This window comes from Oncorhynchus masou, chromosome 3, assembly GCF_036934945.1.
Source record: "Oncorhynchus masou masou isolate Uvic2021 chromosome 3, UVic_Omas_1.1, whole genome shotgun sequence".
NCBI lineage: Eukaryota > Metazoa > Chordata > Actinopteri > Salmoniformes > Salmonidae > Oncorhynchus > Oncorhynchus masou.
This window is the reverse complement of record NC_088214.1, coordinates 35,017,787-35,161,965: the sequence shown is the minus strand read 5'-3', so window position 1 is coordinate 35,161,965 and position 144,179 is coordinate 35,017,787. Positions and strand designations below refer to the sequence as shown.

The following is a 144,179-nucleotide window of genomic DNA, read 5'->3' as shown; positions in this document are numbered from 1 at the left end:
CCAGCCAGCTGGTCTGCGCATGCTCTGAGGACGCGGCTAGGTATTCTGTCTGGGCCAGCAGCCCTGCGAGGGTTAACACGTTTAAATGTTTTACTCACATCGGCCACAGAGAAGAAGAGGGGCACCTCAGTTCTTGTTAGTGGCTCGCGGCAGTGGCACTATATTATCCTCAAAGCGGGCAAAGAAGGTGTTTAGTTTGTCTGGAAGTGTGACGTCGTTGTCCGTGATGTGGCTGGTTTTCTTTTTGTAGTTCGTGATTTCCTGTAGACCCTGCCACATATGTGTCATGTCTGAGCCGTTGAATTGGGCCTCCACTTTGTCCCTGTACCGGCATTTCGCTTGTTTAATTGCCTTGCGGAGGGAATAACTACACTGTTTATATTCAGCCAAATTCCCAGACCTTTTTCCATGGTTAAATGCGATGGTTCGTGCTTTCAGTTTTGCGCGAATGCCGCCATCCATCCACGGTTTCTGTTTAGGGTAGGTTTTAATAGTCACAGTTGGTCCAACATCTCCAATGCACTTCCTTATAAATTCACTCTTCTTAAATTCACTTAAAATCCCCAGCTTCAATAAATGCAGCCTCAGGATATATAGTTTCCAGTTTACATAGAGTCCAGTGAATTTCCTTTAGGGCCATCTTGGTGTCTGCTTGAGGGGGAATGTACACAGCTGTGAAGATAACTGACGAGAATCCTCTTGGAGGGTAATATGGCCGGCATTTGATTGTGAGGAATTCTAGGTTGGGTGAGCAGAAGGACTTGAGTTGCTGTATGTTGTTATGATTACACCATGAGTTGTTAATCATGAAGCATACACCCCCGCCCTTCCTCTTCCCAGAGAGGTGTTAATGCAACCGCTGTGTCAAATTTAAAAAAAAAATACGAAAAAAGCACACCATGCAATAATCTGAGTACAGCGCTCAGACACAAAAACAAGCCATACAGATACCCACCATGTTGTGGAGTCAACAGAAGTCAGAAATAGCATTATATACAGTGCCTTGCGAAAGTATCCGGCCCCCTTGAACTTTGCGACCTTTTGCCACATTTCAGGCTTCAAACATAAAGATATAAAACTGTATTTTTTTGTGAAGAATCAACAACAAGTGGGACACAATCATGAAGTGGAACGACATTTATTGGATATTTCAAACTTTTTTAACAAATCAAAAACTGAAAAATTGGGCGTGCAAAATTATTTAGACCCTTTACTTTCAGTGCAGCAAACTCTCTCCAGACGTTGAGCACTGTGATTGTCTCAGAGGTCCGTTAAAAGCGCAGAGAGCATCATGAAGAACAAGGAACACACCAGGCAGGTCCGAGATACTGTTGTGAAGAGGTTTAAAGCCGGATTTGGATACAAAAAGATTTCCCAAGCTTTAAACATCCCAAGGAGCACTGTGCAAGCGTTAATATTGAAATGGAAGGCGTATCAGACCACTGCAAATCTACCAAGACCTGGCCGTCCCTCTAAACTTTCAGCTCATACAAGGAGAAGACTGATCAGAGATGCAGCCAAGAGGCCCATGATCACTCTGGATGAACTGCAGAGATATACAGCTGAGGTGGGAGACTCTGTCCATAGGACAACAATCAGTCGTATATTGCACAAATCTGGCCTTTATGGAAGAGTGGCAAGAAGAAAGCCATTTCTTAAAGATATCCATAAAAAGTGTAGTTTAAAGTTTGCCACAAGCCACCTGGGAGACACACCAAACATGTGGAAGAAGGTGCTCTGGTCAGATGAAACCAAAATTGAACTTTTTGGCAACAATGCAAAACATTATGTTTGGCATAAAAGCAACACACCATCCCCACTGTCAAACATGGTGGTGGCAGCATCATGGTTTGGGCCTGCTTTTCTTCAGCAGGGACAGGGAAGATGGTTAAAATTGATGGGAAGATGGATGGAGCCAAATACAGGACCATTCTGGAAGAAAACCTGATGGAGTCTGCAAAAGACCTGAGACTGGGACGGAGATTTGTCTTCCAACAAGACAATGATCCAAAACATAAAGCAAAATCTACAATAGAATGGTTCAAAAATAAACATATCCAGGTGTTAGAATGGCCAAGTCAAAGTCCAGACCTGAATCCAATCGAGAATCTGTGGAAAGAACTGAAAACTGCTGTTCACAAATGCTCTCCATCCAACCTCACTGAGCTCGAGCTGTTTTGCAAGGAGGAATGGGCAAAAATTTCAGTCTCTCGATGTGCAAAACTGATAGAGACATACCCCAAGCGACTTACAGCTGTAATCGCAGCAAAAGGTGGCGCTACAAAGTATTAACTTAAGGGGGCTGAATAATTTTGCACGCCCAATTTTTCAGTTTTTGATTTGTTAAAAAAGTTTGAAATATCCAATAAATGTCGTTCCACTTCATGATTGTGTCCCACTTGTTGTTGATTCTTCGTAAAAAATACAGTTTTATATCTTTATGTTTGAAGCCTGAAATGTGGCAAAAGGTCGCAAAGTTCAAGGGGGCCGAATACTTTCGCAAGGCACTGTATATTCTCTTACCTTTGATGATCTTCATCAGAGTGCACTCCCAGGAATCCCAGTTCCACAATAAATGTTTGTTTTGTTCGCTAAAGTCCATCATTTATGTCCAAATACCTCCTTTTTATTAGTGCGTTAAGTTTACAAATCCCAACTCATGAGGCGTGGGAAAGTCCAGGCGAAAGTTCAGACCAAGTCCAAAAAGTTATATTACAGGTCGTAGAAACATATCAAACGATGTATAGAATCAATCTTTAGGATGTTTTTAACATAAATCTTCAATAATGTCTCAACCGGAGAATGCCTTTGTCTTTAGAAAGGTAAAGGAACGCAGCTACCTCTCACGGGCACGCGCGAGACTTATCTCATGGCACTCTGCCAGACCTCTTACTCAATCAGCTCTTATTCTCTCCTCCTTCACAGTAGAAGCCTGAAACAAGGTTCTAAAGACTATTGACATCTAGTGGAAGCCTTGGGAAGTGCAATATGACCACATTTACACGGTATATTAGAAAGGCAATGAGTTGAAAAACTACAAACCTCAGATTTCCCACTTTCTGGTTGGATTTTTCTCAGGTTTTCTCCTGCCATATGAGTTCTGTTATACTCACAGACATAATTCAAACAGTTTTAGAAACTTCAGAGTGTTTCCTATCCAATACTACTATTAATATGCATATATTACCTTCTGGGCCTGAGTAGCATGAAGTTTACTCTGGGCACGCTTTTCATCCAAATGTGAAAATGCTGCAGCCCTATCCCAAATAGGTTAATTTGCACCCTGTAACTGAATCTGTCAACAACAAAAAATATCCTCATGGTTAGGGAGGGATTTAAGTCTTCAAGAAAGGGTGCTTTTATCCAAAGCTGAGGGGCTATCTCGTGCATCCTATCTTTTTTCATCTATTGACATTCCCAAATCCACTTGCTGTACCTTAGAGATAGGCTTTTGTACAACTTCATATGGAAAGACAAGCCACATAAGATAAAAAGAGATGTTATCACCAACAGGGTTTGTGATGGCGGTCTAAATGTCTTAGACTTCACTCTCTTTAATCAGATATCAAAGGTCAACTGGATTAAAGGGTACATAAAAAATCTTCATAGTTTCTGGAATATTATACCTCATTTTGTTTTTCAGAAGTTCGGAGGGCTTCATTTTTTACTACAATGTCCGTATTTTGTGGGTAAACTTCCTGTGAAACTGGAGGCTTTTCACAAGTAGGCTTTAATGTGCTGGGCTTTGTTATATAAACACAACTTTTCACCTCAGAAATGTTTTATATGGAACAATGGGTCAATATTACAAAGAAACAAGATGTTATTTAACCATAAATGGTTCTCGATAAACATTGTCCTTCTCAGCCAATTAGTTAATATTAGTGGGAATCTATTTACACGGAGATCATTTATGGAAAGATACAACTTTGAGGTTTCAAGCAAGGAATATAACACTGTTATTAAAGCTATACTTAGTGGAATAAAAACTTCAGAATAATGCACATTTTGGAATATCTCCGATTGTAAGTGATATCCAGGTGAATGGCATTGGTCTACTAGATACGAAATTCAACAATCGTTTATTATGGGATATTTTCTACAGGAAGTCTATTCCCTCTGCGATATTTTGTTGGGCTTCATTGTTTGATGTAAACTGGCACCATGCTTGTCTCACTCCACACAAATTTATGGTGACCAATAAAGTAAAGGAGATCTCCTTTCAGATTATTCTGTCACGCCCTGACCTTAGAAAGCCTTTTTATTTCTCTCTTTGGTTAGGTCAGGGTGTGATTTGGGTGGGCATTCTATTTCTATTTCTTTGTTGGCCGGGTATGGTTCGCAATCAGAGGCAGCTGTCTATCGTTGTCTCTGATTGGGAATCATACTTAGGCAGCCTTTTTCCCAACTGTGTTTGTGGGTAATTATTTATTTTCTGTGAGTGTTTGTGTGCTCCACGTTCTGATTCTGGTTTCATTGGGTGTTTTTTATGTGAAAAGTTTCACTTCAATTAAAGATGTGGAATTACATGCACGCTGCGTCTGGTCTCATCTATGATAGGGAGTTTGAAGATACCTGATGTTACCAATGAATGCAGTTTTTGTGAACTAGAAACTGAATCTATTGAACACTTATTCTGTCATTGTTGATATAGTGAAGTGTTCTGGACTAATGTAAAACTATATCTTGGCCTCAAATTGCATACAACCATTGAAATGTCTAAGTTTGACATTATTTTTCTACACTGATTCCACAATTGATTGTGAGTATGTCATAAATCTATTTTATTAGGAACAATGTTAATACACAAATCAAAATTTATGAAGAAAAGGCCCCTTTTCTTAATTTTATCTGATTTGGAAAACTATTTAAAACAAAATCGCTATATGTTTGTATTTGATTTGATATAATGTGGATTTGTTTTATTTTTGTAAAAAAAACTCATTTCTTTGTGGAATCCCTCTGGCTGTTATGTTTGCATGTTACTGTAAATAAAAAAATGAAAAAATCTGACCATTTCCGTATTGAGCGAGTTACTGGTACTTCCTGTTTTAGTTTTTGCTTGTAAGCAGCAATCAGGAGGATATAATTATGGTCAGATTTTCCAAATGGAGGGCAGGGAAGAGTTTTGTATGCATCTCTGTATGTGGCGTAAAGGTGGTCTAGAGTTTTTTTTCCTCTGGTTGCACATGTGACATGCTGGTAAACATTTGGTAAACCTGATTTAAGTTTGCCTGCATTAAAGTCCCCCGGCCACTAGGAGCACCACTTCTGGATGAGCATTTTCTTGTTTGCTTATGGCCTCATAGAGTTGGTTGAGTGCGGTCTTATGAAAAATATAGATAGTGTGGTCTACAGTTTATCATAAGGTACTCTACCTCAGGCGAGCAATACCTCGAGACTTCTTTAATTTTAGAAATCGCGCACCAGCTGTTATTGACAAAAAGACACACCCCCCCACCCCTCGTCTTACCAGGCGTAGCATCTCTGTTCTGCCGGTGTATGGAAAATCCAGCCAGCTCTATATTATCCGTGTCGTCGTTCACCCACGACTCGGTGAAACATAAGATATTATGGATATTTATTTTTTTGCCCTTTTTTCGCCCCAATTTCGTGGTATCCAATTGGTAGTAGTTACAGTCTTGTCTCATCGCTGCAACTCCTGTACGGACTCGGGAGAGGCGAAGGTCGAGAGCCACGCGTCCTCCAAAACACAACCCAACCTAGCCGCACTACTTCTTGACACAATGCACATCCAACCCGGAAGCCAGCCACACCAATATGTCTGAGGAAAACTGTACACCTGGTGAGCTTGTCAGCGTGTACTGCGCCCAACACAGGAGTTGCTAGTGCGCAATGAGACAAGGCTATCCCTGCCGGCCAAACCCTCCCTAACCCGGACGAATTGTGCGCTGCCCCATGGGCCTCCCGTTCGCAGCCAGGATCTCTATACCAGGCGGTGTCAGAACAAGGCCCTAAAAATTGTCAAAGACTCTAGCACCCTAGTCATAGACCGTTCTACCTGCTACCGCACGGCAAGTGGTAACGAAGTGCTATGTCTAGGTCCAAGAGGCTCCTAAATAGCTTCTACCCCCAAACCATAAGACTCCTGAACAGTCAATCAAAAGTCTACCCAGACTATATAGCATCCTCCCCCCCTCATCTCTGGAACGCTGCTGCTACTCTCTGTTATTATCTATGTATAGTCAGTTTAATAACTCTACCTACATTTACATATTACCTCAATTACCTTGACACCGGTGCCCCTGCACATTGACATTGACACCGGTGCACCCTGTATATAGCCCTGCTGTTGTTATTTACTGCTGCTCTTGAACGATTTGTTATTCTTATCTCTTACTTTTTGGGGGGTATTTTCTTAAAACTGCATTGTTGATTAAGGGCTTGTAAGTAAGCATTTCACTGTAAGGTCTACACTTGTTGTATTTGGTGAATGTGACAAATACAATTTGATTTGAATAATGAGACCTCTGACAATTTTTATCAAAAGTTAAATCATCATGATCTACTTTTTCCTTTTACAGTCCCTACTACAATTCTGTCATTTACATAGGCAGCTCAATTTGGATCTTTTGCCCAATTTATTGGCAAAATATCTGTTCTGATTGGCTAAAATGCAAATTAGTGGCAAACGATCAGAATTGGGCTGCCTGTGGAAACACATGGCCTTTGCCCCCTACATTGTTTGTTTGACCATGATTCTTTTGAACTACCATGACTATAATGTTTTTCAACTGTAAATTGTAATTCAAAAAATGTGTTTTGTGATAAATCAATTACTGGTAGTTTACTAATGAATCTGAATATTAACCCCACATCATATACTTCCAAGTTATTCCATAAAATAAAACGAGGCTACTTACTAACCTACTCTCAAAATTATAGCCATTATAGTCTGTTCAGTGCGACGTGTTAATTCCCTCCTCATGGATACTAGGCCAGTAATGAATGTATAATTATGCCATTACCCTACCTCGTCACAGAGATAGTGGTTAATCAGGCGTTAATTGATTATTTGCTCTTAATTACCGCAGCGCCTTAATTACTCGGGAAATATGTTTTGCGTCTGATGCACATTGAAAAGAGTAAAAAGCAAAGGCCAGATATTTAATTTAGCATTTTTTGTCCGATTCATTCGTTGTTCCTCGTTCCACCACCAGATGGCAGTGCTATCCAAGACCTAGGCGCGTTCATTAGGACGCAAGGTTTTGGAATGTTCAGAACTTCAGATAGAAATGTTCCTCTGACATGTACAATAAGGAATCACATCGTCTCTATTGGTGGAATTTCCTGTCTGCAAAAGTTCGACAACGTGGCCTTGAAATCCTCAACCGGATACATTTTAGTCCATTATTTGGTGCACGTGCTTCACTGTGGTGCAAATTATATTTGCAGTCCAAAAATTCAGGCAGGCCTAAAGCTTAGGTAATAGCCTAACATTGATATCCTACATTGATTATAGGTAATTATTCATGGTTATTGTGTGGTTTTTATTGCTCTTTTTAGGGTTAACTTTGAGCAAGTTCATTTAGAATAATGTCATTGTTGCATACCCCTTAGATCTACAGCATTTGTAATGGATTAATATCCACCGGTAAATTTATTATTTTATGGGCTCTAGATAAAAATCATAATTATGTCCAAACCCCATCAGATACAACACTGCAATGCATAATAACAGAACTGTAATATTAAATATTCTAGGCCGCCTCAACTGAGTGGTTTTCTATGGCCTGTCAGCACGATCCATAATGGTGCTTAGTATCACATGACCTGGGGACAAAACCTGTTGTCGGAGCCAGAAGAGTACCCAGTGATGAGAACCCTGGCTGTGGCCAGGGATAATTGTCTTAACCATTGGGAAGTGTGCAGGTGCTTTTTGTAAAATGGCAGTGTGTACAGTCTAGTCTGGAGCAGGAGGATGAGATAACATGTAACCATACATTACAGTAGGCCTACTGTAAATGTATCATCTCATGATATCATCTCATGATAAACTAAACATACTATCTGATGTAGATCAACAGATCAACAGCTAATTGCACATATAGATCACCCCGGGCAACACACATGAACGATGCAACACTTTAGGGAAAACCAGGGAGTTTGGATCATGTAGTCTACTCCTTCCTCACCATCAGAGATCCCACCCCATTATCCTTTGTGCATGATTACTGACCACGACACATCTGGATGAAGGAGACGGTCAGGTCGAAACCCCTCCCCTTTGACGCCATTTCTGAAAGGATTGAATGGTTGGAAACAATATGGTGGAAAAACAATTCACTGAGCTATTTGGAGATATAACCACGTTTCTTACACCCATCGGGTCCTTTGAGATCCATGTGTCCAGGGGAAGGGTTAAGAGGTTGATTTGGGAGTGATAAGGTATCCCCCCTCACAATTACAAATAAAATAGTAGAGTCCTTTGGAGTGGAGAAAATAGATCCACGTATCTTTTAAATTAAAAGAGAGGCGGAAAGGAGCTGCCCTAAAAGATTAGTGGAAAATACTCTCTGGAGAATTAAGAGAGAGAAACAAGTCTTTATGAGGAAAGGAGAGGACCGGACACAACTATTTGATGCAACGACAGAAGGAAAGACAGACCATTTTTTATGGAGATGAAAAGAGGGCAGTGGGCCTGTAGCACGAGAGGGGAGGAGGAGAAAATGAGAAGAAAAAGAAGACACTTTTCCAGCAGAGAGGAGAGCAACGTCTTCAAAGTGGACCGCATAGATGGGATCGTAACAGTCTGTCCAGTTGCATTCTGTCCCTGTGATATCACGTCTCCACCCCTTCATTACTCACTGGCTCACTAGCGGGGGGGGGGGGGTTGAGAGAGGGGGAAGGGTTGTTGTGTGGGAGGGAGGCTCGGGCAGGGGGGCTCTTTTGTGTTATGCAGTGGTGCAGTTAATCTAAAGGCCTGTGATGGACGTCTTTCCTCCATCCCTCCTCCCTTGGAGTCCTGGGTGGTTGGGGGAGGGGATGGATGGCGTGAGGAGGGGGTAGGGTAGGAGATGGAGAGGGAGTAAGAGGGGGAGGGGGATAGGTTATTAGTCAGCATGGCGAAAAGGAGAGCAGCAGGAGATATTCTACTTGTTTTCCTACTTCTCTCTCAATTCAATCCAACAGGCTTTATTGTCGTGCGAAATGAGTGGAATAGGTAACAAACAAAAGTGAAATAAACAATCAAAATTGAACAGTAAACATTACACTCACAAAAGTTTCAAAAGAATAGAGACATTTCAAATGTTATATTATGGCTATGTACAGTGTTATAACAATGTGCAAATAGTTTGTATTTCCAATGGTGTTTGTGCTTCGTTGGTTGCCCTTTTCTTGTGGCAACAGGTCACAAATCTTGCTACTGTGACAGCACACTGGTATTTCAACTAAAGGATATGGGAGTTTATCAAAATTGGATTTGTTTTTGAATTCTCTCTCTCACTCTCTCTCTCTCACACACAGACAGGTTATATTCTTCTATCCTCGTAGGACCTATAATTAATTTCCATTCAAAATCCTATTTTCCCTCACCCTTACCATAACCCTTACCATAACCATAACCTAACTCCTAATCCTAACCACTGACCCCTTACCCAAACCCTAATCCTAAACCTAACCCTTAAACTTAAAATAGTCTTTGTCCTCATGGGGACATGGGAATAGACCCCACAAGGAAGAATTTTCCTTGCTTTACTATCCTTCTGGGGATTTTAGGTCCCCACAAGGATAGAAGAACCAACCCCGCCCCTACACACACAAACACGCACACACACATACTTATGTGTGCTCTCCAGCCCACTCAACTTTGCTGGCACTCACACATTCACCCTCTCCCCTTTCCTCCTCCTAATGACAGTGTGAGTGTGAGAGGAGTCTCAGTGTGAGGGCCCTAGCTGCTCTCTCCCTCAGGCCCTAGCTCTTTGTAGTATAATGTCGTGGCAGGGGGCTGGGCTTGTAAATATGTATGCTAAACAATCAGTAGCACCATCTCCTTAGCAACAATCTAAGATGGGGACTGGAGGAGTGGGGGTTGGAGTGATAAATTCACATCAATGCCCCGGTGTGTATGTGTTGTGTGTGTGTGTGTGTGTGTTGGGGGGGGGTCATTGTGTAGGTGTGCGTGTGTGTTTGTGTGTGTGTAGGCTGTGTGTCACTACCAGAATGTGTTTGTGCATGTCTGTGCAGGCTTGCATGTTCTGCACAGCAGCGTTGTTGATGATATTATGGATGTAATAATTTTTTCCCTTACAGGAATAGTGTGCAACAGCACTAGTGGAAAGTTTTTCAGTGCACTACATTTGTCTGGGTGAACATATGACGGAGAAGGGATAAGCCAGTCATGTGGATTTATCCCTAGAAATCATCAAATTAGTACTGCATTATGAGTAAGGCACATACTGGATCAATTAGGTCAAACATAGTCCAACTTCACAAAATCAAATGCACGGAAAAACATTTATCCCATAATACAAGCATGAACTCAAACAGAAAGTACCCAATACGGAAGTGGTTCGATGAAGCGGATGCTAAAACTACAGCACTGTTTAGCTAGCACAGACTACATTATTTTCCTGGAATCATCCGATGGCATTGAGGAGTTTACCAATTCAGTCACCAGCTTCAATTATACGACGTCATCCCACAGTGACCAATACCACATATCCCAACCAGAAGCCATGGAATACAGGCAACATCCGCATTGAGCTAAAGGCTAGAGCTGCCGCTTTTAAAGACCGGGACACTAATCCGGACGTTTATAAGAAATCCCGCTATGCCCTCCAATGAACCATCAAACAGGCAAAGCATCAATACAGGACCAAGATTGAGTCCTACTATACTGGCTCTGACGCCCATCGGATGTGGCAGGGCTTGCAAACTATCGCGGATTACAAAGGGAAACCCAGCCGCGAGCTGTCCAGTGATGCGAGCCTACCAGATGAGCTGAATACCTTCTATGCTCACTTCGAGGCTAGCAACACTGAACCATGCATGAGAGCACCAGCTGTTCCGGATGACTGTGAGATCACGCTCTGCGTACCTAATGTGAGTAAGATCTTTAAATAGGTTAACATTCACAAGGCCGCAGGGCGTGTGCTGATCAGCTGGCAAGTGTCTTCACTGACATTTTCAACCTCTCCCTGACCCAGTCTGTAATATCTACATGTTTCAAGCAGACCACCAAAGTCTGTGTGCCCAAGAACGCCAAGATAAACCTGTCTAAATGACTATCGCCACGTAGCACTCACATCTGTAGCCATGAAATGCTTTGAAAGACTGGTCATGGCTCACATCAATACCATCATCCCAGACACCCTGGATCCACTCCAATTCTCCTACCACCGCAACAGATCCACAGATGAAGCAATCTCTATTGCACTCTACACTGCCCTTTCCCACCTGGACAAAAGGAACAACCTTACGTGAGAATGCTGTTCATTGACTACAGCGCAGCTTGCAACACCATAGTGCTCTCTAAACTCATCACTAAGCTAAGGACCCTGGGATTAAACACCTGCCTCTGCAACCGGATTCTTGACTTCCTGACAGGCTGCTCCCAGGTGGTGAGAGTCGGCAACAACACATTGCCACAGTGTGGGGGCCCCTCAGGGGTGTGTGCTTAGTCCCCTCCTGTACTCCCTGTTCACCCATGACTGCGTGGCTGTGCACGACTCCAACGCCATCATTAAGTTTGCAGACGACGCAACAGTGGTAGACCTGATCATGGATGACATTGAGTGGTTTATAGACCTGGCAGTGTTGTGCCAGGACAACAACCTGTCCCTCAACGTCAGCAAGATAAAGAAGCCGATCGTGGAATACAGAAAACGGAGGGCAGAGCACGTCCCTATCCACATCGATGGGGCTGTTTTTGAGCAGGTTGAGAGCTTCTCGGTGTCCACATCACTAAGCGATTATCATTGTCCACTCACACCAACACAGTTGTGAAGAAGGCACGACAATGCCTCTTCTGAAAAGATTTGGCATGGGCCTCAGATCCTCAAAAAGTTCTACAGCTGGACCATATCTACCCGGACTATCTGAATTGACCCTTTTTGCACTCTTTTGACTAATCACATACTCTGCTGTTACTGTTAATTATTGTCTATCCTGTTGCCTAGTCACTTTATCCCTACCAATATGTACATATCTACCTCAATTACCTCTACCTCTACCTCAATTCGGTACCCTGTGTATATACAGTGCATTTGGAAAGTATTCAGACCCCTTGACTTGTTCCAGATTTTGTAACGTTTCAACCTTATTCTAAATTGTATTAAATCGTTTTTTCCCTCATCAATCTACACACCATACTCCATAATGACAAAGCAAAAACAGTTTTTTAGGAATTTTTGCACAAAACAGAAATATCACATTTACATAGGTATTCAGACCCTTTACTCAGAACTTTGTTGAATCATCTTTGTCAGTAAGAGCAGCCTCGAGTCTTCTCGACAACTTTAAAATAACAACTATATTGCCATTTTATACCCTTCCCCAGATCTGATGCTACAAGCTTGGCACACCTGTATTTGGGGAGTTTCTCTCATTCTTCTCTGCAGATCCTCTCAAGCTCTGTCAGGTTGGATGATGAGCGTTGCTGCACATTTATTTTCAGGTCTCGTCAGAGATGTTCGATCGGATTCAATTCCAGGCTCTGGCTGGACCACTCAAGGACATTCAGAGACTTGTCCTGAAGCTACTCCTGCGTTGTCTTGGCTTTGTGCTTAGGGTCATTGTCCTGTTGGAAGGTGAACCTTCACCCGAGTTGGAGGTCCTGAGCACTCTGGAGCAAATTTGTATCAAGAACCTCTCTGTACTTTCTCGGTTCATCTTTCCCTAGATCTTGACTAGTCTCCCAGTCCCTGCCGCTGAAAAACAAGTGGAGGAACTCTGGAGCTCCGTCAGAGTGACCATTGGGTTCTTGGTCACCTCCCTAACCAAGGCCCTTCCTCCCCGATTGCTTAGTTTGGTCGGGCTGCCAGCTCTAAGAAGAGTCTTGGTGGTTCCAAACTTCTTCCATTTAAGAATGATGGAGGCCACTGTGTTCTTGGGGACCTTCAATGCTGCATATTTTTTTTGTACCCTTCCCCAGATCTGTGCCTCGACACAGTCCTGTCTCGGAGCTCTATGTCCTGTCTCGGAGCTCTCGACCTCTAGGCTTGGTTTTTGCTCTGACATGCACTGTGAACTGTGGGACCTTATATAGACAGGTGTGTGCCTTTCCAAATCATGTCCAATCAATTGAATTTACCACAGGTGGAGCCCAATCAAGTTGTAGAAACATCTCAAGGATGATCAATGGAAAGAGGATGCATCTGAGCTCAATTTCAAGTCTCGCAGCAAAGGGTCTGAATACTTATGTAAATAGGGGTTTTATTTATAATACATTTGCCAATTATTCTAAAAACCTGTTTTCGCTTTGTCATTATGGGGTATTTTGATGAGGGAAAAAAAATGTAATCCTTTTTAGAATAAGGCTGTAACGTAACATAATGTTACTCATTGTGTATTTATTCCTCTTAATATTTTTCAACGTTCTATTATTTTTCTATTTTTTTCTCTGCATTGTTGGGAAGGGCCTATAAGTAAGCATTTCACTGTTAGTCTACACCCGTTGTTTACGAAGCACGTGACAAATTCAAATTGTTTTGATTTATTCTATTGCTATTTAACAACACATTCTTTAGACACGCACATACGCAATCGCATATGCATAAACACACACACAGAGAGAGAGAGAGGGAGGAATGAAGGAGAGGACTCAATTAAGCCACAAAACAGGCAGGGGAGTGGGAACATCCGTCAACTCATAGCGGAGATCCATCTATCCCCATCTCTTCCCAATCGATACTCAGTGTCATGATGAAATAATTTATGGGGCCACAATCATTATAAAATATTATGGGTCAGAGAGGGATGTGATAAAACACTGTAGCAGTTGCCTGAAGACGGATGCCTCTAAAAACCTCCGCTCCTATTTCAGCGCTGCCACTCCTTTCATTTAACACCCGGGTCCCTAAATCCGAGCGATAGATATCGCCACGGTAAAGTATGTGTAATGAGTGCTGGATTTGACTGTGAAATACAGGTTGTCCAGATTAGGCCTTCACATTGAATTTACTGCATATCCCAGTGGACTCTCACAGATGTGGGATGCTGAAATGTTTGAATTTATTGTGTATTAGTAATTTTTGAGAGATTGGAGTGTTTACATTGACTTGAGCCGATTGTGAAACGATTATCTTCAAATCAAATTTTATTTGTCCCATGCGCCAAATACAACAGTGAAATGCGTCCTAACAAGCCTGTAACCAACAATGCAGTTTTAAGAAAATACAACAACAAAAAAGTAAGAGATAAGACTAACAAATAATTAAAGATCAGCAGTAAATAACAATAGTGAGGCTATATACAGGGGGGTACCGGTACAGAGTCAATGTGCGGGGGCAACGGTGTCGAGGTAATTGAGGTAATATTTGCATGTAGGTAGAGTTATTAAAGTGACTATGCATAGATAATAACAGAGAGTAGCAGTAGCGTAGAAGAGGGGGGGGCAATGCAAATAGACTGGGTAGCCATTTGATTAGCTGTTCAGGAGTCTTATGGCTTGGGGGTAGAAGCTGTTTAGAAGCCTCTTAGACCTAGACTTGGTGCTCTGGTACCGCTTGCGGTGTGGTAGCAGAGAGAGCAGTCTATGACTAGGGTGCTGGAGTCTTTGACCATTTTTAGGGCCCTCCTCTGACACCGCCTGTCACGTTCTGACCTTAGTTCCTTTGTAATGTCTTTGTTTTAGTATGGTCAGGGCGTGAGTTGGGTGGGCAGTCTATGTTATTTTTTCTATGATTTGGTATTTCTGTGTTTGGCCTGGCATGGTTCTCAATCAGAGACAGCTGTCAATCGCTGTCCCTGATTGAGAACCATACTTAGGAAGCCTGTTTTTCACCCTTGAGTTGTGGGTGATTATTTTCTGTGTCTGTGTGTTCCACACGGAACTGTTTCGGTTGTTGTTATTTCATGTTGTTATTTTGTATTTTTCAGTGTTCTATTAAAAGAATCATGAACACGTACCACGCTGCGCATTGGTCCTCTGATCCTTCCTACTACTCCTCGTCAGAGGAGGAAGAAGACCGTTACACCGCCTGGTATAGAGATCCTGGATGGCAGGAAGCTTGGCCCCGGTGATGTACTAGGCCGTACTCACTACTCTCTGTAGTGCCTTGCGGTTGGAGGTCGAGCAGTTGCCATACCAGGCAGTGATGCAACCCGTAAAGGATGCTCTCGATGGTGCAGCTATAAAACCTTCTTGAGGATCTGAGGACCCGTGCCAATTCTTTTCAGTCTCCTGAGGGGGAACAGGTTTTTGTCGTGCACTCTTCATGACTGTCTTGGTATGCTTCACCATGTTAGTGAACTTGAAGCTCTCAACCCGCTCCACTACAGCCCCGTCGATGAGAATGGGGGCGTACTCAGTCCTCCTTTTCCTGTAGTCCACAATCATCTCCTTTTTCTTGGTCACGTTGAGGGAGAAGTTATTGTCCTTGAACCACACGGTCAGGTCTCTGACCTGCTATAGGCTGTCTCGTTGTTGTTGGTGATCAGGCCTACCACTGTTGTGTCATCAGCAAACTTGATGATTCTGTTGGAGTTGTGCCTGGCCGTGCAGTCATGAGTGAACAGGTAGTACAGGAGGGGACTGAGCACGCACCCCTGAGGAGCCTCCGTGATGAGGATCAACGTGGCGGATGTGTTGTTGCCGACACTTACCACCTGGGGGCGGCCCGTCAGGAAGTCCAGGATCCAGTTGCAGAGGGAGGTGTTTAGTTCCAGGGTCCTTAGCTTAGTGATAAGCTTTGAAGGCACTACGGTGTTGAACGCTGAGCTGTAGTCAATGAATAGCATTCTCACAGACAGTTGAAGTCAGAAGTTGACATACACTTAGGTTGGAGTAGCAGTAGCGTAGTTTTAATAACTAGTTTTCAACCACTCCACAAATTTCTTGTTAACAAACTATAGTTTTGGCCAGTCGGTTAGGACATCTACTTTATGCATGACACAAGTAATTTTTCCAACAGATTATTTCACTTATAAGTCACTGTATCACAATTCCAGTGGGTCAGAAGTTTACATACACTATGTTGACTGTGCCTTTAACCATCTTGGGAAATTCCAGACAATTATGTCTTTAGAATCGTCTGATAGGCGATCGTCTGACATCATTTGAGTCAATTGGTCATTTAGAGGTGTACCTGTGGATGTATTTCAAGGCCTACCTTCAAACAGTGCCTCGTTGCTTTGACATCATGGGAAAATCTAAAAAACAGCCAAGACCTCAGAAAGACCTCAGAAAAGAATTGTAGACCTCTGCAAGTCTGGTTCATCCTTGGGATGGTACCACGTTCATCTGTACAAACAATAGTACACAAGTATAAACACCATGAGACCACGCAGCCGTCATACCATTCAGGAAGGAGAAGCGTTCTGTCTCCTAGAGATGAAAGTACTTTGGTGCGAAAAGTGCAAATCAATCCCAGAACAACAGCAAAGGACCTTGTGAATATGCTGCAGGAAACAGGTACAAAAGCATCTATATCCACAGTAAAACAAGTCCTATATCGACATAACCTGAAAGGCCGCTCAGCAAGGAAGAAGCCACTGCTCCAAAACAGCCATAAAAAAGCCAGACTACGATTTGAAACTGCACGTGAGGACAAAGGTTGTACTTTGAAGAAATGTCCTCTGGTCTGATTAAACAAAAATAGAACTGTTTGGCCATAATGACCATCGTTATGATTGGAGGAAAAAGGGGAGGCTTGCAAGCCGAAGAACACCATCCCCACAGTGAAGCACAGGGGTGGCAGCATCATGTTGTGGGGGTGCTTTGCTGCAAGATGGACTGGTGCACTTCACAAAATAGATGGACTCATGAGGAAGGAAAATTATGTGGATATATTGAAGAAACATCTCAAGACATCAGTTAGGAACAAGGAGAGCAAGGAGGCCTACAAACCTGACTCGGTCACACCAGCTCTGTCAAGAGGAATGGGCCAAAATTCACCCAACTTATTGTGGGAAGCTTGTGGAAGGCTACCCGAAACGTTTGACCCAAGTTAAACAATTTAAAGGCAATGCTACCAAATACTAATTGAGTGTATGTAAACTTCTGACCCACTGGGAATGTGATGAAAGAAATAAAAGCTGAAATAAATAATTATCTCTACGATTATTCTGACATTTCACATTCTTAATAAAATAAAGTGGTGATCCTAACTGACCTATGACAGGGAAGTTTTACTGGGATTAAATGTCAGGAATTGTGAAGAACTGAGTTTAAATGTATTTGGCTAAGGTGTATTTAATCTTCCGACTTCAACTGTAGGTGTTCCTTTTGTCCAGGTGTGAAAGGGCAGTATGGAGTGCAATAGAGATTGCATCATCTGTGGAACTGTTGGTGCGATATGCAAATTGGAGTGGGTCCAGGGTTTATGGGATAATGGTGTTGATTTGAGCCATAACGAGCCTTTCAAAGCACTTCATGGCTACAGATGTGAGTGCTACGGGTCGGTAGTCATTTAGGCAGGTTACCTTAGTGTTCTTGGACACAGTGACTATGGTGGTCTGCTTGAAACATGTAATTATTACAGACTCAGACAGGGAGAGGTTGTAAATGTCATTGAAGACACTTGTAATTGGTCAGTGCATGCTCAGAGTACACGACCTGGTAATCCGTCTGGCCCTGCGGCCTTGTGAATGATGACCTCTTTAAAAGTCTTACTCACATCGGCTGCGGAGAGCGTGATCACACAGTCTTCCAGGAACAGCTGATACTCTCATGCATGGTTCAGTGTTACTTGCCTCGAAGCGAGAATAGAAGTTATTTAGCTCGTCTGGTAGGCTCGTGTCAGTGGACAGCTCTCGGCTGTGCTTCCCTTTGTAGTCTGTAAGTGTTTGCAAGCTCTGCCACATCCGACGAGTGTCGTATCTGGTGTAGTAGGACTTGATTTTGGTCCTGTATTGACTCTTTGCCTGTAAGATGGTTCATCAGAGGGCATAAGGGGATTTCTTATAAGCTTCCGGGTTTGAGTCCTGCTCCCTGAAAGTGGCAGCTCTACCCTTTAGCTCAGTGCGAATGTTGCCTGTAATCCATGGCTTCTGATTTTGGTATGTACAAGCAGTCACTGTGGGGACGACATCCTCAATGCATTGATAAAGCCAGTGACTGATGTGGCGTTACACCTCAATGCCATCGGAAGAATCCCGGAACATATACCAGTCTGTTTTAGCAAAGCAATCCTGTAGTTTAGCATTTGCTTCACCTGACCACTTTTTTATAGACTGTCACTGGTGCTTCCTGCTTTAATTTTTGCTTGTAAGCAGGAATCAATCAAATTCTGTTGCCAGGTTTCATGGGTGAATCAAAAGCATCTAAACGTTGTTATGCTGAGATAATAATTCTTAAGAATGTGTGCAACTAAATTTAACTCAGTACATGTATTCAAACACTTTCTCACCTCATGGGAAGAATGTAATTTATTGACTTTCTCTATAACTGCAGTTTACAGTTTTGATTGATTTGGACCCTGAGTCTCTATTGGGCCTTCAAGCTATAGGGAATCCCTACTTTTAAATACAGTTTATTTCTCAGATTTCACAGCCGTATATCTCCCAGGGCCCTAAGGCTAATAGGGGTTAATTTCTATGAAAAATACTGTTTCTCACTCTGGCCCTCACATTATAGAGATGTTTTAACTAAGAAATACATTCTCTCTTGGGCCTTGGAGCTACAGGGAAGCTTTGCTGTGAAATACGGTTTCTTTCTGATTTCACAGCTACAGGAGAGACGGACACTTTCTCTAAAACATCACATCAATCTAGGGAACCAAGACATTAAGAGGGGTTCATTTCCCTGAGATAGGCTGTTTTCTCACTCTGGCCCTAAAACTACAGGCATGCTGAATTTCACAAGGCGCCTGGTTGGTTTTTCTCTGGGTTTTCACAGTTACAGGGGCTACTAAACTTCACAGTAAAATCTGGTGTCACTGTGAAGGCTTGAAGCGACAGTACTGGAGGACTACTTACTGTATGTCTCTCTTTCAATTAAATTAAATTTAAAGGGCTTTATTGGCATGGGAAATATAGGTATACATTGCCAAAGCAAGTGAAATAGATAATAAACAAAAGTGAAATGAACAATAAAAAGTGAACAGTAAACATTACACTCACTAAAGTTCCAAAGGAATAGAGAAATTTCAAATGTCATATCATGGCTATATACAGTGCCGTGCAAAAGTATTCATCCCCCTTGGCATTTTTCCTGTTGTTGCATTACAACCTGTAATTTAAATGGATTTTTATTTGGATTTTATGTAATGAACTTCCCCAAAATATTCCAAGTTAGTGAAGTGAAATATAAAAATAACTTGTTTCAAAAAATTCAAAAAATAAATAAATGGAAAAGTGGTGCGTGCATATGTTTTCACCCCCTTTGCTATGAAGCCCTTAATAAGATCTGGTGCCTTCAGAAGTCACATAATTAGTTAGATTTCACACAGGTGTACTTCATTTAAGTGTCACATGATCTCAGTATACAGTTGAAGTCGGAGGTTTACATATACCTTAGCCAAATACATTTAAACTCAGTTTTTCACAATTCCTGACATTTAATCCACGTAACAATTTCCTGTCATAGATCAGTTAAGTTCACCACTTTATTTTAAGAATGTGAAATGTCAGAATATTAGAAGAGAGAATGATTTCTTTCAGCTTTTATCTCTTTCATCACATTCCCAATGGGTCAGAAGTTTAATTAGTATTCGGTAGCATTGCCTTTAAATTGTTTAACTTGAGTCAAATGTTTTGGGTAGCCTTCCACAAGCTTCCCACAATAAGTTGGGTGAATGTTGGGCCATTCCTCCTAACAGAGCTGATGTGACTGAGTCTGGTTTGTAGGCCTCCTTGCTCACACACACTTTTTCAGTTCTGCCCACAAATCTTCTATAGGGTTGAGCTCAGGACTTTGTGATGGCCACTCCAATACCTTGCCTTTGTTGTCCTTAAACCATTTTGCCAAAACTTTGGAAGTATGCTTGGGGTCCTTGTCCATTTGGACAATGTCTTGAGATGCTTCAATATATCCACATAATTTTCCTCCTTATGATGCCATCTATTTTGTGAAGTGCACCAGTCCCTCCTGCAGCAAAGCACGCCCACAACATGATGCTGCAACCCCTGTGCTTCACGGTTGGGATGGTGTTCTTTGGCTTGTAAGCCTCCCCCTTTTTCCTCCAAACATAACGATGGTCATTATGGCCAAGCAGTTCTATTTTTGTTTCATCAGACCAGAGGACATTTCTCCAAAGTACAATCTTTGTCCCCATGTGCAGTTTCAAACCATAGTCTGGCTTTTCTATGGCGGTTTTGGAGCAGTGGCTTCTTCCTTGCTGAGCGGCCTTTCAGGTTATGCCGATATAGGACATGTTTTACTGTGGATATAGATACTTTTGTACCCGTTTCCTCCAGCATCTTCACAAGGTCCTTTGCTGTTGTTCTGGGATTGATTTGCACTTTTCACACCAAAGTACGTTCATCTCTAGGAGACAGAATGCGTGACAATCATCATTTTCTGGAATTTCCCAAGCTGTTTAAAGGCACAGTTAACTTAGTGTATGTAAACTTCTGACCCACTGGAATTGTGATACAGTGAACTATAAGTGAAATAATCTGTCTGTAAACAATTGTTGGAAGAATTACTTGTGTAATGCACATAGTAGATTTACTAACCTACTTGCCAAAACTATACTTTGTTAACAAGACATTTGTGGAGTGGTTGAAAAACAAGTTTTAATGACTCCAACCTAACCTAAGTGTATGTACACTTCTGACTTCAAGTGTATATACATACACCTGTTCTGAAAGGCCCCAGAGTCTGCAACACCACTAAGCAAGGGGCACCACCAAGCAAGCAGCACCAAGAAGACCAAGGAGATCTCCAAACAGGTCAGGTACAAAGCTGTGTAAAGTACAGATCAGGGTTGGGTTATAAGAAAATATCCAAAAATGTGAACATCCCAGGGAGCACCATTAAAGCCATTATTAAAAAAGGGAAAGAATATGTTACAACAACAAACCTACCAAGTGAGGGCCCCCACCAAAACTCGCGGACAAGGCAAGGAGGGCATTAATCAGAGGCAACAAAGAGACCAAAGATAACCCTAAAGGAGCTGCAAAGCTCCACAGCGGAGATTGGAGCATCTGTCCATAGGACCACTTTAAGCCATACACTCCACAGAGCTGGGCTTTACGGAAGAGTGGCCAGAGAAAAGCCATTGCTTAAAGAAAAAAATAGGCAAACAGGTTTGGTGCTCACCAAAAGGCATATGGGAGAAAACATATTTAAGAATGTACTCTGGTCAGATGAGACTTAAATTGAGCTTTTTGGCCATCTAGGAAAATGGTAAGTCTGGCGCAAACCCAACACCTTTCATCACCCAGAGAACATCATCCCAACAGTGAAGCATGGTGTTGGCAGCATCATGCTGTGGGGTTGTTTTTCATCGGCATGTACTCAGGAACTGGTCAGAATCGAAGGAATGATGGATGGTACTAAATACAGGGAAATTCTTGAGGGAAACCTGTTTGTCTTCTAGAGATTTGAGACTGGGACACAGGTTCACCTTCCAGCATGACAATGACCCTAAGCATACTGCTAAAGCAACAATCGAGTGGTTTAAGGGGAAATAATTAAATGTCTTGAAATGTCCTAGTCAAAGCCCAGACCTCAATCCAATTGAGAATCTGTGGTATGACTTAAAGATTATTGTACACCAGTGGGAACCTATCCAACTTGAAGGAGCTGGAGCAGTTTTGCCTTGAAGAATGGGCAAAAATCACAGTGGCTACATGTGCCAAGCTTATAGAGACATTCCCCAAGAGACTTACAGCTGTAATTGCTGCAAAAGGTGGCTCTACAAAGTATTGACGTTGGGGGGTGAATAGTTATGCACGCTCAAGTTTTCTGTTTTTTTGTCTTATTTCTTGTTTGTTTAACAATAAAAAATATTTTGAGTCTTCAAAGTGGTAGGCATGTTGTGTAAATCAAATGATACAACCCCCCCAAAAATCTATTTTAATACCAGGTTGTAAGGCAACAAAATAGGAAAAATGCCAAGTGGGGTGAATACTTTCGCAAGCCACTGTACATTGTTGTAACAATGTGCAAATATTTAAAGTACAACAGGGAAAATAAATAATCATAAATATGGGTTGTATTTACAATGGTGTTTGTTCTTCACTGGTTGCCCTTTTCTTGTAGCAACATGTCACATATCTTGCTGCTGTGATGTCACACTGGTATTTCACCCAATACATATGGAAGTCTCTCTCTCTCTCTCTCTCTCTCTCTCTCTCTCTAGGACAGATGAGCAAACACCCATCAACGTAACCAGGATGAGTCGCCACCTTAGGCCGGATTCTAATGACAGTGTTGTGTCGTGGCATATCTTAAACCCTAGCTTCGATTAGACAGCAGTAGTAAATTGTGTTGTTGTCGGGGATTGTATCAAATCCCAAAGTGGGTTTGTACCCCTTGTGTATGATACTTTACCTAAACCTTCCCATAATGCTAGCTACATGAATGACACAGGATAAGTCAAAGAGGGGTTTTCTATTGTGGTGTGAATACAGTATAGGAAAATATCTACAGATCATTTGGAAAGTATTCAGACCCCTTCACTTTTTCAAGATTTTGTTATTTTACAGCCTCATTCATAATGACAAAGCGTTATTTACATAACTATTCAGACCCTTTGCGATGAGACTCGAAACTGAGCTCAGGTGCATCCTGTTTCCATTGATCATCCTTGAGATGTTTCTACAACTTGATTGGAGTCCACCTATGGTATATTCAATTGATTGGACATGATTTGGAAAGGCATACACCTGTCTATATAAGGTCCCACAGTTCACAGTGCATGTCAGAGCAAAAACCAAGCCATGAGGTCAAAGAAATTGTCTGTAGAGCTCTGAGACAGGATTGTTTCGAGGCTCTGGGGAAGGGTACCAAAAACATGTCTGCAGGAATGAAGGTCCCCCAGAACACAGTGGCCTCTATCATTCTAACTGGAAGAAGTTTGGAACCACCAAGACACTTCCTAGAGCTGGTCGCCCGGCCAAACTGAGCAATCGGGGGAGAAGGGCCTTGGTCAGGGAGGTGACCAAGAACCCGATGGTCACTCTGACAGAGCTCCAGAATTCCTCTGTGGAAATGGGAGAAACTTCCAGAAGGACAACCATCTCTGTAGTACTCCACCAATCAGGCCTTTATGGTAGAGTGGTCAGCCAGAAGCCACTCCTCAGTAAAAGGCACATGACAGCATGCTTGGAGTTTGCCAAAAGGCACCGAAAGGACTCAGACCACGAGAAACAAGATTCTCTGGTCTGATGAAACCAAGATTGAACTCTTTGGCCTGAATGCCAAGCGTCACGTCTGGGGGAAACCTGGCAATATCCCTACAGTGAAGCATGGGGGTGGCAGCATCATGCTGTGGGAATGTTTTTCAGCAGCAAGGACTGGGAAACTAGTCAAGATCAAGGGAAACATGAATGGAGCAAAGTACATAGAGATCCTTGATGAGAACCTGCCCCAGAGTGCTCAGGACCTCAGACTGGGCCGAAGGTTCACCTTCCAACAGGACAACGACCCTAAGCACACAACCAAGACAAGCAGGAACGGCTTTGGGACAAGTCTCTGAATGTCCTTGAGTGGCCCAGCCAGAGCCCAGACTTGAACCAGTTCTAACATCTCTGGAGACCTAAAAATAGCTGTATAGCAACACTCCCCATCCAACCTGAGAAACTCCCCAAATACAGGTTTTCCAAGCTTGTAACATACCCAACAAGACTCAAGGTTGTAATCGCTGCCAAAGGTGCTTCAACCAAGTACTGAGTAAAGGGTCTGAATACTTAAGTAAATGTGATATTTCAATTGTTTATTTTTTTCTACATTTGCAAAAGTTTCAAAAAAATATGTTTTTGCTTTGTGATTAAGGGTTTTGTTTGTAAATTGGTGAGGGGGAAAAAACAATGTAATCCATTTTAGAATAAGGCTGTAAAATAACAAAATGTGGGAAAAGTCAAGAGGTCTGAATACTTTCTGAATGCACTGTAATGGTGGCTGTTGTGCTGTTGCTCTCTCAGCAGGACCCATATAGAGCAGCCAGGTCCTGATGGTTGGTTCTCTGAGTGAGAGAGTGTGTGTATTATTGTTAATGTGTAAGTGTAGGGGGGGTCTTATGTGTGTGAGTGTTTAACTGCACACAAAAGTGGTGTGTGTGTTTGCACATCAGTGGGTTTATGAATGTATGTGTGTGGTGTGAGATTAAATTAGTTTATGTGTGTGTATCACTGCGTCTGAGTGTTAGTCCCAGAGTGTGTGTGCGAGTGTGTGTATTAGTGTGTCGCTGTGTGTGTGTGTGTGTGTGTGTGTGTGTGCAGTGACAGGAGCAGGGCTCTCTCTGTGACACTCATCATGCAGCCCGCGATTGATGCTCTGCCTCTCGCCCTCAATGTCACGCGCCACACATCCGTCTCCCGGGGAACCGGGTGGTGTGAGAGCATGTGACACTTTTAAATCCCCTCAGGTGGAGAGAAGGACATCTGCCCCCCCTCCATTCCCCTCCTCTTTTCTCTCCTTCCCCCCTACCAACCGGTGTCTCCAGCACAGGTTACCGCGATCAATCACGCTGCTGTGACGGTCAGGCTCTGGGTCGTCACGGCGACCGCAGATGGCTCTTTATCTGCAAGGAGCAGAGCCCCCGCCACCATGGAGACCAAAGCAGGAAGTGACACATCCAGTGGGCTGAATGAGGGTTCATCCGGCAGGTCTGCACTGTCAACAAACAGCCGTCTGGACTGATTGGGACTGCAGCCTGCAGCAGTGTCTGGTGAGAGATGGGCCTCTGGGCAGCTCTAGGCCTCGAATAGCTATTTACCCTGCCAAAAGACTGGACTGAACAGATCAGTGTTGGGTAGTAGTGAACTACATGTATTTTAACTAGTACTTTAACTACATTTTGAAGTAACTTGGTGCTAGTTGAACTCAATTCAAATATTGGTAGTGTTTTCAGTAGTTAATTACTTGTTTGCCAAGTAGCGATGTAGCTAACTGCAATTAATGGAACACACTACTTTTTTGCTAAAATTAAGTATGGGTGAAGCAGGCAATAATTTATTTTTCACCATCTGACCTGCCTAATTCTCACTGCCTTTTTATCACCCATTCTGACTCCAGAGTGATCTGTACTTGCAATTTTCCACAAAGTAGTTTTGATGTAGTGAATTATTTTTTCAAAGTAACTTTAGTTTAGTAAACTATATATTTTTAAAGTGTAGCTTGACTTCTTGCAGTGTGAAGTAATTGGCAGCTTGGTAAACTATATATTCAGAGTAGCTTCCCCAACAGTGGCAGATCTAGTCCTGGGGTATCTATTTTATTTTGTCTAGATGGGCTGGCTGGATCTAGTCCTGGAATGTCTACAGGTCTATCAGGCAGAAAGGTATATACAGTGTCTTCATGAAGTACATTTTGTTGTGTTACAGGTTGAATTTAAAATGGATAAAATTACATTGTGTGCCACTGATCTACATAAAATTCCATACAATGTAAAAGTGGAATAATTGTTTTAGAAATGTTTACAAATTAATACAAACCAAAATTTCTTGAGTCTAAGTATTTTTGTTTTGTTTTTTTTTGTTTTGTTTTTCTTTTGTTATGACAAGCCTAAATACGATCAGGAGTAAAAATGTGCTTAGCAAGTCATATAAGTTGTATGGACTCACTCTGTGTGAAATAATAGTGTTTAAAATGATTTTTAAATGACTACCTCATCTCTGTACCCCACACATACAATTAACTGTAAGGTTCCTCAGTCGAGCAGTGCATTCCAAACACAGATTCAACCACAAAGACCAGGGAGGTTTTCCAATGGTTCGCAAAGGGAGGCAGCTTGGGTAAAAATTAAAGAAGCAGACATTGAATATCCCTTTGAGCGTGGTGCAGTTATTAATAACAGTTTGGATGGTGTATCAATTCACCTAGTCACTAGAAAAATACAGGTGCCCTAAAATAACACATCCAAGATCTGAATGAATGAAATAATCTTATTAAATACTTTTTTTCTTTACATAGTTTAATGTGCTGACAACAAAATCACACAAAAATGATCAATGGAAATCAAATTCTGGATTTGGAGTCACACTCAAAATCAAAGTGGAAAACCACACTACAGGCTGATCCAACTTTGATGTAATGTCCTTAAAACAAGTCAAAATTAGGCTCAGTAGTGTGTGTGGCCTCCATGTGCCTTTTTGACCTCCCTACAACGCCTGAGCATGCTCCTGATGAGTTGGCGGATGGTCTCCTGAGGGATCTCCTCCCAGACCTGGACTAAAGCATCCGCCAACTCCTGGAGAGTCTGTGGTGCAACGTGGCGTTGGTGGATGGAGCGAGACATGATGTCCCAGATGTGCTCAATTGGATTCAGGTCTGGGGAACGGGCGGGCCAGTCCATAGCATCAATGCCTTCCTCTTGCAGGAACTGCTGACACACTCCAGCCACATGAGGTCTAGCATTGTCTTGCAGTAGGAGGAACCCAGGGTCAACCACACCACCATATGGTCTCACAAGGGGTCTGAGGATCTCATCTCAGTACCTAATGGCAGTCAGGCTACCGCTGGTGAGCACATGGAGGGCTGTGCGGCCCCCCAAAGAAATGCCACCCCACACCATGACTGACCCACCGCCAAACCGGTCATGCTGGAGGATGTTGCAGGCAGCAGAACGTTCTCCACGGCGTCTCCAGACTGTCACATCTGTCACATGTGCTCAGTGTGAACCTGCTTTCATCTGTGAAGAGCACAGGGCGCCAGTGGCGAATTTGCCAATCTTGGTGTTCTCTGGCAAATGCCAAACGTCCTGCACGGTGTTGGGCTGTAAGCACAACCCCCACCTGTGGATGTCGGACCCTCATACCACCCTCATGGAGTCTGTTTCTGACCGTTTGAGCAGACACATGCACATTTGTGGCCTGCTGGAGGTCATTTTGCAGGGCTCTGGCAGTGCTCCTCCTTGCACAAAGGCGGAGGTAGCGGTCCTGCTGCTGGGTTGTTGCCCTCCTACGGCCTCCTCCACGTCTCCTGATGTACTGGCCTGTCTCCTGGTAGCGCCTCCATGCTCTGGACACTACGCTGACAGACACAGCAAACCTTCTTGCCACATCTCGCATTGATGTGCCATCCTGGATGAGCTGCACTACCTGAGCCACTTGCGTGGGTTGTAGACTCCATCTCATGCTACCACTAGAGTGAAAGCACCGCCAGCATTCAAAAGTGACCAAAACATCAGCCAGGAAGCATAGGAACTGAGAAGTGGTCTTTGGTCCCCACCTGCAGAACCACTCCTTTATTGGGGGTGTCTTGCTAAATGCCTGTAATTTCCACCTGTTGTCTATTCCATTGCACAACAGCATGTGAAATTTATTGTCAATCAGTGTTGCTTCCTAAGTTGACAATTTGATTTCACAGAAGTGTGATTGACTTGGAGTTACATTGTGTTGTTTAAGTGTTCCCTTTATTTTTTTGAGCAGTGTATTTTCAAGCATAGTGGTGGCTGCATCATGTTATGTGTATGCTTGTCATCAGCAACAACTAGGGAGTTTATTTCTAAATTAAAATACTTTGAGCTAAGCACAGGCAAAATCCTAGAGGAAAAACTTGGTTCGGTGTGCTTTCCAACAGACACTAGGAGACAAATTCACCTCTTAGCAGGGCAATTACCTAAAACACAAGGCCAAATATACGCTGGAGTTGCTTACCAAGAAGACATTGAATGTTCCTGAGTTGCTTAGTTACAGTTTTACTTAAATCGTCTTGAAAATCTATGGTAAGTCTTAAAAATGGCTGTCTAGCAATGATCAACCAACTTGACAGAGCTAGACATTTATTGTTGTTGAATAATGGGCACATATTGTATAATCCAGGTGTGCAAAGCTCTTAGAGACTTGCCCAGAAATGCACTACCAAATGTGATTCTAACATGTGATTCAGGGATTTGAATACTTATCTAATCAAGATATATTAGTGTTTTGTTTTCCATTAGAATTTTAACAAATTGTTCTTCCACTTTGACATTACAGAGTATTTTGTGTAGATTGTTTACAAAACAATGACTATTAAAATCAAGTTGAATCCCACCTTGCAGCACAACAAAATGTGGAAAAAGTTAAGGAGTGTAAATACTCTGTGAAGGCACTGTTATACTGGTATTTTACCTAGGCTAGGGACAAGGCTAATGCCCTAGTACATTCTCCAGTCATTTGAAATAGTCTGAAAAACATGCAGACCAATTGAATGGTGCAGATGTAGGCCCTCATGGTATCCAGACGTGTAGCAGTCAGACCTGTTGAGGCGATTGACGATATCGCCTCTTTAAGGATGCAAGCATACCCAAATGAACTCACTAGGGCCTCACAATTAGGATTAGTCTCAGACCAGCAAGCCAGCCTTCAAATCAAATCAAAGTTGATTTGTCACATAGAGATTGGCAATGTTAAACTGACCCTCTATTTAGCTTACTAACTTCTTGTGTTCTTATTTTTATTTCTTGTGTTTTTGTTCTACCTTGTTATTTTTAGTATTACATTGATATTGATGACTGCATTGTTGTGTTTAGAGTTTGCAAGAAAAGCACTGCACTTGTACACGTGACATTAAAACTTAAAATACCTGAAATAAGGCACGTGCAGCGAATTGCTTGAATCTCGCTCCAGCATTGCTGTAAACGTCTAACAGTATAGACATTTCAGAACGAGCAATATTGGAAAGTTTGGGGTCACTTAGAAACGTCCTTGTTTTTGAAAGAAATACACCCTTTTTGTCCATTAAAATAACATCAAATTGATCCGAAATACAGTGTAGACATTGTTAATGTTGCAAATGACTATTGTAGCTGGAAACGGCTGATTTTTAATGAAATATCTACATAGGCGTACAGAGGCCCATTATCAGCAACCATCACTCCTGTGTCCCAATGGCATGTTGTGTTAGCTAATCCAAGTTTAACATTTTAAACGGCTAATTGATCATTAGAAAGCCCTTTTGCAACTGTTATGCTGATTAAAGAAGCAATAAATCTGGCCGCCTTTAGACTAGTTGAGTATCTGGAGCATCAGCATTTCTGGGTTTGATTACAGGCTCAAAATGGCCAGAAACAAAGTACTTTCTTCTGAAACTCATCAGTCTATTCTTGTTCTGAGAAATGAAGGCTATTCCATGCGAGAAATTGTCAAGAAACTGAAGATCTCGTACAACGCTGTGTACTACACAGAACAGCAAAAACTGTCTCTAACCAGAATAGAAAGAGTGGGAAGCCCCGATGCACAACTGAGCAAGAGGACAAGTCCATTAGTGTCTAGTTTGAGAAAAACAGACACCTCACAAATCCTCAACTGGCAAGAGGTGACTCCGGGATGCTGGCCTTCGAAGCAGTGTTCCTCTGTCCAGTGTCTGTGTTCTTTTGCCCATCTTAATCTTTTATTTTTATTGGCCAGTCTGAGATTTGGATTTGTTCTTAACTGACTTGCGTAGTTACATTTTAAAAATGGAGGGTAATATTGAATAATATGAGAAGTACTGTATATACAGCTGTTATGATTGTTTTTATCTCAATATCAAATAATTTCCAGGTAACAATTCGGTACCTTACTGTAATAGTTTTCCATAAAAAAGGACAAAAGTAACAAAAATGTTTTTTTTTTAGCAAAATACTCTCTCTCTGGGAGTGGTCTGAGTGGGTAGGGTAAGGGCACCAAAGCGATGGAGGGGCTAATGGGAAGGACATGTATTCTTAAAACTAGCTGTTATTATTATTGGAACTCTTAGTTATTGGTCTATTAACATATCTCTTGGTGATGTCACCAGGCAAGCCAAAACTCCATACATCCGAAACCTGTTGAGGTCCTGTGTAGTTTGTATTTTCAACCAGCAACTATCAGGAAATAACTCTGATCACATTTTTTCACCCTTCGACAGTGTTAGTTTCATCAGCTGTAGTACAATATATTAAATACAGAGGAAACTTAATTTTGACTGCACTGGGCCTTAAAATGAAATAACATTAGATTTGATTTTACAACACTACCTGCACTAATTAATCTGTTATTATTTCTCAATATCTTTATATAAAAACATCTAAGTACTGAATAATTACTAATTTTTTCCTGGTCAAGTGTCCCTGTCTAACACTGAATGCTTCCCCGACACAATACATGCTGGGAAATCACGGGAGACCTATGGATTTCACGACCCACTTCATCGAGAGCGCCCGATTATGAGAGACGTCTATCAGGGGAAAACCAGTCACCCATCCATCCGCTTGAGTAAACACACAGGGTCTCCAACTCCCCACCATACAGGCTGCTCTCCGCCACACACACACAGCTAGTCTTCCACAGCCACACACACACAGTCTGCCCCTCCTGTCAGTTTGGGTCACATCAGCAGGTCCATTGGGAGAGCTGCCATTTATGACTGCCCGAGTTAGCAGACCGACAGCCCCCAGTCTCTGGAAGCGCTGTAGTGTCTCCCACTAGCCCTACCCCTCCTCTCTCCTGTGCCTCCACCCCACTGGCCCTAGACCCCACCAGCCAACATATGCTTCCAATGGCCCAGTTGGTTGGGGTAGTGTTTTGTGCACAAATCATAGATTTGATTCCTGCATGAGCCACACAAAACAGAATATATAGGTTGAAAGCATCATCGGAACGACCATTTTATATAAGGCATGAGTTCGAACACTCCAGTAAGAATCCAAGTTGGTTACCCTTAGGACTCTCAATGACTGGTCAAATTCTCAAATGGCCTAACCACATTCGTTGGCTTCTTCACAGCCATAACGATACACCTAATTAGGGTTGTATCAGATTGCTTTCACCTATAAATACCTTTCTGATCAGTCAGAGGTGAGCTGGCATGCAGCCAAGGTAGACATCTCAGCAGGGGCCCCTCTTCTTCCCTCCTGTAGGGTAGGTTGATGGTGTGATTGCTCTAGTGTTCAGCCAAATTATTATGCTTATTGCGCAATGAAATATTTCTAAAATGTGATTAATTGTAGTGGATTTTATTGAATTGTTAGTAGATATCACATTTGGCAAAAATATGTCCATCTGCACTTAAAAAGCCTTTATTTTCCTATTCTGGGGGTAATAACTTCACCACCATGAATCAACCAAAGGTCATTTAACACTCAAAATAGACATGTACATTTAACATCCAATAAAATAAAATAAAAAAACAAACAAAAAAACTGGTCAACAAGCACTCCGGGTTTGGTTTCCTAGGCGAATATCATGATTCACTTTTATTAAAAGCATCATAACTACAGTTCATCATACATGATGTAAAAAAGAAAAAAAAGGAAAAAAAAGACAAAAAAGAAAACATTTACAACTTATGTCTGTAAACTTCAAGGCTAGTTAGAATTGAGGTAATGCATTTCAGCTTGGTGGCTAAAAGTAACAAAAAGCCCATTCAATAGTTCTAATAAAGGTACCTGATTATTTTACTCTTACACCAGTGCATCAACAGGGATAGTGTGAGACAAATTGATTGCAGTACTTTTTCATGTCATCGTTTATATGCGATTTAGTTTCTCTTTTTCACCGACACTTGTGGTTGTGTTTTAATGGGAGAGCGATGTTTGAGACATTCAAAAGCTGCCTTAGGTTATTGCTGTCTCCTTCCGCGTTGTGGAAGAGAGGTCTCTCCCCTGCTTGGCTTTGTCAGTGTGTCAGACTAAAAACAGTCAGGAGAGTCAGGGCCATCAGTGTGTGAGACTGGAAAACAGTTTCTATAACGAGTGTGACTTGGAAGAGTCAGACAATATGGGTGTTAGTAGTAGTAGTAGGCGGCAGAAAACTGGAACTGGGAAGAATTTGACTGAGAAGGGTAACGGGGTCGTTTCATAGACTGGGAGAGGAAAGGTGGGTGAGGGTAAGACCGTCCGATTGAGACGGGGAAGAGTCAGAGATTGGATTGTTAGTGTGTAAGATTACAGGAAGAAACAGTCAGGTGTGTGTAGACTTGTGTGGGAGATCAGTGTGAGAGACTGGGAACAGTCAGATTATTAGGCCATCTGATATGTGAGGACTTCATCCTGCTCTTCAAGGCAGAACAGTAAAACAGCAAAAAAAACAAGATCCTTTTCATCAGCAGCATATAGACGCTTAATGCCGTTAAATTGTACGCCAATGGAGAGTTACGAGATGCTACTTAATTTCACAATATCAAGAGTAAAAAAAAAAAATCAAAAAAATACAGAAACAGAAAAGCAGCATAGCACTATTGGAACGATTCATTCCTATAATAATATTTCGGAGGAAATGTTCCATCTCATCTAGTATGCACTGTTCAGAGAGCACAAAGACCAAAAATAACACCCTTTTGACATCTGCAAAACTCTAGTTCAGTTTGCTTTTTCCCTGACTACGCTATTAACGCTACAGTGAGAGCCTTTTAGTTACGTATACTCTCCCTGATTTTCATTTTTACCTGTAAAAGAAACAAAGACAAATAAAACAAAAACTAATTTGGATATCAAGTTGGTGTGTAAACGTGTCATGAGAGCACTGGGGGGGGGGGGGGGGGGTCAAAGGCCAGTTTAGTTTCAGTCACTCTTCTCAGGGGCATCCTCTCCTCCCTCCTCATCCTCGGCCGCTAGGTCTTGCGGCGAGTCAGCTTCCTCAGCCAATGCGGAGGCCTCGTCTTCTAGGGCAGACGACTCCGCCGTCTTCTCCAGGCTCTCTGCTGAGTCACTGTCGTCGGCTGTCTCTGGGTCTGCGGTAGATGCGGCAGGGCGGTCCGGGGCGGGGCCAGTCTGGCTGGGCTCCTTCTCCTGGCCCTGAGCTCCAGAAGCAGCCCCCATGGCTCCAGCCATGGCACTCTGCAGGTCAGCCAGGGTGGTGGGGGGAAAGCCAGGCATAGTGAGACCTCCCAGGCCAGGGGGCAGGAACATGTAGGGGGAAAAGAGCCCAGGGGCCATGGTGGACAGCAGGAAGGGGTTGAAGGCAAGGGAGCTGGCCGACATGCCGGAGGCGGCCATTGCGGCAGCGGCTGCGTTCAGAGCCGCGGCGTCCCTGTTAGCCTCACTCGACTCCGCCTCCAACCCAGTGTCCTTCTCCTTGTCCTCATCCCCCTCTTCTCCGCCCTCCCCGTCATCTCTCTTTGACGTCTCATCCGAATCGCCCTCGTCATTGGTGCCGTTGGAGGCTGTAGCGGGCGTGGCTGCAGCCGAGGCAGCTGCGGCAGCCAGGTTATTTCCGAACAGGCCTCCCAGGCCAAACATGTTTGGCAGGCCTCCCATACCAGCCATACCAGGCAGCATGAGAGGCAGCATGGCTGAGGCGTGTTTAGAGTCAGCCCCCCCCATGCCGGGGAAGCCCATGAGCTGCAGCTGAAGACTCTGGAAGCTCTGTAGGCCCTGCAGGCTGGTGAGGTCCATGCCTCCAAACAAGCCATTCATCAGCAGAGGGTTTAGGCCCCCGGATGATGCAGCCTGGGCCTGAGCTGCCGCAGCAGCCGCCGTCGCTTTGGCGATCTCCGATTTGGGGCGTCTCCCCCGACGACGGACACCCTCCTCGCGCACTACGGGCCCAGTCAGGAGACGGTCGAACATGGCCTCAGGGAGGAAGCCCTGTGGAATAGGGGAAGAGACCATGGTTAGTTAGTCAAACGACAATTTTGCAATTCGGCATTCAATTCTCCTCAAATATCAGTTTCCAACCGATAAGGTTAAAATTTAAAAGTGCTGATTGGAATCATTTGAGGGCTAACCGGGAGAATGACAAGAGACTCACCGATTGCTTGACAATGTCGGTCCAGTCAGGAGCGATGGCAAACTCGGGGTTCTCCAGGAGCCATCGGGGCAGTTCCTTCATGGGCGGCGCCATGGCTCCACCCATCTGGGAAAAAAAAGAGGAACAAATTGTTTGACAAGATAGCAATACCTTCAGTTTTGCTATGAAAGGCCAAATTGAAACTGTTGCCAAATGGCGACCAATGAATTTGTGACAAAGCTAATTTGTACTGTACTGAAAAGAACCCATACCTTTCTGCCGTTTCTCCGGTTGACCACGGGAACCCTCTCTTCTCCGGTGAGTGTGTTGATGTCGATCTTGTTGGGGTTTCGGCAGCGGTGACGCTTCTGCTTGGGTTTGGGGAACTGGGAGGAGAGGAGCAATTCCTCACTCTTCTACAGAGAGACAGACAGTAGTGTGGAAGGGATTAGGAATCACGACAGGACCAGACATGAAATTCTTGAATGCTTCATGATAAGACACTATAACCGTTACGAATTAGAATAGCTAAATGTTATATTTTGTATCCATATTTTAAATCACTGAAAGGGATGGTGTAAGATCTGATTTAGGAAAGGGAACAGGGGGTTGAAGGTAGGGGATATGCTCATATTTCACACTGATGGGATAGTTCTACCATATAGGGACATCTGGTAAACAACAAGACTGTATTCCAGTTTATTGAAGTACATACTGGTGTGTATGCAGTAGGCATGTCCATTGTGTACGTTGGGTGCTGTCTGAGCCAGTCCCTCAGGTCCTTATCAGAGGGGGTACCAGGGTCCCCGTCCTCCATAGCGCTGACAGAGGGGACGCGGGCGGAGGCGCTGGGACTGGGAATGTTGTGGCGGTAGGAACGCAGGGGGATCTGCACCCCCTCCACTGATGCTTTGGTCCCCTCGGAATCCTCCTATAGAGGGGGACGGGGGGGATGAAGACCAGGAAAGGTTAACTCTTCATTCATTACCATGTAAAGTTGAGCTACTCAAATTGTATCTAAAATGTTTGATTTTGTATGAAATTTGATCAAAGTCCTGTCAAACTTGTATTTAAATGTACGTTAGTCTAATTGAGATATCCCAGGCATACCCGTGTTCATTTGACAATTTCTAAAACCAAATTCAGACTTTTTCCCGTTGAACCTGTTTTCTATCAGGTTCTTTATAACCATTTATTAAAAGGTCCAATGCTGTCCGAAACACGATTTCCTGTGTTTTATATACATTTTCGCACTAAGGTTGGAATAATACTGAAATTGTTAAATTATGATAATGCCCTTTAAGTGTAAGACAACGTTTCCCAAACGTGGACCTGGGGACCACAAAGGGTGCACATTTTGGTTTTTGCTCTAGCACTACACAAGATTCAAAAGAATCAAAGCTTGATGATTAGTCGAGTCAGATGTGTAGTTCTAGAAAAAAAGGGGGGATCCCGAGAACAGAGTTTGGGAAGCTCGGTAAGAGCTGCTTGAGTGGAGCTGAAGGGAGGGACTAAAAATAAAATCACTAACGTGAAATATACTGTGTATGTAAAATGTATATAGGTTCAGAACGTTTGTGAAACACAACAGTTGAAAAATATATGGCAAATAGAAATCAAAACTGGTTGGTCTTCAGATAGATGGGAGGGGTTGAGGGTAACTGAAGGTGGGACTAAAAACAAAAAACAAACAAAAAGATGACAATTGTAAAATGTATATAAGCTGGAAGTAGAAGCCTAAGTGTTGCTGTCCATGAGTTTACCGCAATTAATACATATGGAATCATGCATTAACCAAAAACATGTTAAACAAATCAACATTATATTTGAGATTCCTAAACCACCCTTTGACTTGATGACAGCTTTGCACACTCTTGGCATTCTCTCAACCAGCTTCATGAGGTCGTCACCTAGAACGCATTTCAATTAACAGGTGTGCCTTGTTAAAAGTTAATTTGTGGAATTTTTCCTTCTTAATGCCTTGAGACAATCAGTTGTGTTGTGACAAGGTACGGGTGGTATACAGAAGATAACCCTATTTGGTAAAAGACCAATTCCATATTATGGCAAGAACAGCTCAAACAAGGAAAGAGAAACAGTCCATTACTTTAAGACATGGTCAGCCAATCAGAAATATTTCAAGAACGATGAAAGTTTCTTCAAGTGCAGTCTCAAAAACCAAGTGCTGTGATGAAACTGGCTCGCATGAGTACCGCCACAGGAAAGGAAGCCCCAGAGTAAACTGAGGAAATCAGCAATTAACTGCACTTCAGATAACTGCTTCACAGAGTTCAAGTAACAGACATTTCAACATCAAATTGGTCAAATTGCTGTAAAGAAACCAGTAAAGGACACCAATAAGAAGACTTGCTTGGGCCAAGAAACACAAGCAATGGACATTAGACCGTTGGACATCTGTAATTTGGTCTGATGAGTCCAAATTTGAGATTGGTTCCAAACTCTGTCTTCGAGACAGTAGTTGAACAGATGATCGCCGCATGTGTGGTTCCGACCGTTAAGCATGGAGGTGGTGGTGTGATGGTGCTTTGCTGGTGACACTTATTTAGAATTCAAGGCACACTTAACCAGCAAGGCTACCACAGCATACTGCAGCAATATGCCATCTTATCTGGTTTGCACTTAGTGGGACTATCATTTGTTTTTCAACAGGACAATGAACCAACAACGCCAGGCTGTGTAAGAGCTATTTGACCAAGGAGAGTGATGGAGTGCTGCATCAGATGACCTGGCCTCCACAATCACCCGACCTCAAGCCAATTGAGATGGTTTGGGATGATTTGGACTGCAAAGTGAAGGAAAAGCAGCCAACAAGTGCTCAGCATATGTGGGAACTCCAAGACTGTTGGAAAAGCATTCCAGGTGAAGCTGGTTGAGAGAATGCCAAGAGTGTGAAAAGCTGTCAAGGCAAAAGGTGACTACTTTAAAGAATCTCAAATATAATATACATTTTGATTTGTTTAACACTTTTTTGGTTACTACATGATTCCATGTGTTATTTCATAGTTTTGACATCTTCACTATTATTCTACAATGTAGAAAATAGTCAAAATAAAGAAACCCCTTGAATGAGTACTGCATATATACAATTTTTAAAAAGAGCTGTTTTGATGGATGGAGTTTTGGCCGGTAAATTAGTAAGACCAATAACAGTTCAAAACCGCTCTGCCAATAAGAGCTAGTTTTCAGTTCCCCCTTCCAACTCAGAACTCAGACAAGTCCAGCAAAATTGCTCTTTGCTAAGAGGCGGTTTGTTTCTTTTTGACCATTTTAATTTAACACAATCACAGTAACTTATTTGTTACCCAGAACCCATTTGATATTGCAATTTAAAAAACACTGCATGGACCTTGAATAAATGAATAAAATGTGACTGTTAGTGACCATGCTGTGTACCGTGGCTCCTCTCTTGTTGTTAATAAACAGCAGCTCTAGCCCCTCCACATTTTTCCTGCGGCCTCGTCTCCTCCGGGTGGGCAGGTCAGCATCGGCCAATGAGCCATTGGCCCTATGTCTGGAAGGCGTGGCCGCCTGTAGCAGCTCCATCTGAGCCTTGAGGGTAGCAGAAGGCACCATGCTGCTGGTGGAGTAGCCCGCCAGGGACGACGCTGCCTTGTGGTGATGCATGCCCTGGAGCAGAATAAGTCCCAATGGTAAGCAATATGGAAACTTAAAGTCAATGTATAGACTAAAATGCAATGCCTGTAACAAAGAGGTTAATTTACATGGCAACTAGTATGACCATAGTGCTTTACATACTTGATTCCTTTATATAAATAGATGTGATACATATTAAAATGCTTTATTTCAGTGGGATCAATGTTACTCATACATATCAGGGAGACCAGAGGGGTATTCTACGAAGCAAGCCAGATCTACTCAGGGTTGTCTAAAGCGAACCAGCTTCAGTTCACTTCACATTCCAGCTCAGGCTTCATCCGTACTACAATGGTGGGTATCGCTTGTCCACCTGCCGATAATTCGAGCAGTCTCGTAACTGTGACGCATTTAGATTTTTTGAAATCATAATCAAGGGAAAGTTCTCTTGTGAATTCAGCAGGGTATGGTATGATGAGAAATATGCTTTTAGAAGTGACGCCTTTATTTTATTACGAATCACCCCTAACACCCTAACTATCATTAACGTGCCTATCAATGAATGAGCAACCCCCACCACTATCAATAAAATTATTTTACCTAAATAACACTTGTCATATAAAAAACATAAAAAAGCAAATGCCTTTTGTCATTACTAAATAATGTGATAAATACTCGTAGGACACCACTCTGACCAAAAAGTGTAATTCAAAAAAATACAATACAGTTGTAAAAAGTGATAGATAATTCTAAATTTAGAATTAATTCATAAAATTCTAAAGACCCTACCTTGGTGAGGTCCATGGCCTGGCTCTGGGACTCAGGTTGGTGAGACTCTCTGAGCTGAGCCACCATATCCATCAGGTTCCTTCGTTTGGCGGCGCGCTCCGCCTCAATCTCCACCTTCCTCCGCCTGCGACGACGCTGCTTTGGCAATGACATGCTCAGAGCATCCTCCTTTACAGAGCGAGAGGGAAATATAGGCTTGAGAATTCAAGGTTTTACTGCTATCCTACAAAGCATCACATGGGTTTGCACCTTCCCATCTCTCCGATTTCGTCCTGCCGTACATACCTACATGTACGGTCACAAAGCGCAGGCCTCCTAATTGTCCCTAGAATTTGTAAGCAAACAGCAGGAGGCAGGGCTTTCTCATATAGCGCTCCATTTTTATGGAATGGTCTGCCTATCCATGTGAGAGACGCAAACTCAGTCTCAAACTTTAAGTCTTTATTGAAGACTCATCTCTTCAGTAGGTCCTATGATTGAGTGTAGTCTGGCCCAGGGGTGACAAGGTGAAAGACAAGGCACTGGAGCGACGAACCGCCCTTGATGTCTCTACCTGACCGGCTTCCCCTCCACTGGGATTCTCTGCTTCAGACCCTATTACAGGGGCTGAGTCACTGGCTTACTAGTCCTCTTCCATGCCGTCCCTAGGAGGGGAGCGACACTTGAGTGGGTTGAGTCACAGACGTGATCTTCCCGTCCGGTTTTGCGCCCCCTCGGGCTTGTGTGGAGATCTTTGTGGTTTATACTCAGCCTTGTCTCAGTGTAGTAAATGGGTAGTCTGTTGATATCCCTCTAGTGGTGTGGGGGCTGTGCTTTGGCTAAGTGGGTGGGGTTATATCTTGCCTGGTTGGCCCCGTCTCAGTCACCAGTAGCTATGCTGCATTAATCTATGTGCCCGGCGGGGGGGGCTAGGGTCAGTAATGATGGAATTCTCCTGTCTTATCTGGTGTCCTGTGTTAATTTAAGTAGGGTCCCTCTAATTCTCTACCCCCTCCCGGAGAACCTGAGTCCTAAGATCATGCCTCCAGACCACCTTGTCTGATGACTCTTTGGTGTCCCCAGTCCACTTGGTCGTGCTGCTGCAACAGTTTCAACTGTTCTGCCGGCGGCTAGGACCCCTGACCTGTTCACCGGCTATGAAAAGCCAACTGACATTTACTCCTGAGGTACTGACCTGTTGCACCCTCTACAACCACTGATTATTATTTGACCCCGCAGGTCATCTATGAACATCTTGAAGAACAACCTGGCCTTAATGGCCATGTACTCTTATAAATCTCCACCTGGCACAGCCAGAAGAGGACTGGCCACCCCTTGGTTCCCCTAGGTTCCTTTCTAGGGAGTTATTCCTAGCCACTGTGCTTCTACATCTGCATTGCTTGCTGTTTGGGGTTTTCGGCTGAGTTTCTGTTTAGCACTTTACATCTTCTGATGTAAAAAGGGCTTTATAAATACACTGCTCAAAAAAATAAAGGGAACACTTAAACAACAATGTAACTTCAAGTCAATCACACTTTGTGAAATCAAACTGTCCACTTAGGAAGCAACACTGATTGACAATAAATTCCACATGCTGTTGTGCAAATGGAATAGACAACAGGTGGAAATTATAGGCAATTAGCAAGACACCCCCAATAAAGGAGTGGTTCTGCAGGTGGTGACCACAGACCACTTCTCAGTTCCTATGCTTCCTGGCTGATGTTTTGGTCACTTTTGAATGCCGGCGGTGGTTTCACTCTAGTGGTAGCATGAGACGGAGTCTACAACCCACACAAGTGGCTCAGGTAGTGCAGCTCATCCAGGATGGCACATCAATGCGAGATGTGGCAAGAAGGTTTGCTGTGTCTGTCAGCGTAGTGTCCAGAGCATGGAGGCGCTACCAGGAGACAGGCCAGTACATCAGGAGATGTGGAGGAGGCCGTAGGAGGGCAACAACCCAGCAGCAGGACCGCTACCTCCGCCTTTGTGCAAGGAGGAGCACTGCCAGAGCCCTGCAAAATGACCTCCAGCAGGCCACGAATGTGCATGTCTGCTCAAACGGTCAGAAACAGACTCCATGAGGGTGGTATGAAGGCCCGACGTCCACAGGTGGGGGTTATGCTTACAGCTCAGGACGTTTGGCATTTGCCAGAGAACACCAAGATTAGCAAATTTGCCACTGGTGCCCTGTGCTCTTCACAGATGAAAGCAGGTTCACACTGAGCACATGTGACAGTCTGGAGACGCCGTGGAGAACGTTCTGCTGCCTGCAACATCTTCCAGCATGACCGGTTTGGCTGTGGGTCAGTCATGATGTGGGGTGGCATTTCTTCGGGGGGGGCTGCACAGCCCTCCATGTGCTCGCCAGAGGTAGCCTGACTGCCATTAGGTACTGAGATGAGATCCTCAGACCCCTTGTGAGACCATATACTGGTGCGGTTGGCCTTGGGTTCCTCCTATTGCAAGACAATGCTAGACCTCATGTGTCAGCAGTTACTGCAAGAGGAAGGCATTGATGCTATGGACTGGCCCGCCCGTTCCCCAGACCTAAATCCAATTGAGCACATCTGGGACATCATGTCTCGCTCCATCCACCAACGCCACGTTGCACAACAGACGGTCCAGGAGTTGACGGATGCTTTAGTCCAGGTCTGGGAGGAGATCCCTCAGACCATCCGCCACCTCATCAGGAGCATGCCCAGGCGTTGTAGGGAGGTCATACAGGCACGTGGAGGCCACACACACTACTGAGCCTCATTTTGACTTGTTTTAAGGACATTACATCAAAGTTGGATCAGCCTGTAGTGTGGTTTAACACTTTAATTTTGAGTGTAACTCCAAATCCAGACCTCCATGGGTTGATAAATTTGATTTCCATTGATAATTTGTGTGATTTTGTTGTCAGCACATTCAACTATGTAAAGAAAAAATTATTTAATAAGAATATTTCATTCATTCAGATCTGGGATGTGTTATTTTTGTTCCCTTTATTTTTTTGAGCAGTGTACATTAGATTGAAAATCAATGTAGAAAATTGGGACACCGGTTTGAAAGTAAAATTAAGTTATTGAAGTAAATTATGTAGTAATAAGGGAATATTAATTTTCAGACCTCACCATATATATCTGTATGAATACATTTCATTTTCCAAGACCAATCATCTGAGGTGCATGTTATGTTAACCGGTATTTACAAACTAAATCTGTTGAGTGGGCGTTTTTAAATTATTATTTTTCTTTACTACTTACGTTAACCTGTGGCGAGAGGGTGAGGTCCTCACTGCCGCTGAAGCTCGTCTGAGCAGCCGCCGCCATTGACAGCTCGGCCAGGCCCCGCCTCTGCAGGGGGCTTTCTGACGCCACGGGGCCAGGGTATCCAGGCAACAGGCCCGGGATGTCGAAGAACTGACGACGGTTGGCGGGCCACTTGCCCTTGATGACCGCCTCGCAGATGTTGTCCATGCGGTTGATCATTACGCGATCCTGGAAAGTAAAAATGGCGCACAGAGGAATGGATTAATACAACTAGAGAAGTATTTTGATGATAGAGTGGGGTCCAACTTGAACAGGGCTTATCGCTCCAGTTCTCCATTTTATTTCTTTACGTAAACTGATGTGTTATTTCTTTAATACTGAACTGTTCAAGTACCTTATGTTCATAGTGTGTGCCTAGCAAAAGTATTCACCCCCCTCTGCGTTTTTAATATTTTGTTGCAACCTGTAATTTAAATGTATTTTCATGCAATGGACACACAAAAGTCCAATTTGGTGAAGTGGAAAAAAATGTGTTTAAAAACACTTGTTTAAAAATATAAAATAAAAAAACAGAAAAGTGGTGCATACATATGTATTCACCCCCTTTGCTATGAAGCCCCTAAATAAGATATTTTGCAACCAATTACCTTCAGAAGTCCCATAATTTGTTAAATATAGTCCACATGATCTGAGTATGTATGTACATATACACACACAAGTTCTTAAAGGACCCAGAGTCTGCAACACCACTAAGCGAGGGACACCACCAAGCAAGTGGCACCATGAAGACCAAGGAGCTCTCCAAACAGGTCAGGGACAAAGTTGTGGAGAAGAACAGATCAGAGTTGGGTTATAACAAAATATCTGAAACTGAACATCCCACAGAGGACTATTAAATCCATTATTAAAAAAATGGAAAGAATATGGCACCACAACAAACCTGCCAAAGGAGGGCCACCCACCAAAACTCACAGAACAGGCAAGGAGGGCATTAATCATAGAGGCACCAAAGATAACCCCGAAAGAGCTGCAAAACTCCACAGAGGAGATAGGAGTATCTGTCCATAGGACCACTAAGCCGTACACTCCACAGAGCTGGGCTTTATGGAAGAGTGGTCAGAAAAAAGCTGTCTGGCACACAGCCAACACCTCACATCACCCCAAGAACACCATCCACACAGTGAAGCATGGTGGTGGCAGCATCATGTTGTGGGGATAATTTTCATCAGCAGGGACTGGGAAACTGCAGGAATGATGGATAGTGCTAAATACTTGGAAATTCTTGAAGGGTTAAACTATTTTAATCTTCCAGAGATTTGAGACTGGGACAGAGGTTCACCTTTCAGCAAGGCAATGACCCTAAGCATACTGCTAAAGCAACACTTGAGTGGTTTAAGGTGAAACATTTAAATGTCTTGGAATGGCCTAGTCAAAGCCCAGACCTCAATCAAATTGAGAATCTGTGGTATGACTTAAAGATTATTGTACACCAGCAGAACCTATCCAACTTGAAGGAGCTGGAGCAGTTAACGGGCAAAAATACCAGTGGCAAGATGTGTCAAGCTTATAGCGACATACCCCAAGAGACTTACAACTGTAATTTCTGCATTTCTTGTTTGTTTCACAATAAAAATATTTTGCATCTTCAAAGTGGTAGGCATGTTGTGTAAATCAAATGATAGACCCCCCCAAAATCCATTTTAATTCCAGGGTGTAAGGCAATAAAATAGGAAAAATGCCAAGGGGTGTGAATACTCGCACAAACCACTGCCTATTATGGGTTATTGTGTGTCGATTGCGGAGGAAAAAAATATTTATTTAATCCATTTTAGAATAAGGCTGTACAACAAAATGTGGAAAAAGTAAAATTCAGAATGAATACTTTCCAAATGCACTGTACCTTTCATAATATTTCCCTTCAAGTTATTTGCCTACCTAATCTATTGTTGCTTCATTCTTACCTCATTTTCAACATTTGAATGAAATAAGTTCCGTTGTCCTTATCTTCATAATTCTAATGTTATCCTTGAATAATATATGACTAGATTCAGAAGGCTTTCACTTCTCTTCGCGAAGATTGAATGTTACAGGTCTGAATGAAAGCAACCTATTCTAGATGAGCTTTTCCTGGGATTCCAAGAGCTAAGGAGTGTTTTTTTATTTTATTTTTTTATTTTCAATAGAGGCCAGCGGCGTACAGGTGCTTGCATGTTGCGCAAGAGACAGAAGATTATATATTAGCTAAGGCTAATATGGCATTGAATTTATTACCTGAAAGAGGTTGGCTACAACATCTAGATTGATATATAGCCCTACATATATATATAGCACAAATTTATATTTTGGATGCAATTTGAATGGAGTCCAAGCAACAAGTGTGATAAACTGTTTTAACTCTTAAAATAAAAATTGTAATCTTTACAATTAAAAAACAAGCCAGATGGAGATGGGTAACTTCGACACACATTCAGTCTTTATATTACTGTGGCATAGGTCACAAGAAGTTACCATGAGATGAAAGGTCTACATGCATAGTGAACTGCCGCTCCATACTGAGATGAGTCATCATGCAGAGGCTGTAGAGATGCCAGATTTGGACCACACAATTGAACAGTTCCAATTAATGCCATGCTGTTCATATAAATCATTTATTGCAATTTACCAGTTTCAGTTATTTATACCAGTGAAAAGGAGTGGTGACCGAGTTCTTGGTAACCGGGTTCTTGTCATTCAACCCTAATCAGGTGTGACCACCTGATGCACAGCGGCATCTCCTTCGCATAGAGTTGACCACTTCTTTTCAATGGCTGTGCGAAGTTGCTGAATATTGGCGGGAAATGGAACAAGCTGTCGTACACTTTCATCCAGAGCATCCCAAACAGCTCAATGGGAGACATGTCTGGTGAGCATATGCAGGCCGTCACAGAAGTGGGACATTTTCAGCCTCCAGGAATTGTGTACAGACCCTTGTGTCATACATTACCATGCTGAAACATGAGGTGATGTGGCGGATGAATGGCACGACAACGGGCCTCAAGATCTCATTAAGGTAAATCTGGGCATTCAAATTGCCATCGATAATATATTGCGTTCATTGTACGTAGCTTATGCCTGCCCATACCATAACCCCACCACCACCACTTGTTATTTACCTTATTTTTTAAATTTTATTTAACTAGGCAAGTCAGTTAACACATTCTTATTTACAATGACAGCCTAACCTGGCCAAACCCAAACGACGCTGGGCCAATTGTGCGCCGCCCTATGGGACTCCCAATCACGGCTGGTTGTGAAACAGCCTGGAATTGAACAAGGGTCTGTAGTGATGCCTCTAGATGCTGAGCAGCATCTGGTCTCCCATCCAGGGACCAACCCTGCTTTAACTTAAGTGGTAACCCAGCAGTGGGATGCTGGATGGTATGAAGCAGGCTTCATGGGACACTTCACAAAGTTGACATCAGCAAACCGCTTGCCCACACAACACCAAACTCAATGTCTGCCATCTGCCTGGCACAGTTAAAACGAGGATTAATACGTGAAGAGCACACTTCTCCAGTGTACTAGCGTCCATCGAAGGTGAGAATTTGCCCACTGAATTAAGTTATGACGCCGAACTGGAGTCAAGTCAAGACACTGGCGAGGATGACAAGCACACAGATGAGATTCCCGGAGACTGTTTTTGACAGTTTGTGCAGAAATTCTTTGGTTGAGCAAACCCAGTTTCATAAGCTGTCAGGGTGGCTTGTCTCAGACGATCCCGCAAGTGAAAAAGCCGGATGTGGAAGTCCTGGGCTGGCATGGTTACACGTGGTCATGGGTTGAGCGGCCAGGTGTACGTACTGCCAAATCCTCTAAAATGACGTTGGAGGCAGCTTATGGTAGAGAAATGAACATGAATTTCTCTGGCAACAGTGCTGGTTGAAATTCAGGCAGCCAGCAGGCCAATTACACACTCCCTCAAAACTTGCGACATCTGTGACAGTGTGTTTTGTTACAAAACTGCACATTTTATTGTGGCCTTTTGTCCCCAGCACAAGGTGCACCTGTGTATTGATCATGCTGTTTAATCAGCTTTTTGATATGCTACACCTGTCAGATGGATGGAATATCTTAGCAAAGGAGAAAATGCTCACTAACAGGAATGTAAACAAATTTGTGCACAACATTTTAGAGGAATAAGCTTTTTGTGAGTATGGAACATTTCTGGGATATTTTATTTCAGCTCGTGAAACATGGGACCAACACTTTACATGTTGCATTTATATAATTATTTGTTCAGTATATATTTCACCACTAAATGAATATGAGCATGTATCTGTGAATTCATGTACATCTTTGTTCTACAAACCTTTGGCCAGAAAGAGAAGGAGAAGGTTCTCTGGATGGCTGAGGGTTCTCCATCCTCGGGGCAGAACCCATCACGGGTCTCGTCTCTGGCCGTGGTGCTCAGTGAGGCATTGCTCTCCTCGTCAAAGTTCTTCTGCTCAGAGGTGGCACCAACTGAAAAATGACGACAACGCTTGGTCAATTGCAGCCACAAGAGAATCTAGAAATGGATTCATGTAGTGCTCTCAAAATTAGCAACAGCAGTATACGAGAAGGGTCATAGAGTGAACCTTCAATTCAACACTAAGCAGCAAGCTTAAATAGACTACATAAAGACATATGGTAGTTTCTAAATGCCAGCTAAAGCAGACCAACTACACACAGCCACTTACTGTGTTGGGGCTGGCTTCAACAGAGTAGTTATGAGTCATGCACTTGCATGGCCCAACGGTCTATAGTATAGACCTCTACACAGACCCACGGTTGATAGTTTGCATAAATTCACACCCTAAAATTGAATTTATCCTTGAGAAAAGCTATATTTTTAGCAATGGAGTTGGGAGTAAGACATACCTTCAGCTTGAGACGACTTCTCAGACTTGTCGTCTTCCTCCATCTTCTCCTCATCCTCCTCTTCGAGTCCTTTCTCAGCCACTGGATTGGGAGATTTGGGAGACTTGGCTGGACTCCCTTCTTTCTCCTTCTTGGTTTCCTGGTCTTCCGATGCTTTGGAAGACTCCGGTTTTTCCTGGAATTCTGGATTCTTGTCCTGGTCCCCGACGTCCTCATTGGGAGTGTCTTCTTTCTCAGGTTCGGCCTCCTTGGAAGACTCGCCATCAGAATCACCGTTGACCTCCATTTTCTCGTCTTTTAGGTCATCTCCATCCTCCTTAGCTTTCTCGTCCTTCAACTCCTCCTTGGGAGACGCAGCCTTCTCTTCCTTCTCTCCCTCCATCTCGTCTTCCTTGCGTTCCTGCTCGTCTGGTTTCTCAGCTTTAGTACATGGAAGGTCGTTGTCACCTTCCTCTTTCACCTCCTTGCCTTCCACATCCTCCTCTTTGACATGAGAGGGTTTCTCAGCAGCAGCCTGCTCAGAGGCAGTAGAGGGAGCTCCATCGCGGGGCGGCTGAGGCGCCCCAGCCGATCCCCCCTTGGTGAACTTCCTGTGGGCCTCAAGGAAGCCCAAGGCTGGGTCGTTGAGGATGTGGTAGTCGGTGCGGCTCACGCCGTGCTTGGAGGCGCCCAGGAGGAGGTCGCGGTCGTGCCGGCCGCAGTCCCACCACTCCGGCAGGTCAGAGCTGGGCTGGCAGAGGCGCAAGCGCTCGCCCAGCAGGGGGTGGGGCAACACCTGCTCGCGGATGCGGCGCAGCAGCTCGATGCGGTAAAGGGTGCGTGATGCCCGCTCCTCCGTGATGGGGTCAATGATCAGGGTGGGGTCTGGGAGCTCTGCCAGAGAGACAGAGGGCGGGGGGGTGAGGAGAGAGGAAAATAGTTGTTAATCTAGTCAGTCTTTCCAGGGAATGATCCTTTGCTTTAGCTTAAGTAAATGTAGGTATGGCTGAAGTTGTGTTCAAGAGCTCTCTGTAATTAAATGTGAGGGCATTTACCTGTGTCGGTCTTGATCTGCATGCGACACACCCGTTTGCACATGGCCACGAAGGAGAAGTAGTATTTCTCTAGGCTCTCGTCAGTCTTCTTGTCCAGACGCGCGAAGGCCCTGAACTGGGTCCAGTCAAAGCGCTGACGGGCCGTGTCATAGATCACGCCAAACGTGGACACCACGCGGTAAAAGTCGGCTTCCTCACGCCTGGTCCACCTGACGACGAGACACGGAAGGGTTAATCCAACAACCAATGGGACGGAAAGCAATGTATGAGTAGTGTATTGATTAGGAGACTGGAGCATTATGGGTACTGTAGTACATACATCATGTTACAAGTAGGGCTTCTCAAACAAGCACCAAACAATAATACAGGAAGTTGATAGAACTTCAAGAAACTCTTGACTGTACTGCCTTCCATACAGCCAGGTAATACATTTAAATGTTTATTATATACATATTGTTTATGGTGTAAAACATATCCTAAGAAATCTGAATGGAAGTGTGCCTCGAAAACATCTAATCAACCAATCAAACTATTAATGTTTCTATACCTTTGACGCCTCTCTTTGAAGAAGGCCCCTCCTTCCGCCAGGAGAGCCGTCGCCTCGGGAATGAAAGCTCCACCCTTGGCCAAATAAGGACTGCCCTCAGCCATGAAGGCTCCACCCTCATGCACGTAGGCCCCTCCACCATCTGTGACCATGGAGAGTAGCTGTTCTCGGGGCCGCCGGCGGCGGCGGCCGTCGGGCCTGGCCATGGCCTCCTGGCGGAGCTGCTCACGTTTGTGCGTCCGCTGGTAGGCAGTGATGAGGCGGCGGAGTCTAGCGGTGAGGGCCGAAGCTGCCGGCCAATACAGACGACCCGCCCCTCTGCTACCTGCTCCATTCTCACCTGGTTTAGCTGTGAGGGGAAGGAGAAAAGGGTGGAACATTAGGACTAGGACAAATAAATATGACTGCATACTGTTAAGATGGTTCTGAAAAGCAACTTTGGTTTCTTTGGGTGCGTACATTGGTGGTTTGATATAAAAATAAATATACACATATTTTGAACTAAGGATTGATGGTGAATCATCGTCAGACAGATTGCTAGTAAATAATACACTGTCAAGCTTTTTATTGAATTTATCCCAAAATTGTGGTCAACATAGTGCTACATCATGTGAAAGCAGAGATGGCCGCTCCACTTACATTCACCACTCTCAACTTCCATAGCTTCCTCTTTGTCATCAAGTGGAGAGTTAGTGAAGTCATCCATCTCATCTTTAAAGGGCATGCGGAGAGGCTTGTACTCTGGGTCCTCATCCTCTCTGTACACACAAAGAACCAGGGATGGAGGGATGAAGAGAGAGAAGAGAAATGAGTTTTAAAACTTAAACAGAATCAAAGGAGCAAGGGAAAAAGTGGTAGACAGCCAGGAAGAGAATATTGAGGGAAATTGGAGATGGGAGGTCAGGGAGGGAAAGGATGATCGAGTGGAGAGAGAGGGAGACCAAGATAGGTCGAAAAACAAACAAATAGGAGGGAGAGACAGGAAGGAAGATGAGTTGGAGGGTGACGGGGACAGGAGGTTGATAAGAAAAAGAGGAGGAGGAAGAGGGGAAAGAGGTGGTGGTGAATTTTGGCTGAGTGTCTTACCCCTCCGGACCATCTGCCATCATGTCCGCCCCCCTCTGCTCTGCAGCGATGGCCTTGGCGTCAGGCATGCCCACCCGCTCCAAGAAACACAGTGCAGGGTCGGCGCGCACCGAGTTATACTTCTCATAGCCTGGGATGGAGAGAGGGAGCGAGAGAGCACGATTGAGAAAGAAGGAGAGAGAGGTTGAATTACAGAGTTCTACTTTCCACATCCGGTGAAGAGAGAGGGAGTGGGTGAAAGATGATTGCATTGTGACTGGGAAATGACACGCACCAGGCCTAGAACATAGCAGACGTTGACTGACAATTTATAGTGGAAATACATATACACCTAGGCATTAATCATGATAAACAGTAGCATCAATCCTGAAAGACTGAACAAAAAGCAAGAGAAGCCAAATTGAGTTTAAAACAAAACCCATCATGAAGTTCAGAATCACATCTTAAAAAAAAAACTGCCATCCACATATAGAGATGAGAAAAACAAAAACAGAAGGACAGACCCCAGGGTCCAGATGCAGACAGGGGGCAGTGCCTGTTGGAGCGTGTGTGAGCGCGCGTCCGACTGTGTGTGTGTTAATGTGTATAAGAAAATATGTGTGTCTAAGTGTGTGTGTGCCTATGTCAGTATGTGTGTGTATTTGCCCAAGTGTGTGTAGCAGAGAGAGAAAAGTGCCCGTTGGAGCTTTCCAAGCAGAACAGATTAGAGCCTGCAGATCCCACTGAGCACGGCGGGTGGGAGGAGGGGGAGACAGAGGGGGGCGGGGGGAAGAGGCACAGGCTGGAGCCCCCTCAACCGTGCCAGTTTGCAGACCAGACTATCCCCCCTTCTCCTCCACCTCTCAGCCTGCCCCCCCCTCCACTCCCCAAAGCCCCCACCAGAACATCACATTTCAATTAGGATTTATGCGGTGACACATTGTTCCTAACCGCTGTTGCGCCCCGAGCCAAGCGCTAATCATGAGGGGGTTTATAGGCCATCACTCTTCCTTCTCACAGCCCTGGAGAGTGTGTGTGCCTGTACAGTGTGTGTATGGTGTGTGTACCAGACATGTGTGAGGGTTTGGTGTGTGTGCGCATGCGGGTGTATGTGTGACAGAGGCAGAGAGTAGCTTCCTCCCCCGGCCTCCCAAGTGAATGAGGATTATGATAAACTATAGGCTAGCTCTATTGTTTCCATGTGTGTTTGAGAGAGCACCCGTGTGTGAGAGTGTGTGTGTGTGTGTGTACGCGCGTCAGGGCTGAGGCACAGCTCAGATCCATAATTGAATCAGAGAGGGTGGCAATTATGGAGAATAATGACAATTATCCCAAATTAATATGAATATTTATCACCATCAATACAATTGACACTTAAAATCGTTACAAGTCTGGCTTGTTATCTTGTTTTGCACTGCAACACAATAAAAAAAGGTGGTTAAATCTAAACCAGCTAGCCCATAGTTAAGAGAACTAACCTCATGATAAAGTGCATCAACCAACTGTGGTTGATAGAACACTGGATAACCAGGGACTAGATAGAAGCTGCAACAAGTCTGTGCTCACACACCTACCTACACAGCCCATCTTCTCGGGCTGCTGGACATAGCCATCAATCAATCTCCTGACGTCTCACCGAGCCAGCTGTGCTCCGCGGTCGCTATGGGAACACCAATCAAGCCGAAGCAGCCAGAACTCGGGCGGTGTGCGTATGTGTGTGCGAGTACCGGACGGGTGGGGCTTACCGTGTTTGAAGACGCCGATGAGGAGCGACTTGTCCGACTCGCTGTCCCACCAATCGGCAGGGACCTCGGCATGGAAAGGCTGAGGGATCCAGATATCCATTTCACTGTGGGCACAGACCAAGGGGAGAGGAAGAGAGAACGAGGGGAAAATGAATTAACAGGGTCTAAAAATCGGCGTGTGTCCGTATTAGGCCCCATCTCCAGGCATCTGGGAGGAAATATGGTCATTAGCCACGCTGCTGGAACATCTCCACTGTGGCCCAAACGGAACAGTATTTCCTACATCATGCCTCGACCAGAGCCAAAAGTAGTGCACTATATAGGAAATAGGATGCCATTTAGAAAGCAGCCCTCATCACTAAGGAGACCTAGGCAGAGCAGGCCTAACCTTATCACCACTAGCAGCCTGCCCTGATGCATGCAACGCTATCACCACTAGCAGCCTGCCTGGCCTAATCCAATACAGACACACACAGGCAAGCTGGCACTTATACACAGGCACACACATACACAATAACTGGCACATATATGCGCACACACACACACACAATAACAGCATTGTAGCTATTCAGCGAAGAGCCTCAGACGCCATTGACATGGTGTGCACGTTTTCGGCATTATATATGCATGCACATCTGGGTGATGGGGTGAAACGAGGGGAGAGGGAGGGAGTGTGAAGATAAAGCAGGCAGGGGCTTGGGAGTGTTGGAGTGAGAGATAAAGGGATGGAGGGAGGAGACGGAAGGGAGTGGATGCCAACCTTGAGTCTGTTCCCTCTAGGATCCGGTCGGCTTGGTCACCGATGACTTCCTGTCGCAGATAGTAGAGCATACGGACCCTCAGGAGAACTCTGTGTGTGGGGGGGAGACAGAAATAGGAAAGAATGAAAAGGGAAGAGAGGGGTGGGTAATAAAAGTGAAACTCTGGTCCCGTGCGCCAGCAGCAGTAGCTGGCTAGAGCGGTTAGCTGCGGCAGCGGATCTTTGGCACTGGCCGTTACCCATCCATCACGCTGCCAGGCCTGATTAGCCACGCCGCGCGCCAGCCCCTGCGCCTGACAGATGGCACCACATAATCGCCCCTGTGTGTGCCGCCTTTCACCCGCTTCCAACAGGTCTGCCTGGCACCTGGCCTGGCGCGGCGCCAGCCTCAACCCCAAAAAACCTGGCCGCCACAAAATCTCCCCGACAACAACAGAGTAGAAAGAAGAGTTGCGGCCAAGGAAGGAGGAGGGAAAGTAAATAGGACACTGGCTAGAACTAAACAAAAGGAGTGTGTGTGTGTTGTGTGTGGGGCTAGTTGGAGTGGAGCTATGGAACTCATGTGAAATAGGATTACCGGGGACGAATGGGTGTTCGATTTTTGGGAATTATAAAGAAACCACCAACTATCAACGGTGTGTTGGCCTGCTTATCTATGACAATATGGTGGTGTGTGAGTAGGGGCTGTGCTTCCGTTAGGGGTTAAAGGTCAGAGGTTAGGGTAGACCAGTGTGTTTGAGACCACGTAAAGTGAGACCGGTTCAAGACCGGAGCAAATCGAGTCCAAGTCAAGACCGGAGGGGGGCAAGAGAGTCAAAAGCAGTAAAATATGAGTCCAATTTAAGACAGTGACAACAACAAAAAATATCTAAAAATTCAAGTATTTCTGTGCTCATAGAGAAGAACTAGGCAAGTCAGTTAAGAACAAATTGTTATTTACAATGACTGCCTACCCCGGCCAAACCGGACAACGCTGGGCCAATTGTGTGCCGCCCTATGGAACTCCCAATCATAGCCAGATGTGATACAGCCTGGAATCAAACCAGGGACTGTAGCGACGCCTCTTGCACTGAGATGCAGCGTCTTAGACCGTATCGCCACTCGGGAGCCTTCAGAAATTGAGAATGGTGACAAATGCATGCCGAGGGAGTGACTCTACAAGTTGTTACTAACCCAAACACAGTAGGGAACAATGACGGCCTTCAGAGAATTTGTAAAATAATAAATGTTCTGATTTTATCTCTTCAGTTGTTGGAAAGGAAAGTGTTAACACTGAAGATGAGAAAAAGATCCAATAAGGATTTGTCTTTGGTGGTTTTTGGGGAGATATATCTAGCTGGCTAAACTCTATTAGGGAATCATTTTGGAGTGACAGTGGACATTCAACCAACCACATGTTGATTTTTAATGGGTTGGACAATTAACCAAAACTTACAGAAACGACTTCCTTCAAAGGCCAACAAGTCACTGCGCAATAGCGAGCAGTAGTTTTCCCACGATCTAGCTAGCTTTCGTTGTAGACTAGTTTGCAGCAGGTGCTATCAAAGAGGATGGTAATTTGTTGGTGAGTGGAACTGTGTTTTTATTTATTGCAGCTCGCAGACATTTCTTTGAAAATAACTTCAGCGTGAAACGTTGTTGCATCTAAACTTAAGTTCACCGGTCACTTTGTGTGTTGTTTGTTAAAAAGACATTTGCAACGGGAGGTAATAGTTATCGCTAAATGGTTGTGTTTTTGTATTCTTATGATTGGGACCTACTGGCGTATTATGTTAGTGAATGTGCGCCATGTCCTTTAACACCATGCTGTGTGTGACTGCTGTCTATCGGCCCTATGTGTTTAACATAAACTGCACTCTCCTAAATAGTGCGCTCTGGTATTACAGTCGCTGTCCATCCGGGCATCACGAGCGTGTCTCGCACATCCTTTGATGTGTCACTGTTCTTGCTTTTGGTAATGTGTGATCGTGATGGCGTAAGGCTAGGTTGTTTAAGCAGTGTGGTTGCGGGTAGCATTATCCGTGTGGGTGCTATCTGTGTGAGTGGCAGCCAGAAGCTCGACTCAGTTCTGTTTTATTCATTTGGGTGCATTAAGTGATGGTATGATTTTTGAGTTCAGTACATGTTGGAAGTTTGCCACATTTCACCACTGACCAAACATGTCTATAATAGATATTAAGACTGTTACAATTCCCCCCCTCCCCATCACTAATAGTGAGCACGCAACTTGCAAATAATTCCCCTTACTCTTCCCTACTAGTGAATCAAGGAAATTCTGACGAGCACAACAAGGTTTGAGGTTATATGTCAATGAAAGTAAAGAACAGTAATGTTATGAGTCAAGTAGGAGGCCCAGGTTTTAATAGGTGATAAGATCATTTAATGAAAGGTGGGTATGTATATTTCACCTGGCAAAGCAGTTTAACGCGCTGACGAAAAGGAAGCTGATAACTACTGAGTTTCTTACGCCACTAGTCTCGGGAAGAAATGACGAGTCCTCACTGTCCGACACAGTCAAAATGTATCAGACAAACATGGGGTCTCGAGACCGGACTCGAGCACAACGACACCGAGCTTGATCAATGGCTAATTTGTTCCTTTGGTGTTTGAAAAACGACAGCATTGAGGTTAGGATTTAGGGGTGACTTACTTATTACAGTGGTGTTTGAGGTGTCTTTTGTAGCTGTCCTCCTGCAGTAGCAGGTCAGGGTTACAGCTGGCCAGCCACTCTGCCCTGGGAAGCTGGGGAGGGGCCGGCGGGGCTGGTTTCCCTTTCTTGCCCTTACGACCCCGTGGTACTGGAGTAGACAGACCTGCAAGAGAGAGGGGGGAATCACAACACCAGTCAGAGACATTACAATGTAGGGTAATAGATTCATTAGTTCTCATTGAGATCCCTTTATAAAGAGAGACCTGGGTTTGACAAGTCTAGTACCAGCAAGGATTTTATCAATTATGACAATTATTTATTTGAAATGGCCATCTGCAAACTAATTGATAACATTGAAAACATTGAAATAGCAAGGAATTGGGCTAACTCTATGGTTCGTGTAACCAAATCAGATTCCAGTTTGCTTAGGCGGGAAACCAATGAGGATCAAGGTCAGATAAGTTATGTAAAGTCAGACTGAAGCAGTTTGAGCCGGTTCTAGTCCAGCGCTAAACCAGACAGAGCATAAGGTTAAAGCAAGGTCATGTCAGGAGTTGTTGTGGAGGGAATAAGGGGGGGAGGGGTTGAGTGAGCGAGCGAGGGACGTTGGTGGTGGTACTGTGAAAAATCCTATGGAATTCAATGCATGTTTATTCACTACTCCTACTGGGGGCTATTGGGCAGGTCTTAAAGAGCAGCTGGTGAGGTTGTTATTGTGAGACAGTGGAAAGGTGGTGGTGTGTTCGTTACGTTTTTGGTTAAGCTACAGTAATGCTGCAGTAAGGGTGCGTAGGGATACGTACCGGAATGGTTAGTGAGCGTGCGGCTCTGTCCGTCCTCGGTGGGCGTGATGAGGTCCCAGATGAAGCTCTTGATGTTCTCGTCGCCACGGTAGTGCAGCAGGCAGTAGGCCAGCAGGGCGCGGCAGATGGTCTCCACATCTTGCTCCCGCAGGGGCCGCTTGAAACGCCCGTGGGACAGGATGTCTCCCCAGCGACCCCACCTAGCAGGGAGGGGGAGATCATCACAGAGAGAGGGGAAGAAAAAGGGAGGGGAGAGACGGAGGGATAGAAAGTGATAACGGAGAGGGGGGAAAGAAAAAAGGAGAGCGGGAAAGAGAAAACAAGATGAAGGAAATTATAAAAAAAGAAGAATGAAGCAAGGAGAGAGTGGAGAAAGAGATGAGAATTATTTAGTCAGTGTCTCAAGTATTATCATTTATCCCGGTGACTCACATTAACAATCTGGAGCTAGAAGGTTTTTTATTTCCATATTCCTCCCCCAACCTACACTACTACAGTAAGGTTGAGGGGCAGTATGAATGGGGCGGTGTTTTGTCTGGCTCTCTGCCTTTCAACCAGGTTCCAATGTCATACCACGATCTGATTCCGTGACCCCGTTCATTCATGACCGCACATGCAACCGACAGCACATCTCATTACCGCGCGTGACCCAGAGTAGATTTCTACTTGTGACAACCGAGCGAAGACTCTCGTCTCACCCTAAAACGTTTCTACACGGCAGTGAGATAACCCCACTGACACCCAGACGATAGGAGTGCGTTTGTGGGTCGAGGGAGGCTGGGGCTTGTCTATGGAGGGAGATAGAGGGAGGGAGTCAATGGCAGCCGCGTCAGTTGAAATGAGTCCTCTCAAACGTGATGGCTCTAATTTGCCCTACAGCCCTGGGGTCTAGACAGTACAGTTGACACGGTCGCATGTGAAAAACAAACCCCACTGCTGGTCAGACGTGGTGAGTGCATGCAGCCAGCCGTGATCTCTCCCTGCGGAGGGCAGCCGGGCACGGTGACTAATGAGTGTGTGTGTTTATACGTAAGTGCTGGGCCATTGTGTGTGATGTAGGTACTGGTTGGTTGGTTCACTGTGTGGTTGTGTGTTGGGCCATTATAGGAGTGCACGCAAGATCGATCTGGGCTCGTGTGTGTGTAAGTATACAGGCATGTTTAATGGCCCCTTGCGTGTGGGAGCCTCAGATGGCTAAGTGTTAAATTACTCTACATGGTAGTGTGCAAGCAATAGCGCTCCGTGGGCGTCATTTCCCCCCAGACCACCGCAGCATGACCAGACCAGTCGCTTGTGACTGGTGTTTAGGCAAGCACACATCCTCAACCTCCTGAGCCTACAAAGGAGGGAAAGGAAAGATGAGATCGGTACCCTGGAAGCCAGACAAGATATGACATCTCTCAGGAATCAGGTGGACTTCCTGACCAAGAAGATGTAGAGGTGAAAGGATTGGATGAGTGATAATCAAGGGCTGTGTTAATATCCCTCTGGCTTGTTTGATTAATTTCTTACGTCCATCTAACAGTCTGCAGTGTCTAGCTGTAGATATTGACCACTATGGTGAAAATCTTTCACCGAATTCCCCCCAGGAAAAAAAACAAAAACAGATTACATTCTTTCAGATCTATCAGGGTTAGTCTTCCAAAGGGACTTGGGGCTTAGAGAACAGTAATCCCTTCCCTAACAAATGTCCACTCACCCATAAACCAGGAGGTTCTTCTCCACCCTAAAGCACTCGCTGCGGGGGTACCCTTGGGCTCGGTCCTGTGGCCGCCTGGGTTTAGTCAAGGGCTTCTCGTTCTCGCCGTCACTCTCCAGCTCGGAGAACTCCGCCAACTCGTCCTCCTTCATTGAGCTGTAGTGGCGTGTCTGCTTCCGTACCCTCGGCGTGTCAATCACCAGGGTGTTCTAAGAAAATTGTTATTTAAATCACACAAAATTAAATTGTGTCAAACACCCCAACCACATTTCCCTCCCTGTTAAAATGCTCAAAACAGGTAGCATGTTATTATTGACCTTATTACCAGTTTCCCTGCGGATAGAGATCGATATATTAGGTACAGTACACTTCAAAGGTTTGGACACCTACTCATTCAAGGGGTTTTCCTTATTCTTACTATAATAACAGAAGACATCAAAACTATGAAACACACATGGAATCATGCATTATCCCCCATTTTTTTTATTTTATCAAAATATATTTGAGATTTTTCAAAGTAGCAACTCTGCCTTGACAGCTTTGCACACTCTTAGCATTCTCTCAACCAGCTTCACCTGAAATGCTTTTCCAACAGTCTTGAAGGAGTTTCCAAATATGCTGAGCTGAACTCCAAGCGGGCTGTTGTTGCCTTTTACTGAGGAGTGGCTTCCGTCTGGACACACTACCATAAAGGCCTGATTGGTGGAGTGCTGCAGAGATGGTTGTCCTATTGGAAGGTTCTCCCATCTCCACAGAGGAACTCTGTCAAAGTGACCATCGGGGTCTTGGTCACCTCCCTGACCAAGGCCCATCTCCCCCGATTCCCCAGTTTGGCCGGGGGGCCAGCTCTAGAAAGTCTTGGTGGTTCCAAATGTCTTTATTTGAGAATAATGGAGGCCACTGTGTCTTGGGGACATTTTTTTGTTTCCCCGCCGCAGATTTGTGCCGACACAATCCTGTCTCGGAGCTCTACAGACAATTCCTTCGACCTCATGGCTTGGATTTTGCTCTGACATGATTGGATTTTGCTCTGACATGCCCGGTCAACTATGGGACATTATAGACAGGTGTGCGCCTTTCCAAATCATGTCCAATTAATTGAATTTACCACAGGTGGACTCAATCACCTCACGGATGATACATGGAAATGGGATGCACCTGAGCTCCATTTTGAGTCTCATAGCAACGCATCTGAATACTTAAGTAAATAAGGTATGTTTGACATTTTTTATAAATGTGCAACAATTTCTAAAAACCTGTTTTTGCTTTGTCATTATGGGGTATTGCGTGTAGATTGATGAGGATTTTTATGTATTTAATCCATTCAAGAACAAGGCTGTAATGTAACAACATTTGGAGTCAAGGGGTCTGAATAGTTTCTGAAAGCATTGTATACACACACACACACACACACACATATATATAAAAACTCATCCAGGGTGACTTGCAGAGATGACACGTCTGTTTATGCGGCTGGATTAAGTGCTATACTCTAGGGCCCTTGAGAGGGAGGAGAGAGCAAGAGCGGTGTGGGGTAGAGGCGGCAAGGAGAGGAAAAGGACTTGCTCTCTAGACTGACTAAGTGATGTCTCTGTTCCCCTCCGGCAGCAGCATAAGCTGCTTACTGCCTCTGGGTCCACCGAAGAGGGGAATGCGGGGTAATTAAGGAATAGAAAGAGATTCCCACAGCCACCGTTTTAAATGAGCTTGACTTAGCCCAGTTATGACTGGGGTGCCACGCATGGCTAGCCTGGGGGTAATAAGCCATATTAATTAACGCTTTAGATTAGTGTATGTATGAGGGAGATAATACTATTGAGCGCCGATACTTTAGCATGTGGTGTCTAAAGGGAGGGGAAACGCTGGTGTGACCACCCCGGGCTGGGTTTCTCCCATTCCCATAGTAAATACTGCAACTGAGAATTCAGCCCCAGAAGCCAAACTGTCAACACAAATCGGTAGACACACTGTCCTCAAGTAGCCAGTTACTGTACAGTCCTTGCGACTGAAATACTGACCAAGCCAAGTCTCTCCCCTCCTAGGTCACCCCTGTCACACTACATTTCCCACAATTCAATTTCCTGAGGCTCACCCGTCCATTGATTGCATCCATGTCGAGCTCCGCCTTCTTGGCCCACTTCTGCCAGAAGTCTGGGTCCTCCAGGGAAATGTCCGTCCTGTTCCCAGCGGCCACGAAGCTCGCCTGGGGAGAAAGGGAGAAGGAGAAACGGTACCAACGGCGAATCTCCTGAATGTGTTTTCTCCACCTTCTCTTAATCAAATGACACTTTTGATCTCAAAGAAGTGCTGCTGGGTTAGCTCCCACTGACACTGCACAGCTTGGTTCTGAACGAGCCTGGCTCTCTAGTGTTAATGGCCATAGAAATAGAATTACTAATAGAATGGGGCAACGGTCCACCCAGGCCCATAGACTTGAAAGGGTAAATCTGTTCTAGTAATTCAATTCCTATGGTAATGACTACTGGATTGAATGAGGGAGCTAAGAATACATAGGAAACAGCGTATTGAAGCTACCTTGGCGAAGGTGGACCCCTTGCCCTCGGACTCAATGGTGATGGTCTGGGTTCGTCTCTGGAGGATCTGGTCAATGTCTTCCTCGCAAAACTTCGAGCCCTCGTCCTCCTCGTCCATCAGAGCTCCATAAGCTCCTTTGCGGAGGAGGTCCTCCACTTCCTTCTTAGACAGCTGCTGCACCTGAGGTGGTAGAGTACATTTGAGGGTTTAGATACGGAGCTCGGCACATCAACAGAAGTTTACCTTTATTAAGGTAATGAAGTACAGTTGAGAAGACCATCTTTCCAAAAAGACAGTTGAGCAACCTTCACAGGTGACAAACCTTTATTGCTGCATATATAACTTAGACTATAACAAGATGTCCTCAAGCCTGGTCTTGCTATTTGACTGTGTGAGAACTGTGTGTGTGTCGTACCCCGTTGGCTGCGTTCTCTCGGCCACTCATGGATTGCAGCACAGCCTTGTCAAGGCCCAGCTTGAGGCTGGCCTTGTCAAACATCTCCCTCTCATAAGAGTTCCTAGTGATCAGTCTGTAGATCTTCACCGCCTTGCTCTGGCCAATCCTGTGGCATCTGGCTTGGGCCTGAGAGAGAGGAAAAGAGAAAGGTATGGTATGGAGAAAAAAAAAACAAACCCACGCTTAGATTCCAAAGAGCATAGATCAACTGATAATAAACAAAGTCATGGAGCTGTGTACCAGTGTGATAACATCTCGTCTGCCCTGTTTTGGAATGTTCACTCGTCTGTGCCCTGTGTTTTGTTTATTTGCAAACCTGTGTACTGCATTGACTAATGTCTGTCTACTGTATTTAATGTCACTATATTGACCTGTGCAGTTATTTGAGTTGTGACCACAGTATTCTCAAAGATAAAAAAAAATATCTTCAACTATCAAATTTAGTAGTGAGACTATTTCCAAGTCCAGCCCAGTCTTCATACCTGTAAGTCATTCTGGGGGTTCCAGTCCGAGTCAAAGATGATGCAGGTGTCTGCAGCAGTCAGGTTGATGCCCAGGCCCCCGGCCCGGGTACACAGCAGGAAGACAAAGCGGTCAGAGTCCGGTCGAGAGAAGCGGTCGATCGCAGCCTGCCTGAGGTTACCCCTCACGCGGCCATCAATACGCTCGTACGGGTACCTAGTCGGATGGAGATGGTCAGCGTCAACAACACAGTCATACTAAAACAACCCACGTTTCTCACTGTCATCGATGTGCTCCTACAGACTACTAGTAATGTGTGTGTACACAGCATGAATTATGAAGTTCAAATGCATCAAATATTCAAAGATAAAACACGGCCAACATTAAAAAAAAATAAAAGCGGGCTGCATCTGGCACATGGGCAACCAGTTTCAGACCCCTGGGTTAGGGGACTGAAGAGAACATCTAAAACGATCAGATTCGCACCGTTTCTGGATGAGGTAGTCCTCCAAGATGTCCAGGCAGCGCACCATCTGGGAGAAGACGAGGACCCTGTGTCCTCCGGCCTTCAGCTTGGGCAGGAGCTTGTCGATCAGCACCAGCTTGCCTGCCGCCTGGATCATGGCCTGCAGGTGGAACTGGGCCATCTCGGCGTGGTGGTTCTCGCGGAAGTCCTCCAGGATCTTCTCCTCTGCACCTAGAACATAAGAGGCATCAAAATCATTCAAAGCAGCATGACTAAACCCCGTCAGTTCACAAACAAACCCAAGCCAAGTAGGTGGGGCACAGGACACCAAATCAACATTGAGGGTCCAAAATAAACACATTCTAAGCCAAACGATTTTAGAATGAGTGTGATCTGCGTTAGTGTGTGTTCAGTACCATTGATGAGGTAGGGGTGGTTGCAGCACTTCCTCAGCTCCATCATGGTGTTGAGCAGGTTGGGGACCTGAGCCCCTCCGCCTCCCCATGCACCACCACCACCTCCCGGTCCTCCTTTAGACAGGAAGGAGAAGTTCTTCTCCAGGATGGCCCGGTAGTACTTCTTCTGGATGTTGGTCAGCTCCACCTGAGAACAGGGTATAGGAACGAAATCAGTCAGCAAGACCTCATAATACGGCAGTAGTAATCTAACAGAGAAGGTAAGATGGCTTGCACGTTGAAAGAATTGACGTTAACCTCTTGAAACTCTAGGGGCGCTATATCATTTTTGGATAAAAAGACGTGCCCGTTTTAAGCGCAATATTTTGACACAAAAAGATGCTCGACTATGCATATAATTGGTAGCTTTGGAAAGAAAACACTGACGTTTCCAGAACTGCAAAGATATTTTCTGTGCGTGCCCTAGAACGTGAGCTTCAGGCAAAACCAAGATGAGACTGCATCCAGGAAATGAGCAGGATTTTTGAGGCTCTGTTTTCCATTGTCTCCTTATATGGCTGTGAATGCGAGAGGAGTAAGTCTGCCCTTTCTGTCGTTTCCCCAAGGTGTCTGCAGCATTGTGACGTATTTGTAGGCATATCATTGGAAGATTGACCATAAGAGACCACATTTACCAGGTGTCCGCCCGGTGTCCTGCGCCGAAATTGGTGCGCAAAAGTCAGCTGCAAGTATTTTTCCACAGAATTCAGAGAAGAATGCAGGCTTCCACGAACGATATATCAATGAAGAGATATGTGAAAAAACACCTTGAGGATTGATTCCAAACAACGTTTGCCATGTTTCGGTCGATATTATGGAGTTAATTCGGAAAAAGTTTGACGTTGTAGGTGACTGAATTTTCGGTTCGTTTCGGTAGCCAAATGTGATGTACAAAACGGAGCGATTTCTCCTACACACAGACGCTTTCAGGAAAAACTGCGCATTTGGTATGTAACTGAGAGTCTCCTCATTGAAAACATCCGAAGCTCTTCAAAGGTAAATGATTTTATTTATTTGGTTATCTGGTTTTTGTGAAAATGTTGCGTGCTAAATGCTACTCAAAATGCTAAGCTAGCTTAGCATACTCTTACACAAATTAGTCAATTGCTATGGTTCAAAAGCATATTTTGAAAATCTGAGATGACAGTGTTGTTAAGAAAAGGCTAAGCTTGAGAGTAGGCGCATTTTCATTTTATTTGCGATTTTCAGAAATCGTTAACGTTGCGTTATGCTAATGAGCCTGAGGCTTTAGTCACGATCCCGGATCCGGGATGGGGAGTTTCAAGAGGTTTAAGATAATTCCATTCAAGTACAAGGAAATCTCACTATTTGACCACGAGAAAAACACTCAAACACACACCTCGATGATGGTCTCCTCCTTGGGGGCCAGGTTCTTCTCCACATCCTCCTTGAGACGTCGCAGCATCATGGGCTTCAGGATGGCCTGCAGCTTCTGGACCTGCTCCTCAGTCTTGAGGTCGCCAAACTCCTGCATGAAGGTGTTCTCTGAGGGGAAGCGTTCAGGCTCCAGGAAGTTGAGCAGACTGAAGAGCTCCTCCACAGTGTTCTGCAAGGGCGTTCCGGTCAGCAGCACCTTGTGCTCCTTCCCAGGGGGAGAGGGGGGGGGGGGGGGAGTATTTAGTCATTACTGTACTTAGTTCCTTCCAGTAGGTCTTTATATACACGTTTTTTTTTTATTACTCCTGTGATAGGAGAGGAGGAAAGCGGAAACATAGTCCCATTAATGTCCATGAAATATTAGCATTTCATCAATAATTTGCTTATTTTCCAACAGGTCCAATGGCAAGTAGTCTTTGTATCCACATGTGGTTGTATTGTGCATTTTTTTTATTGTCAAATAAATCATACATCTCAACTAGACATTTCTCTCAGTTACAACTCACCATGTCCATCATCTTGAGTCCCTCGAGCAGTTTGCAGTTCCTATTTTTGAGGCGGTGAGCTTCGTCGATGACCACACAGCGCCACGGGACGCTGCGCAGCTCCGGGCAGTCCGTCAGGATCATCTCAAACGTGGTGATGACTGCATGAAATTTGTACGCTCCCTTTATCACACGACCCTGAGGACGGAGGGAGAAGAGAGCGAGGGAGAGGAAGGAGTGTTATGGTGAACATTAGATTTTCCTGCCCACGCGACTCAATCAGGGAAAACTCAGGACCCTGGTTATAGGATTACATGGTCTGCCGAGGTACTGGTGGTCTGGAGGTACTGGTGGTCTGTGGCGGTACTGCAGATGGTCCGCAAATGTTATTATAATTCTTTTTTTTGTTGCCAAAAATGAAAGTTGGGAGTATTAAAGGTATTGTGTAATTCATTTTACATTACTTTTCACAATGCTAATTGTAATAATAATAGGCCTTTAATCTGTCACATTTACAAAAAAATTGACTCAATTTGGCTGGCAAGATATTTTGGTACAAATTCCATAACTCTGCGGACTTTCGACAGTGATGTGTTGTTCACCGGATCAGAAAAGACGGTGAACCGCTGGGTTAACACATTTAAAATAGTTATTGAAGTAGGTTACGGTCACATTTCAGTCACTGTAGTCTTTATTCGGTCTGGTAAGGTCAGTGTGGCTCTCTGGTTAATGAGATTAAGTACCTAACCGTCTATCTAAAAGTGCTTACTGTGGGATTATTCTTAGATTAGGGTGAAGAACCTAGTGTACCGTACTATAGTCTCACTTAGGGCTAAGCGTGTTGTGAGGTCATGTTTGTTATGCAATGCTAAAGTTGTGATAGAATAAGGTCATGGTGTGCTTGGGATTATCGTTACATTAAGGTCTCGTTACCTGTGCGTCAGGCCTTGATGGTCATGTTACTGTCAGGTTAAATTAAGGTATTGGCACGCATATGCGCCGCAGGAGTTCATCTCGTAGGCCTGGATGGTCTTATAGTTGTGCTGTGGTTAGGTCATGGTTAAAGTACGGCCACGTTACAGTCAAGACGTACCTGCGCGTCACGGTAGTTCATCTCGTAGGCCTGGATGGTCTTGCGGCTGGCCTGGCTGCCATGGTAGACGATCACGTTTAGTTCTGTCCAGGTGCGGAACTCCCTCTCCCAGTTTGGAATGGTGGAGAGGGGGGCGATGACCAGGAAGGGCCCATGGATCCCCTTCAGGTAGATCTCATAGAGGAATGTGATTGACTGGATGGTCTTGCCCAGGCCCATTTCATCTGCTAGGATGCAGTTCCGTCTGGGAGAGGAGAAACATATGAACATGATGAAAGGGAGTCCCCAGTGGCGGCACTGGCGCTGGCCGAGTCCCCAGTGACTATTGGCGCTGGCCGAGTCCCCAGTGACTATTGGCGCTGGCCGAGTCCCCAGTGACTATTGGCGCTAGCCGAGTCCCCAGTGACTATTGGCGCTAGCGAGTCCCCAGTGACTATTGGCGCTAGCGAGTCCCCAGTGACTATTGGCGCTAGCGAGTCCCCAGTGACTATTGGCGCTAGCGAGTCCCCAGTGACTATTGGCGCTAGTGACTGCGAGTCCCCAGTGACTATTGGCGCTAGCGAGTCCCCAGTGACTATTGGCGCTGCGAGTCCCCTAGTGACTATTGGCGCTAGCGAGTCCCCAGTGACTATTGGCGCTGGTGACTATTGGCGCTCCCCCAGTGACTATTGGCGCTAGCGAGTCCCCAGTGACTATTGGCGCTAGACTATTGGCGCTAGTCCCCAGTGACTATTGGCGCTAGCGAGTCCCCAGTGACTATTGGCGCTAGCGAGTCCCCAGTGACTATTGGCGCTAGCGAGTCCCCAGTGACTATTGGCGCTAGCGAGTCCCCAGTGACTATTGGCGCTAGCGAGTCCCCAGTGACTATTGGCGCTAGCGAGTCCCCAGTGACTATTGGCGCTAGCGAGTCCCCAGTGACTATTGGCGCTAGCGAGTCCCCAGTGACTATTGGCGCTAGCGAGTCCCCAGTGACTATTGGCGCTAGCGAGTCCCCAGTGACTATTGGCGCTAGCGAGTCCCCAGTGACTATTGGCGCTATTGGCGCGAGTCCCCAGTGACTATTGGCGCTAGCGAGTCCCCAGTGACTATTGGCGCTAGCGAGTCCCCAGTGACTATTGGCGCTAGCGAGTCCCCAGTGACTATTGGCGCTGGCCGAGTCCCCAGTGACTATTGGCGCTGGCCGAGTCCCCAGTGACTATTGGCGCTATCCCCAGTGACTATTGGCGCTAGCGAGTCCCCAGTGACTATTGGCGCTCCCCAGTGACTATTGTCCCCAGTGACTATTGGCGCTAGCGAGTCCCCAGTGACTATTGGCGCTAGCGAGTCCCCAGTGACTATTGGCGCTAGCGAGTCCCCAGTGACTATTGGCGCTAGCGAGTCCCCAGTGACTATTGGCGCTAGCGAGTCCCCAGTGACTATTGGCGCTAGCGAGTCCCCAGTGACTATTGGCGCTAGCGAGTCCCCCCAGTGACTATTGGCGCTAGCGAGTCCCCAGTGACTATTGGCGCTAGTCCCCAGTGACTATTGGCGCTAGCGCTATTGGCGCTAGCCGAGTCCCCAGTGACTATTGGCGCTGTGACTATTGGCGCTAGTCCCCAGTGACTATTGGCGCTAGCGGAGTCCCCAGTGACTATTGGCGCTAGCGAGTCCCCAGTGACTATTGGCGCTAGCGAGTCCCCAGTGACTATTGGCGCTAGCGAGTCCCCAGTGACTATTGGCGCTAGCGAGTCCCCAGTGACTATTGGCGCTAGCGAGTCCCCAGTGACTATTGGCGCTAGCGAGTCCCCAGTGACTATTGGCGCTAGCGAGTCCCCAGTGACTATTGGCGCTAGCGAGTCCCCAGTGACTATTGGCGCTAGCGAGTCCCCAGTGACTATTGGCGCTAGCGAGTCCCCAGTGACTATTGGCGCTAGCGAGTCCCCAGTGACTATTGGCGCTAGCGAGTCCCCAGTGACTATTGGCGCTAGCGAGTCCCCAGTGACTATTGGCGCTAGCGAGTCCCCAGTGACTATTGGCGCTAGAGTCCCCAGTGACTATTGGCGCTAGCGAGTCCCCAGTGACTATTGGCGCTGGCCGAGTCCCCAGTGACTATTGGCGCTAGCGAGTCCCCAGTGACTATTGGCGCTAGCGAGTCCCCAGTGACTATTGGCGCTAGCGAGTCCCCAGTGACTATTGGCGCTAGCGAGTCCCCAGTGACTATTGGCGCTAGCGAGTCCCCAGTGACTATTGGCGCTAGCGAGTCCCCAGTGACTATTGGCGCTAGCGAGTCCCCAGTGACTATTGGCGCTAGCGAGTCCCCAGTGACTATTGGCGCTAGCGAGTCCCCAGTGACTATTGGCGCTAGCGAGTCCCCAGTGACTATTGGCGCTAGCGAGTCCCCAGTGACTATTGGCGCTAGCGAGTCCCCAGTGACTATTGGCGCTAGCGAGTCCCCAGTGACTATTGGCGCTAGCGAGTCCCCAGTGACTATTGGCGCTAGCGAGTCCCCAGTGACTATTGGCGCTAGCCCCAGTGAGTCCCCCCAGTGACTATTGGCGCTAGCGAGTCCCCAGTGACTATTGGCGCTAGCGAGTCCCCAGTGACTATTGGCGCTAGCGAGTCCCCAGTGACTATTGGCGGTAGCGAGTCCCCAGTGAATATTAGCGGTAGCGAGTCCCCAGTGAATATTAGCGGTAGCGAGTCCTCAGTGGCTATTAGCAGTAGTGAGTTATCCAAATGTGCGGTTAGGAGGAAAGAAAGGTGAGAAAACAATGCAATGAATGAGATGTAACCGGGATAGCGTCTCAAATGACACGCTATTCTATATAGTGCCCTGCCTTTGGCCAAGTAGTCCACTATATGGGCAGTAGTGTGTCCTTCACTCTGTTCACTCCATTAGTGAGTGAGTAATATAATGAACAGTTAAGCTAACCTGGTTATGGCAGATCAATGACATTCAAATTAAGTAGTGAGTGTGTGTGGAAGCTTTTCTATAGTGTTATACTGATATATTGGGGTAGGCAGGCTACACTGGTGACGGGTTTGTGTGTGTGTGTGTGTGTGTGTGTGTGTGTGTGTGTGTGTGTGTGTGTGTGTGTGTGTGTGTGTGTGTGTGTGTGTGTGTGTGTGTGGTGAAGGGGTGTCAGTGTGTGCATGCAGTAGTGTGTCATGTGCAGCAGCGGTAGATCACACATTAATGATTAGTGTGAGAAAAGCACAGCTTGGGTACACACATGTCCCTATAACACATGGGTTGGAGGACACCCTATGGGGAATGGATGTGTTGATTGTATTCACGCATGTTCGGTGACATGTTTAAGTATTTTCCATGTGAATGTGTTGGATAAACATAGCATCTACACTACATGACCAAAAGTATGTGGACACCTGTTCATTGAAAATCTCATTCCAATATGGAGTTGGTTCCCCTTTGCTGCAATAACAGCCTTCACTCTTCTGGGAAGTCTTTCCACTAGATGTTGGAACATTGCTGTGGGGACTTGCTTCCATTCAGCCACAAGAGCATTAGTGAGGTCGGGCCCTGATGTTGAGCGATAAGGCCCTTGCACGCAGTCAGCATTTTAATTCATCCCAAAGGCATTTGATGGGGGTTGAGGTCAGGGGTCTGTGCAGGCCAGTCAAGTTCTTCCACACCGATCTTGACAATCTATTTCTGTACGGACCTTGCTTTGTGCACAGGGGCATTGTCATGCTGAAACAGGAAAGGACCTTCCCCAAACTGTTGCCACAAAGTTGGAAGCATAGATTTGTCTAGAAAGTCATTAAATGCTGTAGTGTAGAACTGCAACTAAGGGGCCTAGGCTGAACCATGAAAAACAGCCCCAGACCATTATACCTCCTCCACCAAACTTTCCAGCTGGCACTATGCATTGCGGCAGGTAGTGTTCACCTGGCATCCACCAAACCCAGATTCATCCGTCAAATTGCCAGATGGGGAAGCGTGATTCATCACTCCAGAGAATGCGTGTCTGGTGCTCCAGAAACCAATGGTAGCAAGCTTTACACCACTCCAACTGACGTTTGGCATTGCGCATGGTGATCTTTGGCTTGTGTGAGGCTGCTGAGCCATGGAAACTCTGTAGCGAGTTTAGCAACCAAGGACAGACAATTTTTACGTTCTACGCGCTTCAGGACTCGGCAGTTCCATTCTGTGAGCTTATGTGGCCTACCACTTCACGGCTGAGCAGATGTTGCTCCTAGATGTTTCCACTTCACAATAACAGCACTTACAGTTGACTGGGGCAGCTCTAGCAGGGCAGAAATTTGACGAACTGCATTGTTGTAAAAGTGGCATCCTATGACGATGCCACATTGAAAGTCACTGAGCTCTTCAGTAAGGTAATTCTATTGCCAATGTTTGTCTATGGAGATTGCATGGCTGTGTCCTCGATTTTATACACCTGTGAGCAACGGGTGTGGGTGAAATAGCAAAATCCACTAATTTAAGGGATGTCCACATACTCAATTACATACAAAGTATTTGTTATTGAGTACCTGTGGGGTTTTTTAAATCACATTTTAGACTCTATATCATGTATATTATACTACTGTTAAATAATAAACGTTGTATAATAGGCAGTCATACAGATACATCATACAGCTTAGCACACACAGAGAACGTTATAGTACTTCTCCTTACGTATTGTACCAGTTGAAGAGCAGCCAGTTTACTCCCTCCAGCTGGTATTCCCTGAGTGCGTTGTCGTTTTTATAATCCCTGGAACTCTCGGATTTCTGCCAGCCGTCAGTGGGAGGTCGCTCCTGTTTCAAATAAAAGCCTGCCGTTAGTGGTTTCCGTGCGACTGCAGGAGCGTGGCCTTGCTGGCTCCGAGTTAAAGGGCCGGGGCCATAAAAAAATGTAAGAAAAAGGTAGCAAGAGAGTCTGTAGAGTGGAAGTGTGTGTGGAGGTTAATACTCACCACGCGCTTTGTCTCGGGCTGGCGGGCCGAGACGGCCTCGTACTCCTCAATCTTGGCCAGGTCGATGTCTGCCTTCAGCTCCCACGTGCTGTCCTCATAGGGCAGGGAGCACCACTTCACCAGGTACAGGTTGACAGTCTGGGGAAAGAGGAGAGTTAGAGAGAGGGTTAGTGTGTCTTTCTGTAACTCCAACATGAAAGGAAAGGGCAACCAACGTTTGGTCTGAACTTAAAAGGAATGTTCAGCCAATGAACTTCAAAACAAGGATAAGTCAAGGACATAACCAAACCTATCCAACTTTGGAGGCCATTTAAAGGCCATAGAGACAGGTAGAAAAGAAAGAGAAGGAACAAACCTCGCCGTTCTCATCTGTGCTCTCCGACTCGTCCAGGACCCGGTCCACCTCAACATAGTCCGGGTTGAAAGGCTCGTCATCCATCTGCAGGAGGGAGGGAATGAGAGAAGGTTAGCGTCTGACCATTATGATGGCAGATGAAGATGGCAGGAAGAGTGAAGAGCAGAGAAAGTCTAACATTCACCCAACCAAATAACCGTATGTTATTGAATCCTCTGAAGTTGAAAGTAGGAGGAAAGAAACCGATTGTACAACGCGTGTTAAAACGGACACAAAATGGCAGCCAAACTGTGGGGAAGATAAAGGTGCGGGACTGACCTCTGTTACGAAGGTGGCGAGGGCCTGCTTGGCCCTGAACCGCTTGACCTTCTGGTGGATCCTTTTGTCCTTCTCCAGCTCCTCCAGATCTGCCCAGCGACAGTGCAGGTAGGAGCTACACAGAGAGGGAGAAATACACAGTTACACACACGCCATAAACCATGACACAAACACCATAACAGACATGCCATATACCAGACACACACACTACCAAAAATGAGCTAATCTAGAGAATTAGAGCATTATATTATAATCTTAATCCAAACAGTAGTCCTGTGGGTTACAGAGCGTTTTATTACGATGCCATTTATCCTCCATTTCCTCCCCCAAAAGCTTGAGGTAATCAAATGACACGGTGAACTAAGGCCCCTGTATCGTAGTGTGTCGGTACTTTGGTCACTCACAAACTCTTGAACTTCACATAGAATTCTTCCACTTCCATTTCCTCTCCCAATTCCACCTGTGAAAAAACAAACAAGATGTAAATATCTGTGTAAACTGTTGTGGATTACAGTTGGGAGATAGGAGTGTGAGTTTTGGGTTAAGATGCAATGTTTGTCCTTGAGCGTGATTACATTTACATTACATTTAAGTCATTTAGCAGACGCTCTTATCCAGAGCGACTTACAAATTGGTGAATTCACCTTCTGACATCCAGTGGAACAGCCACTTTACAATAGTGCATCTAAGTCATTAAGGGGGGGGTGAGAAGGATTACTTATCCTATCCTAGGTATTCCTTGAAGAGGTGGGGTTTCAGGTGTCTCCGGAAGGTGGTGATTGACTCCGCTGTCCTGGCGTCGTGAGGGAGTTTGTTCCACCATTGGGGGGCCAGAGCAGCGAACAGTTTTGACTGGGCTGAGCGGGAACTGTACTTCCTCAATGGTAGGGAGGCGAGCAGGCCAGAGGAGGATGAACGCAGTGCCCTTGCTTGGGTGTAGGGCCTGATCAGAGCCTGGAGGTACTGCGGTGCCGTTCCCCTCACAGCTCCGTAGGCAAGCACCATGGTCTTGTAGCGGATGCGAGCTTCAACTGGAAGCCAGTGGAGAGAGCGGAGGAGCGGGGTGACGTGAGAGAACTTGGGAAGGTTGAACACCAGACGGGCTGCGGCGTTCTGGATGAGTTGTAGGGGTTTAATGGCACAGGCAGGGAGCCCAGCCAACAGCGAGTTGCAGTAATCCAGACGGGAGATGACAAGTGCCTGGATTAGGACCTGCGCCGCTTCCTGGGTGAGGCAGGGTCGTACTCTGCGGATGTTGTAGAGCATGAACCTACAGGAACGGGCCACCGCCATGATGTTGGTTGAGAACGACAGGGTGTTGTCCAGGATCACGCCAAGGTTCTTAGCGCTCTGGGAGGAGGACACAATGGAGTTGTCAACCGTGATGGCGAGATCCTGGAACGGGCAGTCCTTCCCCGGGAGGAAGAGCAGCTCCGTCTTGCCGAGGTTCAGCTTGAGGTGGTGATCCGTCATCCACACTGATATGTCTGCCAGACATGCAGAGATGCGATTCGCCACCTGGTCATCAGAAGGGGGAAAGGAGAAGATTAATTGTGTGTCGTCTGCATAGCAATGATAGGAGAGACCATGTGAGGTTATGACAGAGCCAAGTGACTTGGTGTATAGCGAGAATAGGAGAGGGCCTAGAACAGAGCCCTGGGGGACACCAGTGGTGAGAGCGCGTGGCGAGGAGACAGATTCTCGCCACGCCACCTGGTAGGAGCGACCTGTCAGGTAGGACGCAATCCAAGCGTGGGCCGCGCCGGAGATGCCCAACTCGGAGAGGGTGGAGAGGAGGATCTGATGGTTCACAGTATCGAAGGCAGCCGATAGGTCTAGAAGGATGAGAGCAGAGGAGAGAGAGTTAGCTTTAGCAGTGCGGAGCGCCTCCGTGATGCAGAGAAGAGCAGTCTCAGTTGAATGACTAGTCTTGAAACCTGACTGATTTGGATCAAGAAGGTCGTTCTGAGAGAGATAGAGGGAGAGCTGGCCAAGGACGGCACGTTCAAGAGTTTTGGAGAGAAAAGAAAGAAGGGATACTGGTCTGTAGTTGTTGACATCGGAGGGATCGAGTGTAGGTTTCTTCAGAAGGGGTGCAACTCTCGCTCTCTTGAAGACGGAAGGGACGTAGCCAGCGGTCAGGGATGAGTTGATGAGCGAGGTGAGGTAAGGGAGAAGGTCCCCGGAAATGGTCTGGAGGAGAGAGGAGGGGATAGGGTCGAGCGGGCAGGTTGTTGGGCGGCCGGCCGTCACAAGAAGCGAGATTTCATCTGGAGAGAGAGGGGAGAAAGAGGTCAGAGCACAGGGTAGGGCAGTGTGAGCAGAACCAGCGGTGTCGTTTGACTTAGCAAACGAGGATCGGATGTCGTCGACCTTCTTTTCAAAATGGTTGACGAAGTCATCTGCAGAGAGGGAGGAGGGGGGGGAGGGGGAGGAGGATTCAGAAGGGAGGAGAAGGTGGCAAAGAGCTTCCTAGGGTTAGAGGCAGATGCTTGGAATTTAGAGTGGTAGAAAGTGGCTTTAGCAGCAGAGACAGAGGAGGAAAATGTAGAGAGGAGGGAGTGAAAGGATGCCAGGTCCGCAGGGAGGCGGGTTTTCCTCCATTTCCGCTCGGCTGCCCGGAGCTCTGTTCTGTGAGCTCGCAATGAGTCATCGAGCCACGGAGCGGGAGGGGAGGACCGAGCCGGCCTGGAGGATAGGGGACATAGAGAGTCAAAGGATGCAGAAAGGGAAGAGAGGAGGGTTGAGGAGGCAGAGTCAGGAGAAAGGTTGGAGAAGGTATGAGCAGAGGGAAGAGATGAAAGGATGGAAGAGGAAAGAGTAGCGGGGGAGAGAGAGCGAAGGTTGGGACGGCGCGATACCATCCGAGTAGGGGCAGTGTGGGAAGTGTTGGATGAGAGCGAGAGGGAAAAGGATACAAGGTAGTGGTCGGAGACTTGGAGGGGAGTTGCGGTGAGGTTAGTGGAAGAACAGCATCTAGTAAAGATGAGGTCGAGCGTATTGCCTGCCTTGTGAGTAGGGGGGGAAGGTGAGAGGGTGAGGTCAAAAGAGGAGAGGAGTGGAAAGAAGGAGGCAGAGAGGAATGAGTCAAAGGTAGACGTGGGGAGGTTAAAGTCGCCCAGGACTGTGAGAGGTGAGCCGTCCTCAGGAAAGGAGCTTATCAAGGCATCAAGCTCATTGATGAACTCTCCGAGGGAACCTGGAGGGCGATAAATGATAAGAATGTTAAGCTTGAAAGGGCTGGTAACTGTGACAGCATGGAATTCAAAGGAGGCGATAGATAGATGGGTAAGGGGAGAGAGAGAAATGACCACTTGGGAGAGATGAGGATCCCGGTGCCACCACCCCGCTGACCAGAAGCTCTCGGGGTGTGCGAGAACACGTGGGTGGACGAAGAGAGAGCAGTAGGAGTAGCAGTGTTATCTGTGGTGATCCATGTTTCCGTCAGTGCCAGGAAGTCGAGGGACTGGAGGGAGGCATAGGCTGAGATGAACTCTGCCTTGTTGGCCGCAGATCGGCAGTTCCAGAGGCTACCGGAGACCAGGAACTCCACGTGGGTCGTGCGCGCTGGGACCACCAGATTAGGGTGGCCGCGGCCACGCGGTGTGGAGCGTTTGTATGGTCTGTGCAGAGAGGAGAGAACAGGGATAGATAGACACATAGTTAACAGGGTACAGAAGAGGCTACGCTAATGCAAAGGAGATTGGAATGACAAGTGGACTACACGTCTCGAATGTTCAGAAAGTTAAGCTTACGTAGCAAGAATCTTATTGACTAAAATGATTGAAATGAAACAGTACTGCTGGAGTAGGCTAGCTGGTAGTGGCTGCGATGTTGACACTACACTAATCAAGTCGTTCCGTCGAGTGTAATAGTTTCTACAGTGCTGCTATTCGGGGGCTAGCTGGCTAGCTAGCAAGGTTGATTGCGTTCCGTTACTTAAAAGAACGACAATAGCTGGCTGGCTAACCTAGAAAATCGTTCTAGGCTACACAATTGTCTTAGATACAAAGACGGCTATGTATCTAGCTAGCTACGATCAAACAAAACAAACCGTTGTACTGTAATAGTTACTACGGTGCTGCTATTCAAACAGTAGAAGAACGACAATAGCTGGCCAGCTAACCTAGAAAGCTAACCTAGAAAATCGCTCTAGACTACACAATTGTCTTAGATACAAAGACGGCTATGTAGCTGGCTAGCTACGATCAAACAAATCAAACCGTTGTACTGTAATGAAGTTAAATGAAAATGTGATACTACCTGTGGAACGACGGAATGTTGACCGGGTAGTTGGAGTTCAATTCGGTAGAGGTTGGCTAGCTGTTGGCTAGCTAGCTAGCAGCATTTCCTACGTTAAGGACGACAAATAGCTGGCTAGCTAACCTCGGTAAATTAAGATAATCACTCTAAGTCTACACACTCTAAACTGCACAATTATCTTGGATACGAAGACAACTATGTAGCTAGCTGACACTACGCTAATCGAGTCGTTCAGTTGAGTGTAATAGTTACTACAGTGCTAGTGGACAGTGGATGTTATCTAGCTGCTTAGCTAGCTGCTGGGCAGATACGTTAGGACTGACGAAATACGATAATTATGCAATTGTCGTTGATACAAGGACGGCTATGTAGCTGGCTAAGAAGAAATTGCTAAGATTAGACAAATCAAACCGTTGTACTATAACGAAATGTAATGAAAAGTTATGATTCGCAGATAAAAACTAAATAAAAAAAAAACTAAATCCAGGCCCCCGTTTTCTCTAACATATTAGTAAAGTCTAACAATTGTATCTCGGTACAGAGTTCTCTGTACTGTAGTGGAGAAGAGAACTGACAATAGCCCACCACCCCCATTAAAGACCAACCATCTCTACTATGTGGTGCTGAAGATGACTCATGAATCACTTCTATGCACACACAGCCACACTACACGCACACGGTTCCATTCACAGAGAGCTGACCCGAGGCCTGGCTTCCTGCCAAAACCACAGCGCTACGACAGACGCCAAACTAGCATTTCCTCAGGCAGAGTGTGTGCGTGCTTGCAAGGTGGGGGGGTAACCCATTCGCAGCTGCCTTACTTCGAGTCCCAGCCGCCAGCCAGCCTGCACGAGTGTTCGTATTGTTTTTGGCAGAGGTGAACTAAGCTTTGTTTTGGAGCAGCTTTTGAAATGGAATGAAGAAACACACACCCCGAAGACAGACAGACACACACAACTCCCTCACACACACACCCTGTCTGGAGTGTAATGTACCACATAAAACCAGCCGGTCTTGGGGGAACACAAAGCGCTAGACAGCCTTATACTTCAATTCCCTACACTGCCACTACTGCAGGAGTACAGCTAGCCCCTTCACTGCCAACAAGGGATAGTCACAATGGAAGTATCTAGACTTTAATGCAAAAGAGACTCAAGGCTCATGTCAACTCCAGGGTTGCGAACGTCTGGTCTAATCAAATTACTATTCCAACCCACAAGTCCAGAGACCCAAGTCCACACAACTCTAACAGGCTTCATTCCACACCCCCGCTAGACTGGTCTATGAAGCGGCTGTCTAGGAGGGAGGATGAGCGCGAGTATAATCTGTTTAGAGCTGGTCGAGCAGCGGTTGTTAGGATGACGCCAGGGCAGGGGTGCCGGTGCCCATTTTCTCCCCAGAGACGCAGCTGTGAGTGTTGTGTGCGCGCGCACAAGCCTCACCTCTTTCTTCCCCATGCGCATGGCCATGATCTTCTCCACCACAGGCCCCTCCGTCTCCACCACCTCCTACAGTCACACAGATGGAACAACATTAGCAGGCCTAAGTAATGGAGGGCAGGGAGCACAAATCTATCCGCAGACGAAACAGAGAGATGATCTGACACACTTTGGCTCTCAGTCTGACAAGCTCCTTCTGACACACACCAGAGCACCTCGCTCTGCCTCTCCGTTGGTGCTGACCTGCTGTTCAGAGTTGTTGGAGGGGGACTTGGGAGCCGAGGAGTCTCCATCGTGGTCCTCATCCGAGATCCTGAATTCCAGTTCCTCGGTGTAGCGCTTTCTCTTCACCTGACGACTGGAGCGACGCTTCTATAGAGACGGGAGAGGACAGAGAGAAGGACGAGGGAGAGAGGAAGGGGATAAGTGAACAATTGTACTTTACAGTACCGCGCTAGCCCGTCAATCCCAAAAACAGAATAACCATAACAGAAACGAGATTGACAAAATAAAACCAGGGTGGAAATTGAGGTGAATGAGTGTTTTTTAAACATTTGCATTCTATTGCGGATATGATCAATCAAGTAAAAAAATATATTAAAAAAAAGCTTCCACAATCCGCAAGCCCAGTCGAACCGAGGTACCCAGCCACACTCTAGCGCAGGGCAGACCCTCTCTTCTGCGCTCCTAACGGGCTAAATCATGCCGGCTGCAATCATGGTATTACATCTGTCAGGCCGTGCCTACTGTTTAAGAGTGCTGGAAATTGGACAATGCCTCAGTGTCAGACGGCTGGGTCACCTGGATGTTTGGGTTGGTGAAGTCCTTTGCAGCTAACAGCTCCCATTTGCCTGGCTCAGAGCAGGGTAGTGTGTTTGTATGTTTGAGTGAGCATCTCGCATTAAAATATTTCTTATTGTATTCACTCCTGAAAAACACCGGGACCAGATGAAGTTAATAATTTAACACCAGGGCCTGTGGCTGAACGCCCGGTAGATCAGGGCCCAGCTAGGAAATAGGGTCCCACTTGGGATGCATACATAAGACTTCATCTGGCCCCTTTAGTTCAGCCATCATCCATACGGCTGTATTATTAAATCCATATTAAGACCAGAACGAAGTCAATAAATTAGCATGAGGGTTATTTGGTAGCTTCAAACCTGGTTGACATTGTTGGAAAGTGTGCGTTTGTCTGTCTGTACTGTACCACTGATGTTACTCTGTATGAACAACTGACGTTACTGTGTGTGTGTGTGTACCTGGACACCATCGTCATCCTCCTCATCAGAGGGAGGTGGGGGTGACTTCTCCACATCGGAGTTGACCGACACTGACGGTTCTCTCTTCCTCTTGGTCTCCTTCACACTGCTGCCACTGCCCTCTGCTGCCTCCACCTTCTTAGTGCTGGAGGAAGAAGGGATGAAGAGGGATGAGGAGAAGGATGAAAGAGAGCGACAGGAGAGGAAGGGGGGATAATGATGAGTGATGATAAATGAAGAGATGAATGTGAGAGGAGATGGATAATAAAGAGAAAGATGAGTGAGTCTGAACCCCATCTCCTATCACCACCACTGTGTATTGCACATAAAAAGACATTGCCGCCAGCTTTCGGTCATCTGGGTCTCTGATAGTCTAAAGTCAACAATGGCAAAAGTATAATTACCTTCACCACACGAGGGACAACCTCTTATCATAATTTGCTCCCAATATCAAGGCTGTTACCATAGCATAAGAACCTTAGGAGACCATTTTCATGACCGTTGGAACAATCAACAAATCACCCTGTACACAACGAGAACTCAGCAGATGAACCGGTGGTTTCAAAGTTGATGTTCGATACACAAGAAGATGGATGTCATCTGGGATTTCTAGTAAGTACCCATCTTGGAGAGGCCATGTTTTGAATTAACAGTTTGAGGTCCTTTCCTCGAGGCTGGAGGACAGAGGGTTAAAACATGAAAGAGAAGAGGGGGAGAGAAGGGAGGGAGGGAGTGATGGGGTGTTGTCTCCTCTCTTTCCACTGTGTGTACTACACACACACACACACACACACAGCTCCGCGGCTGCCACAGATTACACAAAGCCCAGGGGGTGGGCAGTCAACCCCCCTCTTGCCTTTCTCTCTCCCTCCCCTCTAGGGCCCCCCTCTCCTTTCATTTGCACGCCAAGAGCAATCACATCGCCCTGGTAACCGGCGGTCACATGACCCGCACCTGTTCCTTTGGCTGGACGCCACCGGCTGGAGCCATCTGCTCTACTCAGTCAGTCTCCCTCTCTCTTCTCCTTTTCTTCTTTCCCTCGATCACGCCTCTCCTCTAAAGATTCTCCTTGCTTTCTCTTCCCCTCCCCGGCCTCTCCATCTCCTACCTTGGCCTCCCCGGCCTCTCCTCCTCCGTGTCCTCCCCTCCTCCGTGTCCTCCCCTCCCTTGCTTCTCCTCTTGTTTAGAAGGGTCATTGTTTAGAAGGGTAATTATACTGAGACTCCAATTTTTCTATTTAAAATGTATGCCAAACAAAACCATTTGATTTCAAAGTTGAACAAACCATCCAACTCTGCCGAAATACAACTAAAGAATTTATACAGAAAATGTAGCAAGAACACATTTACTTGACCGGCGCAGATGCAAAATTTGTTAACAGAATGCCGTCATTCTGTTACCTAATTTTGCATCTGCACTGTTCAAGTAAATGTGCTCCTGTGTAATTTGTTAAAGAAGTCCTTGTGCATAGAGTTGTATGTTTCGTTAAACTACATTTTAAAAGTAAAAAATCTGAGTGTCATACGTCTATAACTGTTGAATTACCCATAAGCTTGCCCATCTCTTTACCCCTCGTCCACAGATTTACTCTATTTTCCCCCGTCCATTCTCCACTCATTCTTCTGGGCCAGCTCCTCCAATGTCCATCATTTACCCTCAGACACCATCTTCCTTTCTCATTCTACCGGGCCATCTTAGTGACCAGTTTCATCATCCCTTCTTTCAATCTCTTTTCCCCTTCCCTCTCCTCTTCTCCCTTTGAGGCAGGAGAAGAGATTGAAAGGCCGACCAGTCTTTCTACCCCTCTATCAAGTCTCCATTCCTTCCCTCACCACTCATCGTCTCATTCACTCAATTTTCACGACCATCTCCCCATCTTCTTCACAACCCCATCAGTCTCCTACTCCATCTCATCCTTCAGTCACAAGGTATTGTGGGCAGGGTTCAAGGAAGGGCTCTGGGGAAGTAGTGAGGCAGAAACACAGAGGGCTAACACCGCTAACCAACGCTGATATAGATACAGCACAAGGGCAACAAAACATGACGTTTCATAAGATGGCGTGTGTAGTACCAAAATACCAGTCGGCCATGATGGTGTTGTAACTGCATTAACAAGCAGGATTTGTTCCAACTGCACCACTGAAATGAATCTGGTCTCTGGGGTGTACTGAATGGCATTTAGGCATGTGGTCCTCCAGCAGTGGTGTGTGTGTGACTTTGCTCAGTGTGTGTGCGTGTGATGGTCCATGCTGACAGCGAGGAGACGGGAGGAGGAGAGGGAATAGAGTGAGGAGAAGGTCGGAGGAGGGAGGGAGGGAGAGTTATAGGACACCTGCCGTCCGCTGGTGAGATGAGTCATACACAGCTGGACCCCCTGACACTTTCTCCCCGGGCCCACACACACACAGCTTTAGCATACTTGCAAAGGCCAATGAATGCACACAGGAGTACCCACACACACACACGGCTTCAGCAGAGTGCCAGCAATAACTCTATGGAGACATTAATAAGGGAAGGTTCTCAGTCATGTGACTGGCTTGGAAGGGGAGGTGCCTCGATGCAGAGCGAGTAGGCAGCAGATTAAGATAAATGGTCCGGTGTGTTGAGAGTGAGGAAGGCCCTTCTGTCCTTTCAGTATGAAGGAGACGTTGTGGTATCACACGTTTCGAGGGTTAACACAGTCTGTGTGTATTAAGGGAGAGCCACAAACACGCTCAATGTGATGTGCTGCACGTGCGCTTCCCTCTTCCTGACGGCTGTGTGTATAGCAAACAAATCTGCCAGCACAAACCCCATGTTGCACACACACGGGTGTGGCAGCGAGAGGAGCAACAACGCAGGAGAGGGTGTAGCTATTAATAGCGCCGCTCTCTCCCAGGATGACCGAGCACAGAAACACAAGGTCAAAAGACAGCCTTCTGCCTGCCAGCCACTGGCTCACTCTCTCCTGAAGCCCCTCACTCCATCCATGTCAGTGATGCTGGCTAGGGAAGCAGGGGACAGAAAATGAGCACATGGACTCGAGCCAAACTGAGTATCTCTACACAGTGCAAAAGGAGAGGTCTGCTCCGTTTCAGCTGTACTCATGACTTATTCAGATATGGCTTCCACCATATTGCTTTCTCCTATCCTATCATGAAAGGTACTTTAACCTAACCAGTGTATCAAAATATATAGGATTTTTAGGGTGTTTATCTAAAATCAAAAAGTGTAACAAAAAGAGACCTGAAGAAAGCCACTTCAGACCAGAGAAATTCAGACACGGAGGTTCCCTCTGTGTGCTCAGAGAGCAACCCTCTGTGGACAGATGAAATGGCCATTGGCCAAGACCAAGTTAGACAGTGTAGGTCTGGGCAGGCAGATCTAGGATCAGTTCTATTGCTCCCACCTCATGGTTGAGGCCAGGGTTGGGGTGGAGGATGTCTGATCTCTGATCTCTGATCTGGACAGAGTAGAAACTTCTGCCTGAAAACTGGGAGAATGTTTAGTCCACCATTATAGGGTGGAAGTTGAGTGAATGAGCTGCCACCATTATCATGCTAAATTAACCCATTGGCCTAGCCATCACAAAATGGAGGAAGGTTATTAAGAATGGTGCTCTCACAATACCAGACTGACTGATACAAGGTTTAGTATCAAGATAGACAATAATAAAACGATAACACCAAAACCATACCACAGCAAAAAAAACTAATGAGTATCAGCTAAAGTTACTGAATAACCACCAGGCTTTATTTTATTTATTTTTAACAATGTTGATAACTAGTATAACAAAAATAACAAAGAACATTTCTATTCTATTTTCAATTTATTGAAAAAAATTAAACACCACATTAAATAAGAAACTTAACATACCATATGAGAATAATTGTACAATTACATCTAAAGTGTTTTAAAATGTAATTTGATACATCGCGGGGTTAATTTGCTCATCTATGACCATAATATTAGGTGAAATGACGTTCATTACACTTAAAATTAAATGATTTAGCTGTCACAAATAATGTTATGTATTAAATGAACAGTTTAATTCCAAAACGACAAACACCTAAGTTAATTTATGAAGCATCTCTATTGTTGTAGTCTAGACGTCACACAAATACAATGGACTTTACATGGCACACAACGATTCCCAGGGTGTACTTCAACTCCCAGGGTGCAATGCCCCGCCCAGTGCAGTTGGCTGTCTAATGGTAGAAAGCCCAGACAAACACGAAGTCGGACTAACGTTAACTATGACAGCAATATATGTAAGGTGTGAGTGCATTTCACATGACTTTTGGGATGTAATCATATTGTAATTTTTTTTGTCGTTTAGCAATTTAACCTCCCTTGCACTGCTTTTAACAACTTTCACAGTTGTTTCGGGAGGCTTGCCATCATCGGTTGTGTAAGCAAAGTATTCCCGTAGTTCACTTTTGGAGCCAGTTTTGTCAACAAGCTGCGGGTGTGGAGGTATGTTCGTCAGAAGCCAATGCGGTCGGCATTTGCCCTCTCCTCTCGTTTGCTTCTCAAAAGTGGCTTGCACTGTGTCGGCTACATGCGCAAGTAGCCTGGCTAGCTTGCTACTAGCCCCGTGAGAAGTTCGACAAATTACTAGACATATGGCTTGACAGGATTGAGTCTATGACGTGAGACATTTGAAAGAAGTACCTTTGAAAGAACAAATTATAGTACCAACCTGTTTTTCATGTTCCAGTATCGAAAACATCTGTAGATTTAGGTATACCGTGCAACACTAGTGGAGATGGGAGTTGGCCCCAATTGATTGGAGCTCATTTAGCTCCCAGAGACAAGAGCCTTTTTACAGGGCTTCCTTCCGGTGCTGGAGTCAGGCTTGGTGGCTAAATGAGGCCGCATGGCCTTGATTACCATTAGCGGCCATTTTACGCCACAAGATTACCACCTCCCCCTCTAGGCACGCACACACACACACACACAAACAGAAACACTCACTTCCCTCTACCACACAGCCAGACATGAATCTTTTTTCCTTCCCCCCACCGCTCGCTTCCTCTCTCACACACACACACACACACACCCCCTCTGCTGACCCCTGCTCCGGTGCTGGGTCGCAGATGCGGGGGCTGACTGGCGGCTCTAGCCCCTCCCTCTTCCTCTGGATGAAAGGGGCCAAGCGGCAGGAGGAGTGACAGTACTGCGGAGTAGGGGAAGAGAGGGGGATGAGGGCAGCAGGATAGAGGAAGGAGGGGTGGGGGGGCTCTGCTGACACATTCCTCAGGCAGCTCATGTTACTATCTCCACAATGAAAAGGCCAGATCGCTCACTGGCTCTGCCCACCTGCTTTGCATTTCCACCCAAGGAGGCAGAGAGCGAGAGGAGAGAGGAGGTAGACCGAGACACGGGGTCTTTAGCATGCTAAGGGCTCCTGAAGCCGTGTGATAGACAGAGAGAAGAGAGAGGTGAGTGAGAAGCCAACAGTGTCTGAGACATGGGATGGACAGACCAGGTAACATGAAGGAACTCCTCCATCCATCTCCAGCCCTAGATGAATCAGTCAGGTTCACGCAATTTCTACCTCATAGGTTAAGTTGACTGGAGATTTTGTTAGGTCATGACTGAATGCTAAAGGCTGGAAGGTTCCCATCGCTGTGTAGGCCAACGCTCCAAAGCTCTCAGCTTGGTTTGGCAGCAACTTGGTGTGCTACTACTGCTGCCGCTAACGTCAATAGATGGCTGCTTCACAATTCACAATGTACACTCGCAAACCCATGGACACGCCACCACACCAGCGGCATAGCTAGTTCACCGAGTTGAATGATCACCTAACCAACCAGTGCCCCTGCCGACATGTGCCAAGACACCGGACGTCACTCCTCGTCCACCTGGGTGTTCACAAACTCAGGGTCGTGACCAGTGTTTCCCACTGACTGGTCCCGTGATTGAAGAGCAAGGTTTATCCAACTTAGTACTAAAAGCATAAATACTGACCTGAACACACAGACTGAAATCAGCAAGGCGTTCAATAACAGTAGTTAGAGAGCAGCTTATGTAGAGGTATGTGCCTTGCCTAGATGTGGCCTATCATCTAAATGTAGTGCTGCTATTAATAGTTAAAGCCTCTACTAGAGTGATGTAGCCTACATTCAGCTCAGGTATTGCAGATGTAACCTACCTGTGCTTCTTGGGCATCTTGGCCTTAGGGGTGGTGCTCCTGGCCTTCTTCTCCTTGGGCTCTTTGGGGGTCTTGGGCATTTTCGGAGTCTTGGGTGGCTTGGGTTCTTTAGGCTCCTTGTCCTTTGGTTTCTTCTTGGTCTTCTTATCCGCCGCCGGCGATTCCTCCAGGGCGCCTGTCAGAGAGTCAACCTCAACCCCGCAGCTGTCCCCGACGTCCGGCTTCCTCTCCTCGTCACCTTCCTCCATAACTCCTTTCTTAATCTTCTTCTTCTTCTTCTTCTGCTTCTTCTCCCCCTCTCCACCCTTCTCCCCCTCTCCACCCTTCTCAATCACGTTGGCTTTCTTCTTCTTCTTTTTTGGCTTCTGCTCTGTGTCCGTGGGCTGCTGGTCACGGTAGGCTGGCTGGAGGTTCGCCCCCGAGGCGGATGTCCTGTCGGAAGCTGTCGTCACGGATGATGGATCTGAAGGGGAATGCTGACAGGAGAAGAGACGGAAAAAGATCAGTAAATATTTTCAGCAGCAGCGGAAAACAAAAATGCTGATCACATAACGACTCTTTAGGGTTGAAACAGTTTTTGTAAAAGATGTGAACAAAAAGATGTCTTCCACAAGTTGCCCCAACCATTACACCTGCCGTTCCCCACAGTAGTCATTACCTCTATCCCAGTACGGCTATTGCTAGCTTAATACTTTTCTTAAAGCTTCTACCCCCAAGCCATAAGACTGCTAAATAGTTAGCCCAACAGCTAGCCCAACAGCTCTTTGTATACTAACATATGCTGCTGCTACCATTTATTATCTATCCTCTTGTTTAGTCACTTGATCCCCACTAGTGCTGAGCGATTAGCTTTTAGAGGTTGGTTCAGTTAGATTATTTGGGTTGAATGCATTAACAGAACATTAAAAGTCCCATGATGCTAGTGACTGCTTACCAATTATTAATTCACACGACTTTAATAAAATATTCCAGTTGTGTATATTACATTTGTTTTATTTGATGACTATTATTTAATTCCAAGACGACTCATCGAGCTGCTGCCTATGTGGCCTGACAACATCACTACTTTCTAGTTCTTCAAAGGCAGGCAGGCATACTTTGACAGCTTAATACAAATCGATCGCAATACCCTCATGATCATGCATTCTTCTCTCGTCCGTAGGAGGCGTAAAATAAAAACAGACCAGACAAGCAGATGCGCAATGGATTATGGTCATTGTAGTTAATTACCACATTCAATGCACTACACTAGGTAGAAAATTGGCTTGTTGGAAACTACGTCGCACAGTTCAGGCAGGATGTGATGCATCTCAAAAGAAATTGTGCAATGTGCACATTGAGATCACAGAAAATAAAAATATATATACACTGAACAAAAATATAAATGCACACGGCCTCGCGGGTGGCGCAGTGGTTAAGGGAGCTGTACTGCAGTGCCAGCTGTGCCATCAGAGACTCTAGGTTCGCGCTCTGTCATAACCGGCCGCGACCGTGGGGGCGACGCACAATTGGCCTAGCGTCGTCCGGGTTAGGGAGGGCTTGGTCGGTAGCGATGTCCTTGTCTCATCGCGCACCAGCGACTCCTGTGGCGGGACGGGCGCAGTGCGCGCTAACCAAGGTTGCCAGGTACACGGTGTTTCCTCTGGCACATTGGTGCGGCTAGCTTCCGGCTTGGATGTGCGCTGTGTTAAGAAGCAGTGCGGCTGGTTGGGTAGTGTATCGGAGGACGCATGACTTTCAACCTTCGTCTCTCCCAAGCCCATACGCGACTTGTAGCGATGAGACAAGATAGTAGCTACTACAACAATTGGATACCATGAAATTGGGGAGAAAAAGGGGTAAAAAAAAAATAAAATTATATATATATATATATATTTTTTTCCCCTTTTTCTCCCCAATTTCGTGGTATCCAATTGTTGTAGTGTGTGTGTGTGTGTGTGTGTGTGTATATATGTATGTATGCATGCATATTTATATATATTTATTTAAGGCCCTAATCAATGGATTTCACGACTGGGTATACAGATATACATCTGTTGGTCACCGATACTTAAAAAAGGTAGTGCGACATCTGCATATGGCATATAAGGCTTGTGGACTGTTGAATGCTATCCCACCCATCTTCAATGGCAGTGCGAAGTTGCTGATATTGGCAAGAACTGGAACACGCTGTCGTACATGTTGATCCAGAGCATACCAAACATGCACAATGGGTGACATTTCTGGTGAGTATGAAGGCTTTGAAAACAATTGGGACAATTTCAGCTTCCTGGAATTGTGCATTATGCTGAAACATGAGGTGATGGCGACGGATGAATGGCATGATAATGGGCCTCGGGATTCCGTCACGGTATCTAAGTGCATTCAAATTGCAATTGCGTTTGTTCATAGTTTATGCCTGCCCATACCATAACCGCACCATGGGGCCCGCTCTTCACAACGTTGACGTCAGCAAATCGCTCGTCCACACGACACCATACAAGTGGTCTGCGGGTGTGAGGACGGTTGGACATACTGCCAAATTCCCTAAAATGATTTTGGAGGCAGCTTATGGAACATTCAATTCGCTGGCAACAGCTCTGGTGGACATTCCTGTAGTCAGAATGCCAATTGCACGCTCCCTCAAAACTTGAGACATCTGTGGCATTGTGTTGTATGACAAAATTGCACATGTTAGAGTGGCCTTTTATTGTCCACAGCACAAGGTGTATAATGATCATGCTGTTTAATCAGCTTCTTGATATAGGTGGATGGACTATCTTGGCAAAGGAGAAATGCTCATTAACAGGGATGTGAACAAATTTGTCCACAACATTTGAAAGAAACAAGCTATTTGTGATTATGGAACATTTCTGGGAACTTTTTTCCAGCAACACTTTACATGTTGCGTTTATGCCTTTGTTCAGTGTAATTGAACCGACGTTGACCAATTAGTTTAATTTCGGCTAAATCACTTCAGCACTAACCCCCACTATATGTACACATCTATTTCAATTACCTCAAACCACAGCACATCGACTCCATACTGGTACCCTGTGTATGTATATAGCCTAGTTATCGTTACTCATTGTAATTATTCCTCGTCTTATTTTCCAATTTTTACCACTCTGCATTTTGGGAAGGGCCTGTAATAAAAGAGTCACACTGTTAGTTTACACCCGTTGCTTACGAACCATGTGACAAATACAAATTGTATTTATTCTTTATTTCAGCATGGAGACAATCGACTAAATCTAAACCTATAGGTCTATAGAGAAAGAGCACATCTACAATTTATCCTTAGAGACAATATATGCAATTTATCCAGGCTGTTGGCTCTAATCTGAATTCTATTGCTAAAGAGTCTGGGGCTAGGTCTAATCTAGTCTCTATTCCTAAAGAGAGGGACTTGGTAATTCTAGTCTAGCCTCTATTCCTGTAGAGACAGAAGTAGCTCTCCTCTCCCCTGCTCTCTATCCCCAGTAGAGCTGGGCTGACAGGAAACACGTTGGCAGCTGTTTGGGGCTTCCAGCTGCCCGCAGTCCCAGTAGCAGATGGGGCCAAGGCATTATGACACGAATAAATTATATCCATACTTCCAAAAAAATGGGGGGAGTGCATTTATGGACATAAGCAAATTTACTGCAATATGCCACAGCTCTTGCCGAAGGAGTCTTCGAAAACATCCCCCTTGTCTGAGCTGGTTGGAGTGTGCTCAAGTATTTTCACTAAAGAGAGTAGAGAAAGGAAGGAAATTCAGACGAATGAAAGATGAGGTCCCGTTTGTACCGTGTTCGTTTTATCTGGGAGGCCTGCAGATCGCTCAGAGACCAAAAAAATAAAAAAAAACTTTAGGAAACCACAACTGCGGCAGTCAAATGCAAATTTCCTGTAAACAAGCGAAGAGACAGATTGGGTGCATGGTGCATGCCAAACATCACCAAGGTCACAGAGAATGCGTTTATGCCCATCCCCAAACAGAGGTGTGCAGAAAACAGGCTGGCCATAGAAATAGAGAGGCGAGAGAGGGCTTGGACTGCTGCTTTAATGGATAAACGTCTCCTCTTGCCCAGCTTCCCCGATAATCAATCACATGAATGACAATGGGCCTGGTGCACGCACACACTCACTGCATTGCTAATGTGACAGCAGCAGTGCAGAATACGATACGGACGGTATTGGGTTTCATCTCTCGGAGGGGAAGAGTGATGTGCCGGTTATTCTGGCAACCAAAGTGCTCGCTCTCTGAGCTAAATACTCCCTGAAGGAGCAGAGCAGAGGGCGGCCACTGCTGCCGAGTGGCTGTGGTCCTTCACCACAACACCTCCAGGGTGAACGACGCCATCGCGATGCTACAAATATGGTCCTTAATTTTTCATATTCAGGATTCCTTGAAGGAAGCATACAATATGGACAACGATGGCATTAGAAACAGTCAACTGTATCGTCACAGGTGATGGAGAACCACTGGCTTGACCATCTGGGGTTTGTCAATTCCTTGCAACTAGCAGACCACTGCTCACAGGCTACGGTTAGAAACCCCTGGGACCACCTGTCTTTCAGCCCTGTGCAAATCAGTGTTAGGGTCAGTTTCATTTCAATCCAGAATATTTCTTTACCATGTCGGTTGTTCAAATCATTTTCAAAAACAAAAATGTCAGACCTGTGGCCTAAGGGTGTAAAAGACCCTAGATGCCAATCAACCAATGTTTTGTTGTGGTTTCGAGAGAGGGTGAGGTGGGGGTAGCTTGAGTCTTTTGGAGTTCAAGCACTTGAGGGACAGGGCTGGATATCCTAAAATGGGCCTTAACATCACTGGAGGATAAGTTGGTGATCCAACAGCCCCAAAGAATAAGGCCTTTGACTAAGTTATTATTATTTTTTATTTTTTTAATTGTTTGTTGATGCCAACCAAAAATAACATCCACTGTGTTAGCCAGGAGGTAACCAGGTGCAGAATTCCTACAACAGCTGAAATTGAAAAGGCAGAATGACTCCAAGGACACCTTTTCTTATTCAAAAGTACTCTTGAATTTGTCTTTCAGTCTATCCCCTTGAAAACAAAACGGACTAGAGGGAGCTGAAGTGAAGTGATAAACGTGCCAGGTCCAGCAGTCATGGGAGAAGCCCACATTTGTAAACATTAACTCTGTCAAACGGGTCCAGTTAGCTAGCATCTGCTGATTAAATCTATGGGCTTTTTAAACTCGTCCATTCTCCGAATGGGATCATAATGGACGAAATGCTACTGAAGAATGGAATCCATACTTGTAGCCTTCAACACGTGCAGGTGCAGCTTATGGCCTTCCTAATACACTTTTATAACAAAATAAATATATCTGGCACCGCCAAAATGCAAAGCAATATTCTCCAACTCTGTAGGCACAAGGCAGGCAGATACATTCATAATATTCCAGGTAGCTTGGTATTCCAATGTTTCCCACATCATTGCTTTGGCAGATGGGGAAATGATGAATCAGAGTCATCTCCACAGACTTGCTCTGCTGCCTCCTTGACTGATGAAAAAAAAAAAAGGCATTGTGTCGTTCGGTCGGAAAAGTTGATGCCGCCTGCTCTGGATGTCGTTAGGAGCGGGAGACACAGAACACCAATACCGTCAGACCAAGCAGCAATAGTTTTTGCTCAGGCCTATAGTGATATTTACGTGGGTGACTTTCTTTAGAGCATGATTGGTTCTGCTTGCAATATAGAAGAAAGTTCATGGAGCCAGTATCCATCAGCTCAGCAACCGTGGCCGACTTAAGGAATAGGTAACCTGCGTGGACGAGACATGGATTGGGCCGATATACAATGAAATCAAAGTGATATTTGACAGTGACAATATATTGTGCACGACTATCAATTTGAACTTAACAAATCCAAACTGCAGTTTTAGCCGTTAGGCTGTATCAATATGTTGAAAATAAATTAATTAATCAACTAATACCCTGACTACACCGCTCGCAACGTTGTGAGTGTCGCAAAATAAATGTAGGAATACATGTTATTCAATTATTGTACCCACACTGCGGGCGAGCCCCAACGAGCATCTGCGTCGCCAAGGGCTAAAATAGAAGCCATTCCTATTTCTGACGCTGATCGCGCTGGAAGTCCTGCCTCTCCCATCTTGGTTTACAGAAGAAGGTACCATCTCCTCATTGGTTATACCCAAACGGGTAATTCAAAGCCTAACATTTGCCGGTTGTTGTGGCAATACTATGAAAGTGTAGATGCCAATCACCATTTAAGTTCAAAGATGAAAAAGCCTGGGAGGAGAGATGACAAGAAACGAGTCGGTAGACATTTTTATGTGTGGATTAATTGTCGGAGTAGAGGACCTTGTGCATTTCAGGTCAAATAACTCAATGTTTATATCCTAGGACAAATTATCTAGCAACAGCAAGCTAGCTAAATAGGACAAATTAGCTAGCAAGTGCAAGCTAACTAGCTAAATTGCCATACGGGTTTAATGCTTTGACCGGTCCCCAAATTAATGTCATAGGTTCAGTTTGTTTTGATATTTTAAACCTGTGTATCATGATTGTGTTTGATGTAGGGGGACAAAATAAACTTATGCACGATAGCGCAGCCGGTTTGGGTTCCGTATAAGCCTTATTTTTTCAACATACTAAGATTATTTCATGAGAATGCAACTATTTTAAATTAGGACAGCAATTTTACAGTCTGGAATTACCTAGTTATTAAAAGTACAAAATAATTATCAGATTGAGGTCTCCCCAAATATCTCCCACCCCTACTAGTGACCCATAAAAGGGGTCTACACTAACATTTTCCCACTGGTGTTTTGAGTTGAACAGGAAGAAAACAGCACAACAATCCCAACCCATTATTACTCCACCCACCAAGGCACAAAGATATCACAGAAAAGTAAAAGACAAAAAAATTTAAATGGAGAAGAAAAAAACCTATCACAATATGGCCACTAGATAAGACATGACTTTTGTAGGGCGCCCAAGCAAAGTGCACCAAACCTTTTCTAGAGGCAGAGATGACATCACCTCCTTAACCCACTGCATAAAGGAAGTTGGCATTTCAGACTACCAGAAAAAGATGACAAGGCAGAGAGCTATCAGTGAGGCAACTGCTGTTGCATTTGCCTTGATGCGTGGTAACATTCTGATCTAGGGGAAGTACTCCAAAATTAGTTGAACAGGTTGGGGTTAATAGTTACACATACAGTAGCAGTCAAAAGTTTGGACACCTACACAAGGGTTTCTCCTTATTTTTTTACTATATTGTAGAATAGTGAAGACATCAAAACCATGAAATAACCCATGGAATAACCAAAAAGGGGTTCAACAAATCAAAATATATTTTATATTTGAGATTCGAAGTAGCCCTCTTGGCCTTGATGGAAGCTTTGCACATTCTTGGCACTCTCTCAACCAGCTTTATGAGGAATACTTTTCCGACAGTCTTGAAGTTCCCACATATGCTGAGCACTGATTGGCTGCTTTTCCCCACAAATGCTGAGCACTGGTTGGCTGCTTTTCCCCACATATGCTGAGCACTGGATGGCTGCTTTTCCTTCACTCTGCAGTCCAAATCATCCCAAACCATCTTAACTCACTCTCCTTGGTCAAATAGCCCTTACACAGCATGAAGGTGTATTTTGGTTCATTGTCTTGTTGAAAAACAAAATGATTGTCCAACTAAGCCCAAACAAGATGGGATGGCGTATCACTGCAGAATGCCGTGGTAACTATGCTGGTTAAGTGTGGCTTGAATTCTAAATCAATCAATCACAGACAGAGTCACCAGCAAAGCACCCCCACACTACCTCACCTCCTCCTCCATGCTTCATGGTGAGAACCACACATGAGATCATCCGTTCACATACTCTGCATCTCACAAAGACACGTTGGAACTAAAAATCTCAAATTTGGACTTAGACCAAAAGGACAAATTTCGACCGGTCTCATGTCCATTGCTCGTGTTTCTTGGACCAAGCAAGTGTCTTCTTAGTGTCCTTTAGTGGTGGTTTCTTTGCAGAAATCCGACCTGATTCACGCAGTGTCCTTTGACCAGTTGATGTTGAGATGTGTCTGTTACTTGAACTCTGAAGCATTTTTTTGGGCTGTAACGCTGAAGAACATATCCTCTGCAGCAGAGGTAACTCTGGGTCTTCCATTCCTGTGGCGGTCCTCATGAGAGGCAGTTTCATCATAGCACTTGATGGTTTTTGCCACTGTACTTGAAGTTCTTGAAATTTTCCATATTGACTGACCTTCATGTCTTAAAAGTTTATTTTTTAATTTTACTAGGCAAGTCAGTTAAGAACAAATGACGGCCTAGGAACAATGGGTTAATTGCCTCTTCAGGGGCAGAACGACAGATTTGTACCTCGTCAGCTCGGGGTTTGAACTTGCAACCTTGCGGTTACTAGTCCAACGCTCTAACCACTAGGCTACCCTGCCTTCCCGTAATGGATTGTCGTTTCTCTTTGCTTATTTGAGCGGTTCTTGCCATAATATGGACTTGTGGTTTAACAAATAGGGCTACCTTCGGTATACCACCACTACCTTTTCACAACTGAATGCCTCAAACACTAAGGAAAGAAATTCCACAAATGAACAAGGCACACCTGTTAATTGAAATGCATTCCAGGTGACTACCTCATTAACCTTTTTGGGATAGGGGGAAGTGGGAAATCTGAGGTATGAAGTTTTTCCAATTCAGCCCCCATTGAAGAAACAGGGTGATATTAGTTATATTTCACTTCCCAAGGCTTCCACTAGATGTCAACTGTATTTAGAACCTGTTTTGAGGATTCTACTCTAAAGGAGGGGCTCATAAGAGCTCTTTGGGTTAGTGGTCTGGCACGCTCACGTGAAAGTTTGCTACTTTCCACTTCATTTGTACAAAGGAATTGTCTGGTTGGAACATTAATGAAGTTATGTTAAATACATCCTAAAGATTGATTCCATACATAGGTTGGCATGTTTCTACGGGCTGTAACGGAACTTTTTGAACATTTTTTCTGACGTTTTGCGCGACCTGGGTGTGCTTTTGGATTTGTTTACCAAATGCCCTAACAAAAGAAGATATTTGGACATAACTGATGGACATTATTGAACAAATCAAACATTTATGGTGGAACTGGGATTCCTGGGAGTGCATTCTGATGAAGATCAAAAGTGAAGTAAATATTTAAAATGCTATTTCGGAGTAATGTTGACTAAACAATATGGAGGTTCTCTTTTGGGCTGCTTTGTTGTCTAAAGGCTGTACTCAGATTATTGCACGGTTTGATTTGTTCGATTTCGCAGTAAAGTTTTTTTGAAATCTGACAGCGGTTGCATTAACTTCTTATGGCTGGGGGGCAGTATTGAGTAGCTTGGATGAATAAGGTGCCTCAAGTAAACGGCCTGCTCCTCAGTCTCAGTTGCTAATATATGCATTTTATTATTAGTATTGGATAGAAAACACTAAAGTTTCTAAAACTGTTTGAATGAAATCAAAATAAGTCAGAAATCTGAGCTTTGTTTGTAGTCACCAGAGTCCCCAATGAAATCCCTTTGAGGTATTAATGATGTTGCACAATAGAAATTATGAGACTTCAATTGTGTTGTGGGAGTGAATGATAGCAGAATCAGTCAGGTGTCTGGCAGTCAGCCATTTTCTGATCATGCTTATTCCTCATGGTAGTCACTTACGTTCCATTGCTCACGAAGACAAGGAGTACTCCGGTTGGAACTTTATTGAAGCTATATGTTAAAAACTTCCTAATGATTGATTCTGTAATCAGTTTGAAATGTTTCTTCGACCGGTAATATAACTTTTTGTCCGATATAACGCTGACCAGAGAATGAGTTTGGATATGTATACCAAACGCGCTAATAGACATTTTCGAACAAAAAGCTTGCCACCCATGTCTTGCTCCCATGGAGATTTTGTATTTGCCCAGGAAGGCAGATAAATGTTCTGTATTATGTCCTATAATCTGGAAATTGTGCCCTTCAGATACATGTTAAGATCTGAGCATCTCTCAACTGGACAATTAGAGGCCTCGAGTGGAAATGAAGGGAAAATCTTTTTAGCAAAGTAGAAAGCAGTGGGAACATTATGGTCAACCCTCAGAATATCAAATGAGACAAATGTGTTATCAACAAATAGGTCACTAATAAACACCAGACCATTCCTATGCCAGAACTGAAAAACGGTGTCAATCTGCGATGATGAACAGACAATTAGAACATTAAATGGGGAGAAGGAAATTGCATGTATTAGGCTAAAGTGATTTCGGAATTGGGACGAGATTTTAAGGGAGTTCTTGACAAAAGGATTTAAAATATGGGGTGCCAAGGTTCATTGGCATTGGTGAGCACAGCAACAAGACAGGAGAAGTTGGAAGGCTTGACTATCTCCATGGTAGCCCAAGTTGGACCATCCTTGTTTTCAAATGTAGAAACCCAACAAACATTTAGACCGTGCATTCAGAAAATATTCAGACCCCTTGACTGTTTCCATATTTTGTAATGTTACAGCCTCATTCTAAAATTTATTAATTTGCTTTTCCACACATCTACATACAATTCCACATAATGACAAAGCAAAAAGAAGTTTAGAAATATTTGCTAATATACATATAAAACTGAAATCTCACACTTACATAAGTATTTCAGACCCCTTACTCAATGCTTTCTTGAAGCAATTTTGGCAGCGATTACATCCTTGAGTCTTCTTGGGTATGACGCTACAAGCTTGAAATATTTGTATTTTAAGAGTTTCTCCCATTCTTCTCTGCAGATCCTCTCAAGCTCTGTTGGATGGGGAGCGTCGCTGCACAGCTATTTTCAGGTCTCGCCAGAGATGTTTGATCGGTTTCAAGTCCGGGCTCTAGCTTGGCTACACAAGGACATTCAGAGACATCCCGAAGCCACTCCTACATTGTCTTGGCTGTGTGCTTAGGATCGTTGACCTGTTCGCCGGACGTGCTACCTGTCCCAGACCTGCTGTTCTCAACTCTCTAGAGACAGCAGGAGCGGTAGAGATACTCTCAATGATCGGCTATGAAAAGCCAACTGACATTTACTCCTGAGGTGCTGACTTGCTGCACCCTCGAGAACTACTGTGATCATTATTATTATTTGACCATGCTGGTCATTTATGAACATTTGTACATCTAGGCCATGTTCCGTTATAATCTCCACCCGGCACAGCCAGAAGAGGACAGGCCATCCCTCATAGCCTGGTTCCTCTCTAGGTTTCTTCCTAGGTTTTGGCCTTTCTAGGGAGTTTTTCCTAGCCACCGTGCTTCTACACCTGCATTGCTTGCTGTTTGGGGTTTTAGGCTGGGTTTCTGTACAGCACTTTGAGATATCAGCTGATGTAAGAAGGGCTATATAAATACATTTGATTTGTTGGAAGGTGAACCTTCCCCACATCCTGAGGTCCTGAGCGCTCTGGAGTAGGTTTTTAATCTAGGATCTCTGTACTTTGCAACATTCATCTTTCCCTTGATTCTGACGAGTCCCCCAGTCCCTGCCGCTGAAAAACATGACAGCATGATGCCACCACGCTTTGCCTTAGGGATGGTGCCAGGTTCAATCCAGACATGACGCTTGGCATTCAGGCCAAAGAGTTCAAACTTGGTTTCATCAGACCAGAGAATTTTGATTATCGCCACTACCATAAAGGCCTGATTGGTGGAGTGCTGCAGAGAAGGTTGTCCTTCTAGAAGTTTCTCCAATCTCGACAGAGGAACTCTGGAGGTCTGCTAGAGTAACCATCGGGTTCTTGGTCACCTCCCTGACCACGGCCCTTCTCCCCCGATTGCTCAGTTTGGCCAGGTCTAGGAAGAGTCTTGGTGGTTCCAAATCATGTCCAAGCAATTGAATTTACCACAGGTGGAGTCCAATCAAGTTGTAGAAACATCTCAAGGATGATCAATGGAAAGAGGATGCATCGGAGCTCAATTTCAAGTCTCACAGAAAAGGATCTGAATACTTAAGTCTTTTTTATTTATGTTTATTAGCCAAAATGACCAAAAAACAATTATCTTTGTGTCATTATGGGGTAGTGTGTAGTGTGAAGATCCATTTAATAATAAGACTAACGTAAGACAGAAAGGGTCTGAATACTTTCTAAATTAACTGTATACGAGTAGGCTAATTAGGCTATATCATTGACAATTTAATTACATTTACTTTAGGGGAACCTTAGCTTATGACGCACCGCCTTTGTCTGTAGCGCACTTGTGATTGAGTTTAAAACAAAATGGTCACTGGATTGCTACTTTAAATTTAAATTGCATTTCCATCCACACAAAGACTGTCAGCAATGCTAACGAATGCTTAACGGCTACACAAAGTGGTAGACCTACAGGACCATATGCGCACTTCAGAAAGTCGGTTTATGTTTGGTCAATTGCACATTACTGTTTGAATAAATCATAATAAAAAAATCATGAAGGTACAAAAATATATTTTAAAAAAACACCCTTTATGACCAATTAAAAATGTGTGTCGCACTGCCAAGTTAAACGGCCGCAAACACGACTGTTCTGGTGGCGATATCGGACGCTGCATAACCATATTACAGCAGCCAGGGCAGACACGGCTGGGAGCTAAAGGAGCTGCTGACTGTCAGGAACCCTATTACCATATTAGAGAGTACTGATGCAGATGCAGAGTTGAGAGCTGAAGCGCCAGACACTGCTACCGCGACCGGGGGGGGGGGGAAATCAGATCCACCACAGGAACAATAACGCCATCATGGTCTTGACGTCCTCGGGCGCATTTCCTTCAGCCAGCCTAACATAACGGGGTTACGTTCTTGTAGCCAGGGACTGAAGCAATGCTATGAGGCTTAACTGTGTGCCTAACATCTAGGTCATTCGCGTTGGGCAAATTAACTCTGACATCTTAAATGTCAACCACAAAACTCCCTAATAGGAGTCCCTGGTACCAGGGGGATGGGGCGAGGGGGCCACTGCTGGTAAAGGGGAAGAGGAGGAGTGGAGAGTGGTGATGGTGTGAATGAGGAAGAGGACTAATAGAGATGCTAAGTGTTGGATGTGTGTGCTGCCACAGGGCGGCCATTGTATGTGAATGGGTTAGCAGGGAAAGAGGCTTTGAGCACAAAACAATCTAATGGAAGCCAGGACACACACACAGCAAACTATTGAGAGCTGGTAACCTCCACTCCCCACTGACTCCCCCCTATCCTCCCCTGCCCCCCTCTTCTCTCTCTCCCGACAGGGCACATCCTGCTGTACACCATTAACTCACGCATGAGTCCTTCGAGACAGACAAGGCAAACACACACAGAGAGCAGAGAGAGAAAAGTGCGAGACATGGAAAACAACAGGATAGGGTGCAGGGATAGAGGGGGAAAGAGTAAAAGATAGAGGGGCAGACAACGAGAGAGAGAATTAAACAAACAAGAGAGGGAAGTGAGGATGGAATAGAGAGCAGAGCAAGCGGAAAGAGAGCAGACGGGGAGGAGAGAGATGCTTAGAGAGCAGGAAGGGAGTATTCCCCCTCAGAGAGAGGGGGTGGGGATGGGAGGGGGTTAGGAGATTAGTACTGTGGCGCCTGGGTCTTGGGGAGGGCCAGGATATGCAGTGGAGAGGAAACAAACCGCTGTAAAAATCAATTTCCCACACACACACCTCAAAACTCCCAGTCAACCTCCACCCAGAGAGTTTTTAAAATGTCACAGACCCCCCCCCCCCCCACACACACACACACACAAATACCCCACGCACATGAAAACAAACCCACAAAAAAAACCACATCAAAGGGAACTCACCTGAATGTGAGGCACTTTCTGGGGGGTTGGAGGCGACTGGTGTGGCGGTGGCGCCCAGGGTGGCTGGTTGGGTGGAGAGTTCTGGTGGTGGGGGCCAGCCAGGTGCGTCTGGGCCTGCGACGGGGGCAAAGCAGCCTGGGCGGGGTGCACCTGCTGCAGCTGCTGGAAGGCCATGGGAGGAGGCTGCAGCTGCTGCCCAGGTCTGGGAGCCTGTTGCTGGATAGGGAGCAGCCGCTGATCCTGGGGTCCGGTAGGCTCACCGTGGGCCATGGGACCTGGAGGTCTCACCTGGCCGAGTGGGACTCGCTGGTTAGGGGGCATGCCGGGGTAGAGCTGCTGGCCCGGGGGCATGTGGGGGTGCTGCTGCGGGTGGGAAGGGTGCTGAGTGTGGTGTTGCAGGTGGGGGTGTGGCTGCTGAGCCCCCATGGGAGTGGGGTTTCTCTGAGGGGGGGCCATGGGGTTAGGGGGCTGGAGTGGGACTCCCGGGTAGCCCCCTACCTCTGGAGCCAGGCCGGCACTCGGGGGGCGACCCTGTTGAGGCGGAGGTGTGCCCCCAGGGGTTCCCATGCCCCTCATTGGGGACATGGAGGGGGGAGAGCCGTAGGATCCCTGAGGCGGTGTGGGGAGGTGGGGCTGCTGTTGGGGGGTGGCCTGGGCCTGAGAGGGGTGCATGGGCTGGGAAGGGTGCATGGGCTGTCCAGTGATTTGGTTGGGGTGGACAGGCTGCTGGTGTACCAGGGGGCCCGTGTAGCGCTGTGGGGGTCCACCTACGTTGGGGTAGCGCTGGACCTGGGCTGGCCCCATGGTGTTACTGTTGTTGCTGGTGCTGCTGAGGCTCATGACGGGACTCATCCCTGCACTACCGGCTAATCCCTGATTAAGGTTGCCGTACTGGGAGTAGGGGGGGTATTGCCCTGAGCTGGTTACAGCACCAGGGGGGGCTGCCTGGCCGTGCATGTTGAACCCCATGTTCTGGTGGGGCCTCCCGGCAAGGACCTGCTGCTGGCGAGAGGGGCTGTGGGGGAAGCGAGGAGTGTGGGAGGCCATGGGTTCCTGGCTGGGCCGGTGGAGGAACTGCTGGGTAGGCGGTTGCGGGTGCTGCTGTGGAGGCTGCTGTTGCTGGGCTGGGTGGCGCATGGGGGGACCTGTCATGCTAGGGTTCTGCTGGAGCCCCACGTGGCCCATGTAGTGGCTGGGCTCCTGGCCCATACCTTGGGGAAAGTGGTTGATCCTAGGGGGCGTCTGGGTCTGACCAGAGTGGCCCTGCATGGTCGCATAGTCGGCTCGGCCCATGTAGGGGCCCATCTGGTGGCCGTGGCCCTGGGGCCCTGAGGGGCCGTGTTGTTGGTGGGAGGGGGCCTGGGTGGCGGCCTGTTGCTGCTGGAATGGAGGCAGTCCCTGCCCGGGGCCAGCCTGGGGGCCCCACACTGCTCCTCCGTCAGGGAATGGCTGGCCGCGCCCGTCACCCTGCGCCCCGGAATAGACGTGGTGCCCCCCTCCAGGTTGTTGGGGATTGTTGTGGTAGCGCGAATGTGGGGACGCCATGCCGTTGACGGCGGGCCCGTTGCCCAACATCCGGCCCTGCTGCTGCTCGTAGCCCGCGAAGGGGTCGTATGGGTGGCCCATCTTGGGCTGTCCGGGAACGGCCTGCGAGGGGTGGTGGAGGGAGTTGGAGGAGAGCGAACCGTAGCCCTGGTGCTCATGGGGCATCTGCTGCCCCATGGGGTTGGGCTGGCCCTGGGGGAAGCCACAGTCCCCCAGGCCCTCCAGCCCGTCCGAGAACAGGTTGGCGTCGTCCCCGAACAGGCTCAACATCCCTGGGTCGGCCATGGCTGCTGGGGACCTGGCGGCTGGGGGGAGCGGAGCTCCAGGGAATCTGTGCTCACACAGAGGTGGATGTCCTCAAAGCCGCTAATCCGCTAACTAATCTGCAGCATGTCACTCCATATTTCCCTAATTCTCTCAGAGAATGAGAACGCAGTGTCAGGCAAAGCCAGGTTATGGGACCTGGAGGGAGGGAGAGAGGAGAGCGGTAGGAAGAGGACAGAAGGGGAAGAGAGAGAGATAGGAACATTAGAATCAGCCATATCAGGTCAATTGTGCAACGCCACTCCTGTTCTTAAACCTCCTAACTGAAATAGATTTCTTAAGTGGCACATGTTTAGCAGTTTAATCAGTTGTAAACGCCCCCCCCCCCCCCCCCCACCCTTTCATCCCCATCCCCCATCCCACCTCTGCTTCCATTTACTTTCAAACAAAAGATTTTCTTCCAACACACACACACCAAGCCTAAACTCATTCATTCTTTAGAATGGGTTGTTGGTTGGAAAAGAACAAAGGCCTGGGCAGAAGCAGGGGTGTTTAAACAGCAGCAGCTGCCAGATCAGCCCAGCAGATGTGAGAATACAAGGAGGGGAGCCACCTGCTCAAGCGTGTGTGTGTTTTGTTGGGCAGAGGAGAGAAAGAGGCAGAGCTCAATTGTGAGTGTGTAAGAGTGAGTGCGCATACATGTATATTTTGTGTGTGTTTCTGGGTGCATCGCGAGTGAGTGGGGCTGCAAAAAAAAATAAAAAAAATTGTTGAATACAAATCGCAATACTGACATGTGCAACATCCATACCGCCAGAAGCAGCAACATTTTTAAATTCCACAGTCGTCTCACTCCTTTTCTAAAATTCAGATTTATTGCTCAAGTTGACGGAGTTCTCGCTCAAAACTGCCCAATCTCATACACACAAGACCCGCCCCCGTCACTCCAGCAGGCAGTTCCTGGTGCTCGAGCTGCACTCTGCATGCACTGACTAAACAGTGAGCAGTCAACTGATTTTGAAACAATAACTCAGTTTTCCACTTTGCTTCTTTATATAAATCCACATTTCTATTTTATACTATTTGTTTATAACTTTCTCTCTGCAAAATTCTAGTTGGTTGGTCTTAGCAAGCTGCAAATGTGCCTAGAAAACATGTTAGACCCTTAAGGTAATCACTAGCTAGCTGGCTAGCTAAATCCACTTATCTTGCTGGCAAACCTTTGCTCTTATACAGGCTGGTACCAGTGGTGAAATACATCAGCACTGCTTGTGCAGCTTGTTCTTAAATTAGATTTTTTTTTACATCTTTGAATGTACCCATCTATTTAAACCAAATTAGGGTCCCCTGGGAAACACTGAAAAACAATTTGGTTCCCTACTCACAACCATCTCCCTTACTTCCATTGTCATGCCAAACAAAACTGTATTCCCACTGTATTCTAACCATAAAACTAGAATGATCATTCTAATTTTATGGTTCCAAAAGTTTAGCCAAGAATAAAATAGTAATAATAAAATATTATGATTTTTAAACGCAATTCGATTTTACGCCTATATCGTGTATCCCCTAATCATGCGTATCCTCAACCTGCACGTCCGCTGCGCTCTAAATCAGATGAGCTGGCGGTATTATGGAGGTGTGAGATAAACCAGGCTGAAAGGAGAGCTAGCAAAGGGATTGGGTGTCCAACTCAACACGTGACGTGTGTTTATATGTGTGGGCATGTGTGGGTTAGGCTTGAGGCGGAGTAGGGCCCTATGAAAGAAGCGTTACCGAGTCCAGACGTTAAAACGGAATTCAACATTACATTTATTGATTTTAGTAGGAAATAAACTGAATCTATTGTTAGAAAATGCATTAATTTGCTCAAGTAAATCACAAGAAAATAAGTCAGTAATTCGTATTTTCATGCAACTTTCTGAAAAGTTTGTGATGATGCTAATGATAACCGTCTTCTGGTAGAGATGGAAAAGGCTTTCCCGAAAACCTCACTTAAATGTTAACGCCAAAGTAGCCTATGCCTACCTGGCAGAATGCCATCATGATTTGCGTCAATCCAGTGGCCATTTGTTTTGCAAACTCTGCAATCACATGAGTTACAGCAACACCGCTTAACCAAACAATGGCTCTTCCTGGTGTGCACTTGTATTACATTTCCCAGACCTCTGAAATAGTCTCCTGATGTGGTTTTAAAAAATGTTGTGGGCTTACAAAAATATTAACCTTGAATGTTCTATTTATTTATTTTTTAATGTGATTTTGAGCCCTAAGAAAAAAAGTGGAAAACGGACGCCTGGAAAAATTAAACAGAACTAAATCAGGCAAAAAAAATTGGGTCGTAGTGTAAGCTTGAGTATGTGAAGAGGATAGTGTAGGCTTGTGTGTGTGTCACAGTAGTTATTATGTAGCTTGGGTGCACGAGTGGGGAGGAGGAATGTGTCCCCGAAACTTCAACACTTCACTTCCCCCACTAGAGAATCCCCTCCTCCTCCCTCTGCCCCACCCCCAACTTTCCTCTTTCTTTCAAGCCTCTCCACATGGTTGCTAGCATCAGCCCCACGCACTACTACCACTGACCTTTCTAGTCAATGAGCAGAGGGGAAGCAATTTCCTGCTAAACAGCAACTCTTCAAAAAGGCTACATTAGCATACTGGTAAGCCTTCGCAAAACAATTCAGAAACGGAATTTCACCTTCTCAAACTCAAATAGGAAAGACATCGCAAAGGGAAAGAAGAGAATGATGCTCGCAAGTTGCAACACAACAAACTTGCTGTAGCAACAACCGCAAAGGGAATTCAAATAAAAACTTGCTGGGCAACTCACTGGATGAAGAAAGAACAAACTGTAACAGATCTCTAAAGACAAACCACAACACAGTGGGGAGTGTTGACACAGAGAGCGCGTGCACACGAGAGAGAGAGAGAGAGAGAGAGAGAGAGAGAGAAAGAGTGAGTGACGAAACATGATTGAGTAGGAAGCGTGCGTAATGTCACATCCGTAGTTAGCCACCAATGTGGCGGAGAGTGGAGTGGCGTGACATGCCTGGAGCCGTCAGACTTCCTGTTTATTGTGGTGAATAGACTCACACTCTACGGCCGCCATGTAGGCCTTTGCAGTAACAAAGATATAGTAACAGATATTAGGGCTGTGACGGTCATGGAATTTTGGATAACGATAATTGAGCAGACAAAATTACGGCAGGCACCATAATAACTGTCAGAATAGCAAAACTTTATTATGCATCGTTTCTCGTCTCCTGACTGCACGTGCTACCACAGTAGTAGAATGAATCAAACGGGAGTCCCATTTCAAGTCAATGGCATATTGCGAGTGTACCATAGGAGCAAAGCAGGAAGTAACATTATCTAAAACGGGCTGTGATATACTGATTCAACTCAACTGACGTTACAAAAAACACATTACAGTGAATGAGCTATATCAGTTAACATAACCTGAATGACAAGTCTACATTACCATAGACATTGCTTCACAATACCAGGCAGCCATTGCGGGTGTCGTAAGCATGTGACAAATGGACAATGTTTCATTATAAACGCCATTTTGTTATTGGTTCTCTGTTAAAACGATAAAATGCACAAAATTCCATGTGAATTCACAATTCAGCTGCCAGCAACTGTTAGGTTGTCACATTGCATCCCTTTCAGATGGTCAAGCATTGCACCTATACTACCATTACGGTACCTCAATTCCACCTCGCAAAGTTTGCATTTCTTTCTCATTTAACTTCTCATAGTAATGCCATAAAGGACTTCGCTGCTGTTGCTTGTCTTGCTCTGCCATTTTTCCAACTGGTAGAGAGAAGACTCCAAAATAATTGATTACTCGACTCACATTTCTGAGTCTCTAGAAATCAATTTCTAAGATTCAGTATTTATGGGAACGGAGGAGACTGATCAGTTGCCATACTTCCGAGAACACAAACACTTGCATCTTTCATAGACGAGGGACGGAGAAAGAGGGGCGAAGCACAGTATAGGCAGGTCGGCCACAAGGCAGACAGAGTCGGAATCATGAACAAGTCCCATTTAACCTGTTTGGGGTAGGAGGCAGTATTTTCACGTCCGGATGAAAAGTGCGCCCAAAGTAAACTGCCTGCTACTCAGGCCCAGAAGATAGGATATGCATATAATTTGGATAGAAAACTCTAAAGTCTCTAGAACTGTTCAAATGTATGTCTGAGTATAACAGAACATATTTGGCAGGCAAAACACAGAGGACAAACCATCCAGGATTTATTTTTTATTTTTTTGAGGTGACCATGTTTTCAATTGGTTTTCCATGAGAATCTCGATTTCCGAGGCATCTGGTTGCAGTTCCTAGGGCTTCCACGAGATGTCTGTCTTCAGAAATTGGTTGATGTTTTTCTTTTGAGTAATGAAGTAGTATGCCTATTCAGAACTAGGGTCGAGTGTAGTGTTCTGTTGTGTTTGGGGCGCGCAACCTAGCGCTTGCGCCACTTTCATTTTATCCGCTATTGAACACAGTTAATTCAGTCTTAAATTTTATCGATAATTTACGGTATAAAACACCTAAAGTTGTATTTTCGGAAAGTTGTTTGAAATGTTTGGACCAAGATTCCAGGTAACTTAGATGTTTAGTCATGTTGGGCGAGTTGGAACCGTTGTTTTTCTGAATCAAACGCGCCAAATAAATGGACATTCTGGAGATTTAACGACAGAAATAATCGAACAAAAGGAGCATTTGTGATGTTTATGGGACATATTGGAGTGCCAAAAGAAGAAGATCTTCAAAGGCATGAATTATATTGTTATTTCTGAGGTTTGTGTCGCGCCTGGCGGGTTGAAATATGATTGTCATGTGTTTGATGGGGGCGTTGTCCTCAGATAATAGCATGGTTTGCTTTCGCAGTAAAGCCTTTTTGAAATCTGACACGGTGGCTGGATTAACAAGAAGTTAAGCTTTAATTTGGTGTATCGCACTTGATTGTTTGAAAGTAAAAAGAAAAAAATTGTGCTCTGCAATTTCACTGGATGTTCTCAAAACGTTCCGCTATCGGAACCCCCAGTCGTAACAGGCTAACAGCAATCAAGAGATGTACATCACAATGAAATGCTGTATCTTGCAATGTTTTCACAACATCAGTAAATCAGGGCCAATCATCAATGAATTGGCTACGATATTCTACACACAACAGACTGAACACACACCAGCATCATTAACCTAAAGAAAGAGCAGGCGAGGCAGTGTGAGGGACAGCAAGGAGGGGGCAAGTAGTAAAAAATGTGAACATAGGTCTGGGTAATCTGTATCTCGCAAGGTTTTGTATGCCTCGCAGATTCACCAAAGTAGCCAAAAGTTAAGACATTTTTATTTAAATAATAGAGAGGAACAGGCTATCTAGTTAGGTTACAACACAGAAAATAATCTGTTTTGTGATAACTGCACTGTGATCTAAGCTGATATATATTCACAGTTATTTTCCAGTCTTCATGCATAACCGTCAGTTATAAGGTACTTAGACAACCCTATGAGCTAAAATACAACATAGACTAGTAATCTTACAACATTTGAATTATAGGCTACCCATAGTTTTCTTAAATCTACGCAAGTGATTGAACATTGCTTCTAAACCGTCATATAGGTCTACAGCAGACTACGACATATTACACCAGTCTTCATCTACAGAGTCAACTACAATTATACTCCCACCATCATGCTCTTTAACGTGCCCTGTGTTGTTTATTTCAGCCACAGTAGAAGCACAGCTAAAATGAAGCAGTAGGTAAATGGCCATAGCAATCAACTACACTCACAAATTCATTTAAAAAGTCACTTGGGCCCGCGAGGGAAACACTCAAAAACGAGAGAGAAAGAGGACGTTCTTCAAAATAAAATGATTGGGAAACTATTCTGTGCTTTGGCCTACATTTCACCAAATTGAGCCTTGTTATGATTTAAACGTCCCAGAATGAAAGCTGAGGGCTCCAGTGTGGTGGGCCTGTGGGCACCGTGTCGCTGTGACAGCACTAGCCACTTTTATCACCTCACAGCTACGGCTAAGAGCAGGAAGAGGAGTTGCCCTGCTTCCTCTCCTCCTGGCCCATAAATCACCTCTCCTCCTCCAGCACAGAGAGAGCTCCCACAGCCTCCCTATGACATTGCACCATGGGGGAGGAGATGACAATATGTGTGCATGGGGAGGAGTGCGTGCGCCCATGTGCGTGTGTGCAGGGTGGTGAGAAGGGTTGGTGTGCGAGTGTGTAGGGAAGTAGGATAGTGGGGGGAGCGAGATGCGCAGCGGGGCCATGCCAAAAGCTGCAAATTTGAATCCCTGTGATCAGATTTGGCGTCTAAGCCGGAGGGCTGACCGTTCACCTAATTCCCTCTAGAGTGACAGATGTGGCTCGGTGCCAGGGCCTTCTCTACGTCTCTCCCTTCCTCTCGCTCTCTCTGGTAGGAGGGCTACGCCCGGGTGTGTGCGTGTCAGAGGGAGGGGCTTAGGTGTGTTAGTGAGCGGGAGAGAGAACAAGCTATTGGAAGAGTAGAAGACAGAGCAAGCGAGAGGTGGAGTGGGAGAGAGTTCAATCCGCAGGCTGGGTGCCGACCAATGTGTGTTTGGTGACGTGCGAGTGTGCTGTCAGGCATGCCCTGATGCAGGAGAGACGACGAGTTACCTGCCCATACAAACACAGAGCCAGACCACCACAGCCATCCTTCAATATCAGACCTGCACATTCCCACCACCACTTGCTCTCTGTTGGGGTTAGACTACGTGTTGTCGACTCATCAATAGGGATGTGTTTTTTGCGTTTTCTGTTAAACGATAAGAAAAATGCATAGAATTCCACGTGAATTCACAATGGAGCTGCGCTAATGCCAGTGACAATTTGGGCCTCACAGTGTGTCCCTTTCAGATGGTTAACATGCAGACTAGACCAGGCACGCGCCTGCATGTTGATTTTGTCCATCCATACCAGACGCGATCAGCACACATTAGTTGAAATATCAAAACAAACTATTACATAACCATTACATTTGGGGACAGATATATATCTGTCCCCAAATGTAATAGTTTGTTTTGATATTTCAACTAATGTGTGCTGATACCGTCTGGTAGAGATATAGATGTAGATATATATAGATATAAAAAAAAAAATATATATATATATATATATATATAAAAAAAAACATTTTCATAGACATTAAGCTAGCCTGCTTTTGCTAGCTAATTTGTCCTGGGATATAAACATTGGGTTGTTTTACCTGAAATGCAAAATGTTCTTTTCTCTGAATCTTTGTAGAATTTTGACCCATTTTGAGTCACAAAAATCAGGTGTACTCTAATCCAACAATTAATACACAGATAAAAGGGGAAACCGAGTAGGTTTCAAGTAATATCTCCTCCATAGAAAAATAGTAAAAATAAAGAAAAGCCCTGGAATGAGTAGGTGTCCAAACTTTTGATTGTGGTACTCTCATTTTTGGTTTGGACATTCACAAGCAAATCTGAACGAGACACATTGCGCAAATGTACAAAGTTAAAACGCATGTCTGTCTGAAGGCAGAACAGTACAGGCTTTGGAGCAGTATGTGTACACGCTGTGTCTTTGTGGAGTCGAGTCGGTAGGGCAACGGTCTGCATGCACTGTGCGGAGAAGATTGGGAAGGAGCAGACGGGTCAAGAACTGAGAGGAGAAAAAACACAAGGAAATCAAAAGATCGCAATGGCAGCTGTACAGAAAACTCATCCAAAGGGGGCTATGACTTTTCAAACAAAGCAGGAAAAATATAAAACCTCAACGAAGACCTAAAATGCTTCTTATTGTAATTTTTGCTCGGCTTCAGAGGAATTCTATGCTTCAGTTGCACTTCACTTGGAGGACAATTGACAAACGGGCATTCTATCAGCAGTCAACACTCAGACTGGTGTGTACCTACTTTTCCCCCCCGGTACTTCTCCTCGGAGTAGCCAGTTCACTTTTCTCCAGTATGATGCAAGATTAACTTCAAGCAAAACATAAGGAATTGTCGCCAGTTACATTCTTTCTATGAAAAACATTACAAATGATGTCCATGCATCGTTATGCAAAAATACCTTGCTTTTTCATTGTAAGCTCTTTTACTTGTGTGGCTGCCAGACAAATAGCGTTGCACTTCTGTTGTCACCTGATGAAAATGAATCAATTTTCTGCACGAATGTATTGTCTATGAATGGAAACTATTGTTTCATGTCCCTGATTACTACTGACACTTGCATCTTTCATAGCGAGCTAGTGAGAAACGAAAGGGATGGGCACAGTATAGGCGGTTGGCCACAAAGGCATAAGCCTAGTGCACGGTTCTATCGGCAATCAAAAGCATTCTCTCGCAATGGAATGATGCATCTTGCAATTTTTTGGGCTTGCGAGGTCTCGCAAATTCAGTAATCATCAACGAATAGGCTAAGATAGAGCTGAGCAAGATGCAACACTTTGCTCTCACACAGCGCAAGTGCACAAGTTCACTTCACGCTGTCCACAGCGTGGTGGTAGCCAGGGCACCAAAACAGTGGAGAATTTTTGTCTCGAGCTTCACTTAGGGTCTTTACAGTTAAACTTTTTTGTAAAAATAGCCTCGGCTACACATTTACTTTAATGTAAACTTGTCGCATTTCGACCGCACACACTTGACCGACAGTTGCTAGCCTCTAAGCAGAGTAGTGTAAACAGAATGGTCTCATTTAACCACACAAAGTTTATGAAAAAGATAGAATTGAGTAACTTGAAATAGTAACCTGTTACATTCTGAAAATGTTGCCATACTTTTAAATCTCAAGTCAGGTTTTTTGCTTGACTGCACTGAGCACCAATTTTCTTTTACCTCATAATGACTTCATTGATATAGATCAAACTAAGCCCGTTTTTTTCTAAGGTAGCTTTAAAGGTGGTAGCCTTAGAGCGCTTATCTAGCTATGGTTCAACTAAAGATTAGAATTTGGCTATAGCCAGCACATATTTGATGCAGAAATTACATTTTGTTTAGCTAGCTAGTTAGCTTGCTAATGTTAAATAGGTGTGTAGCCTATATTATAATATTAACACTGATAACATTACTGTACTTTTACATTTGTATATCATTATTGATATGCTAACGTTACTTGATCATGAAGCATGTTCGTTAGCTAGCTGGAGTTAGAAGGGGATTGTCAACTCATTTAATTTGTACAGACGAAAAAATAAACTAATTGACTGCACATGGTTGTGGATTGTTGCATTATTGAAGAGTGTAATATGTTTTGGTTGCATTACTCCATATTGTAAGGTTGTAAGGAAGAAAGGTTGCTCAGATTCTTAAATAATTTGTGTTTACTTGCTAGTGTCTACTGTGATATTTATGGTCAATTTGAGCGGTGGACAAAGAATTTAGTGTTACCCGCCGCAACGAAAGGTAAGGCAATGACGTAATGTGAATTGAAAAGTAGAAATCTCTCTGGCCACTCTGCTCCTCAGACGCTATCTCTTGTAGTGGGAATAGGGAGGAAATTGACCCACTATGCCGTTTACTTTGCACCTACTTCCTATGGCTGAGTCAATATTTAAATTACACTATTTTCCCAGGCCTTTATATCCTATCTTCTAGTAATGCTATAACACAGAAAATGTTTTGTGGAATCTGCACGGTGATTCATTTTGTGGAAAAATAATAAAATTTACTTCCGATTTTCCCTTGTGGTTAAGATCCCAATTTCGTTTAAATGCTCACATCCATATATCCACACTTTTTTTTTTACACTAGAACATCCAAACCATAACTGCTAGTCGACAGCTCTGTGTCAGTAACGACCATTACACGCAAAACTAGTTACAAAATGGACTGTAAGCAAGCTTAAAATGCAACAGAATAGAGGGACTGGTTATTTCTCCCTCTACTCTGGTTGGAAATGACTTTTTTCCAGGAAATCCCCAAAACGTAAACAGGAGGCATTTCCTGTGGGCCACATACTAGGCCTGGTTGGGAGGCCATGTCACATACAACAACAATACCATTTTTACTTTATCACCAACAGTCAATGCATCATAATAATTGCCTTTCATTAGAAATACTATCAGAACATGGCCTGGCACATGGATGGTAGGCAGACCGTGTGGGGGAGGGAAGTTGTAAAGTTGATTGCGTGACCATAGGTCTTTCATAAGAGGTACTCTACTGTTCTGGTTTGAAGGCTGGCTCTCCCAACTGCTCTGCTGCTATTGACAAGAGCACCAGAGTGAAACACACAGACAAGCTTATAGGGGGAGGACTTAAATTCAAAATCAGAAAAAACAAACACCACAAGTATCAATCTGGACCGTGTCATGGTTGGAAACTTCCTGAATTATTGTTTGTTTCATATGCAAATGGTCTGATTAAAGTCGTCACAGATTAGTAAAGACAGAAGTTTACAAAAATGATCTTGTCCACGCCTTTCAACCAAGCCAAAATAAACTTTCGGAGCACTCGAGAAATGATCTTTCGACACAGGAGCAAATGGGAGCAAATTTCTGCCACAATTTCACAAGACTACAGAAGCACGGGAATATTTCAAACATCCCAAGTTAATAACAGCTTATGTTCTTTATCTTTAATGATAACACAAATTAGGTCAAATGTGAGAGTAGTTAGCAAGCTTAACTAAGAGAATAGTTTCACTTCAGGGTGTCTGAACTAGTTGCTAGAGGGGCTGTGTCCCCAAGAAATCACCATGCTACAAGAAGAACGCCTGGTCCGAATTTGTTGGCTACTGGCTGGACCTCTGCTTGACTAGACGTATGCTTATCGAATATGACACTAAGTCATTTTCACTTGACACTTGGCATGTTGAAAAGATAACCTGCAAAAACAATTTGAAGACAAGTGTAACCTCACGGATCAGTTAGAAGACAAATTACCTCTGAAGTGTCCTAACCAAACTGTAAACATTTCTAGATGAATTGTCGTAATCAACCGTCTGCACTTTTCTTTGAAGATTCAAAGCAGAGTGAAGTTCAACTGAATAAACACTGCCAGTCTAACCACACTTACTCCAAAACCAAAAGTTATGGTCACAGAGGTCTTATAATATGAATAAAAGGCCCTACAGAGCTCTTAATTTCTGGGTCCCACTAATCCAAGGCTATGTGATTCAGCAATGGCCTTAAGAGCCTTGTGGACTGCCATGGTATGGTAGAACCACCTGTGGTGTCTCCCTCCCTGAACCCCAGCCCCAGAATACAGGCAGTGCATCAGGTCCCAGCAAGGGGCTCGCTCTCCAGAGGCACACCACCAGCATTCCTTTTATCTACCCCACCCTCCCTCCCACCACCTACCCCACAAGAGGCATGCGCCTGAGCATAATTTATACTTCTGCTCCACTGGGGGAGAGGGGAGGTGAGCATGCTGATGTGCAGATGGGGAAGAGGGTATGGGGTGTGTCTGTTGTGGGTAGCTAACTGCACAAAGAGTGTTTGAATGTGACTTGATGTGAGCAGTGGGGCAATCGAGTAGGGAGGCGGGGGGGGGCTGAGGGGCGAGCAATATGCTTGGGCTGGGATTTGATTGAGGGGGCAGGAGGGGCTACGCGAATCTGGTTGTTTTAAGCACAGCTGCCTTGTTGTTGGACTTTATTTTTTCTTTACAGTAGGGAGGGGGAAACAGGAAGGAGTTCTGTTTATGCAATCTGCTCTCTGCTTTAAATACGTGGGCTTAATATCTCCCCCCCAAAAAACTTCAGTGTCCAAATCAGGGGCCTTTTGTGGTCAAACATGGGGCAAAGGAGGAGTAAGAGCGGTTGTATGTGTGTACACGTGAAAGGTAGAAACAGTCAGCATGGGGAATAGAAGAGGCTGTCAGTGATATATTCAGCAGAACTTTGACCTTGACTCCAAGGAAACAGCACCACAACGCCTTCCTCTTTGGCACTCCTCGTCTGACTGGCTACCCAACAGCTGAGGTACCTGCTGCAGGGTCAGCCGGGGTAAAAGCCCCTTTGTGTCAGCCCGTTGCAGGCCTGGGGCAGGAGGGGAGAAAGAGGAGTTTTAACTTCCTGTCAAGGATGTCTGGCCCAGGAGACAAAAAACATAGAAAGATGGGGAAGAGAAAAGTAGGGTTGGGCGGAATGCAGGTTCATATACAGTCATACCATTTCTGTCCCTTATAAAAATGAATTTGTTGCAGCCATCTCCCTGCAAATTTGCTTCCAACTAAATAGTGTGCCACAAAATGTTGCCAGAAGTGTGCAAATGTTTGCCACTAGTGGTGAATCTGTGGCAACAATATTTATTGCCACTAGAGGCAAACTGTTTACCAGAAGTTGTTTCTGGTGAACACATGACTTCCAAGACCAATCGGGGGAATTAGAAAAATCTGTTGGGAAATGGAAACCAGGCCATCTAGTTAGCTACCTACCAAAGTTATTGGGTGAGTGTCTAACTTATTAAATCTGTATAAATGTGTTTGCTAACTAGGCATCAATTAACTCATGTTATAGAGTGAACAATTTTGTTAATATCAGTTTCAATCTGTCAGCTCTACTGACTGACTAGGCCTTGCTAACGCTTAGCTATCTGACGTTAGCCATCATATTTTTGCACAACCGTGATGGCAAATCATTAGCTAGCTTAAACACATGTCTAGCTGAATATGTTTGTCTTTTAATGGTGTCACTGTTCACCAGCATGTTAGCTAGCACAACCGCTAAGGTAGCAACATGAGCTAACTTGCCCTCAAAACTTAACTTCTGCAGATGATATCCTTCTCCTACCCGTGGTGTTGGAAGAGGCTGTACTGGGGGGGAGGATACATCAACACCCTGGAAAGATGGTGGTGCACTCCCTCATAACACTTTGACTGATAAATAGCTGTACTTTAGCTGAGTTGTGTTTGCAAACCTAGGATCATGTGCAATTACAGGTTATTCGTATCTAACAAAATAGGCCAGATCATACTAAGTTTGTTCCAATAAAAATGTTATAGTTATGTTGAGATGACATTTGAGCAATTAACTGGTGCCACAAATAACATGTGCAATGCTAGTCTTAATATGGTACATTTGACAAACAGTAAAAAAAAACAGAACCTCCATTTATCCCTCCGTTTTCCAAGAATCAATTGCAGGAATCCCGGGGCCTCCCAGAGGAGCTAAATCATTTCCCATGCTGAAAAGTATTCAGACAGTCAGCGGCTGGGTGGGAGGTGGTGGGCTAGACTTACCCATGCGCAGGATAAGGCCGGAGCCTCCAGCCAGGGTTACTGGTTTTAAGACACTCCCTCAGGGCAGATGATTTCTGTCAGTGTCTGTCCTGATGCATTTCTGACTGAACGAAGGCCTACACATTGTTCCCAACACCCTGATCAACAGTCAGGTATTTTATAATGTAAAATGGTTACGGTTGGGATCGGGGTTCAAGGTAAACTGACCCCAGATCTTCTGGTTAAGGGCGTGAGGGACAGGAAGAGGATTACCCTAGGTCAGGATGAGAGGGGGGCGGGGGACTGTGTGCCTCACTTCCTCTTCCACTGCTACTCTGTGTACTCTGTAGAGGCTGCATTCACTTCCCACTCCAGAACTGTGCATCCTTTTCTGCTGCTGCACTGATATCACTGGACAGGTGAAAGCGATCCCTTGTTGGTCTTCTGCCGTATTGCTTTCACCCATCATTTCAAATTGATGAAGGAAGGACCTACTTAGACTAAGTCTATAAAAGGTCTGTAAATCTCCTCTAGGCTATATTGAGATTCATTATCTCTCAGATCTTAACACTTAACCACTATACTGAATCTCGGCTGTGACTGTGCCGTTGTTTGAATGAGGGGATAGTATTGTTGCCTGGCTACCCAAGTGCCTTGCTCCGGCCAAATGCTATGCTACGTCACACACACACGTTACTTTTCTCCACAATTGGTCTGGATCCGAGTCCCTTCGACAATTTCTAGAACACAAGTGCATTCCAACCATTCTGATTGGTCCCAGAGCCAGAACACAGGTGGGTCAAGCTGCGTTTGGAAAATGGGTCATTGGCTTTGATACTCTGGTTAGAGATGATCCAATCACGTATGACTTTGTTTTGTACAACACCCCTAATTTTAACATCGCCACACAGATGACAACGATGGCAGTCTCTGACTGAAGTATGTTGTGAACAGAGCAGCGGAAGAATTCCAGTTGATTAGTCAGGCAAATAGCACTGAGGGAAATGGCAATTCAATGAATGAATGGGATAGACAGAGGGGAAAAAGACTACTTCAGCCATAATAACTAGATGGAGCGACTGCTGTATGAAAATGAGCCATCTAGAAATACATGGTCGACAAAGCTTCCTCGCATGAGCCATACAATGATGATTAGAGTGAATAACAATGCATCTTATGAGATGTTGCCAATCTATAATATGTTCTGTTTAGATGAAAGGAACTGTGACACACAAACAAGGCTTAGGGGCTGGCTAGTTTACACTTCAGATAGAAGCAGCATCTCAAATATTCCCTTCAAGAAGAGTGGTCCATAAGGCCCGGACTATGGGAGGTAGAAAGGTAGTGCAAGAGAGGGGGGGGACAGCGGGGGCTGCTTTTACAGGCACAACGGGCTACCACAACACTTCTGCAAACCCCGGACCTGGAGAGGAGTGGCAGAGAGGAGCAGAGCGGCGGGGCATGACAGAACTATGCTGAACTTCTTCCACTGAGAGGAGCAACTGCCGCCACATAAATTAACAAAATGGCAGCCATAACAATAAGTGGTCAGATCAGATCCACATAGACAGTGCACATTGTATTCATACAAGGGCTCAGTTGGGATTGAGAGTACCTCTGACACTGGGGATCAGATGAGAATGCTGAGACATGATTAGAACTGCAGTTCCAGGTCAAGGTGTTAGCCAATAGGAGCAAGGCAGGAAAGAAAGATGGGCCTACACAGCAGGTGTGTTTCTGACACACATTACTGTAACTCAATAAATCCTGGTTTGAATTCAAATTAAACTACATTACGTCTACATTTAGAGATTTGTGTGCCACTCAAACTGCTGTGGGAACAATCAGACTGATTTAGTGGATATGGAGGAGAATGAAGTACCTTTCCTTTTACACATGGGCTTATATATGAAATGATAACCATTTATTTCCCCACAAATCTGCCAAAATATCATTATTGACTCCTTTCAAGTGAGAACTTTTCTAAGGATAGCATGCCAGCTAACTGCCTCTTCAAACGGTGCCTCTGAGCAACTTAAATTGTCATAACAGTACTTTACCAATTAAGTCCCGGTAGTAGTTTGAATAATATATAATAACATATGCCAGGGATCATCAACTAGATTTAGCAGCGGGTCCTTTTTTTCTTGAGTGGATGGTCGGAACATAATTACAAATAATTTGTTGACAGCAAACTAACCGCAAGAAGCTCAAACAGATATATTTGACGAAAACAATTTCTAACCTTGATTACATTTGTATAAGATCACGTGAATATATTATGCGCTGGAAAACTTGGGAACAGATTTCCAAAATTAAAATGACGTGGAGCTGATTTTATGGTGTTTACAGTCCAACAAATTTAAAAACAAACATGTTTTTTTGGGGGGGGCTCAGAAAACTTTGGCCCACGTGCCACCAGTTGAGGAACCCTGATCTATGCCATTTAACAAACTTGTATACAAAGTGAATTACAGTGCATACATCGATTCCCCGGTGGGTCAGGGAATCGAACCTACTAAAGTGGCTTTACCAGCACCATGCTCTACCAACTGAGCAACAAAGTGACCACTGTGCAACTGAAACCAGAAGTTAATGTAACAGTATTGCTGCCATCCCTCTCCTTGTCCCCACCTGGGCTCGAACTAGTTACCCTCTGAACACAACTGCCTCCCATTAAGCATTGTTACCCATACCTCCACAACTGCCACGGCCCTAGAGTGAAAACGCAACCCGTGCGAAACGCTAATTAGCTAGCCTTTTCACACCGGTTACATAAAGACGCCTTGGACGGGCCACCGCTTCCCAGCATGCATTGCCCTACTCATCAAAGCGGGTTGACGGAAACTAAGCTAATCTTTACAGCAGAAAAAAATAGGTCACTGTACACAAGGCCGCCCCAGTGTTCATTGTCAATGGGGCAACTGTCTTAAATGGTCAAAATGGCTACATCGAATTTGTCTTTTTCTCAACTATCTCCCACCTTACATTTTACGTTTCGTTTCTTGGGGCTGGTCTTTAGGGATCCACAGTGTATGCTGGTTAGGGTCCTGTAGTTACATATGCGGCTAAGATCGATGACTGGGTTTTGCATCTTAAAATAACAAAAACATGATTGGGATTTAAGAGCATTGTTTATATGCACGACACTTCCAGGCATCAAATATGATCTTGAATACTTCTGGTCAAACCACAGGTTCCAGACGAAAGATAGAGATGAACCTGCATAATATCATTCAAATGTTCTCACAGGGAGAAGAGATACCTTTCGAAGTACACTTGTGGCAGGATGGAGCAGAAATGCCAAGTTCATCATCCTACGAATGAGCTTGAACTAATACATGGCCCTGAAAGAAAATGAACCATCTTGTTTTCGGTATACATTTAAAATAAATGTTTAGAGCTAATAAACTGCTTTATGATAAAGATTAGTCAAAAACAGTTAACTAGTAGTGGGGTATAAAGAACTCCATAGCACTGGTGCCACTGCCAAAAACTTTTGTTCAACAGAACCCCACCGCACTTACACCCGGCCCCTTCATAAAGTCAACGCAGCTATACAAGTCCGTCGGAAAGCAGTACCTCAACAACCACAAGAAAATGCAGACTATGGGAGAAGCCACAATACTGAATAACATCTGTCCCGCCCGCCATACCCGGGGCCTCTTATCTGTTGGCTGAGTGGGCCGACATACATTAGAAGCTGCCATCTTAGGTTAGAGACTCCGCAAAAGGTGGGGGTAGTACTTCGGTGATATTTCATGGGATTCTCGATTATCAATTAACGTAGCTTGTTCGTTCAACAAAACATCGTTATTTACTATGCGAATAGTTTTCGTTAAAATATCCATTCGTCCTTGTTCTATTATAAAGGGTTGAAAGTAGACACTGGCAACACGCATTATGCGAACTCTGGCTGATTACAACATAATGGAGAGGGAGAGTAACAAGGTCGGGAAAATGTTGGAAAATAATGCCCGCTTGTATTTAGAAATTCAGCCACCCACAATACAGCAGCAGGTGTTTTAAAATCGAAAAACGCTGGATGAACAGAGGGTAACAAGTTAAGAAAGTTGTCCATAATACCGTAGCTACACATCTCTTGATAAATAAGCCTTCTTATCAAACTTTAAAACGCGGAAACGCATGAAACAAACTGCAACCGGTTTACTTGCTGTTGAGCAAAGTGGCATTCGCCATCAAAGTAGCCCATTAGCACATGATTAGCCTCTGGGCTAGCAGCAAGACAATGAGGGCTATGATACAGTGGTCAAATGTTGGCTACAAGCACAACTTCACTATAAGCAATGGGCAACCTCCAACTAGCTAGCAGCGGGCTAATTAAGCTACATTATTAAGCACGTTTTGGACGGAAACGCACCGCTAACCTCAGGTTATTCCCTTCAAAATACGAAATTATCTTTAACCATCGAAGCCGAAACTCAGTGTTTTGATTCAAACCCATGTACTTTAACAATTATATGGATATATCAGGGCGAAAATATAGAAGGCTAACTAAACAGGGATGACCGTCTGGCCTCAAGCAACCCCCTGTCCATCGTCCTATAAAACACTGCGGACAGGCTACTTTTCACACCGTCGTTATCAAGTTAAATCCCATGTGAATACTCAATTTATGAAGTACAAGTTTAACTATAGTCAAAATCCGATTGTGTGGTTTGCAATAACAAATTGCCTGTTTGTCACAGTGCATCCAGGGAATCTCCCCCGCGCTAGCAATCTATACTAAGGTTACTCACTCATTCATCTCGGCCACTGACTCACCTCTACGTTCGAGCCACCTCGTGTCTCACTAGCTAGCGCAACACACAATTAGCTAACCCAAGCTAACGAACACTCACTCTTGTCTATTGTATTACAAAGGAAAAAGTCACAATTCAACATTTCTAAACTCAAGTTGTTCACATTTGTCTGTGCTTACTGAGAGAGCTCACCGTGTTGGCTAATATTCTTCACTTGGTGAAAAAACTCAGGACTCACTCCGCTCAGTGCAGCGGGTTACGAGCTAAACTTGCTAACTGTAGTTAGCATTTTAACATGGTAATTTACGGACGTTCAATGACTTGTTCTAAATGAGAGGGGCAACACAATTCCCTTTTCAGAATAAGTTTTTCACAAAGTTGTTTACTAAATAGACGTCCCAACTACCAAACCAACTTCCATGGTAGATTAAAAGTCGATTTTAAGTGGGATCTAGTTTTCAAACATTACTATAAAATGGTTATTTACAGGTAAGAGTAACACACAACTAGCTCATTTACCATGTGAACAAACTGAACTGAGGGAGTACGGAATCCAACCATTTAAAAAGAGCATTGCTCGCTTACCCAACTAGCTTGGTCAGTTCAGGGTTTCGCAAATTAACTCCCGTAGTAGCGATCTCCAGTAAATTCCTTTCTGGTCCGTTTATAAATAAATTCAAGTTATTTTATAAATGTTCGGCGTGTCGTTATCCCTTCCTCACCGACTCTGCCTCTCTCCTTTGTGTTAATTTCCCTCAAATCGAGTTTAATCCGATCGATCCCGGCGGTCGCGTTCTCGAGTCCTCTCCTCCAGACATTCGCTCACCTTCTACGGGTAGGGGGCGCGTTCATGGCTCCAATGGATAAACATGCGTGCGCGTGATGACCCTACTGGGCTGTGACGAATGTGCACTTTATTATTCATTTATTATAGACGCTATTCAATATATACCTTTTCATTTCTTATTTCGGCGTAGGGTTGTAGGAGTTATTCATACATTTTGTTGTAATTTTGTAAATCATTTCCCGTGTACAGATGCTAATAAAAGCGTGGCAAAGCAGAGTTGTGTAACGGAGTAAGAAAACATGTGTCGTGGATTCAAGTTGCTTCTCAAATGATAAACCCTATCACTTTTCAGGGGATAATAATATATATATATATATATATATATTAAATCTGTTTCAACCTGAAATGATGGACCTGTAAAAGCTCCACACGAGTTTAAGACAAGCGTTCTCAAATGAAATCTGTACCACCTGCAATGAGTGGATGTTGTTTTTGTGCATGGTGCATCAGTTCGACCCCCGAGAATTGAGGTTCCTTATTCCATGTCAACTGCAGATTAATAATTATGATAATTAGAGATGGACATCATACACATTTATTCTACTTGGTCCCTTGGGCACGCGCAAGGCCAACCCGAGGCCCTGTTGTTTTCAGAGTAGTTTCATACCTTTTACCATAATAAAAAGCTAAACATGTGCAACCAATTGCGATAGAAATATATCAAGGTGAAGAAATACGCCTTTCACACAATCACACTTTTGTGAAGGTCTCTTCCTTGATGCATTGCACACTACCTTACATACGAATCATCAGGCAAGTAACCCGGATGTCCCTTGCCCGGCCATTCATTTGCTTATCATAACAATCTGCCCCACAAGACTTATGTATTTGAAGGCGCACCCACTCCCTTTCTGTGTGCCCAATGTCCTCTCAAATCCACTGTTTATTTTACTTATGCTTGTAAATATTCCAATGGATTAGTTAAACATTAAGTTTTTTTGCACAGCATTTAATAGTTTGTCTTTAAAAATACATGTAGTTTGTGCTTGTGGGTATAATTTGCCTGTGAGAAGGCCATCTTGATTTCACAACTACTGTGAAGGTCACTACTCTAATTGCATTCACTAAAATCAAACTTTCATTTTCGAAATGGTTCATAAAATTAAATGCAGGAATACTACCTCTACCATTTCAGACAGTTCACTAATCTGTTAAACACAAGCTTTTCACATTTCATTCCTTTACTGCTTTGAAAAGTAGGTCATGAGATGTGTTCACCTTTAACATAAACTGTCGCTGTGCATGACCTCCAACAAAAGCCCATTTCAAGTTACATTCAAATGTTGGGCGATATAATGGGGATGAATAAAACAAATATCTCAGTCTCTATTGCTGACTGCAATCCATTTCCACCTGAAACTAATTTGCTGTATTGTAAGCCCATTTGAGAAACGGCAGGGTAGCCTAGTGGTTAGAGCATTGGAATAGTAACTGGAAGGTTGCAAGTTCAAATCCCTGAGCTGACAAGCTACAAATCTGTTGTTCTGCCCCTGAACAGGCAGTTAACCCACTGTTCCGTCATTGAAAATAAGAATTTGTTCTTAAATTAAGATTTTTAAAAAAAATGTCGCAGTGTTACTTTCAGAATGGTGTTGAAATAATTTGTATATTCAGTAATAACATAGGAGACCAAGAAATTAAAATCACACATTTGATGTGAAAATGTTTGAATTGCACCCAATTGGTTGCCGATACCTGAGAAGCATGCAATGCAGAGAAGTGTGTTGTAAAACCAGTTGAATTGGTACTGGCTGCATGTGGCCCCCCTTTAGTTCATATTGATATTAAGGAGAGGGCGCGGTGATCATTTGGGAACGAAGCCTGCAATTCCAAAACTCCACACAGCTTTGAGGACATGCATTCTATGTGTTTCACTTTATATATTGAGAAATCAAAGCTACAATACAGTATGGATCCATATATAATTGTTTCATTCATATACCAACACAGAAACAGAAAATAACTATAGGGGATCAAAGGCAAAATATAAATTCTACAAAGGAAATTACAAAATGTACATCTTAAACATAGCAATTTTTTTCCCCTACATGACAATCAAATGATATTTAAGCTTAGAATGTTTTATTATAGTTTATTGTGATAGCATTTTTTTCATTTTTAAGAAGAACCAACACAGCAAATAAATGTCGAGGGGGGTCACATAGATACTCCAGGTTTGGCTTTTCCCGCGACCCTCTGACGACAGACGAGATGTTCACCATAATATCTACTAACAGAACGCACAGCCAAAGAAAGCAAGGCTGTACACAGCCACTCACACACACCTACAGGAAAACGCTGCTCTGCACCGACGCTCCACAGCGGACTGCATGAAAAACAAATTCCCGAAGAGAAAAATATATATATATGCAGGCTTGTAGGTATAGACATACGCAGGTTGTTTGTGTGTAAGGACACATGTATGCATTTAAGCATGCATGTACTGTTGAAATCTGTGTATGTATACATTTAGAGTATGCAATGTGTGTTTTAATGTAAGAATGTGTCTATGAGCATGTATAAGAATACGCAAATTGAAGTTACTGGAATGATTCCGCCGCAACCTGGTTGTTTCTCATTTTTCTCACTCTTCTGCTTTCCCAATCTTTCCGTTAAGGCAAACAGCTGAGATCTCTTATCCGAGCAGAGGTGATCAAATTCTGGTATTTGTGGTTATTGAACACAGGTAAACACAAAATGTTGGCATTAAAATAGATGCAGAATATTGAGCCAAAGTTTCTATACACAGTCATAGCAGATCGAGGGCACAGAGATAGAGGGGAGGGGCAAGGCAGGTGGCAGGACAAAAAGTAAATTAAGTAAAATATGATCTTAAAATGGTGTCAAAGCAGGGGTTTTTTTTTGTTTTTTTTTGCAATACTGTTGCAGTTTCAAGCTCTATTCGTACAGTATAGATGTTCCCAGCAATTTCAAAGAATTCTAGCTTGGTCAACATACACTAAAGCAAGAAAGGATAACTAACTATATATACACACAGAATGTGACTGATAAATAGAGATTTAAAAAGAGTCCTGCTTTTTTTTCCTTTTCTTCCTTAAACTTCACTTTAGACATGGCCGCTACTTCCGACACAGCTGTTTCTTTTATTTCAAACTTAGAGTTCACCCAACTTCCCCAAAGCTTTCTTTCTCCCACATGAAACCGATTAAAATACTATTGATGACCAACATTGTAGTGTTAAATACAATTAAGCTTTTAAGTCAAAAGGGCACAAAAAAAATCCTTACTTGGGAGTGAAAAAAAAAGACATTATCCACAACTGTCTGACAGATGTACAGATAGATATGATGAGTCCCAATCTTAAAGCACCCTGCCTGTTTCAACACAACAGTAACAACCTATCAATCTACAACCAAGACAGGCTCCAATGCTCTTATACAGGGGCATGTTTTGCACCAGGACCAGGGTACTTTAATGTGTTTTGCTTGGTATTTTTGACTGACAGACACCTAGTACACGATTAGACTCTCCATTGGCAAGGCTGTGGGGAGGGGTTAAGAAAATGTTAGTGAGCCCGACCAGTCCAGTAGAAACACAAGGGGCGGGGCAAGGTGGGGTGGTATGGGACAGAGGGGCGAGGGGTGTTCAGCAGCATCCCCCGCCGGCCTGTTGACCCCCCTGGCTACCGGAGAGAGTGGAGTTGGTGGTAGCGTGCTGGGGCCCGATCTTAATACCGTTAGCCTGCCGAGACAAAACCACAACAATGCAACCGGTTAGTGGATTCAGGCAGTCAGGAAAATGGATCGTGATGGTCAGGTGTGATTTGATGATTCAAGTTTGAGTGTTTGTGTTTTTATGGGGTGGATGAATTGGACATCATAACAAGCAATATCAATGGTGACAAATTCTCTTTGGCTCACAGTCACAGTCCTTTGTGTGGGAGAGGTGTACGCGCACACTCAGCAGCAGCCAGCGGCACTTTCATCCATCGCACTGCTTTCATCTCCCCAGCCCTTCAGTGGCTGAAGAGAGCGCAGAGCGGCGGAAAGGCAGCACTCCACTGTGAGCCTGGGCTGCTGTGGTTTTCAGCAGTAGTAGTAGTAGCTCTTAAGGAAACTCTGCATCGCTCTAAATCAGATTTATAGTGTTAAGGGAGGAGGTGGTGGAGGGGGTTTCTCACTACGTTTGCCAGTGAGCGTCAGGGATTCTAGCCAGGGCTTCCCCCTTCGTCAGTCAGCTGATGTGGTTTGGACCGTGTGCCTGGCCTCGTTTTTTCTCTCTCCCCCCTCTCTTTTTTTACTCTTTCCTACTACTCTAATAAAAAGCATACCCAATGGCTGCTCAGGGGCTCGCCTCCTTCAGGCTGGCTGTAACCTTGTGGGATGTGAGGAATTTATGCGCTGGCCAGTAGCCAGGGCTAGCGGAGTGAGGCAAGGAGGGAGAGAGGGAGGGGAGAAGGGAGAAATGGAAGAACACACGGTGGAAGTTTTGCTTGGCAGACTGGAACCTGCTTTGCTTCATCTTTCTCTGAAGGAGGGAGAGAAGGAGTGTGGACTGCTGCAAATAAGCTTCTGCCTCGAAAATATGAAGTGCAGAGAAGGACACATCGTCTCGCAGAACTATGTGGCTACGTAATAGGTTTAGCTAGCTAACACAATGGCTTTCTGGCCTTCAAAATGACCTTTGTTAGATAGGACAATATCCAATGGCTGTTCTGTAAAGGTGTTCTCCTTATTTACAGCCTCTACACTTGGTTTACGACGTGGACTTAGGGCACTACAAAAGGAGCAAGGGTGTTTGACCACTTGCCCATACCTCAGTTGATGACTTAATGGAAAAGATAAGCTATGTCAAGAAGATGGTATTTGTCAAAGTAGCAGTGTACAAAATGGACACTAAACGCATTTCTCTATCATGTCAAATTACCTCATTGTTGATGTCGAAGACACCCTCCTGAATCTTCTCGTATATCTCCTTCGCTGTGTTGATGAATGCCTGAAAAGGAGACATAGCCAAGTTAGTACAGGACCGTTTCCCATGCTTGTTCAATGACTCAAACAATTAATGAACATGTACCTGTGGAACGGTCATTAAGACACTAACAGCTTACAGACGGTAGGCAATTAAGGTCAGAGTTATGGAAACTTAGGATACTAAAGAGGCCTTTCTACTGACTCTGAAAAACACCAAAAGAAAGATGCCCAGGGTCCCTTGCTCATCTGTGTGAACGTGCCTTAGGCATGCTGCAAGGAGGCATGAGGACTACATGTGTGGCCAGGGCAATAAATTGCAATGTCCGTACTGTGAGACACCAAAAGACAGCACTACAGGGAAACAGGACGGACAGCTTGTAGGCCTGTTGCAAGACAAATCCTCACCAGACATCACCGGCAACAACGTCGCCTACGGGCACAAACCCACCATTGCTGGACCAGATAGGACTGGCAAAAAGTGCTCTTCACTGACAAGCTGCGGTTTTGTCTCACCAGGGGTGATGGTCAAATTCACATTTATCGTCGAAGGAAAGAGCGTCACACCGAGGCCTGTACTCTGGAGCGGGATCGATTTGGAGGTGGAGGGTCCGTCATGGTCTGGGGCGGTGTGTCACAGCATCATCGGACTGAGCTTGTTGTCATTGCAGGCAATCTCAACACTGTGCGTTACAGGGAAGACATCCTCCTCCCTCATGTGGTACCCTTCCTGCAGGTTCACCCTGACAGGACCCTCCAGCATGACAATGCCACCAGCCATACTGCTCGTTCTGTGCGTGATTTCCTGCAAGACAGGAATGTCAGTGTTCTGCCATGGCCAGAGAAGAGCCTGGATCTCAATCCCTTTGAGCATGTCTGGGACCTGTTGGATCGGAGGGTGAGGGCTAGGGCCATTCCCCCCAGAAATGTCTGGGAACGTGCAGGTGCCTTGGTGTAAGAGCAGGGTGACATATCTGGCAAATCTGGTGAAGTCCATGAGGAGGAGATGCACTGCAGCACTTAATGCAGCAGGTGGCCACACCAGATTGACTGTTACCTTTGTTCAGGGACACATTACTCCATTTCTGTTAGTCACAGGTCTGTGGAACTTGTTCAGTTTATGTCTCAGTTATTGAATCTTATGTTCATAGAAAACGCAGTTGACAGTGAGAGGACCTTTCTTTTTTTGCTGAGATATATGGGTCTCGTTGACTGAATAAGCTCTAAAGAGTGGGATATACAGGAGTTTAGGATGAGAGGCATTAGCACATGAGGCTCTGGCTTGTTGCCACAAAAAATCAATCTACAGCACTCCACTGTAAGAACAACGCGAGCAGACGTATAAACAGAGAAAAATCATCAACTGTAATGACGGATTGGGCCTGTACGATCGGTTTCTTTCAGTTGTACAGTACTAACATTCAAAGACCATTGATTTGGGAGTTCTAACCTGAATTTACACCCTAGTTTAGGCCGTATAATCATAACCTTACGTACACCTCAAACGAGCCTAGGGCAGGGCCCCCCACTACAGTAAATACTGACTGAAATTCATATTTTTAGCACTGAGTGAGTGAGGCCTGCTGCAGAATCTGAAAACAAATGTCTACCTCAGCTCAGGAGGCCCGGCCTGGTCCTGTCTCTACCCTCCCTGCCTCTTCATGCATTAACATATTAAACAGCAACAGATGTTTCCCTCCGCCTGAGGCAGAGCGCCCCCACCTGGCCATAGAGACCCAGGGCATAACACAGGGACCCAGCATTAGCCTCAGCACAGGCAGAGAGCACATCTCTCTTCACATAGTGCTTACCGTAGGGTCAATGGAATATAAAAGAACATCCACCCACCCACCATGCCTTCTAAAAGATGAGGCATGATTGGCTTTCAGCTGTCGTGGCAGACAGGGGAGCGGAGGGGGGGGTTATGAATATGGATGAGCTATAAGTGGGCGATGTACACGTCACGTCGCGAAGAGGGAGATGGAGGAGGAGAGGTATCGGGAGGATTCAGGGGACACTAATGAGACAAATTAATCATACCAGGGGTTTCTGCAGCAGGGAAGGGGGAAAGGCGGCAGAGGGGGAGGGGGGGGTGGGTTCTATAAACCAGTCTCTCCATTCCTTAACTCCTCAGAAAGAGAGTCTGGCTACCCAGCACACTGGAGAACAGACGTGCATGTGTGCGTCGGTGTGTGTGTGTGTGTGTGTGTATTTGTCTGAGCAAGAAAGGGGGGGTATATTAATGGGCAAATGTGTGAGTGTGAGAAAAAGTTAACACACACAATAAATAGCACAGTGTGAGCAGGAGGTACCTCTTCTACGTTGGATGCAGTCTTGGCGGAGGTCTCCATGAAGATGAGGCCGTGCTCTCTGGCGAAGGCCTCTCCCTCCTCCTTCTTCACCTCTCTCCTGGACTCCAGGTCACTATGGGGACAACAAAAACACTTGATATATACAATACCATAGACCTGCGCTACGCTAGTACGGTCTTGTTTTGCACCAAATGATCTGCTAATTCATTCTGTCACTTTTGCCAGTTAGGAGATATGTCATCTAACTAGAGGAGACAAGAGCACACACAGGGAGCAGGGGCTGTGAAACTGGGTGGGCGCATTTCAATTGTCAAAAATGACTACTTCTCCCCTTTTCCTTTCCTTCATCAGCAATTGTATCATAAAAATGACCCGGTGAAAGCAAATTACACAGTCAAGCATTCACCATTTTGATTTGGCATCGTCAATAGATCTGAAAGTGTAGGTTAAGAAGAGGAAATTAGGAAAGGGTGACATTTCAGACTTTTGAGGCGCACCCAGTTTAGCCATGACAACCATGACAGGGTTGTTCGGTAACCACGAGTGACAGGGAGATGAATCTGACCTCTTGTTCCCAATGAGCATGATGACCATGTTGGAGTTGGAATGTTGGCGAGCATCCTCTAACCAGGTTGTTAAGTGGTTGAAGGTGTCCCTTCTGTAATAAAAGGAACATTGGAGCAACACTGAGCATAAGAACACAATACATGGTCCTTTTCTAGTAAACTAATACATACAAATGTAATTCATTAGGTGAATGTAGGTCCCTTTTGGAACAAAAAAAGTGGATCTACATGAGCAAAATAAAAGGACATTGGCGGGAGAAAATGCATTCAATTAAACCCCAATGTATTATACAAACATCAATCTCAGTCGCTCTAACTATGGTTAAACTGAAGTAGCTGGATAAGATATTACTTTTCCTTTCCTCCTAAACAAATGCATTAAAAATACATAATTCTCCTTGTTTTTTTTATTGGTCAAGAGCAACTTTCATGACCTGAATCCTAAGGGAGGACCTTGGGTGAGGAAAGTTGACTTCGTTACCACAGTGGTCCTAGTGTTTATATAGAATGATAAGGCCTGGGGAGAAAATGGCCGCAAGACTGACCTTGTGATGTCGTACACTAGCAGGGCGCCGGCTGCCCCTCTGTAGTAGGACCGAGTGATTGAGCGGAAGGATTCTTGGCCGGCCTGAGAAAAACATTTTAATTTATTTTTTTAAACACGCACACAAACAGATATAGTACACACACAGAGACGCTCAGTTCAAGTAAAGACAGAGCTCATTCATGACCTGTTTTACTCATTCATGACCTGCCTTGTCCCTACCCCACTCTTCCAGTCCAGGCTTCCTAGTCCCTACCCCACTCCTCCAGTCCAGGCTTCCTAGTCCCTACCCCACTCCTCCAGTCCAGGCTTCCTAGTCCCTACCCCACTCCTCCAGTCCAGGCTTCCTAGTCCCGACCCCACTCCTCCAGTCCAGGCTTCCCAGTCCCTACCCCACTCCTCCAGTCCAGGCTTCCCAGTCCCTACCCCACTCCTCCAGTCCAGGCTTCCCAGTCCCTACCCCACCCCTCCAGTCCAGGCTTCCCAGTCCCTACCCCACCCCTCCAGTCCAGGCTTCCCAGTGTCTTTCCCTAATCCATACACATTCCTAACACAATAGAAATTCTCAACTAGAGCGCCATTATTCCAAAACCAAGCTTCCTGGTTTTCCCTCTGCAGCTAGGCAGAGCACAGGCAAGCCCCTGTCACAGTGTACAAAAGGCTCCTGTCTTTCTCTACGTCCCATCCCTGACTGACTGACTCCTCACAAACAAGGGGCCCACTGTGTTCCACACAGCCCATAACATAACATGCTACCACTTCGGCCAATCACAACTCCCCGTTCTCTCGCTCTCCAGTCAGTGGTTGGTTTGTACAGCAGGCAGGCAGACAAGACCTGTCTGTAGATACCATTGTCAGTGTTTCATAAGGTGGCTTCCCTCTTCCCTGGATAGCTGCTGATGACTATTGAGTCTGGATCTTCTCTACCTCTTCTGTTCTGTTCTCTTCTGGCCTGGCAGCAGGTGAGTGCAAGCCAGGCAGCCAATGCCCCAGCACATTTGAATTCAATAAGGCCCAGTCAGTCCCTCCGTTAGTCCATGGCAACAGTCCCCCGAGGCAGCTGCTAACATTGGAGCTAATGGAGGCCATTGTGAATAAATGATGAATGACACTTTTATGCCTGCCATCTGCCAGAGCTCAAAGGTTACAGGAAGGCCAGAAATGCAGATTTTGTCTATTACATCACCCCCAGGGCAGGCAGTGCCTCCCGGCTCCTCCTCCTGTGCGCACACACACACTGATAAGGCTACACGGCCAGTACACACACCCTGTGTTTGATTGTGACTCTGTCTTGGCAGGGTGGACATGTGGTGGTCTGGGATGTAGGCTAAACCACAGAGAATTCTAATGGAAGGGATAGTCATAGTGGTGTGTTGAAAATACCCATAAGCCTTTGTTATGTTCGAACCCCGGTCTCCAGATATTACATTTACGTCATTTAGCAGACGCTCTTATCCTGTGCAACTTACAAGAGCAATTAGGGTTACGTGCCTTGCTCAAGCAGATTTTTCACAAGGTCGGCTCGGGGATTCTAACCAGCGACCTTTTGGTTATTGACTGGTCCAACGCTTTTGAATTTCTGCTGAATTACAGCCTTACCCTTTCCATCAACCAAAAAGTTACCATGTGGCCTAGAAAGTACACAGCAGCAGCAGGCACTACATCGGTGGCCCAGAAGGCCTCTCTAGGGCCTAGGACTCTACTACCACCACCCCCACCATCCATCAGCATTACTGCTGTGGGATTCTATTCTTATTAGTAAGGCTGTGTCTCCCCCTACAGGCCAACATACATACTACACCAGATCATCTCCTGCAGCGTTCATATTTTCTCAGCACTGCACAGGGACTCACCAGAAGGGCACAATGAGAAACCTTAATTATCACTTCACACGTCAACCTTCACGTCTAAAAACACCATTCAAAATCTCTAAATAGTAAATGTCACAAGGACATAGCTGAGAGAGTCTATTTGAAAAGAGGGTGAAAAGTGTCAACAGCCAACTGACATAACGCTGTTGTGTAGGCGCAGTAATTCTTTCCTTTGCAACATGTCCATGCTGACACATGCATATCGGGGGGGGGGGGGGGGGGAGCTAGTCCTGCTGTACAAGAGTCCATTAGGGAGATACCCCATATTGGAACTAATATTTAAGACTATTTTAATGCTGTATGTGTTGAGTTCAGAGAAGAAAAAAAAACAGACTTGTCTTGTTAGACTTGGTGGGTTATATTGGGTGAATTACACACTGAGTGGGTGCCACTCATCATACAACATGGATGTGATCGTCACTAGGTGGAAAACCTTCACTTTGATAAGATACATTAGCACAAAAACAGTATTCATACATTAATGATTACAGTTTACTCCATAAGTTCAATTCAGATAAAGTTCAAATTCCATTTAATTGAAACGGGACAGTATAATACTGGCTACATTTAGGGAGTCAAATAAATAATAAACACTGACCAATTTGTAAAATACTAATAATCCTTTCAACATATGTTTTTTCAACAGGGTGACAAAAAAAAAGTGGTTAACAAAAAGGAAAATAAAATTGCGTCATCTAGGCTGGACGCGGTGCGAGAATTAAGGCTAACTGACAGGCTCACCGCTGAACTCGCCATCGTTCTTCTCGAACACGGAGGACATAAAACAATAGAGTTAAGACTGATATCGATTGAGACATTACATATTCTACTATACGCTTTTCATTAATGCGAAATTCCTGTTATTTTTCGAAAATGTCTCAAAAACAAGAGTATATCTGAAATGTCAACGGAACACTGAGCGTAGCACAAGTTTTTTATTTTCAAAACCTTTTACAATTAATTCCACTCATGACATGTTATTTTTGCGACCCGCGGAAACAACTTTGCAGACCACCACATGTAATAATCCTCAAAGGTTGCTGCGAGAAAGCGGCACCGCTCTGTCAACAGACCTTGTACTTATTATCGGACGCATTAGGTTACAAAATACGACTTTTTGGATATAATGTTAATGAAACATATTTGTCTTGGTAAATGTGCTTATAACATACATGAAATGACCAAAGTCTTTGTTAAGCCACTCTGGGCAGACATCAATACATTCTTCTTCATCGTTCCTGACAACTGGATGCTATCACAAACAGCCCCAAGGCGTTGAATAATGTCAATATCAGTTGCACAACGTTTTGAAATATAGTGCTACACTGTGCCCTAATGAATACCATTAAGGAGTCAACTGTATTCAGGTAAAAATCACATCTGTTAATATGGTACGGGGCAGGTATCTTACCGTGTCCCAGATCTGCAGCTTGATCTGTTTACCGTCTATAGTGATCATCCGCGCCCCAAACTCCACACCTGGGAAAGACAACCACCAGGTTACATAGTCAGTCTACAACTCTGTTGGTCCAGGAGTTTTTCCATGGCTACGTGATCGGAGCAGAAAAAAAAATAATGAACAGGCCCCTAGTTCTAGGCTAGTATTTCATGGTCAGAAAAAAGTCCTGGTCCATAAGCTAGATATCAGCTTCCACCACATATACACCCTGGCTAAAAGCCTATGGTATATCGAGGTTACAGCAGAGATTGTCTGATCTACTACACTAGCAGACACTGGTCAAACTAGTACACATTAAATCATTAAAATGCTAATACATCTCGCTCTCTCCTAATGCCAACACATCTCCCTCATCTTTACAGGTTAGACCAGAGGCGAGGGATGAAAATCCTTAAGAAATGAATTAATACGCTGAGGGGATCTGAGCGGAATGCTGAGATGATTTAATTGAGGTCCCTCCAGCACATCTAGGCAGTGTAGAAGCAGGATACATTTTAAAATCGCAGTCGGTCATTAAACGTTATAATGAATAATGACATGTGTGATATAAAGGAGTCTTACCGATAGTGAGGTCATGCACCGGCTGAAACCGCTTGTCCGTGAACTGTAATAATAGGCATGATTTCCCAACACCTGCAAAACAAACATGCACGGTTAAACAGAGGCACACATACATGAACAAATAGGGGCTTTGTCTGCATAGGGGAAATTCTACAGTAAGGAAATTACGCAGACACTCATGTCTTTCACTTAAAGATGTCAAAGTTTAACAAAAACCATACAACTCTAAGCACAATTATTTGTTTTTTGCACTTAACCCCTATTTCTCCTTAATATCCAACTGGTAGTTACCATCTTGTCCCATCGCTGCAACTCCCCTACCGACTCGGGAGAGGCGAAGGTCGAGAGCCTTGCATCCTCAGAAACACGACCCAGCCATGCCCCACTGCTTCCTGACACTGCTTGCTCAATCCGGGAGCCAGCCTCACCACTGTGTCGGAGGAAACACCATACAACTGGAGACCGGATGCGCGTTCATGCGCCCGGGGCGCTACAAGGAGTCGCTAGAGCGCGATGGGACAAGGACATCCTGGCCAGCCAAACCCCCCCCCCAACGACGCTTGGCCAATTGTGCCTTACGGGTCTCCGGGTTGCGGCCGGCTGCAACAGCCCGGGATCGAACCCGGGTCTGTAGTGATGCAGTGCCTTAGACCGCTATGTCACTCAGGAGGCTGCACAAGGACGACTTTTAACAATTAAACCAGAAAATTTGACAAAAACACATTCCCTGGAAGAACAGTGAAGGCGCAAAGTTTGGTAACAAAATTAGTTGTTTCTGTTACCAAACTCTGTATTTGCACTGTTCTTCCAAGTAAATGTGTGTCAATTGTTAAAAGTAGTCCTTGTACATAGAGTTTTATGGTTTGTTAACCTTAGAAACCAATGGATTTTGTTTGGCATACATTTTAAAGTGAAAAATTAGAGTCGCAGGGTAATTCCTTTACTGTGGAATTTCCCACGACTAACATTAGCTAGTCACACACACACTCTGTAAAACCAGCCACTCTGGTCAGCTGTACCAAAAAAAAGTGTCCTTTTAAATAGTGAACCAACATGTTTTCAGCACTTTTATTTCCACGAATGATCAAAACTCATTTTCTCATGCTCTCTCATCCCTCTGCAGCAGACGCAGTGAGCATTATCTTTGGAACATCAAATTGCAAAACATATAGCATTGAGACATTTTATTTTACCTTTATTTAACCAGGTAGGCCAGTGAAAGAGGTGTTGGCTTTGGGGATGACCAGTGAAATATACCTGCTGGAGCACGTGCTACTGTTGGGTGTTGCTACAGTGACCGGTGAGATAAGGCAGAGTTTTACCTAGCAAAGACTTAGATGACCTGAAGCCAGTGGGTTTGGTGACAAATATGTAGCGAGGACCAGCCAACAAGCATACAGGTCGCAGTGGTGGGTAGTATATGGGGCTTTAGTGACAAAACGGATAGCACTGTGATTGACTGCATCCAATTTGCTGAGTAGAGAGTTGGAGGCTAATTTCGCCGAAGACATCGCCGAAGTCAAGGATCGGTAGGATAGTCAGTTTTACGAGGGTATGTTTGGCAGCATGAGTGAAGGAGGCTTTGTTGCGAAATAGAAAGCCGATTCTAGATTTAATGTTGGATTGGAGATGCTTAATGTGAGTCTGGAAGGAGAGTTTACAGTCGAGCCAGACACCTAGGTATTTATAGTTATCCACATATTCTAAGTCAGAACTGTCCAGAGTAGTGACGCTAGTAGGGCGGTCGGGTGCGAGCAGCGATCGGTTGAAGAGCACGCATTTCTTTTTTACTAGCATTTAAGAGCAGTAGGAGGCCATAGGAGTGTTGTATGGCGTTTATGTTATTTTGGAGGTTTGTTAGCACAGTGTCCAAAGAAGGGCCAGATGTATACGGAATGGTGTCGTCTGCGTAAGCAGGGTAGGATGGATATAGGTCTAACAGTTTGGTCTAGAGTGTCAACCCCTTTGAAGAGGGGGATGACCGCGGCCGCTTTCCAATCAATTGCAATACATATCGTATCGGGCACCTAAGTATCGTGATTTCGTATTGTGAAGTCTCTGAATCTCTTTAATTTGACGTTAGACATCAGAGTAATAGAAAAAGAGTAAATGCCCTACAGCCCCCTGACTACACCCACACAACAGTAGAGAAGCTCAGTCTGTCCGGCTGGAGCCTTGCTCTAGTTAGCATATCAAGAGGCTTCTGGCACGTGGCTGGTCAAACAAGTAAAATTCTGTCATGCGTTTCTGGAGTCGATAGTGGATGCTTTAAACCACTGATTCAGGGTCAAATATTATTTCATGCCCTCAATGGTTCAGTTTGGGAGTGGGATAGTGTTATCTGATCTTAGATCTGGGGTTAAGAAGAGGGATCTATTCCAAGATTTCTTCAGAAGGATCTATATCAGAGGCCATGTCAACATGATGAGGACGCTCTTGATATAGATAAAATGGTCGGCCCTAATGTCAACCCACAAAATGTCAAATGGCACGACTCATGAGGTTGTTTGGTGTGACGAAACCAAGATATTCCTAGGTAGCAATGACCATAATGAATTAAAAAATGTGGCTAAATCAACTTTTCACAAATTAGACTCAAGGCCTAAATATAACGTGTGACGTGTTCCTGTGAGAGAAAATAATCAAACGTGACCGTGAAACACACTGCCACACAGTGGAGGGGGGACCAGTGAAAACCTGTGTGCTGCACCACATGGTTACAATGCAAACAGGTAGGGCCGGGACGATACCAGTATCGTGATACTCGTTAGCATTGTGGATTTAACTTCTTTAGGAAAACATACCTAATGTTGGAAACAAACGTCATTATGTTGTCATCCAGAGTCACATTAATTTATTTTCCAAGCTATAGCACATAATATTTTACATACAGCAGGTTTTTGAGACCAGAGTTGTCTGGTACGTATTTTCATTTTTTGCAATGGAAACATTACGATGATACTGGACACCAGAGAAGGCTTTCATTAGTGTTTCTATGGGTTACCACTGCCATTGTTAAGCAAGGGAGCCAGGGTGATGGAAGACACCATGAGAATGATGTACAGAAACAACAAAGCAAAGTCACCACAACATTACCATGCACCTGCTAGCCAATCAGCCTCTAGCTCTGAATAGGTGTGCATGTGGTTCTTTAGAGGTCATTAAAAACAAAAGTGGTACTGCAAGTTCAATTTGACCGGCGTGCCAAATCAAAGATTAGCCTAAGCAAGCTGTAGGCTAATTGCTATGTTGGAAATAATGAGATGAGCGTATCATACTTTGAGGTGTGATTCTATCTAGTGTTCTGTGGTGCATATGGTTCTTTGAAAACAGCTGTTGCTTTTTCATGATAGGCCTATATTTTATTTAACCTTTAACTAGTCATTGTAAACTAATTATTATTTACAATGACGGCCTACCCTGGCCAAACCCTAACGACGCTGGACCAATTGTGCACCGCCCTATGGGACTCCCAATCACGGCTGGTTGTGATACAGCCTGGAATCAAACCAGGGTGTATAGTGACACCTCTAGCACTGAGATGCAGTGCCTTATACCGCTGCGCCACTTGGGAGCCCCATATATGCTAAGAAGCATTTAATTGTACTGTGTACCATGTGTATTCTGTTACATATGACAAATAAAATGTCACTCATTGAAATACAGCAATTGATTTGGCACTGATGTGAAAATAAACCGTTTCCATTTCATCCAGGAGAAAATACTAGGTAATGCAGGCTGAGAAAAACATTCATCTTTTTGGACAAAAGGGGATTCTCCACTGTCACCTCATCTAGCCTAGTAAACAACAACATGATATATCCAACAGCTCCAACAGCTGGAGTCATGTAGAATGGGAATGAGCAATATGATAGCTTGGGTTGCAGGTGCTCACATGATGGCCCACAGTGAAGCTAGCGGATGACAGGTCTGTGGTGTTGCAACTGGACTGTTTACTGCTAGGCTTAGTATCAGAGGCAGAGAGGACAGCAGGAGCGATATCTGCCCCCAGCATGCTCGGTCTTTCAGAGTGGGAAAACTCCCATGTATAGATGCTTAATGTTTGAGCGGTGTAATTTGGAGTTTCTGACTGGGAAAAAAGTTAGGTCTAAGGTCTAGGCGTAAAATGGCTTTTGCACAGAAAGGGACATGGGCCGAGGCTACTTAAAGTGGACAGAACATAAAGCTGGGAGGAAGAAAAAAAATTGGCACCATCAATACCCATCACTTTAAGCAGACATTTTCATACTAGAGAAATGTGAAGTTTGAAATAAAATAAGTTTGTTAATATGGACGATTGTTAATGGGACAATTGACAGCTACAACCATCAAACCAATAGTAATAGTTTAAAGGATGTGGTGCACATTGTTATAAAAGTATCGTTCTATTTATCGTTATCGTATTAATCCAGGCAATTTACACATGACCAAAAGTATGTGGACACATGCTCGTCAAACATCTCATTCCAAAATCATGGGCATTAATATGGAGTTGGTCCCCCCTTTCCTGGTATAACAGCCTCCACTCTTCTGGAAGGGCTTTCCACTAGATGTTGGACCATTGCTGCGCGCGACTTGCTTCCATTCAGCCACAAGCATTAGTGAGGTCAGGCACTGATGTTTGGTGATGAGGCCTGGCTGCAGTCCACGTTCCAATTAATCCCAAAGGTGTTTGATGGGGTTTATAGTCAGGGGTCTGTGCAGGCAAGTTCTTCCACACCGACTGTATGGACCTCGCTTTGTTCACAGGGGCATTGTTGGAAGCACAGAATAATCTAGAATATCATTGTAGGCTGTGGCGTTAAGATTTCCCTTTACTGGAATTAAGCGGCCAAGCCCGAACCATGAAAAACAGTCCCAGAACATTATTCCTCCTCCACCAAACTTTACAGCTGCACTATGCAATCGGGCAGGTAGCGTTCTCCTGGCATCCAGCAAACCCAGATTCATCCGTTGTACTGCCAGACGGTGAAGCATGATTCATCACTACAGAGAACACATTTCCACTGCTCCAAAGAGCAATGGCGCCGAGCTTTACACCACTCCAGCTGATGGCATTACGCATGGCAATCTTAAGCTTGAGTGCGACTGCTCGGCCACGGAAATCAATTTCACGAAGCTCCCGACGAACAGCTACTGTCCTGCCGTTGCTTCCAGGGGTAGTTTGGAATCCTGTAGTAAGTGTTGCAACCGAGGACATACAATTTTTACATGCTACGGGCTTCAGTACTCGGCGGGCCAATTCTGTGAGCTTGTGAGGCCTACCACTTTGTGGCTGAACTGTTGTTGCTCCTAGATATTTCCACTTCACAATAACACTTACAGTTGACCGGGCAGCTCTAGCAGGGTAGACATTTGACAACGCGATTTGTTAGAAAGGTGGCATCCTATGACATTACCACGTTGAAAGTCACTGTGCTCTTCAGTAAGGCCATTCTACTGCCAATGTTTGTCTACGAAAATTGCATGGCTGTGTGCTATATTTTATACACCTGTCAGCATAAGGTGTGGCTGAAATAGAAGAATCCACGAATTTGAAGGTGTGTCCACATACTTTTGTATATATAGCATATCGCAATATGGATTTTTGTCCATATCGCCCAGCTCTTACAGAACATTCTTATATAGTCTTCCCCAATAGTAACACACGTGCCTAAATGATAACTATACCACCCACCTAATCTCACGTTACATGACAGGCATTACTGATTCTGATCAACTTCTTCATTACACAAATGGGGAATGTGAATTCTCAGTCCATGACCGCAATAGTATTGCAAAGTTGGGCTTGGAGTTTTTTTCTTCTGTGAACTAAAAACTCATGGCCCTAGTTTCTGGTCAGGAAACTCTAGTAATGAGTATTTACACTAATAAACGTAAGGAGTTGGCCGAACTCTCCGAGATGTAGTCGAGTCTGGAAAATAATAAACGGAAAGATTTGTACTACCCCTAAATGCTAACCGCTGAGTTGTGTGTTGGTAATGGCATCTCATGTTTTGAAACAACCATCATATGATATGCTGTCAGCAAATACTTCCAAGTCAAATTCTGCCCTTTCATCTTAGAGAAATGCAGGGGCTCAAGCTGGTAAATCTGTTATTGGCTTCCCTGGGTGCAGGATACACTTCCCTGATACTTTTAAACCGAGTAAAACAGTAGGATGTTACTTTTAAAGACCTCATACACCCTTGAATGTACAGGCCTTAGTGATCAATCAGTAAAGAGATGGAAGTCATAGCATCACTCCACGTGGACTTGAGACACCAAAATGGTTACAGGTACACTTAACGTCAAGTGGACTAGCTACATGTGTTTATTTCTCAACATCAGACTGACATTCTCTCTAGCCAGAGGTTACCAGGTTACCTTCTGCCCTGGGCAAAATGCTGAACTATTAGGCTATTTCAGCGAGGATCGGGGTTGAGCTGTTAAGCAACATATTCAAAATAACACTGATCTAACCAAATAAGACGAAGAAGCACATAACGAAAGTTAGTAGCACTGTTATTGATAAACAAGTACCTACGTTGCCTGCTAAGTCAACCTACGGGAAGATTATATATGCTTGCTTTGGCAGCTTCCACGATATTCCTTCGGTTACCGTTCTAGACCTCGTCTAGCAACAACAAATGACAAACTAACATTATTGACACAATACCCGTGTAGGAGTACATTATGTCAGTTAAACACGACCATGAAAGCCTAGACCGCTACTGTAAAACCCTAGCCATGGAGGCAGCTGTGGGAAACCGTACCAAAACTCTGTAAAACGCCATTTCGAGGGAGAGAGGACTTGTGGCCTTGTTTTGTGGCTCAGAGATATACGTTACAAGCTCGCAAAAAAAAACAGAAAGCCCAAACCATTGATGTGAATGAGTCCAAAAGGGGCTGATATGGTCTGTGCAAGCACCCATGTCGTTTAAGTGCCGTCAAATTAGATAACGTTAACTGTTGTTGATGTCGCTGTAAACAGCTAACGTTAGATACAGCTAGCTAACCAACGACATTAGCCTAGGCTAGTTAGCATTGCTAGCTTCGCAGCCCACTCTCACAATGCACAGCGGAAAGACGATAGGCCGTCAGCTTGTTGGTGTTTTCAACAGTCACTAAATTAGCACACTAGCTGACCACAAATTGTGCGATGTGGTGGAAAATAATGTTTTCTATTTCACGTTAAAGACAAGTTAATGACATACTATTAACGCTGTTAGCAAGCGAGAAATAGATATGTCATCCCACCCCTTGCGTCTCCCCTTTTACCACGTCACTGGACTCTCCACCACTGCGGAAATAAAAGATAGCGGTTAACGTTAGCTGTCGTTAGCAATCTTTGCTACCAGTGAATACTTACCCGTGTCTCCGATAATGATGTATTTGAAGAGATACGCATATGCCATGGCCACTGGGTCCTGTGTCAACCTGCCTCGGCCGTTTACTGTGGCTTCGCTACTTGAAACTATGAAAATTGTCTATGTAATCGTTATTGCTTTGCCTTGCTAGCCTTCTTTCTCTCTTCAAAGGGAAGGAACAATAAACACTTCCAAGCTTCTGCTGACGACGTCATATGTTCCGCCCTCGCCACGCACGCAAGAAAAGAAAAGATTATTTTGCCCCCGGAAGTCCGTCATCTTGCCCTCACCACCCAGTTCTTCTTTGCGTTACCATAACCATTTGCCACTATCAGTTTTTTTATTAAATATTATGTCACTTAGAAGACTCTTCTTTTTATTACATTTTAAAATGTGTATCTTCAAAGTGGTAGGCATGTTGTGTAAATCAAATGATACAAACCCCCCAAAAATCTATTTTAATTCCAGGTTGTAAGGCAATAAAATAGGAAAAATGCCAAGTGGGGTGAATACTTTCGCAAGCCACTGTATTACCTAGATTAACATTAACATTGACTGTACCCGTACCCCCTGTATATGTTAATGTTAATGTTAATCTAGGTAATACAGTGGCTTGCGAAAGTATTCACCCCACTTGGCATTTTATTGCCTTACAACCTGGAACTAAAATAGATTTTTGGGGGGTTTGTATCATTTGATTTACACAACATGCCTACCACTTTGAAGATACACATTTTAAAATGTGATAAAAAGAAGAGTCTTCTAAGTGACATAATATTTAATAAAAAACTGTTAGTGGCAAATGGTTATGGTAACGCCATTATACCAAAGAAGAAGAAGCCTTGTAACTTCATTTTATTGTTGCTCTTTAGTTATTTGCTATTTTCTTTTTTTAATGTTTATTTATGCTTTATTTCTTGTTTACTTCAGTTTATTTAGTAAATACTTTCTGAACACTTATTTTGATGATGATGAAGTCCAGGTGTGCGTAATGATGGGGAGCTGGTGTGCTTAATGAAGATTGCCAGAGCCAGGGGTTAGTAGACTGGTGACCTCAAGCGCGGCAGCGGGAGTAGGCGTGACAATGGGAAGTTGATGGAAGATTCTCCGAACCCACAGAAAACTGTACAAATGAATGTTCTTGCAACGTTCTCATTTAACGTGACTTGAACATGGCAACCATGTTCTGTGTATTTTTGGTGGATGTTGATGGAATCTTCTTCTAACCCACAGAAAACTGGACAGAATCAGAACGTCACCTGACGGCCCCAAAGAAACGTTCTTCCCCCAAAAATTATTGTTTCATCATTACACATCACCCCTTGTTACTCTGGCCGAGCCAATCAAGGCTCTAATTGGTGAACCCCGGATCCATTCACAGTTCTTTATTTGTTGGCAAGGTTGTGGACACTCGTACACTCAAACAATGCTTTAACATACAATGTTTTCAACTTACATATTTGACACACATGATTACCTTGTGCATGTTCATTTTTACAGTAATTATTATTCAACATATCCTCTTCTGGGACCTTAACTCACAACCTCTTGGCATTCCGATCTTCCTGCTATGCCACATAGTACACCAAGGACAGTTTAAAATATTTTTGGGGCTAAATTGACTACTGAGAGTTGTCTTATCCCTAAAGTGTTAGCGTTGATAACTGGAGTTCGTTGGGACTGTAAAAAAGGCATTTCTTCTCCCCTCCTCTCTACACTTTCAAAATCCTAAAATTGCTGAGCCTTTCACATTAAACAACCATCATTCCTGTAGTTTTTTTGTCTTGCCAAACGTAGTGTTGCTCACACTGAACGATGTGGCACAGACAGGGGTCACACTGCAAGATTCTTCACTTGGTCGTGAGGATTGTCAATACCACACTGTCTCGCAAAAAAAGAGAGGATGTGATTACATTTAATGTAGCAAGAACAAGCTGTGGCTCAAAGGAGCCTCGTAAAAGTTTTCAGTTAGACATGCGCATTTGCCATACAGAGTTGAAATATCTAGCCAATATTTTGAATTGAATAACATTGCTTGTGAATGTCAGAGCTGTAAAGATATCACGCTTAGGCAGGTAGAAACACAAAGTAGTAGTTGTCATCCCTCCTGTTGGAGTCTACACATTCTGGGTGATGCAAAATCACTTAATCATCTCACTGGCTTCTGTTCTGGTGATCTAGCTCTCATTGGCTATTGCTGATCACAGTTCTCAAAACGTGTTGTTGCACATCTCACACCTCAAGAGCATTGCATATTTTGTGCCGATAAAATAAAAAATGTGAAATTATCGGGACGCCAGGGACTGCTCAAAGAAGGGTAGGCAACGACATTGGGATTTTGTCTCCGATCTCAAAAACGTGTCGGGGACAGCTAAATCGGGGCAAAAATCGTGTCGTGTACAACTGGCTTTGCTGAGAGAACTTTTCTCATACAGGAGAATTAAAGGCGCAGTGCACACATTTTGTGTAATAAATTTTTTAAATAATAATAAAGACCTGATATATCAGGGGGTGCTGCAACACCCTCAGCGCCCCTACTTCCCATGTCTATACTAAGTGCCATTATTGTATTGGTTGCACAAGTGCTTATGCAGAAGTTGTTATTTGCTCGTATTTATAAACAGTATGTTGTATGAGCACGCTAGAGTGTCTTTTTGCGCTTGTATAGTATAGTATAATGCTTGTATGGATGTCAACCCCAATACGTTTACAGTGTATTCGGAAAGTATTCAGACCCCTTGACTTTTTCCACATTTTGTTACTTTACAGCCTTATTCTACAATGGATTAAAAAATCATTTTCCCTCATCAATCTACACACAATACCCCATAATGACAAAGGGAAAAAGTTTTTTTTAGAAATGTGGGTAAATTTATAAAAATAAATAAAAACAGAAATACCTTATTTACATAACTATTCAGACCCTTTGCTGTGAGACTCGAAATTGAGCTCAGGTGCATCCTGTTTCCATTGATCATCCTTGACATGTTTCTACAACTTGAATGGAGTCCACCAATGGTAAATTCAATTGATTGGACATGATTTGGAAAGGCACACACCTGTCTATATAAGGTCCCACAGTGACAGTATATTCAGAGAAAAAAAAAGGAATTGTCCGTAGACCTCCGAGGCAGGATTGTGTCGAGGCACAGATCTGGGGAAGGGTACCAAAACATTTCTGTAGAACACAGTGGCCTCCAACATTCTTAAATGGAAGAAGTTTGGAACCACCAAGACGCTTCCTAGAGCTGGCCGCCTGGCCAAACTGAGCAATAGGGGAAGAAGGGCCTTAGTCAGGGAGGTGACCAAGAACCCGATGTTCACTCTGACAGAGCTCCAGAGTTTCTCTGTGGAGATGGGAGAACCTTCCAGAAGGACAACCATCTCTGGAGCACTTCACCTATCAGGCCTTTATCGTAAAGTGGCCAGACAGAAGCCACTCCTCAGTAAAAGGCACATGACAGGTTCAGCTTTCAAAAGGATAACGACCCTAAGCCAATACAACGCAGGAGTATTCTTCGCAGGATTGGCTTCGGGACAAGTGGCCCAGCCAGAGCCCGGACTTGAACCCGATCAAACATCTATTGATGCGCCGCTCTCCATCCAACTTGACAGAGCTTGAGAGGATCTGCAGAGAAGAATAGGAGAAACTCCCCAAATACAGGTATGTCAAGTTGTAGTGTCATACCCAAGAAGACTCGAGGCTGTAATTGCTGCCAAAGGTGCTTCAACAAAGTACTGACTAAAGGGTCTGAGTACTTATGTAAATATGATATTTAAGTTTAGTTTTAATACATTTGCAAAATAATTTAAAAACCAGTGTTTGCTTTGTCATTATGTGGTATTGTGTGTTGATTGATGAGAATTTTAAAAAACAATACATTTTAGAATAAGGCTGTAATGTAACAAAATGTGGAAAAAGTCAAGGGGTTTGAATACTTTCCCGAATGTGCTGTATGTCATCATTCATCAACTGAATTACAGTAAAAAATCACTTTGGCTACCACTACTGATTTCTGTGTGCTAGCTATGCTTGCCAGCTTATAATAAAATAGTTTTTCATGTGTACTTTTAACAGACCTTATATTTATTTCAAAGTGCATTCACCCTATCGCTTAAACCTATCCAGTTGTTTCAAATCTACAGAAGTGCCTAGGGAGAAGGGGTTAGGGGTTGCTTCTCGACAGAGCCTATATAGTATGATAACATTCTGTAACTTTTTGGTGTTCGGCTGTTCGACATTGCACCTTGCGTCATAAATAACTTCTCATGATTATTTGTAAGTCAGTCAGTCACCCATAAGTCAATCAGTCACCCAGTTACCCATAATACATCATGGATTTGATGCTTTGGAGCACAGCCTTTTTCTTGAGGCAAGCCAAAGTTCGATAGCCGAAGTCCACGTCACTTCATTGGTGATTGGTCAACAGTAGGGATTCTACAACTAAGTGTTTGTCATTCAACGATAGACGACTAATCTTCACTGAAATACTGCTCCAAACATCTTAGCTAGATGCAAAATTGTGCAACTAAGACCTCGGCAAAAACATTCAAATTAATAACAGATTTCGTCAGTTATCTTAGATTAATTCTCACTATTCTGAGGAAGTGTACTGGCTACGGCATCTCAAGAGGAACAAACAGTAATATTGTCAATTTTTTCTTGTTTTTCAATCAAAGGTATTTGTATATTTTAAGGGAGTATGCAAGCACAGACTTTCACTTTGCCTAGCCGAGTTCTGGCAGGAGCAAACCAATCCTATGTATGTGGGCAGGGCGGATTGGCCATCTGGCAATTCAGGCAAATGCCAGATTGGCTGTACCATTTTTATTTGTTGGGTGGGGTGGTTGAAAATGTACATTTATTTTTATTTTTAAACATGAAAAAATAAAACAATGAAAAATATGACATAGCCGGCATCCCATGAGCCTGTTAATATAGTGGCCCAGTTTTCTGATTGGCTGAGCTAAGGTCATGCAAACTCACATTCATCCTCTGTTATCAGTTAGACAGCCAAGATCATGGATTGTAAAAAAAAAAAAAAGTGCCTATAAACATAGAAAGAGCACATTCTACGTTGTCACCTCACTCAACTTCCCATGATTCGGTCAAACAGTAAAGTGCATTATCCTCATAATTCCTGTAAATAAAGTGTCTTCCCTGCCATTGTGCATGTGCCCTCGCTGAGGCCTGTTACTGTGATGAATGAATTTTATGAATGAATTTTAATAAAGCCCTATGAAATACTTTCCAAAATGATAACTCATGATTTGGGTCTGACCAAATCACAGGCTGCTGCCACCACGGGAAACTGTTAGCCTGCAGCCCTGTTAAAAGTAATTAACACTAAGGCTAAGTGTTGATTCAGGGGAACACATATGACAGGCATTCATTTGCAATATAGCCTAAGTAGTTATCTTGGTGTTTATAACGCAGACAGACAGAACAAGAAGAAGCACCGAGTGACCGCAGAGAAGATGCGGAGACAGATAGACAGCACAACAGGTCGGCAAACAAAATGACTAGAGCAGAAGCACCATTATAGTGGTGAGTTTTATCTCCAGTGGTGTTTTTACGTATTGTATTTGTTTTAAACAGCTGGTTAAAAGGAGGACCATGTTTTGCCAGTCACTAGTATAGAACTGGTTGAGAAAAGCTGTACCGACAATGTTATGTATCAACATTATTGCATGTGTATAAGTATGGTGTGTAGGGTCAGGGTGTGTGTTTGGGAATGGGGTGTGTGTGTGTGTATGACTGGGGGTGAGTTGGTGGCGGGTGCAGTGATGTGGGATGGTGTGGATAAAATGCTAGGGCCGAATTATTGTCCCAGTCCACCCCTGTTAATGGGACAGTGGTTAGGGCATTTGTAATCGGTGCTGGTGGCCTACGTTCGAGACCCACTATGGGAGTGTGATGAAGAGGCTTTGCGCCGACATCGCACTGTGACTAGTTCCCTGTTTTGTTAAAGTTTATAGCCAAAGTATTTCCGTATAACAAACACCTGCGCTTACACTTCTGGGTAGCCTCCACTGCGAATAGTTTCTGCGCTCAAAACAACTGGGAACTCTGAAAAATACAGACCTTGAGGAGGAAGGGGCAGTCCCAACAATGGCTGTTTTGAGTTAGAGTTGTACATACTGAGTGACCTTTGAAATAATTATATTTTTTGGGTGGAGATTTTCACTGTAAATAGTTGTTATTGGAGATGGACTCCTTCGCTTGGTGCAAAAAAATGTAAATATAAAACTACTGTGATGGAAAATGTTATGTTGTAGCTTTTCTTCTTACAAATTTCTGTGTTCTATGTTTGTGCTTATCTGATAACCGTTTTCTATGTTCATGCAAGTGACTGATTGAACAAACCCTCACTATCAGTATCTGCAATTTGGCCAGACCCTTGTTTTGAGAATGATAGATATCTCAGTTTCAAGGTCTCAGCTTAGAGAGAAGATGCCTCATGAGGTGTTGGTCTGGCACATGCGTGACCCAGTATTGGGTGAAGCAAACATTAATTATGAATTAATTATGAATGAATAAGCTAAATAATGCAAATATAAGTTGTCTGTATATAAGGGATCTAACGGGACTGCCCCGGGGGGAGCTCATGACAGACGTTCACTATGATGCATCATGTTTGTTGGAACCTCTCCAGTTTACTATTAATAAATTATGATTAATTTCAGATTGACTTTGAGTGTCCCATGAGTGGAATTTCCATGACACTAAGAACTCTGTTGTCCTGCGCTTCCCTGATGTCTCCCCAGGCCCTCAACATTCTACTTTTCTACATTTGGTGGCAGCAGTGGTCCCAGGCCAGCAGGGGGCCACCTAGAATGAGAAGAAGGTTAGCTGTCACGCCCTGGTCTTAGTATTTTGTGTTTTCTTTATTTATTTGGTCAGGCCAGGGTGTGACATGGGTTTTGGTATGTGGTGTGTTTTGTCTTGGGGTTTTTCATAGGTATTGGGATTGTGGCTTAGTGGGGTTTTCTAGCTTAGTCTATGGCTGTCTGAAGTGGTTCTCAATCAGAGGCAGGTGTTTATCGTTGTCTCTGATTGGGAACCATATTTAGGCAGCCATATTCTTTGAGTGGGTCGTGGGTGATTGTCCTTGTTCCTGTTCCTGTCTCTGTGTTACTTTGCACCAGTATAGGCTGTTTCGGTTTTCGTGTTACGTTTCTTGTTTTGTAGTGTTTGTGTTTATTTGTTATATTAAACATGAATCTAAATAGCCACGCCGCATTTTGGTCCGACTCTCCTTCACCTAAAGAAAGCCGTTACAGAATCACCCACCACAACAGGACCAAGCGGCGTGGTGAAGGCCAGCAGGAGCAACAGCAACAGCGGCGCTATGAGGAATGGACATGGGACGATGTATTGGATGGCAAGGGTTGCTACACATGGGAGGAGATCCTGGCGGGAAAGGATCGCCTTCCATGGGAACAGGTGGAG

The 144,179-nt window shown here is 44.7% G+C and overlaps 2 protein-coding genes across 4 annotated transcripts; both read right to left on the bottom strand.

Moving 5' to 3' along the window:
• Nucleotides 1-31,180: 31,180 nt before the first annotated feature.
• chd7 (chromodomain helicase DNA binding protein 7) lies at nt 31,181-117,133 on the bottom strand. Of its 3 annotated transcripts, XM_064938958.1 has the most exons (39): nt 116,872-117,133; nt 110,210-110,342; nt 96,544-98,550; nt 82,789-83,264; nt 76,653-76,797; nt 75,637-75,765; nt 75,397-75,462; nt 70,096-70,151; nt 69,692-69,806; nt 69,374-69,457; nt 69,019-69,156; nt 68,739-68,860; nt 64,100-64,343; nt 63,028-63,204; nt 62,484-62,726; nt 61,085-61,271; nt 60,689-60,899; nt 60,223-60,418; nt 59,699-59,866; nt 59,284-59,463; nt 58,841-58,951; nt 56,749-56,957; nt 55,050-55,249; nt 54,247-54,409; nt 51,597-51,686; nt 50,837-50,940; nt 49,113-49,242; nt 48,666-48,784; nt 48,027-48,375; nt 47,480-47,688; nt 46,446-47,318; nt 45,895-46,046; nt 41,541-41,774; nt 38,314-38,481; nt 37,312-37,557; nt 34,625-34,840; nt 34,182-34,325; nt 33,931-34,035; nt 31,181-33,767 (listed from the first exon to the last, which is right to left on the bottom strand). In XM_064938958.1, exons 3-39 carry the CDS (start codon nt 98,371-98,373, stop codon nt 32,742-32,744), a joined length of 9,615 nt encoding a protein of 3,204 aa, XP_064795030.1. In that variant the 5' UTR covers nt 98,374-98,550; nt 110,210-110,342; nt 116,872-117,133; the 3' UTR covers nt 31,181-32,741. The 3 variants fall into 3 exon arrangements, with proteins under 3 accessions (XP_064795030.1, XP_064795029.1, XP_064795034.1); XM_064938957.1 differs by lacking the exon at nt 110,210-110,342; XM_064938962.1 differs by lacking the exon at nt 110,210-110,342 and having other exon boundaries at nt 37,324-37,557; nt 116,872-117,132.
• Nucleotides 117,134-119,036: 1,903 nt separating this feature from the next.
• Nucleotides 119,037-136,942, bottom strand: LOC135515225 (ras-related protein Rab-2A-like). The gene is made up of 8 exons (XM_064938955.1): nt 136,729-136,942; nt 129,378-129,449; nt 128,769-128,836; nt 125,488-125,570; nt 124,942-125,034; nt 124,377-124,488; nt 122,021-122,089; nt 119,037-120,835 (listed from the first exon to the last, which is right to left on the bottom strand). Exons 1-8 carry the CDS (start codon nt 136,772-136,774, stop codon nt 120,740-120,742), a joined length of 639 nt encoding a protein of 212 aa, XP_064795027.1. The 5' UTR covers nt 136,775-136,942; the 3' UTR covers nt 119,037-120,739.
• Nucleotides 136,943-144,179: the final 7,237 nt, after the last annotated feature.

Excerpts from the sequence above, each read along its gene's own strand:
- chd7 (XM_064938958.1), bottom strand. The coding sequence starts at position 98,373 with ATGGCCGACCCAGGGATGTTGAGCCTGTTCGGGGACGACGCCAACCTG. Across the intron at positions 63,205-64,099 it reads TGAACTACCGTGACGCGCAG|GGTCGTGTGATAAAGGGAGC; the intron begins GTACGTCTTGAC and ends CTCCGTCCTCAG. Across the intron at positions 59,464-59,698 it reads GAGAGAACGCAGCCAACGGG|GTGCAGCAGCTGTCTAAGAA; the intron begins GTACGACACACA and ends CTACCACCTCAG.
- LOC135515225 (XM_064938955.1), bottom strand. The coding sequence starts at position 136,774 with ATGGCATATGCGTATCTCTTCAAATACATCATTATCGGAGACACGG. Across the intron at positions 129,450-136,728 it reads CATCATTATCGGAGACACGG|GTGTTGGGAAATCATGCCTA; the intron begins GTAAGTATTCAC and ends TTTGTTTTGCAG. Across the intron at positions 128,837-129,377 it reads GGTGCATGACCTCACTATCG|GTGTGGAGTTTGGGGCGCGG; the intron begins GTAAGACTCCTT and ends TGTCTTTCCCAG.